This window comes from Pongo pygmaeus, chromosome 11 (genome assembly GCF_028885625.2).
Source record: "Pongo pygmaeus isolate AG05252 chromosome 11, NHGRI_mPonPyg2-v2.0_pri, whole genome shotgun sequence".
NCBI lineage: Eukaryota > Metazoa > Chordata > Mammalia > Primates > Hominidae > Pongo > Pongo pygmaeus.
Genome location: NC_072384.2, coordinates 119,413,914 through 119,540,688, shown reverse-complemented (window position 1 = coordinate 119,540,688; position 126,775 = coordinate 119,413,914). Strand labels below are relative to the sequence as shown.

Genomic DNA, 126,775 nt, shown 5'->3' with positions numbered 1-126,775 from the left:
GATTCTTTCCCCCAAATTGTTTCTTATTTTATTTTCTCCCCCACGGGGTCTCACTAAGTTGCCCAGTCTGGTCTCAAACTTCTGGGCTCAAACAATCTCCTTACCTCAACTTCCTGAGTAGCTGGGACAACAGGCGAGTGCCTCCACACCCAGCATTCCTCTCAAATTTTTCAAGTGTGGGAGCTAGGTGAGGTGGCTCGCACCTGTAATCCTAGCACTTTGGGAGGCTGAGTTGGGTGGATCACGAGGTCAAGAGATCGAGACCATCCTGGCCAACATGGTGAAACCCCATCTCTACTAAAATTACAAAAATTAGCTGGGCATGGTGGTGCACACCTGTAGTCCCAGCTACTCGGGAGGCTGAGGCAGGAGAATCACTTGAACCCAGGAGGTGGAGGTTGCAGTGAGCCGAGATAGTGCCACTGCACTTCAGCCTGGCAACAGAGCGAGACTCTGTCTCAGAAGAAAAAAAAAATTTAAGTGTACGAAGGAGAAAGAACCATGACAGGCTCTCTCTCTCTCTTTTAAAGTTTAAAAGAATCCTATATGTAAATACTGTTTCGTTACCTACTTTTACTTAATTATGTTGTGTCTATATTTACATGTCAATACATAAATCTCTTTAAAGGGTAAGTTATCTTCACTCTGAGCTTTACAAAAAGTTTGAAAAACACCCTCGTGATCAGAAGTAGAAAGTCAAACTCACTCACTCCATCCTCCTCTCCTGCGACTCTCCCACCTAGCTTTATTTTCTTTAGTCACAATGGTCTCCTTCCTATTTCCCTGACATACCGAGGTTCTGTCTGCCTAGAATGCTCTTCCCCTAGGTATCTGCTTGCTCAAAACCTTCACCTCTTTCAGGCCTTTGCTCAAATCGCACCTTCTCAATGAGACCAACATTAACCACTCTACTTAACAGAGGAATCTGCCTTCTGACCTTGCATCCCCCTCCTGCCACAAGCTGGCTGCACCCCAATCCTTTAACCCTGTTTTAGGTGCTTGGAATGTGGTGTTTTGCCCATAGTCCTTTCTTATTCCCTTCTAACCCATTATTATTATTACAGATGATCCCCAATGTACGATGGTTCAACTTACAATTTTTTGACTTGATGATGGTGCATCTGTATTCAATAGAAGCTGTACTTTGAGTGCCCATTCAATCATTCTGTTTTTCACTTGCAGTATAATATTCAGTAAATTACATTAGATATTCAACACTGGATTATAAAACAGGTTTTATGTTAGATGATATTGGCCAACTGTAGGCTAATGTGAGTGTTCCGAGCATGTTTAAGGTAGGCTAGGATGTGACATTTGCTAGGTTAGGTGTATTAAATGCGTTTTTGACTTAGGATATTGTTAACTTACAGTGGGTTTAGCGGGACACAGCCCCATTGTAAACTGAAGTGCAACTATGTATTTTATTTTATTTTATTTTATTTTTTGAGATGAAGTCTCACTCTGTTGCCCAGGGTAGAGTGCAGTGGCATCATCTCGGCTTACTGAAATGTCCCTCCTGAGTTCAGGTGATTCTCCTGCCTCAGTCTCCCTAGTAGCTGGGATTACAGACACACACCACCATGCCCAGCTAATTTTTGTATTTTTAGTAGAGATGAGGTTTCACCATGTTTCTAGACTGGTCTCAAACTCCTGACCTCAGGTGATCCACCCACTTCCGCCTCCCTGGGATTACAGGTGTGAACCACCGCACCCAGCCTATTTATTTAGAGACAGAGTCTTGCTCTGTCACCCAGGCTGGAATGGAGTGGTGTAATCTTGGCTCACTGCAACCTCTGCCTCCCTGGTTCAAGCAAATTCTGGTGCCTCAGCCATTTGAATAGCTGGGATTACAGGTGGATACCACCATGCCTGGCTAATTTTTGTATTTTTAGTAGAGACGGGGTTTCACCATGTTGACCATGCTGGTCTCGAACTCCTGACCTCAGATGATCTGCCCATCTCGGCCTCTCAAAGTGCTGGGATTACAGGCATGAGCCATGGCACTCAGCCAGTTATTTGTTCTTATGTTCGTTTTTAATTGTCTGTCTCCCCAACTCCTCTTTACTAGAATAAAGTTCCATGAGGACAGGGATTTTGTTTTGTTTTGTTTTTTGTTCTCTCACATTTCAAGCACCTAGAACAGTGTCTGGCACTTAGTAGGTTCTCAAAAAAATTTTTTTTGTTGAGTGAATAAATGAAGAAAGATTATCACACACATAAGACACCCCTGTTCACACCAGCAGTATCTTGGGTGGTTTTAGGAATTTGTGGATATAAATGAAGTCTGTTTTGTTTGGGGCACTCTGTTGTAGGGTGGGAGTGAGTGTTAAATATCCTTTTGTTAGTTATAACCGTAATAGAATAAACTTGTCATTTTGCAGAAGCTAAGAATACAAGTTACTAAAAAGCAATTGACTATATCCTTTCTTGCTTTCTTTGGCTACAGATCCCCAGCATCCTTAGGGTACCGTCTCTACCCAGAGGGACTGGGTGAGAGAGTGTGAGTAGACTAGTACAAACCCAGTTACAGAAAGCTGATAGGTGTGCCAGGGAATCACTTGAGTATTATTGAACATTCACTGAAGTAGTGTTTTCTAAGATTTTCTATTAAGCAACTCATTTCTTCTCAAATAGAGACTGGAGTAGAAATAAAGGCTGGGCATGGTGGCTCAGAAATAAAGCTCCTTAGTTAGTCAATATGTTATAATCCATGTCCTTCTCCTCCTCCTTCTTCTTCTTCTAACAGAGTCTTGCTCTGTTGCCCAGGCTGGAGTGCAGTGGTGCAACCTTGGCTCACTACAACCTCTGCCTCCTGGGTTCAAGCATCCTCGTGCCTCAGCCACCTGAATAGCTGGGATTATAGGCACGCACCACCACACCCAGCTAAATTTTGTATTTTTAGTAGAGAAGGAGTTTCGCCATGTTGGCCAGGCTGGTCTTGAACTCTTGACCTCAAGTGATCCACTGGCTTTGGCCTCCCCAAGTGCTGGGATTACAGGTGTGAGCCACCGAGCCCAGCCCTGGAAAAAAAGACGTCTGTCTTTTTTTTCTGTAAATGTCTTTCTGTAAGATAAGAGTTTCCCACAACCTTGGTCTCTGATTCGAGGGAAAAACGTTCTGTAACTAATTCTGCCTTTTCCTAGCTTTTCAAAGTCATCAAAGCAAGGTCTTTAATGCCTGACTCTCTCTCAAGTACCTTGTAATGAGCTTATTGTTTGAGCAAAGGTAACTTGACATTCCCGTTTCTGATCAACAGCAAGCTTTCAAAGCATTGTTAGTTTTGAGTGGCTCTAGTTGGATCTCCAAATGTGACCTGGACTGATCAGAGGCTTGAAAGACAGGTATGCTTTTATTTCTGCATATGGGGCCAAATTTAGTGGAGTTGCTTACCTTTTCAAAAAATCAACAGTAGAAGTCAGAGTGACACCATCCTGTTGGGGAAGTGGTCAGTCAAATAAAGTATAAGGTGTTAAAAGCCCAAGAAGAAGGTAACAGTTCTAGAACGAGGAAGAACAGTTTCTTCGATTTAGGAAGGAAAATGGTTGACTTGAACAGAGGTGGACAACCCAGCATGCTTGCCCTGGGAATCATTCACTAAGAGACTGTTACCGTGGAGTCAACAAGGGCCTGGATTCCAACTCCGGCTCCCTGTTGGACAAGCTCTGAACCTGAGTTTCTGCATTTGTAAAATCAAATAGTAGTGTGAACTTCATAAGGTTTTTGTGAAGGTTTTGTGAGATGATATTAGGGTTTACTCTCTTTCTTAGATCACCTGACTTGGCTCTTCATCATTACTAGGCCATCATCTTTACTTGTACCACTCCCTTTTCCTGAGTATCCTCTTCATTCTTTTCAGTCATTCCCTTCCCTCCTTCAGAACTGATTTTATCCAAGAGATCTAACCCCAGGCTAATCACTTCTTATTTCCATATTATCCTAGACCAAATTCATCTAATCTATTAGCCTATCTAGTTTGTATGCATTATTCTGTATTCATTTATGAATCGCATTTGTGGCTTTGTAATTGTCTTTTATTTTCATGATTTATCTTTAAGGTTAAATAGTAAATTCCTCAAGGACAACTGTATCTTCTACTTTTCTGTTTGCATTCTGTGTTCTTATGTGCCTATTATACTACAGCATCAAGGTAGATATTCCCTAATAGAAAGAGGTAGCGTCTCCTAATCACCACTGCTGTCTTGAGGCACCACACATGAGCCTCCTTATGTATTCCCCCTAGATGAGTAATAGGAATCAGAAAACTGCTGCTGTCCCTAAGTGAACCCAGCAGAGGATAAAAGTGAATTATAAGTAACATTTGTACTTTAAAGCTTATATTTTTTAACCCTTTCAACAACTCTATGAGGTATGTGATATTATTTTCATGTTATAGATGAGAAAATGGAAGTTCAGAGTCATGTCTAAGGTCACACAGGTAGAAGGTAGCAAAGACGGTGTTCAGGCATGGGTTTGCCACCTCCAGGTCTACTGTTTCTACTGAGCCAGGGTTGCTGTGCACTGGGTCACTGGAGGGTGTTGGACTAACTGCATTCCTGAAACTTGTCTGGTTGTGGCTTACCACCCTTGGATTTAGAGCTGGATTGATCCAGTCAAGTGGCAGGATTAGGAGAAAAAATACTAGTTGACTATAGAAGTACAGACCTATGCAGTATGTATGTGGATGTGAAGATATGCTATAGAAAATCATGTATATACTATAAGTACAATGTATTTCTACTATATAGTGTTAAATTAAGATTGACTAAAAATACTAACATGGTAGTCTACTAAGTAGATATTTAAATTATGTTCTATTATGTATTTCCCTCCATTTCTAACCTATTTTTTAACTTTCACTTTTCTAAACAAAAAATTAATCATATTATCCAAAGCAATAGATAATTTGTTCTCTTCAAAATAGAGCTGATTGAAGGATAGAAGAGATCTAAAGGTGAGAGAAGAAAGTGATTTTACCAGCAGGCCCAGGAGGGTCGAGCCCAGTGAGGCTCGATCACTGCATCTCTCTCCTGATAATGAGGTCACATGTCCCAGGCTGTAGGTCATTGGAGCTTCCAGAGTGGCATACTCTGCCCCCGTCCAATTTTAATACTGCTGACAGAGGCTGGCAATGATCAGAAAAAGAACCAGGCCTTGTTTGATAGGTCTAAGGAACTACTAGCCCAGTTTAAAAGCCACCCTACACCTACTGAACAGCTAAGAACATAGGCAGCCAAGAAATGACCCGGCTACTGAGGCCCCAGGTTGGATTTAAAGTGCTCCAGGTCACTGCTGTAGAAATTATGGTGTTCCCAGTCTCCACCCTTCCTCCACTGAAGGAGGTTGGACTGATGTTGACCCAAATTTGAGATTCAGATCTTGGAGCACCATTATGTCCTGAGAAAAAGAGTATAGCTTTGGAGTGCAAAAGCTCTGGGTTCAAATTTTAGCTCTGAGACCCCAGGCAAGTTACTTGGCATCTAGATCTTGGAGTTATAGATTTGTAAAATGAGAATGATGTCGTGCACAGAGGATTATTGTGGAGATTTTACTAATTGTGTAAAGCACCTGGCAGAGAGAAAAGACTTGATACATGCTGGTCTCCCTGTGCTTCTCCAGCACACACCCTAATCACTGTTCCTAAATTAGCCTAGCAGAGGAGGGTCTGGTCTTAGTGAAGCCCAGTCTCAACCAACGAGGTGGCTCTGCTGCAGAGGCATACCTGATGGCAAGCTATGGGAGTACTTATAGCATAAAAACTTATTTGACATGGATCAGATCTTTACCAGATTTGTATTTAATAGGTTAGAATTACAGTCTGAGAGAGGAGAAATGAGAGAAAGAATGGAAAAGCTAATAAATGGTTATAAATTAGAACCTCTGAGAGAACTTAAAGAAATTGTCTTTTACTTGGAGAAAAGAAGATTGAAAGCAATTTAACAACTCTTCAAGACAATGCATGAAGGATAATCAGCAGGATAATGGCCCTAATCCCTAAGGCCAGAAAAAGAGGAACGAGTTGAATTTGCATTAGAGAGGGAGGGAGATAGATTAAATTTAGGCGAAATTTCTCTAGAAGAATATTATTAAACAGTGGGATAGGTGACCACAGAAGCCTATGGAATTTTCTTTCATGGAACTCCATAAAAACAGAGAGCCCCTGTTTGTCTGGTTTGTGAGAGTTACTGACCCTGCTCCAGAAATCTGAGGTAGTGGGGCAGGAGGGAAAGGGGATGGAGAATATCGCAGAGATAGTTCTTGAGCCCTGGAAAATACAAGTTAAAGCACTTGGAAAGCTTTCAGGGAAAAGAAGCAACATTCATCTTTGACTAGGAAACAGAATCTGAATGCTAATGCAAGAAAGAACATGCGGGGTGGGGAGAAGGTGCGGGCAAAGGGGAGGAAAGGAGGCGATCCATTTTGTTTCCACATTGCAGGCACCATTCCACTCCTAGTGGAGCAATCCTAAATTTCTTTCTGTGGGCCTCAGTTTCCTTTTCTGTAATATCAAGCGCTTAGATTAAGCACTCTCTTGAGTCTCATCCAATCCTGAATTTGTGTTTATAAAACTGATCCAGAGAGTGTGAGTAAATCTGTGAACAGCTACTTCAGCTCCGAACCCAGTGGTGTTGAGTGGATTGGTCCTGCACAGAGGGACAATGCACCTGCATAGGCGAAAACTGGGGCTGGGCCAGAGTCATGGGCTTCAATCCCTGCTTTTCAGCCACTAGCAAGTTGTTCATCTTCTCTGAACTTCAATATCTTCATTCGTAAAATGTGGACAGTAATAGCTCCTTTGGCCGTTTTGAGTTTAAATTAGATAATGCAAGTAGAAGACATAGTACAATAATATCTAATAACTCCCATGTTCAGGAATATAAGTACCAATAAAATGGTACGTATTGTATTAATAGCATTTGAGTGAGAATTTTTAAGTCCTTTTATTTCTCATCTTTTCATTTCTACCTTTATTGGATTTGTAGAATCTATTACAGTCAAATCATAGTTTGGTGTTGTGGTGGTGATGTTTTTTGTTTGCTTTTAACACACTTGCCTTTACTTGTTTTGGCAGATGAGATCCTAATTCATTCAGCTTTCCCGAATGTCATATAAAAACACATAACACATGTTCACGTTCCTAGTTGTTTGTACATATTCTCTGCTCTTTTAAATGTGTAATATAGAACCAAGTAATTATTTAGCAGTTCCGGTGGCTTTGCATCATTTTGGCATTCATACCAAGCCCCCATTACTGAGATCTTTGCTGCCCCTCTTAACATGGTCAGTCGGGGTTCTTCGGTATTCTGTTGACGTCACCATTTTAGCTACCCTTCTCTGCATATTGACCTATCCCTTTGCAACTTCATATTGTCACTTTCAACAGTGTTTCCAACTTAAAACCCCTTACTTGACTCTTCAAAAGGCTAGACTCCCCATCCCCAGTTTGACACCGACAGGCAGGCTGTGGGATGTGCACCGGGTTGATACAGAACCCAGCTCCACCAAGCTGAAAGGGCGCGTCGCCTGGGCCAGGGTGGGGCACCAGGTTATGAGCGGCCTCCTGCCTTTTGGGTTTGCTTCCCCGCAGGGGACACCGTAGGCGGCTGTGCGGTCCGGCCACTGCCCCCCGCCCCTCGCGTCCGGCCGCGCCGTGGGTTGCGGTCTCCGTGGGGGTGGCAGCTCCTGTCCGGGAGGTTTGCGCCTGGCGGGGCACCCCAGAGCCGCGAAGAGCCGGTAGGCGAGGCCAGGGCGGGGTGGGGCGCGTCCAGGCGGGGAGGGCAAACTCGGGCAGCGCAGGGGGCGCAGAGGGCAGCGGGCGGGCGGACGCGCGGCGGAGGCGCGAGCGGGACGAGGGCTGGCTAGTGCCGGGGCCGCCCGCCCGAGGGGGAGGAGGCTGTGCTGCCCTTGCTGCAGGTTCGCTGTCGAGCGCACAGGAGGCAGGGACATGGGTAGGGTGCGGTCTGCGCGGGGCCCGAGCCCGGATCTCTTCCATTTCCCCTCTCACTCGGCCCCGGGCTGCGCCGCAGACGGCAGCAGCTCCCGCTCCGCCCGAGCCGCCTGACCGCCGGGCCGGGGTGCTAACCGCGGGGCCCTGCAGCCCGCCGGCCCGGCCAGCCCAGCCCAGCCCGGCGGCCCGCAGCCCCGCCGCCCGCCGCCCCCCGCCGCCGCCGCGTTGCCAAAACAAACGGGCCGGCCTATTTATTGGCGGCCGGCGAGCCCGGCAGCTCAGAGTCGAGGCGCCGAGGGGGACAGCGCGCCGCCACCAGCTCGGGCCCCGGGCCCCCGCCCCGCACTTGAGTCCCGCCGGCCCTGGCCGCACCGCGCCGCCCATGGCGCCCCCGCCTGGAGCCCCCCGGAGCCACCCGGACGCCTGAGCCCCCGCAGCGCTCCCGTCGACGCGCCTGCCCATCAGTCCACCAGGAGACCTCGCCCGCCGCTCCCCCGGGCTCCCTGGCCATGTCTCCCGCCCGGATCCGGCCCCGACTGCACTTCTGCCTGCTCCTGTTGCTGCTGCTGGTGGTGCCGGCGGCATGGGGCTGCGGGCCGGGCCGGGTGGTGGGCAGCCGCCGGCGACCGCCGCGCAAACTCGTGCCGCTCGCCTACAAGCAGTTCAGCCCCAACGTGCCCGAGAAGACCCTGGGCGCCAGCGGACGCTATGAAGGCAAGATCGCTCGCAGCTCCGAGCGCTTCAAGGAGCTCACCCCCAATTACAATCCAGACATCATCTTCAAGGACGAGGAGAACACAGGCGCCGACCGCCTCATGACCCAGGTGAGCGCGATCCGCCCTACCAGCGCGCCGCCACCGAAGCACCGCCACCTGCCCGGCCCTACCCACCCCCTGGCACCTTTTCTCGACTGGCTGGCACGCTCCCTGGCACCTGCCCCTCTCGCCAAGCCCCGCTGCCTCCTGCCCAAGATGGGCTGGCCAGGGGTCCAGGCAGGAGTGTCGGCATCCCCAAGCCCGGCGGAGACTGCTAGAAGAGCTCCCCGCTGCCAAGCCCCACAACCCAGCAGGTTGGCGGCGGCTCCTCTGCCCCAAAGTACTGGCAGCTCAGCCAGACGCTGCACCCGGAGGTACCTCTACCCGTCTGCCTCCTGCGCCTCCAGGACCCACGCAGTCCCTCCTGGCCTAACCTTCTGCACAGCTGTGCCCCTTTCATTTTGAAACTTTTCGGCACCCCTGAGGCAAAGAATCTCTGGGTGCGTAGGGGCACCACGGCCTTTCCTTCCTGTGCGCTCTTGGTTCTATGGGCTGCCCCTTCCAGGAGCAGCGTCCCGGCTGGGTCTGCGGTTAAGAACAGCGAGGAAGAGTTGAATAGGGAGGCGGAGGTGGGAAAGGGAACCTGCCCAGCGAGCCCACGTGTCTGTCCGGAGAGCTGAGGGGTGCTACTGCAGTGGAAGGGTGGGTTATTGGGGCCTTCGGGCTCTGGGACTGGGCTTAGGGGATTCCTGGGCTTGGTGGTGGGGACGAGAAGGAGTGGAAGAGAGGGGCTGAGATGCCGAGGGAGGCAGGGACCAGGGCTGACGCTAGTCTCTGCATGCTGGGAGCAGGACCCGCGCTCCACCCAAGCTTAGAGGCGCAAATTCCTTCCTAGCAGCCAGGTCCGCGAGGGGAGAGACCTTCACCCCCTTCCTTCGGGGTCTCCCGAGGCTTCCTCCTGAAAGCAGGCCCCTGGCTTTCTAGATCCGTTGGGAAGAGCAGCTAGACTCAGGGCCCTCAGCATGCACCCTGGCGCCGGGGCTGGCCGGCCAGTGTCGGGGCCGAAGGTTGGCTGGTGGCCGGGCCGGGCCGGGCGCCGAGGAATGCAGATAAGGATCCGGGCCACGGGCTGGGCAATCATTGACAGCGCACGCCCGGGCTCTGGACCCGAGAGGGGGCGGTGGCGGTGAGGGAGAGAGGCGGGGAACCAGGGCTGCAGGCGGGCATAGGTGGGGGGCTAGAAGCCTGACGGCAGAGTCTACAAAGGAGCAAGCAGAGCTCCCTCCCTGGGCAGTAAGCACCCCCAGCCAGGCTGTGCACCAGCGAGGACCTGCGAGGCCCTGGGTTGTAGCTGCTATTGGCTCCTGGCAGGCTGAGTCCAAGGGTCTGTGAGGCCCGGGCTCTGCAGGGTGGGGGTAGGTTGAGACTTGGGCTGCCCACACTTGTTGGCGCCTCGAATCTCAGAGTGGAGGCATGGCGGAAGGGCCTTTCCCCTCAGACCGAGGCCCCGGCCCCAGCTTCTTCTTCTCAGAGTCAGCTGCACAGTCTCTTGGGCTCTCAGGACCCAGGCACACCAGGAGGCAGCAACCAAGGATGACCGCTTCGGTCCTTCCCCTAGGGCGCGGCTCTACCCCAACTCCACGTGAGGAGGATGGTGGAGCTGGCTCCCTGAGATCAGAAGCTTGGTTTATGGAGTTCCTTCCTACGGTATAGGGGCGGGGCACCGGTGCAGAGGTCCTGGAGGTCTGGGATTGTCAGCCCTTTATGCGCCTTGCAGAGGAAGACGCTGCATGTGACCCCTCATTGGGCGGCCCTGGTGCTAGTCCGCCGGTTTCTGGTTCCCTGGCCCTGTCATCTCTGGGGGTGTGGGCCGGTTTCGGATTATAAGAGGGTCCCGGCAGGAATCCTCGGTGGTGCTCGAGGGATCCAGGTAGGCCGGCGATTCCCCTCCAACACACCCCCTGAAGCTACCGAGACGCTCTGCACCTGCCGCGCCTCCAGAGCCCGTCGTCCCCAGGCCTCAGCCCTGAGGCTGCGGTGACACCTACTGGGCACCTCGGGCCTTGCACGCCTCGCAGGCCCGCCGCAGGCAGTCGGCTCAGCGGCCACTCCTCCCTCCCGGCCGCTGGCTGGCCCTCCTGCCTTGGAGGCACAGAGGGACCGGGCGCTGAAAGGTGTAGTCCTGTCTGCGGAGGGATGGGTACCCGGAGCTGAAGACAGCACAGGAGGCAGGAGACCTCCACCTACCAGAAAAGGCGCCGCCAGGGCGCTTGCCTCCATGCCTCCTCCAGATTTGTGATACCGCCGTGCGGTCCAGATCCCCGGGGGCGGCTGCATGCTAGGGAGGGAGAACTTCAGGGCTCTCTGTTCCCAAGGGAGAGGGACAGCATCCTCCTGGGCTTCCAGCTCCCGTGGGTGTGGCGAGAGAGTTCTGGGCGAGGCTGCGCCTACACCTGCACCTCGGCCGGCTCCTCCGGCTGATTTCGCTCTCGCTGATTTCGCACACATTCCTCTCCCAGCGCTGCAAGGACCGCCTGAACTCGCTGGCTATCTCAGTGATGAACCAGTGGCCCGGTGTGAAGCTGCGGGTGACCGAGGGCTGGGACGAGGACGGCCACCACTCAGAGGAGTCCCTGCATTATGAGGGCCGCGCGGTGGACATCACCACATCAGACCGCGACCGCAATAAGTATGGACTGCTGGCGCGCTTGGCAGTGGAGGCCGGCTTTGACTGGGTGTATTACGAGTCAAAGGCCCACGTGCATTGCTCCGTCAAGTCCGGTGAGCCGCCGCCGGGGGGCTGGGCCCGGGGCCGGGGCCGCAGGGCGTGGGCAGGAGGCGTAGTGCCGAGAAGGTGAAGAGGCCTGCCCGGGAATGGAGGCAGGGATGGGGGAAGAGGACATCAGCGGCGCTCTCCAAGGCTGCTCCTGACCGTGACTGCCTGCTCATCCCATGCCTGGTAGTGTCATGGTAGGAACCTAGGGAGATAGGGCCCTGTCCCAGGGCTGCTGGGTGCTGACCTGGTGGCCCACAGTCCAGAGCCTGCCACAGGAGGTGCAAGACAGAGCAAGCTGGACAGATGGAGGAAGCCAGGCTGCCAGACAAGGCCTCCCCACCCCACCTGGCACAGAACACGACGGGTGGTGGGGCCAGGGGCTGGGGTATGCCCAGACACCTGCATGCCTGACCAGGAGCCCAGAGGCTCAGCACCCACCACCCAGCTGCAGGTCAGCCCTTCCTGGGGCGCAGGCGTCCCCAACCTCTCCCCTTGTGCCCTGAAGCTGGACATTTCGGGGCAAAGCCAGCCAGGAGAGCCAGACTAAACAAAGTGGACTCAATAAAGTGGATTTTCCCAGATTGGCCGCATTGTTGATCAGAATTGGCAGGCACTGGGGCCTCACCCCTCCCTCAAGTCTTGTCAGCACCCTGTCACCTACACTGAACCCAGCCATGGAGGCTCCAAATGGTTCCTGTGTGGCTCCCAGCCAAACCCCACCTGGCTGCTGGCTCAGCCTTTCACACTGGCAGCGTGTAGTAGTTGCACTCTCATAGACCCGCACACTGAGCCCAGGCCCACATTTTGATATTCCTGACCCTACCCTGACCCACAACCATACCCTGAACCTTCCACTCAATACTTCCCCTGCCAACTGTGTCTACTGCAAGCCCCATCCACCCTTCACTGCAAACATTGACCCACGACAACCACTTCCATTCATTACTCCTGACCCCCAAACACTGTTCTCCTGCTCACCTGCTGATGCCACAGTGTTTTGTCCCTGCACAGGGACTCAGCGCATGAACTGAAGATGATGACTGTGTCCTCGCCCCTGGCCTGCTCCTGACCCAAACATTCACTTGGAGGCTGCCCAGGAGTCTGCCTTCGCCCCATTGGGTGGGCTCCTCTCACATCCCTACATTCAAAGGTCCAGCTCTGTTACAGAACCTGGGGAGTCAGCCTGAGAGGGCAATTTTTGGGAAGTGTCTGAGCAAGGGGTGAGAAATAACAGAACATCTAGGCCTCGGAGGAGATAAGCAACATCCCCCCTCCATGAGGTAGCCCTTTCCTTCTCATCCACTGGGTCTTGGAGCCCCACTATGCTCCTCTCGTTGGCAAAGTATTAGGCTGGGGAGGGGGTCACAGAAGATCACATTGGAGTAAGGGGATGGGGGCAGTGAAGTATCGGTTCAAGCCTGCATAGGAAGTGGGGGGCAGGAGCCAGGATATGGTGACGGGGGCTCTCTGGGAGCAAGAGGAGCTCTGGCTGGCTGGGGTGGCCAAGGGAGGGTCGTTGTGACCAGGAGGCTGAGCTGCGCAGCAGTAACACCTTCATGTCCCTTTCTCCCACAGAGCACTCGGCCGCAGCCAAGACGGGCGGCTGCTTCCCTGCCGGAGCCCAGGTACGCCTGGAGAGTGGGGCGCGTGTGGCCTTGTCAGCCGTGAGGCCGGGAGACCGTGTGCTGGCCATGGGGGAGGACGGGAGCCCCACCTTCAGCGATGTGCTCATTTTCCTGGACCGCGAGCCCCACAGGCTGAGAGCCTTCCAGGTCATCGAGACTCAGGACCCCCCACGCCGCCTGGCACTCACACCCGCTCACCTGCTCTTTACGGCTGACAATCACACGGAGCCGGCAGCCCGCTTCCGGGCCACATTTGCCAGCCACGTGCAGCCTGGCCAGTACGTGCTGGTGGCTGGGGTGCCAGGCCTGCAGCCTGCCCGTGTGGCAGCTGTCTCTACACACGTGGCCCTCGGGGCCTATGCCCCGCTCACAAGGCACGGGACACTGGTGGTAGAGGATGTGGTGGCATCCTGCTTCGCGGCCGTGGCTGACCACCATCTGGCTCAGTTGGCCTTCTGGCCCCTGAGACTCTTTCACAGCTTGGCGTGGGGCAGCTGGACCCCGGGGGAGGGTGTGCATTGGTACCCCCAGCTGCTCTACCGCCTGGGGCGTCTCCTGCTAGAAGAGGGCAGCTTCCACCCACTGGGCATGTCTGGGGCAGGGAGCTGAAAGGACTCCACCGCTGCCCTCCTGGAACTGCTGTACTGGGTCCAGAAGCCTCTCAGCCAGGAGGGAGCTGGCCCTGGAAAGGACCTGAGCTGGGGGGCACTGGCTCCTGCCATCTCCTCTGCCATGAAGATACACCATTGAGACTTGACTGGGCAACACCAGCCTCCCCCACCCCCGTCATGGTGTAGTCATAGAGCTGCAAGCTGAGCTGGCGAGGGGGTGGTTGTTGACCCCTCTCTCCTAGAGACCTTGAGGCTGGCACGGCGACTCCTAACTCAGCCTGCTCTCACTATGAGTTTTCATACTCTGCCTCCCCCATTGGGGAGGGCCCATTCCATCTGTCTTAGGCCCCTTTGGGTGGGCTTGCACCTCAGTTGATGCTGCTAAATTCCCTGGGAGCCAGCATGGAGCTGGCTGGACCCAATGTTGTCCAGAACTGGGAAGGCCACAGGGGTGGGGCAGCCATCCTGGCCATTCTGAGGTATGACATTCCTCCCCGGCCACACTCCTCAAGACACATCCAGAGACTGTTGCTGTCTGTGGGCAGAGTTCTGTGTTCTGGCCAATGCGACTGTAGTGCCGGGGACTGGGGGAGGTGGGTTGGATGTGCTTGCCACCCCCCGCCCCGGCTAAGCTCCCCCTTCTGCTGAACCATGATCCCCACCCCCTCCGCTGGTCAGTCTCCCATACCTTATTTATTGGCACGGAGGGGGAAGCCCATGTGAGAATTTTGGGGATGTTTTGGTCTTTTCTTCCTTTTGTAATAAAAATTATTTAAGTTGTTAGAGCCACAGAGTCCAGGATGCTCACGGATAGTTTGGAGCCCTGGAAGGGTGTGTCCAGGGTTTTCTCCCCTGCTCGGAGAGGCCTGGCTCACCTTCCTCCAAGGACAAAAACTCCAGGCCTCCTACCCTCACTGCAGGTCCATTCCCACCCAGTAGCTCTGCAAAGCCCCTACAGAGAGCTGTGCTCTGCACAGGGCAGGGCCTTCCCACACTGACCTAACTGTTTACCCCAAACAAGGATGGACCCCAGAGAGAACAGAGATGACTAGTCCATGGTCACCTCACTCATCTATAACCATGCCCTTGTGCTCTCAGGGCGTGGGCTTCTGACTCTTCCCTGTTGGTAATGGACCACAGTGTGAAAAGATTCTGTAAACTTCACATTTGTCTTGTGGGCTATTCTGACTTCTCGGACAGGTCAGAGATCCCTAATCTAGCAGTTCTCAAATGTCAGGATCACCTGGGAAGCTTGTTTAAAGATCATTCCTGGCCCCGCTTCCAGGATTCCACTTTTTTTTTTTTTTTTTTTTTTTTTTGAGACAGAGTCTCACTCTATTGGCCAGGCTGGAGTGCAGTGGCGCATCTTGGCTTATTGCAAGCTCTGCCTCCTGGGTTCACGCCATTCTCCTGCCTCAGCCTCCTGAGTAGGTGGGACTACAGGCACCCGCCACCATGCCTGGCTAATTTTTATTTGTATTTTTACTAGAGACGGGGTTTCACTGTGTTAACCAGGATGGTCTTGATCTCCTGTCCTCGTGATCCACCCACCTCGGCCTCTCAAAGTGCTGAGATTACAGGCAGGAGCCACCACGACTGGCCCAGGATTCCACTTTAATAGATCCAGTGCAAAGCCCAGGAGCTTAGTTTTGCAAACACCCCAAACATAGCAGATGGTCCGTGGGCCACACTTAAGAACTGCTGCTTAGTCCAGAGGAGGCCTGGTTTACTGCCAAGACAGCATGATCCCCTTCTTTACTTTCCCTCCATCTCTCCATCCCAAGGCAAGTTTTTCTATACTCACTACAGATAAGCTGAGATTCTGGGTCCAGTGGTACAAAATTTTCAGGAGTTTTGTGAGTCAGTTGAAATAGGCACAGTGGCCATAGAACTCTGGAAATTGGCAGAGACTACCAGTTAGGGTTTCCCCCCACCTTGGGGAGCCAGTTGTTGAAGTGTGCCACTGCCCAGGCTCTGTCCTCTCACACAGATGACTGTGTTGAAAATGGTGGGGATGACTGTTCAGACTCTTAGTTTACCCTGTCCTCACATCCACTGAAGAAAATGCCAGAAAAAACCATTATTCTGGGGTCTGTGTCATCTGGAGAAATAGGGCCCCACTGGCTGTACTGATAACTGCTATCATTTTTGATGACTAGCCATTGCTAGGCATTATTCTAGATCTTTACACTCAGTAGCCCACTTAATGCTCATAATGACCCTATGTGGTATGTACTTTGTTTAATATTACCACTTTCCAGAAGAGAACACACAGGCACAGGGAGGTTAAGAAACTTGCCCAAGATTACACAGCAAGTGACAGAAGCAGAATTTGAATCCTTCCAGACTGGCTCTTGGGTCCATTGTTTTTATCCCCAAGCTTTTTCCCTGGGGAACTCAGGTTCTCTCTGGAAGGTCGCACTCAGCATTTGAGGTCTGGAAATCTGCTTTGTCAACACATGTAGCGTGGACCCATCTCTCTGTGGCAGACTCTTACTGACCAGGCTCACAGGGACCAAAATGTTCATGAACTCATTCACAGTGAGAAATATCAGGCCAAGGTCAAGATGCTCCTGTCCATTCATTCACACATTCTCTCCCTGTAGACATTCTACCTGGGAGATCAGATTGCAGTGACAAGTTGTTGGTGAGTGTGGATGCATGCAGTAGATGACTCTCCAGCTCACGGGGGAAGGAGTGGGGGGGTGCCTTTCCTACTGGGGTTGGACACATGTGGTCCAGCAGACACAGAGCCATTTGGTGTCCTTAGACCTTTCTGTTCTAGATGGGCCTCCTCAGGGAACAAATTCATTCGTCAGACAAAGACTGCAAAGATTCAGCAAAGAACTTTGTATGAATTCAGGCCCTCAAAAGAACAAATTTGGGGTGGAATGGGACCCTACAGCTTTTCCTGGAATTCTGGGCCCAGATATGAAGAAACAAGGAGACAGCCTGGAGATCATCTTTCACGTCTGCAGTGTGGTGGCCCAAATCTCTCCCATCCTCTGTACAATGCTGAGACCCAGAGGAGGGTCATTTGCACCACCCAGACCCAGGCAGTGCAGATCCAATGCCTGCTTCTCCACTTGGGCCCAAGCTTAGCCCCCAAGGCTGCTGCATCCAGAACTGTGATGTTCACTCATAGTCAATGCTTATTTTATTTTATTTTATTTTATTTATTTTTTGAGACAGGGTCTCATTCTGTCACCCGGGCTGGAGTGCAGTGGCATGATCTCGGCTCACTGCAGCCTCTGCCTTAGGTTCAAGCAGTTCTCCTGCCTCAGCCTCCTGAGTAGCTGGGATTACAGGCGTGTGCCATACCAAACCCAGTTAATTTTTTGTATTTTTACAAAAAATTAGAGATGGGGTTTTGCCATGTTGGCCAGGCTGGTCTCAAATTCCTGCCCTCAAATGATCTGCCCACCTCAGCCTCCCAAAGCGCTGAGATTACAGACGTGAGCCACCGCAGCCGGCCAATCTCATAGTCAGTGTTAATAGATGCCACTCCATGTCAGGCACTGTGCCCGAGTTGGGGGAAAGAGGCAGTGCCTGCCCTCAGCAAACTCCTAAGTTGGGAGGGAGAAGTGTGGGAGACAGGGATATCCGCATGGTGCACTAACTGCTGTGGCTGACATCCTCACAGTGGCTACTGAAGCACCATGGAGTGGCTGGTGACTAGGAAGACTTCCTGAAGACGAGGATGCTACAACATGGGGCAAGAAGGAGTTTGCCTGGCAAGCATGTGGAAGAGATCCAGGCTAAGGACATAGTTAAATCAAAGGTTTGGGGGCTTGAGGGCTTAGAGAAACCACCATTAGGCCAGCATGGTAAAGCTATGTGGGTCATGTGGGCTTGGCAAAAGCCAAAGTGGAGAGGTAGGCAGGAGGCAGATGACACAGAGCCTGTGTTGCACGCAATAGGACTCAATCCCGGGGGCCCTCAAACAGGGGAAGCTCATGACTAGGTTGCTTCCAAAAGCTCATCTGGCTACAGTATGGAGGGCAGACCAGAGAGGACAATCATGGAAGCACTACTGGGGAGTTGGTGTCCTAGACTAGGGAAGTGGCTCTAGGGTCGTAAAGAAGGTGATGGATTGTAGATACTTAGGCAATAGAATGGCCAGGATGGAAGCCTGGGTTGGATGAGCCAGGGGGATGAGAAAAGGGCCCAAGTCAACTTCGGGGGTTTTAAGTAGGAAATCCAGCTCCCCCACCACCAGCATCCTTGACCTTGAACCTTGGTCTTCTTTGGCTTTAGTGGCTGCACCTGTAAGGGTGATGTCCAGGGCTTTCCTGTATAGATATACTCTCTCCCTGTCATCCAAGGGTCTACTTCGGTTCAAGGGACCCTCCAGGCACCTGTTCTGTCTGCCTGCCTCTCTGCTCTATCTTAGAAATGTATGGGAAAGAAATTCAGAGTAGCCTCTGCTATCCCAGTCCAGGCAAAATGCCAGACCTATGCCTAAGTCCACAGGTCCCTGGGAGGCCCTGGAGTGTCAGGGTCCAGGAGTCACAATGGGGGAACTTCCTGGCTGCGAGGCATCTGGAGCTGCCTGGGCCAGTTACCTTCTATAGAAGCTCACTGCATCCTGGTTCCCCTATCTGGCTGTGCTGGGGCCTCTCTGTAAGTACCCTTCCTCAAGCTGGCCTTACAGCCTCCTCTCTTTTGTTTGGAAAGCCCCACTCACTGCTGGCATGGCTCTTTGGAAGCCCTGCAGGCCTGCACTCAGCCATCTTCCCTAAGAGACACAGGTCTCAGGGTGGAATGGCTTCTGACAGTGAGTGGTCCTGTGTTGGAAAGGGCTGAACCCAATGCACACATCCTTTAGGCAGCAGAGCCTGCTGCTAGCACCTATGCCACCTGTGTGGGAACTGGAAATAGGAGCTCTCCATTGAAATATTTAGTAAGAAGTGCCCCCTCAGGGATATTCAACTAGAAAAGGCAGCTCTCCTGGTCTGGTGCCAGCAGCAGGAAGTCCATTTAGAAGAGACTCTAGTGCAGGGTATATGCTGGGGCTTTCCGAGCGTGTCTGGATTTCAGTCCCCCTGCTCCCTCAGCCTAGAGCCATTGTGCAGTGTACAACTTTTACAACCATCAGTTCTGGTCCTGGTGGGCCTGGGCTTCTGCCAGGCTCAGCAGATTCTGCCAGGGATGAAGATTCAGAGAGAAGCTCCATACAGTGTGACACCAGAGGAAGTGCAGAGCGATTAGACAGGACTGGGGGCAGGATGCGCAATGCTCAGGGACTTCCTGGGGTTGGTGTTGGCCTGGGTCTTCAGGGGTATGAGTGACTTGGGCAAGGGCAGGTGGGTGGATCATCAGGAGCAGATGTACAGAGGGGAAGTTCAGGGCATGCCCGGGGACTGGGAGCCAGTGTAGTTGGGGCTAGAAGTTTGATGAGGGGAGACTTCAAAATGGGAGGTAGGGGAGGGAAATGCTGTATTCCATGGCAGGAGTGGAGTTGAGGGCCAGGAGGGAAATGCTGTATTCCATGGCAGGAGTGGAGTTGAGGGCCTGGAGGGAAATGCCCCAGCAGGTAGTGCCCCAAAGAGGGCTGGGCTCCAGCAATGGAGGCCTTCTCTGGAGAACACAGACCCAGCTTCCCACCTGGGGGGGTGGGGCGCCCCTTCAGGGCAAACCTCCTTGGCAGGGTAGGTGGTGGCAGCTCCCCAGCCTGTGCCCTCTGGCCCCTAGGTGGTTGTGCCTTCTGAGGCTCGGCACCTCCCACACCTCAGCTTGGTTCTCAAAGCCTCTTTGTTTCACGGGGCCAAGTGTGGCGAGCCCGGATCTGATAAGGCTCAGTTGGGTAGATATAGCCCCGCCCTGAGCGCCTCACCGGCCTGAGTCACACCTGCTGCCTGGCACGCATGCACATCCCAGCTGGGCCAGGATTTGACCTCTGGGCTGGCTTTCCCTGCAGCCTATTTAAGAGCTCTCTCGTCTGTATGGGGAAGCAGAATAGGGGAATTATTATCCCCATTTCAGACATAAATAAAGCAAGGCCCCAAGAGGGAAAATGCCTCGCCCACAGCCATTTCTTCCATAATCTACTATGCACCTACTATGGATTAGGTGCGCTACGTGTGGTATTTACATGATCTTTTCTCATCCTAACAGTGTGTGACATGAGGTTGTTCCTAATTTCTACTTTGCAGTTGAAGAAACAGAGGCCCAGAGAGGTGAAGTCATTTTCTTAAAATCAAACATTAGCAGACAAGAACCCGAGTCTCCCGCAGCAGCAAACCAAGGGGACGAGAGGGACATACTCCTCACCTCAGCCTAAAGGACTGGTGAGCCTGGGAGTAACCAGAACCCTATTAGAGAAGAGAGTGCTGGAGGAATAATGTTCTAGGTGCTGTGAGGAGATCCAGGATAGGGTTGGGTGGCGGGGGGGGAGGTGGAGTGGGGACGGTCAAAATGTGTCCACAAATTCTTTGACACTTCTCCTGTAGAGATGCCTTGTCTACCACAAATCTGGTCTGAGGCTAGGTCAGAAAGGCCATGCAGCTTCTGCCTGGTTCCACACTAAAACTGCCATGCTGGAGAGTGTGTGCACCTAACCTATAGAGAGGTGTTCCAGTCCATGGTCCAGCTGACATCCCAGCTAACAGCCAGAGCCAATTGTCAGCCATGGGAGTGCACCATATTGGACATTCAGCCCAGTTGGGCCTTCAGATGGCTGCAGCCCTGGCCAACCTCTGAATGCAACCGCATGAGAGAACCCAAGCTAGAACTACATGGCCAAGCTGCTTCTGAATTCCTGATTCACAAAACCACAAAATAAAATGGCTGTTTGGAACCTTGACATTTTGGAGTAACTCCTTACACAGCAATGGTAACCACGACAAAGGGCAAAGAGGGAATGTGGACTAATGAAGGCATCTCTTGAGGCTTTCCAGAGCCTCAAAACACAATTTGGCATAAAGGCTTTTAAAAATGGAGATTGCATGAGCCTGGAGGAGGTATGGCCTAACCCTTTGTCATCTGAAGGGGCAGCACAAGAAAACTCTGAAATGGAATAAACTTGGGGCAGATGGAGATGGTGACAAAGGGGAGGATTGGATGAGCACATCTCTCCACATTCAGTTGATTGAAAAAATCAACTGCATGTCTGCCCTTCTGGCAGGACCTCCACAGAAGCAAGGAGCTTTGCAGTGATTCTAGAAGGAAGGAAGCTCATGGATACAAGCTTGTGATTAGCAAGAAGTTATACATGGCTGATTGGAGAGAAATGTGATTAGATATTTTTAAAACCCAAACGTTAAATGTTGAAGAAAGTGCTCAAGGGTTGCAGCCAGAGCTGGGAATGGGGTTGGACTTGCCTGTGGACCGTTGCTGGCCACATTTGCTCAGAATGTCCCTGCAAGCCGAAAATGCAGGACCTCAGCAAGAAGGTTCAGAAAGTACCCTGTTCCCCTAACAAATTCCAGGTGCATCTGCATCTGGCTTCTGCACACACTTCTGAATGGACAACTTGGAAAAACTCAGAGAAAAGGAACCAGGTAGATGATAGGGAATGGGTGTGGCTTGGGAGAGTGATTGGTAATGTAGGGGTGGAAAGGATAGTGTGAGGACAGGGTTCTTGGTTTCAACCTATTAATCCTAGAGAAGCAAAAGATGGAGATGATCAAAATCTAAAAAGAGAGAGAAATAGCAACTTTGCAGTGGAGAATCCCAGCAGATACCACTTTAGCCAAGTTATCAAGTTAGCATCACTGATAATGAAGGGCATATCACCTCTGTGTTATCCTCACTTTAATCATGAGAAATCATGACACAAACCCAGAATGAACCTTTTACAAAATAACTGATAGTATTCTTGAAAAGAGTTAAGTCATGAAAGGCAAGGAAAGACTCAGGATACGGTGAAGGATACTAAGTAGGCATGAAAACTAACTGCCAAGTGGGATCCTCAATTAGCTACTGGAACAGGAATAGAACACTAATGGACAAACTTGAGAAATCTAAATGCCATACTTTTGTTAACAGCATTTGTGTATCAACATATCAAGGTTAATTTCCTGGTTTTGTTCTATGGTCATGTAAGATGTTAATGTAAGGGAAAGGTGGGAGAAGTATTTATGAAAACTGTCTGTACTATTTTTGTGACCTTTGGTACATCTAAAATTAACTCAGCTAGAGCGGTGGCTCACTCCTGTAATCTCAGTACTTTGAGAGGCCAAGACAGGAGGATCACTTGAGCCCAGGAGTTGAAGACCAGCCTGGGCAACATGGCAAAACAAAAGTACAAAAAAAAAATTAGTCTGGCATGGTGGCTCGCACCTGTAGTCCCAGCTACTGGTGGTGGCAGATTGGGTGGTGGTTAGGGGGTGATGTAGGAGGATCGCTTGAACCCAGGAGGTCAAGGCTGCAGTGAGCCATGATTGTGCCACTGTACTTCAGCCTGGGCAACAGAAGAAGACCCTATCTGGGTAACAATAATAATAATTTTAAAAAGAAAAATAATAAAATTAACTTGAAATTTTTAAAATGCAAAAATAACTAACAAACATAGAATCTCATGGACCAGTCAAAGGTGGGCTCTCTTGCCATACCTGAGTCCAGGCTGACTTCCACACTGGGGAAGGCCAGCCACACTGAGCTGGTAAGACGGCTGTAGTCAGAAGTGGACTGGAAGAAGGTTTGAGGAATTAAGTAAGATGGAAAGTCACAGAATAATAGTGTTTTTCATTTACTCAGAACCTGTAATGGACCAGGCACTGTGCTAAGTTTCTTAATTCTTTTGTCTCCCATAAACCTCATAACCTTTGAGGTAGCAGTTATAGGTTTGCCTGTTTACAGATGAGGAACCTGGTTCTTATAGAAATGAAGGAAAAGATTATATAGTTGATAGCTGATGGTTTTGGGATTAAAATTCCAGTCTGCTTGGCTCCAGAGTCTTTTTCCTAGCCACTCCACTGTACTGTCTCCTCAGGGGTGTTCTCATTCAGTTCAGACCTTGGGATTTCTGCATTAGGGTAAGTGGAGAAAGAGGCGATAGAAGGTTGGAGGAAGGAGGAAGGGGGATGGCCTGGCCAGCAGGAGCTGTCCGTGGTGCTGGTCATAGAGCCAGCTGGAGACTGTGTAGGTGAAGGCAGCGGAGACAGCTACCACAGAAAAGGAGCAGTGCTTAGACTAGAAGAAAACAAGCAGTTAGCTGTGCTCACAGTTCCTCCCCCAGTGAGGAGGATCAAGAAGGGGAAAGACTTCCAGTTGAAATAACCGTGTATGCAGTAGCTAATAAGGTAGGGATTTGCCCCTAAGTCTGACTTGCACCCAGTACAGTATGGCTATACTGGTTGTTTATATCTGGAAATACTTTAGTGCCAGCTGGCCAACAGTCACTTACTGAGCCCTACATTGCCCTGGACGCTCTTCCAGTCCCCTCCCCAAACTACTCATGCTTCCTTATGACCCTGGCACAATGTGGGCTTCCAGGACCCTGGCTCTGGCTCTAAGGCCAGCTGGTGTCCAGCTCACAGGTCCATTCTCATGCTCCTAGGTGCACACACCTTACCAATTGTTAAGTATTTTGATTACATTCCTGTTTGTTCCCATTTTACAGATCAGGAAAGTCAGGTTTAGGGAGGTTTAACCGTTTTCCTGACATTGCTCAGCTATTAAAAGCTGGAACCAGGACTTGAACTTCAGTTTTCTGAGATTAGACTTCATGTCATTTTTCCTCCATCCCCCTACTATTAGCTTGTATGTCTTTCTACCCTGTGGTGGAGACAATGAATAGAGGGAGAAAGTTATCTATGGGGCCTGGTTTGCATAGGAGAGTTAGAAAATCCTGGCCGGGCACAGTGGCTCACGCCTGTAATCCCAGCACTTTGGGAGGCCGAGGCGGGTGGATCACGAGGTCAGGAGACAGAGACCATCTTGGCTAACATGGTGAAACCCTGTCTCTACTAAAAATACAAAAAAAAAATTAGCCGGGCGTGGTGGTGGGCACCTGTAGTCCCAGCTACCGGGGAGGCTGAGGCAGGAGAATGGCGTGAATCTGGGAGGGGGAGCTTGCAGTGAGCTGAGATTGCGCCACTGCACTCCAGCCTGGGTGACAGAGTGAGACTCCGTTTCAAAAAAAAAAAAAGAAAGAAATAAAAGAAAATCCTATAGGGGTCCCAGGCAGAAAGGAATGTTTTCCTTTAAATTTGCTTGCCATTTGGCAGTCTATCCCCAAACCCTGCCAGTTTTGGGTCCTGGCAACCCTTTCAGGCTGGAGTTGCAACCAGTCTCTTAACACCCTCCAATACAGTAGCTGCAGGGGACCAGGACCCTCTAATGCAGAGAAAGTCCTCTATCTGCTCCTAGATCCAGCCCTAAAGTACCCAGAGGCCCTCTTAGCTACAGCCTTTTCTCACTCTCTATCCCCCACCCCAGACTGGGCTGAGAATACTCACCTCACTCATTTCTGAGAACAGGAGCTTTTGTGGGAGGGCCTACCTTTTCTTTTTCTGTTTTTTTTTTAAAGGTATACCTTTACATTTTATTTTATTTTATTTTTATTATACTTTAAGTACTAGGGTACACGTGCACAACGTGCAGATTTTTTACATAGGTATACATGTGCCATGTTGGTTTGCTATACCCATCAACTCGTCATTTACATTAGGTATTTCTCCTAATGCTATCCCTCCTCCAGCCCCCCACCCCCGACTGGCCCCAGTGTGTGATGTTCCCCTCCCCGTGTCCATGTGTTCTCATTGTTCAACTCCCATCTATGAGTGAGAACATTCAGTGTTTGGTTTTTTGTCCTTGTGATAGTTTGCTTATAATGATGGTTTCCAGCTTCATCCATGTCCCTGCAAAGGACATGAACTCATCCTTTCTTGTGGGGAGAGCTGACCTTTTTGCCTCCATCCCTCAAGTACAACTTGAATACAAACTGATTCCAGAACCAACACTCAAAATGGAGTCAGAATCTCAGGATGGAGAAAGGCAGGAGAGGGCTTTCTAAGTGCTGGATCTGGGTGGACTTGTAACTGGGTAGCAAGGCACCCTGGTGTCTCCTTTTGTCTTTTTCCACCCAGAGCAGCAAGGTAGGCTCCTTCTTGGAGAAACAAAGGAGGAGGACATGAAGATGGCAAAAACTTCCCACTTTTCCAGCATGCAGCCGAGAGGCTGGATGCTTGTAGGAGGTGCAGGTGCGCAGAAGGCTGAGTGGCTTACCTACAGAGACCTCCCATTTAGTGAATAGTCTCTGTGTGTGTGTGTGTGTAAGAGAGAGAGAGGTTTTGTTGATTGCCTACCATGTGTCAAGTACTTTACACATATCTTATCACCCAATTTTCCCACCTGCCTTTTGAGAATTATCCCCAGGTAACAGATGAGGAAACTGAAGCTCAGAGAGGTCATGTGACTTGCCCAAGGTCACACAAGCAGTTAGTAATAGAGTTGGGATTAATCTCAGTTCTGCCTGATTTCCCAGCCCTGGGTCTTCTCTATATGATGGGGGGCATAGAGGTGTGGGAAGATACCTGGGAAAAAAAGCTTAGAAAATATATTTGTTTGTATGTGTGTCGAAGTTCAAATCATGGAGTGTGCTTTTACCTTTATTATTCCTCACGCCAGCTTCCAGGCCAGGAGGATCTGAGGCCATCTCCCTTCCATCCTTCCTCCTTTCTCCTACATCCTGATAATCAATTTTCTGTATTGTCACCCAGCCTTGAACCAAACAGCAAACTCTCCCCAGTGATTTTTTTTTTTTTTTTTTTTTTTTAGGTAGAGTTTCGCTCTGTCACCCAGGCTGGAGTGCAGTGGTGCGATCTCAGCTTACTGTGACCTCCGCCTCCCAGGTTCGAGCAATTATCTTGCCTCAGCCTCTCGAGTAACTGGGATTACAGGCATGAGCCACCATGCCCGACTAATGTTTATGTTTTTAGTAGAGGCAGGATTTCACCCTGTTGGTCAGGCTGGTCTTGAACTCCTGACCAAACTCGTGATCCACTAGCCTCCGCCTGCCAAAGAGTGGGCATTACAGGTGTGAGCCACCGCACTTGGCCGCCTCCCCCATGATCTATTTTTGGGTCCAGGGAAAATATGATCAACACGTCCCAGGACCCATTATTCCACTGGTTCCAGGCTCCTGGAAGGGGAGAGTTTCAAAGCAAAACCAGCTTCCTCTTTTCCCTCCTCAGGCTCAATCCCCTGTGAAGCCTCTTTCCATGTGTGTGCCTCCCTGGGCAAAGTCCAGCACACAGGCTTCTCCCTAGGAGTCCACTGATGTCAGTTGCGGTCACTAGGCATCAGGGCTTCTAGGAGGCAGCTAGATGCCTACAGAAGCAGAGGCTACAGGGGCCCTGCTAAGAGGAGGAACCATTCCCTTTAATTTTTCCAAACCCAGAATCCACCATTGAGCAGGCAAGAGCTCAGGAAGGAGAATCTCCAGTGAAGAGGCACAAGGACGCCTTTAGCATGAGTTGTTCTTCCTCCTTGGGGTTTTCCCACTGAGATTCCTGGGGCCAACACCAAACCCTGCCCCCAAAGTCCCTATTTCATTTTCGCCTAAGAATGAACCAGTTCCTTTCCTTGTCCCTAAGGTCCAGCTGAGTCAGGCTGACCATTTCAAAAAGAATTTGGGGAAAAACAAAAAGGAAATAATTATAGAAACTACAAACAGCATAAAAGTCGTCATGTCCAAAGTGCAGGTTTCAGATTCTGAGAATCCCGTTAAAACCAGAGAAAAGCTCACTGAGTGCCACATTCTTTGATTCCCGGAAAACTCCTGATCCTGCTGGCGTAATTTACCAGGCGCCCTGCCTGCCCCTTCCCTCCAGCCCTGCCAGTCTCTGGCCATGTGATCTCCCAAGCCAGCTCAGGCCACTTTGTCATCTCAGTCCATCTTTCACCTTTCACAAGTCAACTCCAACTCTCCCAAAATGATAGCTTATTTTCTGTGTTTACACTAAGCCCTCTCCCCCTAGTCACATCCCCCCTTCCATCTGAAAGGAAACAGGTTCACTGTCTTGAGGAGCAAAACATCCTTAGTTACCCAAGAGTGAACTTTGAGACTTTCAGCTTCACCTACTAAGGAGTCTTCACAAAATAGGACCCTTCCTCCAACACACATACCAACAAATGAACCAATGGGCTTCCGAAAGTCTACATTATGTATAATAATTCCTTTATACGTTAACCTTCCGATCCCTTCAAAAGAGTTATTTTTCTTGTTGCTGACCAAGAAGAAATGCTGGGAGAAAACGCAGAGGACCCATTCCCTCTCATCAGCAAAAGGGATCTATTTGCAAAGCAGTATTCAAATAAGAAATAACTGCGGGCTGCTTTTAAGTTAACAATTGCAATCACAGAGAATGAGGTTCTCTCTCTATGCATGTCAGAGGGCCAAGCCCACCGAGTAGCTTCCTGTGAATTTGGTCGTCAATTAAAGTCATGATTGCTGGAACGTCACGACAACTAGGAGGCTCTACATTCCCATGTCGCGACAGGTAGAAGCCCACAGTTACTACCAGCAGGAAAAGTCAGGGAATCAAAACTAAATATAGGAAATAAAATTGGGCGGCGCATTCGCCTTCTACGAATCTTGACTCACTCGGGCTGCCGTCGTTGCCCTGGGATATCTGAAGACGCCGTTTCCTGCGCGTCCTGTATCTATGGAGACGGCAATATGGAGGCGATGTAAGTTCTGAGCGTTAGTCCCAAGGTCCCAGGGTCCCAGGGAGCGGCGCGAGTGGCCAGGGAAGGTATCTGTCCCGGGAGACCCTATCCTTCGGGAAATCGTGGCCAGAGGTCCCCTCCGTGCCCTTCAGAGAGCCCCATGGGACTGAGTCTTGGGTGAGATCAATCAGACTAAGGATCCCGAAGAGAAAGAAGAAACAGCTCTAAGTGTATTTTGTCCCCCTTTGTTTCATCTATTTCTTTCTCCCTCGACTCTGTACGACGACCTGCCACGTTTTCTAGTGGTCATCTTGGAGATTTTTAGATCAGCAATTAGGCAAATAAAGGAAGCTCATGATATATATTTTTTAAAGTCCTCGAAATTGGAAACTTCAATTTAAAACAAAACAAATCCAAAACAAAACAAAAAACCTCGCTTGCCCAGTCTCTTCACAACGACTGCAGATGTGTGAGTCTTTTGGAAGAATAGTGCAGGCTAGTGGGAAAGTTATGGTTGTTAATTACTATAACATGGGTTTGTTAAGTGCTTTTTCAAATCCTCTGTTTCATTCGAGCTGCACATCAACTTTGTGAAATCGTCAGGATAACCCACATTTTACAGGCGAGGAGACTGAGGCTCCGGGAGATGGAGAAATTTGCCTATCCCCGTAGAGTCTGAGAAGATGCTGGCACCCAGCGTCCCTTGCCCTGGGACCACTTCCCTAGCCCTATGACCTGGGTTGGACGAGCTTTCTACCCCATCATCTCTCATCTCTTCTATGCACTCTCTGGAATAGTTTCATGTGTTGAGTGGAGACTTTTTCAGAGCTATGAGGCAGGAGCTGTCTGTACAATCCCCTGAGGTCAGAGGCATTAATGAGTCAGGACAGGGCTGCAAGACCATCCCGTGGCAGAAAAGTAATGGACTCTCTCTGTGTCTCCTCAGCTTACATTTCTTTGATTTCATCTGAATGTCCAGTTGACAATTGGAGGTAGGAGCCTTGCCTGCCTTGTCTGGTGCCTAGCACAGTACCTGGTACATAATAGGCACTCAGTAAGTGCTTTGTGAATGAACGAACGACTGAATCTAGATGGTCCCCTCCAGAGGGTTTAGACATGTTGCCAACTAAGAAAACCAGGGTCAACAGAATCTTCCGCTTTGGAAGGGTGTTGGTGGGTGGTGGGGGAGGGATAAGAGAGTGTCTGATGGAACTGTATAAATTCCTAAAGGGTGATCATGAAATTGTTTGCTAAATCTGAATACATTAAAATAAGGAACTGAACGACAAACTTGAAAAAGGATCATTTTAGGCCAAATAAATGGGCAAGTCACACGTAATCATAAACTGTTGTAAGAATTAAAATACCTGTAAGGGAGAATTGCTTGAACCCGGGAGGTGGAGGTTGCAGTGAGCCGAGATCTTGCCACTGCACTCCAGCCTGGGCAACAGAGTGAGACTCTGTCTTAAATAAACAAATAAACAAATAAAATCCCTGTAAGGACCTTACAAGACTTCCTGGCACGTGGGTTCTCAGTACATGTTAATAGACATTATGATTTTTGAGATTGTTATTTGAAGAAGTGGGGGACGATACTGAGTAGTCTGAAAAATAAACATACGTTCAGAAAAGGTATTAAAGTGATGCTGTCCGATGTGGTAGCCAATAGCCATATGTAGCTATTCAGCACTGAAAATATGGGTAGTCCAAATTGAGATGTGCTGTATGTGTAAAATGCACACCAGATTTCAAAGTCTTAATACAAAATAAGAAAGTAAAGTACCTCAATAATTTCATATCGATTACATATTCAATGTAGTATTTTTGATATGATGGGTTAAATAAAATATATCATTATAATTAATTTTACCTGTGTCTTTTTACTTTTTTAATGTGGCTACTAGAATGTTTTAAAGTACACATGTGGATTGCATTATATTTTGGGGGGCAGTGCCGTGTTCTATGGTTTCATGCATGATGGCTTCGTGTCAAGTGTAAAGGGAAATCAGAGATGAACCATTTGAGGTAAGTCATTATAGGGATCTGCAAACCACTTCCACATGTGCCTGAGTGGGACTGGCTTAGTCTTGGTGTGTGAGTGTGAAAATTGCTGTCCTTTTGTCGAGGTAACAAAGTCACACTTGAGTGTGTGTGCTAAAGGAAGCCAGCAAAAGGAAGAGGGGATTCGAGGTGATGGAGCCAGAGCTAGTCTGAGATACTTTGTGTCCCTTAGATTGAGGTCAACCATCCTCTTGAGCATTTGGTGAAAACTGTGGCCATTCCACCTGGAAAACAGATATGTATGCATACATAGCATCTGGCATATACTTTACATATGTGTCACATATATTTGCATATGATTTCAGCTACAGTCATCGGGGATCCCTATGCTCTAGAGATGGATTGACTTATGCTTTGATTGATCTATTTCAGTGATGTTTACCTTAACAGGTTGTAGACTGGTGGAGAAAACCCAGAAGGCAGAGAATCCATCAGTCTCATTTGCCTCTTCTTTCCCCCTTATTCCTCTTCTCACAAGAGGCAAGAGTGTTCAGAGGAAACAAGCAGAGAGTAAAAGCCAGATAAAGGTAATGCACACACTTCAGTAACACCCACTGGAGCTTGCTGAGCAGTGCCAAGTGTGGCCACGGAGGGGCATAGTGGGGTGGGCCTTGTCCCCAAGTCCCTCTTTGGAGTGCCTTTCCTGATGGTGAGTCCCTAGGCTCCCAGGCAAAGCCCTGGATCTCGTGTACACCCTCATTCCTCATGGTGCCAGCTAGCACCTGTTGCCAGACCTGGGAAGCAGACCCTCTCCTCCATGACAAGGATGGCCATGAGAGTCTCCTCCCTCAGCCTCTCTTTCTCATGTCACTCCTGTCTCCCCTCCCCTCTGCTCTCTTCCCAGCTCCATACTCAGAGTGCTCCCTTTGGACTGTGTCCCAAGGGCTTGATGCTCACCCAGGCTCCAAGCTCCGTCGTGAGGTCCAGGAACAGCAGGGACCACACCATGAACTCTGGTGGATCCTGCCTGAGTGCCAGCACAGTGGCCATCCCTGCCATCAACGACAGCAGTGCAGCCATGAGTGCCTGCAGCACCATCAGCGCCCAGGTAAGGATACAGCCAGGGCAGGCAGAGCAGGGTGTGGCAGGGCCAGGGTGGGGCATGGGTGGCAGGGCAGTGGGGTGGGAATCTGACAGGCCCTGACTCTTCCCTCTGCATCTTAGCACTAAACCTTGTCTAGACTTTCCTTGTCACCTTTCTTCCATGAGTCACTCAGGAAAGAAAATACTATATTGGCCATTGAACACACTCAGTAAATATTGAAACTGAGAATGCAAGTTCCAAGAGAAAAGGGATTTGTCAGTCCTGTTCACCATTGTATCACCAAGCACACTGCAGTGCTAGGAGCAGTGAGTGCCCAAGAGGCCGTGGGGTAGAAGAGTGCCAGGGAGGAACGAGTCAGAGGCTGGTTGGATAGACGGGGTTTCTCTTTCCTCAGAAAGTTCTTCCGGCCTTGACCCCTAGGACTTTGTGTTTGAGCAATAATGTATGGATACTGTTTACTTTTTGCAGTTCTTTGTAGTTCTCTCTATGTGACGATGCAGCTGTCCAGGGGTTTGACTATGGGTATGGCTTTGTGTATGATGCAGTGTGTGTCTGTGTTGTGTGGTGTACGGTGCCCAGCTCCTTAGGTGTGCTGCCTTTGCCTCCCTGTGGACTGAGGGTCATGTTTTAAAAGACATCTCTGTCCTCTGTGCCATTCTGGGCCTGTTTGCCCTTGGATTCACTCACTGCCCTTCCCTGCTCTGCTCTGAGCTAGGAGGAGATTGGAAGATGGGATGAAGGGAGAAGCCAGGGCATTTCTCTTCCCCTCTCTGTTGTTCAGTGTCTCTGTCAGCAGCTGCATTTCCCCTGTGGCTCCAGTTCTCACCAGACAAGCCTCAAGGCTGTATTGACCCCACCACTTCTAACCTAGGTGTGGTGGCAGCTTCTTGTTGCCAACTCCCAGATTCCTTCACTACTCATGGTTATGCAGTAAATTTCCTTGTTGTTGTTGTTTGTTTGTTTGTTTTTCTTTTTTTGAGACGGAGTCTCGCACTGTCACCAGGGCTGGAGTGCAATGGTGCAATCTCAGCTCACTGCAACCTCTGCCTCCCGGGTTTAAGCGATTCTGCTGCCTCAGCCTCCCAAGTAGCTGGGATTACAGGCGCCTGCTACCATGCCTGGCTAATTTTTCGTATTTTTAGTAGAGACAGGAGTTTCACCATATTGGCCAGGCTGGTCTCGAACTCCTGACTTCGTGATCCACCCACCTCGGCCTCCCAAAGTGCTGGGATTACAGGCGTGAGCCACTGCACCCGGCCACAGTAAATTCCCTATTTTAAACATTCAGAGTGGCTTCCGTTTTCCTGCCTGGACACTGACTGATGCACCAACCGATATTATAGTAAATTACCTCCCATCATCCATGTCACCTTTCTTCCATAGGTGACTCAGGAAAGAAAATAGTATATTGGCCATCAGACACACTCAGTAAATATTGAAACTGAGAATGTAAGCTCCAAGAGAAAAGGGATTTGTCAGTCCTGTTCACCATTGTAGTCCCAGCACCTAGCACAGTGCCCGGTGCATGATAGGTCCTCAAAAAATATTTGTTGAATGGATGACTATATCCTTATATTATGCAACAATATAAAAGCAATACTTGGTCAAAGATAAAATAAAATGCTAGCCGGGCATGATGGCTCACACCTGTAATCCCAGCACTTTGGGAGGCCAAGGTGGGTGGATCACCTGAGATCAGGAGTTCAAGACCTGCCTGACCAACATGGTGAAACCCCGTCTCTACAGAGATACAAAAATCAGCCAGGCATGATGGCAGGTACCTGTAATCCCAGCTACTTGGGAAGCTAAGGTGAGAAAATCACTTGAACCTGGGAGGCAGAGGTTGCAGTGAGCCGAGATTGTGCCATTATACTGCAGCCTGGGCGATAGAGCGAGACTCTTACAAAAACAAAACAAAAACAAAAAAAAGATAAAATGCCAATGAGCTGAGTGCTCATGGCAGTGACTGTGGTAGGAGGAGGCATCCAGTTCATCCTCCCTCCACCTTACTGCCCCAGGGGGGTTTCCATGCCCCCTCCTTCTTCATCTAGAAAGGGATGATGGATAAGCCTATGGAAAGATTTTCCATTATAGATGGAAACGCCACACATGGCAGCACTAGCATCAATCACCAGGAGCAGCACTTAGAGTGGCCCCAGAAGTCAGGGGATGGGTGGGGTGAACAGCAAGCAAATTGGCTCCTCCTCTGCCCCACCAGCCAATTGAGGAATGGGAGAGGGAATGGTGCAGAGGGAAATGTGGTCTGGAAAAGGGCCTGGGATAGACTGCTCTAGCTAGGAGAGGCATGTGTAGCAAGGGGCAGGACTGGGAGGAGGAAGAGGGGAGGAGGCACCTGCTGGGGTGGTATCTGAGGGTGCACTGAGGAATAGAACAGAAGCCTGCATTTGTGTGTTTGCACAGAGTGGCTGATGGAGCTGCCCAGGGAAGGCTTCAGGGGCAGGGGCTCTAGTTGCCAAACAGTTCCAGTCTTGGAAGAGGTGATGTCTGACTTCAGGGCCTACCTGCCTCTCACCATCTGTCTCCAGACCATCCCCAAGGGGTGAGGGGTGGTGTCAATCATCGTTTTTCTGTCTTGTCTTTTATTTTCTTGGTGGTGGAGGAGGAAGACCTTCACCTGTTGTCTGGGTCTTGGCATCCCACCCTGCTGATACATCCTTTCTGCTCCCCCTTCTCCCTGCCACCCGAACAGCCTGCAAGCTCCATGGACACTCAGATGCACTCCCCAAAGAAGCAGGAGAGAGTGAACAAGAGGGTCATCTGGGGCATTGAGGTGGCCGAGGAGCTGCACTGGAAAGGCTGGGAGCTAGGAAAGGAGACCACAAGGAGTCTGGTTCTGAAAAATCGATCCTTGAAACTCCAGAAGATGAAGTACAGGTACCAGTGTAAGGGATCAAGGACCCAGTGCCAGAGCCTTGAGCCCCGAAAGCAGGCTCTCTTCAAAACAAAACAAAACAAACAAACAAAAAAACCTTTAACATGCCATATAAAATCCAGTGAGTGTTTAAAACACGTGCAGTATGAATAATTATGCAGCTGTAGTCCATTCTTTTTCATTGTGGTATAGTGTCCCAATGTGTCCCTGTACCATAATGTATTCATCCAGAATGAAGGAAGTTTGGGCTATTTCTAGTTTGGGACTATTACCAACATTCGTGTATATGTGTCCGGTTACATAAGTACAAGAGTTTTTCTGGGGAATACCAGGTACTATGAAGGCTCATGTGATTTTGGAGTCTTATGAAGGTTTTGTTTTGTTTTGTTTTGTTTTTTCTGCGTAGTTGTTAAATTGGTGACCTTGCGGGATGGAGCCTTCTATTCCACCACCTTGCTCCACCTTCTGTCTTTTCTGGGGAATAGATTTAGGAGTAGAATTGCTGAGGCTTGGGCCATGTACCTGTTCACTTGCTATGGATAAACCAAACTATTTCCCAAAGTGCATGGATTTCTTTAGACACCCACCAGCAGCATTAGAGAGTTCCCATTCCTCCACATCCTTACCAATAACTGCTACTGTCAGAATTTAAAATTTTTGCCAATAATGGTAACTTGTGGTTTTAATTTGCATTTCCCTGATTACTGATGAATGAGGATGAGTGTCTTTTTGTAGGTTATTGACACTTTGCATTTCTTTATGTGTGAAATTTATGATCAAGTCTGTGGCCATTTTTCTCTTACATTATCTTGTCTTTTTTCTTATACTTTTTGGTATAAGTTCTTATCCCAATTACAAACCCTTTGCCAGTTATGCGTTGTGGATATCTTCTGTCATCTTATGATTTGTCTTTACTCCCTTTATTGTATCTTTTGAAGAATAAAAGTTCTGAATTTTAAAGGTATCAACTTTATCAGTCTTTTTATTTTATGATTGGTGCTTTTTTATGCTTCTCCTAAGAAGTCCTTCTCTACCCCTAGGTCATTAAGATATTTTCCTCTAGTATCTTCTAAAGACTTTATATTTTTGCCTTTTATATTTGTCTTTTATCTATATGGAATTGATTTTTATGAATAGTAAATCTTGATAGCTGGTACTATACGTCCTCCTACTTAATTCTTCTTCAAGATTGTCTTGGCTATTCTTGGCCCTTCCTTTGATCTTTTATATAAATATTCAAATCAGCTTATCATACATGCACATAAAACACTTCTTGATATTTTGATTGGGATTTAATTGGACCTATAGATGAATATGAGGAGAAATGATATCATTATAATATTGAGTTTTTTTAATCCATGAACATGGGCTATTTCTGTATTCATTAGGTTATCTTTCCTGTCTCTCAATAAAGTGCAAAGTTTTCTCCATAGACATTTAGCACATCTTTAGTTAGATTTATTCATAAATATTTTATATTTTTGCTGTTGTTATATATGACATATTTTTTAGTTGTTTTATTTCTGTTTGTTGCTAGTTTTTAAAATGTCATTTTTATATAGGTATTATGTTCAGTGATCTTGGCAAATCCTCTTATTCTAATAATTTATTTGTTAATATTCTTGTTTTTTCATGCACACATTTGTATTTTAAATGGAAAATGACATTTTTTTCTTTCTAGTCCTTACACCTTTTGTCTTTCCTTACTGCATTGTTAAGTAGAAAAGTGTTGAACAGAAGTGGTTATAGAGTCATCTTTGTTTCGTTTATCATCTCAGAGTAAAGGACTGCAATGTTTCACTATTAAGCTGTCTGGTAGGATTGATTTCCTGTAGGATTTCTGTAAAAGTGTACACCTTGTCAGATTATGGCAATATTCTTCTATTCCTGCTTTGCTGAGAGTTTTTCTCATAAACACACATTAAAGTTTATCTAATTTCTTCTTTCTTTTTTTCCTTTCTTTTCTTCCTCTCTCTCTTTCTTTTCTTTTTTTCTTGTTTTTTTTGAGACAGGGTCTCACTCCCTTGCCCAGGCTGGAGTATAGTGGCATTGACATGGCTCACTGTAGCCATGACCTCCTAGGCTCAAGCAATCCTCCTACCTCAGCCTGTCAGGAAGCTGGGACTATAGGCATGCACCACCATGCCTGGCTAATTTTTTAAAAAAATTTTGGTATAGGCAGCGTCTTGCCATGTTGCCCAGGGTGGTCTCGAACACCTGGGCTCAAATGATACTCCCGCCTTAGCCTCTCAAAGTGCTGGGATTCCAGATGTGAGGCACTGTGCCTGGCCTGTGGAAAGATTTTTGACCACTCATTCCATTTCTTTGATGTTTTTAGGCAGAGCAGCCATAATATTTATTGTACAATTCTTGGGTCAGTTTTGGTAAATTATATTTTATAGCAATTTTTTTTCATCTAAATTTAAACATTTGTTGGTGTAAAGTTGCTGACAATGTCATTGTCTTATTAATGTTTTGAAAGTCTGCAGCAGCTGTGGTTCTGACCCACTGTGGGATGCTACAGCTCTGCTGAGGTCTCTGGAAAGGCATCCCTGGTCCCATCCTCCTCAGCCTTGGTTCCCCCACCTCAGTGCTTGGGGACTCTTTAAAATCTGGGTAACCCTTCACTGTCCCTGTCCCTCTCAGGCCTCCATGCTCATCAGAGGTACAAACACTACTCCCTTTTTGTTCAGAGTGAAGATCTCTGAGAATAGGAGGGGGAGGAGGAGGGTGGGTCCTCTTGTGACCAAACCCCTGAGTTTCCACCTCCACGTGGTCATCTCCTGATCTCTTTCTCTGTGGTCCCAGGGACTCAGGCTCCCTTGGCTGCAGGGCTTCCCTCGTTTCCTGCCTCTTCCAGTTGTTCTGAGCCCTGATCTGAGGTGCTCCCCCCCGGCTCTCTCCTGCAGGCCCCCCAAAACCAAGTTCTTCTTCACGGTCATCCCTCAGCCCATCTTCCTGAGCCCAGGCATAACCCTCACGCTCCCCATCGTCTTCCGGCCTCTGGAGGCGGTAAGGTCTGCCACGGCGAGTGAGGGCAGGGAAGTACCTGGGAACAGTGACCTCAGAACAGAAAACAGGACAGAGCAACCAGGAGCGCCCCGGCACACACACATGCTGCCCGCTCCAGCAGCAGTCCAGCTTGGGAGGCCCCGTCAAGGGCTTAGCCCCTCATCTCATTAGACAGAGGGCGTTCCCCAGGAGATGCTGGGGGTAAAGGCTGCGATATTATATTGGCCATCAGAAAGCCCTACATTCCGTGGCCAGGGACGGTGACTCACTTGTGTAATCTCAGCACTTTGGGAGGCCGAGGCAGGCAGGTCACTTGAGGCCAGGAGTTCGAGACCAGCCTGGCCAACATGGCGAAACCCCACCTCTACTAAAAAATACAAAAGTTAACCAGGCATGGTGGCACATGCCTGTAGTCCCAGCTACTTGGGAGGCTGAGGCAGGAGAATCACTTGAACTGGGAGGCGGCTGTTGCAGTGAGCTGAGATCTCACCACTGCACTCCAGCCTGGGTGACAGAGCGAGACTCAAAAAAAAATAAAAGAAAAGAAACCCCTTCTACATTTCTTGGCCTCTTCCTGCCACTCCCCACCCACATTTCCTCAAAATACTTTTTCCACAAAAGAGGCTCTAATCTTTGAGACCAAGACAACATTAGGTGCCCAGCTCCCCTCAGAGTCTGACGTGGGGGCCACGGCCCAGCCCTCCCCTCAGTGTTTGTGTTGGGGGTGGCTGAGGGTGGGCGGGATGTGCAGTCCCTGAGTGCCACTGATGGGTGACTGCCCCTGCCCCGCCTCACACTGCAGAAGGAGTACATGGACCAGCTGTGGTTTGAGAAAGCAGAGGGGATGTTCTGTGTGGGCCTACGGGCCACCCTGCCCTGCCACAGGCTGATCTGCCGCCCACCATCCCTGCAGCTGCCCATGTGTGCTGTGGGAGATATGACTGAGGCCTCGTTCTGCCTGGATAATGTGGGGTGAGGAAGAGGCTGAGGTGCGGGCGGGGGGAGAGCAACAGCTGTGAGGAGGGTGCCTGGAAGCAGGAGAGACAGGCATACCCTTGTGGGAGTAGGGTAGTCTGAGGTTCTGCCCAGCATCCCTGACTTGCTACTACAGGAGCAGGGGCCGGGAGCCCAGTGCCCTGACCTGCACCCCACCCCCAGGGACCTGCCCACCTTCTTCACCTGGGAGTTCTCCAGCCCATTCCAGATGCTGCCCGCCATGGGGCTCCTGGAGCCAGGCCAGGCCTCTCAGATCAAGGTGACCTTTCAGCCCCTTACAGCCGTCATCTACGAGGTGCAGGCCACGTGCTGGTACGGGGCTGGCAGCCGGCAGAGGAGCAGCATCCAGCTGCAGGCTGTGGGTGAGGCCCAACCTCCCACTGTCCCCAGACTGGCCCCTGCTGCACCTTCTGGGTCCTCCAGGCCTCAGTGTCCCCCCCACCTCCCATCTGGCCTGGCCCCCGCCTCCACTGGCCTCCTGCCCTCCCCCGAGCCCCGAAGGCTTTGCCTTTTGTCTTCCATGATGTTACAGACTAAATTTTCCCTGGGGCCACCTGCCTTCTTCGAGGGGCTGTTCAGCTGGGGCCACAGAGGCCCTGGCAGGATCCCCCAAGACTCCCCCATCTCTGCCCCAGCCAAGTGCGCCCAGCTGCTGGTGAGCATAAAGCACAAGTGCCCGGAGGACCAGGATGCCGAGGGCTTCCAGAAGCTGTTGTACTTTGGCTCTGTTGCTGTGGGCTGCACCTCGGAGAGGCAGATCAGGTTACACAACCCGTCGGCGGTAGGTACCAGGCAGGAGGGGCGGCAGGACTCATGCCCCCAGGACTGGAGTTTCCTAAAATCACTGCCTTACAGAATGCCCCCCTTTCTCTCTACACCTTTGGCCCCAAGCCTCATGTAACCCATGTCAGCTGTCAACAGGTGTGTCCTCCTCCTCAGATGGGGGCTGGGCTGGGGTATACCCTGTCTCCCCAGAGCCACAAGCAGTCCTAAGACTGTCCTGACCCCAGGACCACAGTTAGCTGTGATGGTACCCTGGGGAGAATTAAAAGGTGCCCCCTTTGGGCAGGCCCAGCGCAGGGCACATGACTCGGTCCCTTCTCTCCTCCTGGTGGAGGCAGTCTGGCCAGTGGGGCACAGGCTGGATGCCAGCTGCCCCCACCCCCTTGGCTGGGCACGCCAGTACAATGCGTAGACTGTCCCATCATACAGTGCTCCACTCTGTGACCTGACCCTTTGTCCTTCTGCCTGGCCCCACAGGTAAATGCCCCCTTCAGGATTGAAATTTCCCCGGATGAACTGGCCGAAGACCAGGCCTTCTCATGCCCCACGGCCCATGGCATCGTGCTCCCGGGAGAGAAGAAATGTGTGTCAGTGTTCTTCCACCCCAAGACTCTGGACACCAGAACTGTGGACTACTGCTCCATCATGCCTTCTGGCTGTGCCTCCAGGACCCTGCTTAAAGTCGTTGGTTTCTGTAGAGGTACTGGTGACCCCAGGGGTCTCCCCTGGGGACAGGAGCAGCCCATGCTGAGGATTCTGAAAAGCTCCTTCCCTGCTCCTAGGAGGCGGGGGCCACCTTGCCTCAGCCTGGGTGTCTGCTGCCCCCTGGTGGCTCCATGGGGAATCATTTGTGACTACCTGGAGATCCCAGTCCCATGGGCATCCAGTGATGCTGGAGTTCTGCTCAGGCTGCCAGGGCTCTGGGCCTGTAGCCTGGCCCTGAGAGTACCACCTCCCTTCAGTGGGACCTTGTCTAAGACATTCTTGGGGAAGCTGATACCCCATCTCCTGTGTCCAGGCCCTGCTGTGTCCCTGCAGCACTACTGTGTCAACTTCAGCTGGGTCAACCTTGGGGAGCGCTCCGAGCAGCCCCTGTGGATTGAGAACCAATCGGACTGCACGGCCCACTTCCAGTTTGCCATCGACTGCTTGGAGAGTGTCTTTAGCATCAGGCCTGCCTTTGGGACCCTGTTGGGCAAGGCCCGTATGACCCTGCACTGTGCCTTCCAGCCCACTCACCCCATCATCTGCTTTCGGCGTGTGGCCTGTCTCATCCACCACCAGGTGAGTCGTGGGGAGGGTGTGAGGCTGAGGGAGGAGGGGCTCCCCTGGGGCCCAGTGATGATGACAAGGCTTGGTGGGCACTCCCCTGTATTCTGGAACTTCTAGGGCTGTCTGCCTGGTCGTCTCCCACTCCTGGACCCCAGCCCTGGCTTTTGGAGCCAGTGTGCGGCCTGGGCACAGGGGAGATCACTCTGTGCCAGTCTTGCCCTGCTACCAGGCCAGGCGCTTTGCTGCTGCTGTGCTCATGGGCTGGGAGAGGGAAGTTTGGACCCGCAGCCTCCCACCCTCCCGCTGAGCCCTGCAGGCTTTGCCTTTTCTTTGCCTTCCATGACTTCACAGACTAATTCTTCCCTGGAGCCACCCCACATAGCATGCATAGGGCAGAGAGCTTTCAAGTTAGACCCCAACCCTAGGCCCCTGGGCATGATCAGACACATTGTGCCCTGACCAGCAGGTGCCTGGCCAAGATGGCAAACGGGGCTGAAATGTAACCCATGATCCCTCCCTGAGTTGGTGCCCAGGCTTGGGCTGTGTCTGTGTACCTGGAGGAATGGGTGCCTTTCTCTAATTCTTGTGACAGTTTAGTATGGGCTGGGGGAGGCCTTGGAAATGGAGGAAAGATCAGAAGCCCAGAGGGAGGCCTGATGAGGCAGCCCCCATATTCTCCTCCCTTGGGAGGGCCTGAATTCTAGTTTGGCAGGCCTCTGGGCTGGCAGTAGGGTGGCTGGGAGAATGCCCAGGGACCATGGCAGAGAGGAAGGGTGGGTAATGGCTGAGTGTCCTAAGGACAGGGGTGCTCTCTCCTGACCTTCCCTGGACTCCTGTGGTGCCCTGGCTGAGCCAGACCACTGCTGAATGCTCGCTCACTGGCCACCTGGAGCTTCTGCCCCACCGCCTCTGTTACCCTGTCTGCCCAGCTTCTGTCCTCAGTTCAACCCCCAGCACCCGCCTTGCCCTACCACCCCCTCATGCCCCATCACACACAGACAAATGTCACAGGACCCGCTGTTCCTGGACCTGATGGGGACATGCCACTCGGACAGCACCAAGCCAGCCATCCTGAAGCCTCAGCACCTCACCTGGTACCGCACACACCTGGCCCGGGGCCTGACGCTCTACCCCCCTGACATCCTGGATGCCATGCTGAAGGAGAAGAAGCTGGTGCAGGACCAGAACGGGGCTCTCATGATTCCCATCCAGGTGCAGTGCCCTCCCCAGCTGCATATCCCTTCTCTAGTGATTCTTGGGCAATCCCATGCCCCCAGGGTCCCATGGGCACCATTAGTAGTCAGGGCGACTGGTGCAGCCTTTCTAGACAGGAGTGTGCCCAGGAGGGGCAACAGCAAGAGGAATGGCAGTTGGGCCCTATCCATCTGTCTTTCCCCATGCAGGATCTGGAGGACATGCCAGCCCCGCAGTACCCTTATATCCCCCCCATGACTGAGTTCTTCTTCGACGGCACCAGCGACATGACTATCTTCCCCCCACCCGTCAGTATAGAGCCTGTTGAGGTAGACTTTGGTGCCTGCCCAGGGCCTGAGGCCCCCAACCCTATACCCCTGTGCCTGATGAACCACACCAAGGGCAAGATCATGGTGGTCTGGACGCGAAGGTCTGACTGCCCCTTCTGGGTGACTCCAGAGAGCTGTGACGTGCCCCCACTCAAGTCCATGGCCATGCGCCTGCACTTCCAGCCGCCTCACCCCAACTGCCTTTACGCGGTGGAGCTCGAAGCCTTCGCCATCTATAAGGTGTGTGCACGTAATGAGAGGGAGGAATGCGGGGTCTCTGCTAGGAGCCTGAGTGTCTGGGTGGGGTGGCAGGGGGTGACCGAGGGCGGCTTCAGGCTCCATCCTCTGCGTGCCAGGCTTTCCCTTGGCTGGACAGTGGCCCCTATGGGTTTGTCTCCTCCAAAGCTCCTGGCCCAGCTCGGCCCATCTGATTTTCTCATTCTTATGTAAGTCTCCCCTCCCCTCCAAGGGAGAACTCAGCTGAGATCAAGCTGTTTGGGAAAATTGGGTGCACAGGGAGATACTCCCTGGGGCTCCTGGCTAGGAGGCCTCCTGGCTTCTCTACTAGTCCTTGAATTAAGAAGTGGTCACTCTAAAGGAGCTTTGAGCAGACAGGAACCTGGGCCTAGAGACAAAGTCAGCAGCACCAGATAATTGTGATGGGAAGGGCTTCTGACTCAGCTTCCCTGGGTCAGGGAACTCCGAGTGCCGGCTGTCCCCAGCCCTGCTGTTCTGGCCCCAGATGCGTGGTGCCCCCTCCTCATCTGTTAGTCCTGCCCATCCCTTGCTTCTTGTCTCTGCCCACCCCACTGCCCTTGCCCAGTGGCCAAGGTGTTGGGGCCCAGAGAAAAGTAGGGCTGTGCGCTCAAGCTCAGGGTCACTTACCAGCTATGTGACCTTGGGCAAGTTCCTTAATGTCTCTGAGTCCTGATCTTTTCATCTCTAAACTTGGGACCACATCCGATCTTTTGAGGAGGCTTTCCAAAGTAGAGGCTTTAGTTGCCCCCGTCCTAATGCCTTGGCAGTGGGGTGATGTCGAGGTTTGTAGGAATAAGGTTGTAGATGCCTGGCTCTGCTGAGGCTGAGCCTGTCGGATATTTAGGTTACAGGCTCTAGACCTGCACAGTCCAGTACAGCCACTGTCAGCCACACGTGGCTACTGAGCTCTTAATATGTGGCTGGTCCCAATTGAGACGTGCCGTGAGTGTAAAACGCAGCCTGGATTTCAGAGACTTAGTATGAAAAGAATGTAAAATATCTCGTTACTAATCTTATATTGGTTATATGTTAAAGTGATAAGATTTTAGATCTATTGGGTTAAATAAAATATGCTATTAACATTAACTTCACGTGTTTTACTTTTTTAATGTGGCTACTGGAACATTTAAAATGACATTTGTGGCTGGCGTTTGTGGCTCACATGATATTTCTATTGGCCAGCGCTTCTCTAGGCTCGTTCCTACAGAATGAATGGTGCTTTCACATCCCAGCCCCACCCTCCTCCTGGGTTGTGAGGACTAAAGAGAGCATTGCTGTATGGATGCAGGGCCTAGCTCCCCGCAGGAGGGGCTGGGTTGGGATTCTTGTTCTCTGCACTGTCTTCCCAGGGAGGCCCTCCTGTCTGCGTCCAGTGTCGGACTCCTGCAGCACAAGGGCAAGGAGGGGCAAAATGGGGTTCCCCACAGGGCAGACACAGGACTCTGAGCTTTTCTGTGGGTCTGGCCCCCCTGCAGGTCCTGCAGAGCTACAGTAATATTGAGGAGGACTGCACCATGTGCCCATCCTGGTGCCTGACGGTGCGGACACGAGGCCACAGCTATTTCGCTGGCTTGGAGCACCACATCCCCCAGTATTCCCTAGATGTCCCCAAGGTAAGTGTGGCCCCAACAGCAGTGGGAGGGAGACAGGGGAGCCCTAGCTTCTGACTTGGCCTGCAGATCCCTCTCCCATTCTCCGATGGCCTCAGAAACACATCTTTGCACCCTCCCTGGCTGTCCCCACCTCCGCTGTGCCAATTCTGGGTATCTGGGCCGGCTGAGGACTTGCTCCTGGGCCCCGACACTGGGACTGGGGAGAGTCTGGAGCCTGGACAGCTGGCCCCTTGCTGCTCCATTGGAAATACTCACTGGCTCCTGTGACTCTCAGGTTCAAAACCCTCCAGCTCCTGCATTTGTTTGTGTCCTGTTTACTGAACGCCTGGGTGCCCCAAGTCCTGGGCTCGGGCCCAGGGATATGACAGCCGCACCAGCAGCCCCTGCCTTTGGGAAGCACCCTGCCCTATGAGAGGGAGAGCCAGCCCCATCCTCAGGAGTTCATAATTCCCAGGCCACCCCAAGGCCCTTAGAAGCCCTGTCTGACCTGACAAGCAAGAGGACATAGGGCTGAAAAGCACAGAGCCTGGGGACAGACCGCTGGCTTCCAATCCAGTTTCGCCTTCGATGTCTCCTCCAGTCTCCATCGCCTGGAGGTTTTGCATTAGACTTCTGGTTGCTGGAAAAGCACCACTTTGGGACAATGTGCTTTGGGTTGATTCTGCTCCCCCCACCACCTACACTTCTGCCCTCCTATCCCAAACCTATACCACCCCAAGATTCAGCTTGGAGGCAGCTGCTTCCCAAAGGCCTTCCTGCCTCACAGAGTCCCCCTCGATGTCTCCCTCGGCCCCCTTCCCTTGGCAGTTCTTCCTGGTGGGTTGTGGCCTTTATGCAGCCCAGAATATCTGGCGTCACTCCCTCACCGGCTGACACACAGCCACTGTCACCCCAGCTGGAAGGGGACCTCTGGTCAGGGATTGCAGGTTTTGTGTTTTGCAGCCTGCTCAGCTCTCAGCTGGTGCTGGCCACACCCTGGATACCTGAAGAGTGTTGGGAGCTGAGATTATCTGGGCCGGTTTCCATCAGTTACCTGCATGAGAATCATCTAGAAGGGGTTACCTACTTTTTTATTTTGTATTTTCTGATATAGAATTTCACTCTGTCACCCAGGCTGGAGTGCAGTGGTGTGATCTTGGCTCACTGCAACCTCTGCCTCCTGGGTTCAAGCAATTCTGTAGCCTCAGCTTCCCATGTAGCTGAGATTACAGATGCACGCCACTACAACTGGCTAATTTTTGTACTTTTAGTAGAGATGGGGCTTCACCATATTGGCCAGGCTGGTCTTGAACTCCTGCCACAAGTGATTCGCCTGCCTCAGCCTCCCAGAGTGCTGGGATTACAGGCGAGAGCCACCACGCCCAGCCCGAAGTGGTTACTTACTGTAGCCCCAGAGCTTCTGGACCAGGCTCTCTGAAAATGAGTTCTCCAAAGGGTGATGCAAAGACACCCTAAAATGAAACAACTTCTACTTTATCCTTGAGGAGTGGCCTTGGAGGCCTGAGTTTCCCAGGGGCCTGTGGCCCCCCATCTCCCTGTCTGGAGGTCTCTGGAGAATGAAAGCATTCTTTGGTGTCAGCTCGTGGCCTCCTTCAATTCCCCGTTCCCAGGGCGTTGACTGGGCTGCAGGGCAGCACCTCAGATCTCCTTGGAGACAGCTCCTCCCAAGCCCCCATAGGGCCCTGAGTGTGTGTCCCAGGGTGGAGCTCTGAGCGGGGGGCCGCTTTCCTCCTCTCCCACCCCTAGCTATTTCCAGCAGTGTCCTCCGGTGAGCCCACCTACCGCAGCCTGCTCCTGGTCAACAAAGACTGCATGCTGCTGACCTTCAGCCTGGCCCCCCAGAGAGGCTCAGACGTCATCCTTCGGCCCACCTCGGGCCTTGTGGCACCCGGGGCCCACCAGATCTTCCTCATCTGCACCTACCCCGAGGGCAGCTCCTGGAAGCAGCACACTTTCTACCTGCAGTGCAATGCTTCCCCCCAGTATCTCAAGGTAGGAGGCAGAGGGAGGGGACCTGGTTCCTTGGGAATGGGCCACAATCTTGAACCACCCTTTTCAAGGCCACATTCTGGGGTTGGCCCCTAAGATTTCCAGGGGGCCACTTCTCCTCCAGGAAGTAGCATAGTAGGGAAGGAACCCATTTGACCACATCTGTGAACAACTCTCCCACCCCTCAGGACCTTGCCTGCCCACCTCACGGGGTCTGAGGCCAAGAAAGAGGGTGCAGAGAACCCAGAGGAAGGATCTGGGGGAGGCAAAAGACACCTGTAGGTGGTAGAGGGATATTTGGGTCCAGGCCAGCAATAGGCTCTGAGGTGGTGGGCCCATGTCTGGCCCCGTGAAATAGTCTATAGATCCTCTCTCAGTCCCTGAGTTCTTTTCAAGAATTATCTCCTGGGCCAGTCACCATTTACTCTGCTTTAGACAGAAACTGCCGGTACACAGGCTGGCAGAGGGCTTTTGACTGCCCGCTCCAAGTGGGGAAAGCTGCCTAGCCATGGCTTCCTGGACATGTTGGGGGAGCTGGGACTGCAGAGTGAGGTCAGGGCACTGCCCTTCTTCCTCTGGCTCCAGGAGGTGAGCATGTACAGCAGGGAGGAGCCACTGCAGCTGAAGCTGGACACCCACAGAAGCCTCTACTTCAAGCCCACCTGGGTGGGCTGCTCCTCCACCAGCCCCTTCACCTTCCGCAACCCCTCGCGTCTGCCCCTGCAGTTCGAGTGGAGGGTCTCTGAGCAGCATCGAAAGCTGCTGGCTGTCCAGCCCTCTAGGGGGCTAATCCAGCCCAATGAGAGACTTGTGAGTGGCTCCCCTCCTGCCGAGTGACGGCAACCTTCACTTCCGTCATCTCTTATTTGTGCCTTTCATAGCCCAGACTTGCCATGTGCAGCCCCCAATTCCATCCACAGTAACTTCCCCCACCTGGCGATGAGGTGTTATTATTACTCCCACCATCCCCCCACCATTTTACAAATAACTGAGGCTTGAGAAGGGGAAGCCATTTACTAAGATCGTAAGTTAGGCCGTGCAGGGCTGGGACTGGAACCAGTGTTTCTGATGCCAGGCCCGAGGGGCATGTCACCTCCCCATCCATGGTCCCCAAAGCTGGGAGGTCATTGGGAGGGTGGGTTGCAGCAGCTGGATTTGGGCCCAAATGGCCAGCCACCAGTGAGGGTGAGGAAGGGGACTGTAGTCACAGTGGGGGTGCTGGCTGGGATTCAAAATAGCAGACCCCTGTCCCTAGTCTAGAGCCTTACAGACGGGTTGGGGAGGCCAAACTTGGGACAAGAAGCACCAGCACAGGCATCTGTAAGAGTCCAGGGGACAGTCCCTTGGGGGAACTAGAGGCCTTATAGCCTGTGGAGTTGGCCTGGAGTGTTGACACCCCGCTCCCACCCTCACTACTGTCTGACCCTGGGCAAGGGACCCCACTTCTCTGAACTTCCAGTTTCTCATCAGAAAATGAGGCATGGAAATAATGCTACTGACCCCTTGGGGATATAGGATTGAGGGGTTTGGGGAGACTCCATACGTGTGCCGTGTACAACACCTGGCACAGGGTAGATTCTGAGAAAGGGCTAACATAGCATGACGCCCTGCCGTGGGGCCTCGGATGGCCAGGTACCCATGGAGGGGCTTCCGAAGGCCACTGCAGGGATCATTTCTGTGACCCCAGACGCTGACGTGGACCTTCAGCCCTTTGGAGGAGACCAAGTACCTGTTCCAAGTGGGGATGTGGGTCTGGGAAGCCGGCCTGTCTCCAAATGCCAACCCTGCTGCCACCACCCACTACATGCTCCGGCTGGTGGGCGTGGGGCTCACCAGCAGCCTCTCTGTGAGTGGGAGGGCTCTGGCAGGAGGGGGCTGGGGGAGGGGCCCGGACAGGTGGGAGGGAAGGCCCCAGGGAACCTCACCCCAAGAGGGCAGGGGATAGGAGCCCTCTGCCCTGGACACCCCAAACTTGCCCTTCCTTGGGGGATGCTCTGAAAATGGGGCTGGGAGAGTGGGGCTGTGGGCCTGGAGGAGCCCCCACTCCGGCTGGCTGACTGTGGCCTCCAGGCAAAGGAAAAGGAGCTGGACTTTGGGAACGTGCTGGTGAACAGCAAGCTGTCCAGGTTCCTTGTCCTCCTGAATGACGGCAACTGCACCCTCTATTACCGCCTCTACCTGGAGCAGGGCAGCCCTGAGGCCGTTGACAACCACCCCCTCGGTACTTGGGCCTGAGCTGGGACTGGGGCCGGGGGAGGTGGGAGGAGGTACTGGTTAAGACCGGTTAACCTGCTGGGCACACTGGCACGTGCCTGTAGTCCCAGCTCTTCAGTAAGCTGAGGTGGGAGTATTGCTTAAGCCCAGGAGTTCCACCCTGCAGTGCATTATGATCACAACTGGGAAGAGCCACTGCCCTCTAGCCTGGGCAACATAGCGAGACCCCACCTCTGAGCCTCAGCTTCCTCATCTGTTAAAAGGGGCACCAGGTGGCACCTACCTCACAGGGCTGCTAGGTGGGGAAAAGTGCTTAGCAGGTGCCAATGACACAAAGTTAAGTGTGGTCCCTCTGACCCAGGCTGGGAGGAGGAGCTCCACTCCCTGTTTCCTGCCTCAGGGCCTGCTGTCCTCCCCTGGTGCCCAGGGGAGGGTATCTACAAAGGAGCAGGAGGAGAAGCTGGGCCTCTTCTACCCACTGACCCTCCGGCATCATCCCTGAGCAGCTCTGCAGCTGGACCGAACAGAGGGGAGCATGCCACCCCGGTCCCAGGACACCATCTGCCTGACTGCCTGTCCCAAGCACCGGTCCCAGTACTCCTGGACCATCAGCTACTCTCTCCTTTCCCACAGAGGTACCTAGACTGCCTGGCATAGAGAGTCGGGGCCGGGGAAGTGCAGAATGAAGGGAGAGGGCTGTGTGAGGCAGTGGATGCCGAGCGTCAGGCAGAGCTGGCAGGGTGAGTGGGGCGAGCTGGGGTGTGCCTTTGGTGTCTGGCATAAATGCCACACCCCAGACATGTCTGTCCAGATGAGTGTCCATATGTGCATGTGCCCAGTGCAAAGAGTTAGGAGCTGTGCTGACTTATTGTGAAATGTTAGCCCCCAAGCCTCCCCGGGCCTCATCTTCCTTCTCCATAAAATGGAGTTCTTACTAGCTTGCCCCAGGCAGGTTGGAAGGAGTCCAGGGCAGCACAGAGAGGAAATTAAGAGTGTGGACTGGGGCCAGAGGCTCTGGAACTGGATCCTGGCTCCAGCACTTGTAACCTTAAGAAGTTGCTTCACCTCCCTGTGCTCAGTTTCCACATGTCTCGAATGGGGATAATAAGCTGGGCATGGTGGCTCACACCTGTAATCTCAGCACTTTGGGAAGCTGAGGTGGGAGGATTGGTTGAGGCCAGGAGTTCGAGACCAGCCTGGGCAACATAGCAAGACCCCATCTCTACAAAAATAAAAGTATTAGGTGGGTGTGGTAGCATGCACCTGTAGTCCTAGCTACTCGGGAGGCTGAGGCAGGAGGATTGCTTGAGCCCAGGAGGTAAAGGTTGCAGTGAATAAGCTGTGATTGTGTCGCTGCTCTCCAGCCTGGCAACACAGTGAGACCCTATCTCAAAAATGAAATGAAAATAAATAAATAAATAAAAATGGGGATTGTAATGTCACACAGGCCAGAAAAGGGAAGTGAAGTCACAATACCTGCCACCACTTGCATGAACCTTGAAAACATTATGCTAAGTGAAAAAGGCCAGTCACAAAAAGCCACATATTGAATAATTTCATTTATATGAAATGTCCAGAATAGACAGAGAGAGATAGAAAGTAGATTAGTGGTTGCCTGGGGAGGGTGAATGGGGAGGGATGACTAATTGGTACTAGGCTTCTTTTTGGGATGATGAAAATTTTCTAAAATTAGATAGTGGTGACGGTTGCACAACTCTGTGAATATACAAAAAAAACCTGAATTGTATGTGTTAAAAGGGTAGATTACCCAGTATATAATGGTGTCTCAATAAAGCTGTTATTAAAAATTAGTTTGAAAACAAATGACGGTACACATTAAGTGCAGGCATGCGTATAAGGCACCGAGGACAATGCCCAGTACACAGAAAGTGTCAGACAAGGGCTGGCTGTTGTTGGAAATGCCCTAGAGCCCGAGAGGGGTCCACTGCTCCTGATGAGGGTCCTGGGGCCAACTGCCCAGGACTCCTGCACCTTTAACCTGCATGCCCCCTCCAGGGAAGGTGGGAGGCAAGCCCACTTCTCTCTTCCTCACCCCTCTCCCCAGATAACAAGGCTGGGGAGAAGCAGGAGCTGTGTTGCGTCTCCCTGGTGGCGGTGTACCCCTTGCTTTCCGTCCTGGATGTCAGCTCCATGGGCAGTGCCGAGGGTATCACCCGGAAGCACCTGTGGCGCCTCTTCTCTCTGGATCTGCTTAACAGTTACTTGGAGCGTGACCCCACCCCCTGTGAGCTCACCTACAAGGTGCCCACCCGGCACAGGTGAGCTGAGCCTGGGGTGGGGGTGGGGGCTGGGGGCAGGGCCTATCTAGGGATGTTCTTGGAGCTTTCTGCCCAGACCCCCAGAACCAGGAAACTGTTTCCCATCTCTTTGAGGGAAGAGCTCCCCAGTTCTTGCCCATCCCTGGAGGGGCCCAGGGAAGGGAGGAATTGGCTTGAGGTCTGAAGAGCCAGCCCACCCTTGCCCCTGAGTCCCAGATTCTCCAGTTCCCACCTGGAGGGAGGGAAGTACCCAAGCCATTCCTAGGAGGGCCCTGCCCTGGCCCCATCCCCATCTCTGAACCCCTTTCTCTGTTCCACACAGCATGAGCCAGATCCCCCCCGTCCTCACCCCTTTAAGGCTTGACTTCAATTTCGGGGCCGCACCATTCAAGGCCCCACCTTCTGTGGTATTCCTGGCCCTGAAGAACAGCGGAGTGGTGTCCCTGGACTGGTATGGCTTGAAGGGGGCCACTGGGGGGCCTGGGAGACAAGTGCCTAGAAGCTGAAGGAGAACAAGAGCTGCACTCTCTTGCCCGTGGTGGCCTGGCTGCTTGCCGTCTGTGAAGAGTGGACCTCGCATTGACGGCTGTGGAGGCCAGAGTGGGACTGGGGTTGCCAGCAGGACTTGGGGCCTGTCACTGGCTGAGACGCGGTGATAGGCTCAGAAGTGGTGGGACTGCCCCGATGGAGCCTGGGCATAGTGGCCTTAATAACTTAACAAATGAGACACATTCACTGGGCATCTGCTGCATGCCAGGACCTGCGCTTTACAAGCCTTTTCTCCTCCAATCCTGTGGGAAACTCATCCTCTCTAGACTCTTTCACAGACAGGGAGGCTGAGGGTCAGCAAGGTTAAGGACTCAGCGAAGACCATTCAGCCATGAATGGACGGAGCCAGGTTCAAAGCCGGGTTTGTCCAGTCCAGAGCCCTTGCCTACCCCAGTTAGTCAGCAAGCCCTTGCCTACCCCAGTTAGTCAGCAAGAAGGCTGAGTTGTTTCTACATAGTACGCACTGCCTCGGTGCTGGGGCCCGCCTGACAGAGCCCCAGCTTAGTGGAGGATGGGCCTGAATGGGGGCAAGTTGAGGGTCTCTGGTGGGGAAGGACAGGGACCTGCTGCTGGGGACAGAGCTGCCCCGGAGGGTCCTGGCTGAGGGGCTTTTCTCCTCCAGGGGCTCAGAACTTGTGCCCAGCAAACATCCTGCTTCCGTGCATGGACTTTTCCTCCCTCCACCATGTGCCTTGGTTTCCTAGTAAACTCCTTTTGATGACTTCCAACTTTGCTTGGCTAAAGAGAGGTGAAAAAAAAAGTGTCCCCATCTGGGTCAGACTTGGCAGAGGGATCCAGGGGTCTGGGCCAGGGCATGGCAGTGAGTGGGGGAGAATGAAAATATGCAGGTGGGGGCTTCTGTGATCAGGAACTCGCTGGCCTGAGCAGAGAGAGCCTTGGGGAATGTGGAGTGAGAGGGGTGGGCTCTGCATCATCGGGTGGGCACTAGCAGCCCCTCACTCTCTTACTGTCCCCTTTCTCCTCCATGGTGGAGGAAGATGGGGAAACTAGCTCTTTAGAGGGCTCCTGTCTGAGAAGGGCCAGAACTGTGAGTAACTGAGGGCTTCTAGCCCTGAATGACTGGGAAGCTTGGCAGAGCTGCCAGCCTGGTGGGGAAGGCCGGGGCCTGCCTTGAGCTCCAGACCTGCCATTCACTGGGCTCTTTGAATGGGCCCGGAGCCAGGCCCTACAGGGCTCCAGGGAGAGGGGTGGGGGCAGAAAAAGCGGTGTTGGCCTGTGTCCTGGCGTGGACCGCGCGCCGGTGTTTGTGTAGGAGCAACCAGCTCACACTCTCTGTGGAGAGGGTCCAGGCTGCTGGAAACAGAGGCGGGGGAAACCCAGGCAGCATGCCCGGCCAGCCGGGCCCATCCATCAGGAGATCATCTGAGGTGCAGGAAGGCAGTCCGTGCCTCTTCCAGGATTCTAAGCAGATTGACTCTCCTATGCTTTTTTGTTGTTGTATTTCCTTTCAATTTCTTAGAAGGCTATTTTTGAAAATTCTTGTCCGTCTCTTCTGAGCTCATAAAGAACAGACGGAGGGTTTTATTCCTGCCAAGGCCTGTCAGAGAGGGCCAGGAGGCAGCAGCAGGCAGGAACCCCAAGTGGGAGGGGGAGCTCCAGGGGAAGCAGGGAACCGTGCAGCTGCCCCACTCCCTCCACGCCTTCTCCCTTTCGCGCCTCTGCTTTACCTGGCCCTGGCCTTCGTAGGGTCTTGCGTTTAAGGGGAGATTCTTTTCAGATGTCAAATATGCTGGTTAACGTCATTTGTTCATTCATCCAGTCTTTAATTCATTGGCCACACCTTTACTGGGTGCTTCCTAGATGCTGGCTCTGGGCTGGTCTTCAGGATGGAAATGTGGATGGGCCCAGTCCCTTCCTTTCAGGTGCTGCAGACTAGCCTCCTGTTGTGGGGTCATATGTGCTGGGAAGGAGGTGTGTGCAGAATTTCAGAAGGGCTTCCTGGAGAAAGCTACAACTAAGCTAGACCCACAGCCTGGCGGGAAAAGGCAGAAAGGTTGTGAAGCGCCTTCCAGACAGAGGGCCTGGTGTGTACACCACGTGGCTGGAGCAGCGAGTGGGAGAGAGTGGAGAGTCTCAGATGAGGCTGAGGAGGCAGGCAGGGGCCAGGACATACAGGGCCTTAGAATCCTCCTTCAGAGAGTTTGGACTTCTTCCGGAGGACATCATGGGATAGGCATTGGGGAGTTAGGAGCAAAGACAGGATCAGCTTTCAAGACCTGTCACACTGGTCTCTGGAGGAGAATGGGTTAGCAGCTTGAGGCAAGAGGACAGATTGGGAGGCTGTTGTGGTCCTCCAGATAGAGGGGTGCAAGATGGTATAGAAGCCCACACTAGAGGGCTGGAAAGGAAAGGGGTTGGAATTATTTAGGAGGGACACTGGGTCAGGCATGGTGGCTCATGCCTGTAATCTCAGCACTTTGGGAGGCCGAGGTGGGAAGATCACTTGAGGTCAGGAGTTTGAGACAGCCTGGCCAACATGGTGAAACTCTGTCTCTACTAAAAATACAAAAATTAGCCAGATGTGGTGGTGCACACCTGTAATCCCAGCTACTCAGGAGGCTGAGGCAGGAGAATTGCTTAAACCTGGGAGGTGGAGGTTGCAGTGAGCCGAGATTGCACCACTGCACTCTAGCCTGGGTGACAGAGTGAGACTGTCTCAAAAAAAAAAAAAAAAAAAAAAGAGGGAGACTGGACCAGGGCAGAAGGCAGTGAGGACAAAGGAGAGGCTGAAATATTAAAGGACCCCAAACTAGCAAGGTCTCCAATTTTGCCACTGCTCAATATCCCCAATAAAATGACAACAGTGGTTTACTCACTTGTAACAAGTCAGACAACATAGGAGCTATGCGAAAAAAGTAAGAAGCTCCACAGCCCCCTCTCCAAGTCCAGCTGCTAGGGTGATGAGGATTCGGAATGTGCCTTTCACACAGCATTTGCACAACATACAGACATGCACACATTTACAGAGCGGTTCTCTTTCTTTTTTTTACAGTAACGGCCCAGTACTATACCTGTTACTTTCAGGAATAATGATGCTTTCACTCAGCATTATATCAGTAACATCTCCTTTAGATCAATACATATATCTAACTCATTCTTTTAAATAGCTGTATAATATGCCACAGTATGGATGGACTTTAAATCGTTCAATCACTCCTTTATTGGAAACTCCAAGTGTTCCCAGCTGCTTTTTTTCATGACCACTACAAAGAAAGTGGCGATAGACATCCACACAAAGGTGTGCGTTGCATGCACATATGCATGCACACATATGTGCTTTTATTCCGACAAATTGGTTTCCCAAACAGAGACTTCTGGGTCAAAGGGCATATGCTGCCAAAATTCCATCCAAGAGGTTGAGCAGTTCCCTCTCCATCCACCTCTGTTTGAGTCTGTTCTTTCTAAACCTGCCAGTGTTGAATGTTACTATTTTTCATGCTTCAGATGTGAAAAAATTTAAGACTGGTTCCTTCTGAGAGTTTGGACTTAGGCCTCCCTGACTCCCACTGAGGCTTCCAGGTGCGTGTTGCACTTTCTTTCAGGTGCGTGTTGCACTTTCTCTCAGGTGCGTGTTGCACTTTCTCTCAGGTGCGTGTTGCACTTTCTCTCAGGTGTGTGTTGCATGCTTTGTTTCAGGTGCATGTTGCGTGCTTCCTCTCAGGTGCGTGTTGCGCATTTTCTCTCAGGTGTGCGTTGTGTGCCTTCTCTCAGGTGTGTGTTGCGCATTTTCTCTCAGGTGTGCGTTGTGTGCCTTCTCTCAGGTGTGTGTTGCGCATTTTCTCTCAGGTGTGTGTTGTGCGCTTTCTCTCAGGTGTGTGTTGTGTGCTTTCTCTCAGGTGTGTGTTGCATGCCTTCTTTCAGGTGCGTGTTGCGCACTTCCTGTCAGGTGTGTGTCGCGTGCATTCTCCTCAGGTGTGTGTTGTGTGCTTCCTTTCAGGCGTGTGATGCGTGCATTCTCCTCAGGTGCGTGTTGTGTGCTTTCTCTCAGGTGTGCGTTGTGCGTTTTCTCTCAGGTGTGTGTTGCGTGCATTCTCCTCAGGTGTGTGTTGTGCGCTTCCTCTCAGGTGTGTGATGCGTGCATGCTCCTCAGGTGCGTGTTGTGCGCTTTCTCTCAGGTGTGTGTTGCGCGCATTCTCCTCAGGTGTGTGTTGTGCACTTCCTCTCAGGTGTGGGATGCGTGCACTCTCCTCAGGTGCGTGTTGTGTGCTTTCTCTCAGGTGTGCGTTGTGCGCTTTCTCTCAGGTGTGTGTTGTGCACATTCTCCTCAGGTGTGTGTTGTGCGCTTTCTCTCAGGTGCGCGTTGCACGCTTTCTCTCAGGTGTGTGTTGCGTGCATTCTCCTAAGGTGTGTGTTGCATGCTTTCTCTCAGGTGTGCATTGCGCGCTTTCTCTCAGGTGTGTGTTGTGTGCTTTCTCTCAGGTGTGTGTTGTGTGCTTTCTCTCAGGTGTGTGTTGTGCACATTCTCATCAGTTGTGTGCTGTGCACTTTCTCTCAGGTGTGTGTTGTGCGCTTTCTCTCAGGTGCGTGTTGCGCGCTTTCTCTCAGGTGTGTGTTGTGCGCATTCTCATCAGTTGTGTGCTGTGCACTTTCTCTCAGGTGTGTATTGTGCGCTTTCTCTCAGGTGTGTGTTGCATGCTTTGTTTCAGGTGCGTGTTGCGTGCTTCCTCTCAGGTGCGTGTTGCGTGCTTCCTCTCAGGTGCGTGTTGCACATTTTCTCTCAGGTGTGTGTTGCATGCCTTCTTTCAGGTGCGTGTTGTGCACTTCCTGTCAGGTGTGTGTTGTGCACATTCTCCTAAGGTGTGTGTTGCATGCTTTCTCTCAGGTGCGTGTTGCGCGCTTTCTCTCAGGTGTGTGTTGTGTGCATTCTCGTCAGTTGTGTGCTGCGCACTGTCTCTCAGGTGTGTGTTGTGCGCTTTCTCTCAGGTGTGTGTTGCATGCATTCTCCTCAGGTGTGTGTTGCGTGCTTTCTCTCAGGTGTGTGTCACACACATTCTCCTCAAGTGTGTGTTGTGTGCTTTCTCTCAGGTGTGTGTTGCACGCATTCTCTTCAGGTGTGTGTTGCGCACATTCTCCTCAGGTGTGTGTTGCGCACTTCCTCTCAGGTGTGTGTTGCATGCTTTCTCTCAGGTGTGTGTTGCACACATTCTCCTCAGGTGTGTGTTGCGTGCATTCTCCTCAGGTGTGTGTTGTGCGCATTCTCCTCAGGTGTGTGTTGCGCACTTCCTCTCAGGTGTGTGTTGCGTGCATTCTCCTCAGGTCCTGAGGTGTCCTCAGGTGTGTGTTGTGCGCTTCCTCTCAGGTGTGGGTTGCATGCTTTCTCTCAGGTGCGTGTTGCGCGCTTTCTCTCAGGTGTGTGTTGTGTGCATTCTCGTCAGTTGTGTGCTGCGCACTGTCTCTCAGGTGTGTGTTGTGCGCTTTCTCTCAGGTGTGTGTTGCATGCATTCTCCTCAGGTGTGTGTTGCGTGCTTTCTCTCAGGTGTGTGTCACACACATTCTCCTCAAGTGTGTGTTGTGTGCTTTCTCTCAGGTGTGTGTTGCACGCATTCTCTTCAGGTGTGTGTTGTGCACATTCTCCTCAGGTGTGTGTTGCGCACTTCCTCTCAGGTGTGTGTTGCATGCTTTCTCTCAGGTGTGTGTTGCGCGCATTCTCCTCAGGTGTGTGTTGCGCACTTCCTCTCAGGTGTGTGTTGCGTGCATTCTCCTCAGGTCCTGAGGTGTCCTCAGGTGTGTGTTGTGCGCTTCCTCTCAGGTGTGTGTTGCCTGCATTCTCCTCAGGTGTGTGTTGTGCATTTTCTCTCAGGTGTGCTTTGTGTGCTTTCTCTCAGGTATGTGTTGTGTGCATTCTCCTCAGGTGTGTGTTGTGTGCTTTCTCTCAGGTGTGCATTGTGTGCTTCCTCTCAGATGTGTGTTGCATGCATTCTCCTCAGGTGTGTGTTGTGTGCTTTCTCTCAGGTGTGCATTGTGCACTTTCTTTCAGGTGTGTGTTGCATGCATTCTCCTCAGGTGTGTGTTGCGTGCTTTCTCTCAGATATGCATTGTGCTCTTCCTCTCAGGTGTGTGTTGTGCACATTCTCCTCAGGTGTGTGTTGCGTGCTTTCTCTCAGGTGTGCGTTGCACACTTTCTCTCAGGTGTATGTTGCACACTTTCTTTTCCTTTTCTGGATGCTCCCTGTCGTATCCTCTACCCAGTTTGCAGCTGGAACCAGTTCTGTGCCATCTCCAAGAGTGAAATGGGTTCTTCTTTCAGATTGTGACCTCAGGACCCTTTGTCACTAGTTTTGTCGGCTACTTAAGGTGCATTATCTACTTTACCGCAGTCCTAGGCATGTCGGGGCATTAACTCTGTGCACAGCCTTGCTTCTGTTTCAAGAGTGCCAGCCCTGCTGGGGCATCTGTTCTCCACCCTGTGTCCAAGTTGGCCTGGACACCCCACTCCCTGGGGCTGCTGGTTGGTGCTGCCAGCCTTCCTAGGTGTCCCAAATGGCCCTTTCCCAAGAGCTTTGTCACAGAAGGGTTCATGGCCAGCTTAAAGGGGCCCCCATATTCAAGCAACACCTTGACTCCTGGTATACACAGTGGAGGCCCCACTCTTCACTTCTTGAGTCACCATGGCCCAGAGTCTATTCCTGGGTTTTGGGGCCATTATGAAATGAGAATCCACAACAGCCACATTTGCTCAGGCACACATGGGACAGTTTGCCAAATGGGGGCATGAAGTGCAGGAGTCATGGAAGAAGCCTCCACCTGCCCATCAGGATCTCAGAGCCCCTGCCTCTCTGTTCTGCGTGACCAGTTTCTTTGTATGGCTTTGCACCCCTCTCCCAGGGCCTTCCTCTTTCCAAGTGACCAGCGGATCGACGTGGAGCTCTGGGCAGAGCAAGCAGAGTTGAATCCCACTGAGCTCCACCAGATGCGCGTGCAGGACAATTGCATCTTCTCCATCAGCCCCAAGGCCGGGAGCCTGAGTCCCGGGCAGGAGCAGATGGTGGAGTTAAAATACAGGTGTTCCCCACCCCCCAAGCCCCCTGCACTTCCAGTCATAGAGACCCCTACCCCTAGCGTTTCATTGTGTGACTCCAGGGCACCCCAAATGGCCATTCTCTGGGAGGACCACCTTGTCACCTGCAGAGGAGGTCTAATTTCCTTCTCGCCCCATCCCAACTCAAGGGCGAGTTGCTCCCAGGGGCTGGCCAGCTCAAAGCCACAGAAATGTCATGTCCATTTGCTCTCCTACTTGTACCAGGGCTCCAGAACTCACTCCCAGACTTATCTGTTTCTTTCTAGCCACCTGTTCATCGGTACTGATCACCTCCCAGTGCTCTTCAAGGTGTCCCATGGCCGGGAGATCCTGGTGAGGCCCCAGCACCCTGGCCCTACCCTAGTTTCAGGCTGGAGGAGGGGGCTGGCTGGACAGGAGCAGGGAGCTGTGTTCTCCTGGGGAACTGGGGTCCAGATCTCCGCTGGCTGTGTCAGTTCCTCCCGGGGAACTTTTATTTCCAGCTAAATTTCATAGGTGTGACAGTGAAGCCGGAGCAGAAGTATGTGCACTTCACCTCTACTACCCACCAGTTCATCCCTGTTCCCATTGGTGACACACTACCCCCACGGCAGGTCAGTGGTCCACGTTGTCCTGTTGACCAAGAAGGCCTAAATGTTGATCTCTAGGTATGAGTGTCAGCCCTTGAGAGGGTGACAAAGACATGGCCCTCTGGAAGCCCTTGAGGGGCTGGGCCAGCAGGTTGAACCCCCAGACTGGGCAACTGGGAGAGACTTGAAGGGAGAGGCTAAAGTGTCCTGGTGCCTGGTGCTAAGCCCTTTGCCAGGCCCAGTTCCAATTAAAAAATGAGGATTTTTTTTTTCCTTTAGCAAAATGTTCTTCAAACTTCTTTGACCATGAACCATACTAATATATTTGATGTTATATATGCTTATACCCCAGTATATACATAAACATACAACCAAAGTAGAATTATCACAAATTGATAATTATACTACTACATGCAAAGTATACTGATATTTTCTTTTTTATTCTATTCTGTCCAATTTTTTAAATGCTGGACATGACCCACAATATTGATTTAGATCTGCTCACCAGTAGGTCTTAGCCACAATTTGAAAATCACTGCTCCAAAAAGGATGTCCTTCTGGAATGTGAAGAACTAGAATGTGAATTCTTGGGAAGCTTTAGACCTTTCTTTCTTTGCTGATTGAAGGCAATACGGTTTCCTTGCTCTGGAAATGTACACTGGTAATCTCCAAGAGGGGGACATAATATTTTCCCAAACGTTTCACAGCTGTGCAATTTCTAATCATTTAGAAGCCCATGTGTTTCTGAGCAGGGGCCTCCAGCCATTCAGCCTAGAGGCCAAGGCTTCCTGGATCTAGAGGGGAGTCTCCTATCCCCAACTCTGTTCACTTCCATACACACCCGCTACCCCTCTGCCTTCCCAGCAGCCCCACTAGGGGCTATGACAGTGAAGCTGGTTTGAGCTACTGGGAATACATAGTGCCATTTGCTAAAAGGAGATAAACTGGGAGCAGGAATAGGCTTTAGAATGAAGAGTTTGGTCCTGGCCAAGTTTGAGATGCTAATGAGAAAACCAAGAGGGCTTGTCAGGTAGAAGGTGGACACCAAGTGTCTTAGTCCATTCTGGCTGCTAAAACAAGTTACCATAGATTGGGTGGCTTATAAAGACCACAAATTTATTATAATTTATTGTAATTTAATTTATTATAATTTATCTTAATTAAAAAGGCTGGGAAGCCCAAGATCAAGACATGGGCAGATTTGGTGTCTGGTGGGGGCCCACTTCCTGGTTCGGTGGCTTCTTGCTGTGTCCTCACATGGTGGAGGGAGCAAACGAGCTTCCACAGGCCTCTTTTATAAGGGCACTAATCCCACTCATAAGGGCTCCGCCCTTGTGGCCGAATCATCTCCTGATCATCTCCTAATACTATTGTATTGAGGATTAGGTTTCAACATATGGATTTTGTGGGGACACAAGCATTCAACCCATAGTACCAGGTCTGGGGCTCAAAGGGTGGTCCAGGCTAGAGAAATAGAGTCAGCATGCTCAGGAGTGAGTGCTCAGAAATGGGAAAAGGGGCTGGGACTGAATCCAGATGGACTCTATTCTCTCTGGCTTCAATTTTCTCATCTCTAAAAGGAAGGATTGGATCAGAAGATCTCTGGTTTCTTCTGGGACATTCTATGATTCCCAACCTTTGGAGTTGGTCTTTAGTCCCTCAGACCTTTCCGCCCCCTTACTTGCCTTTAAGCAGAACTCCCTTGGCCAGGCACAGTGGCTGAAGCCTGTAATCCCAGCAATGTGGGAGGCCAAGGTGGGAGGATTGCTTGAGGTCACGAGTTCAAGACCAGCCTGGCCAACACAGTGAGACCCCCCATCTCTAAAAATATATATATATTTGAAGCAGTTGTGTGTGGTAGTGCATGCCTGTGGTCCTAGCTACTTGGCAGGCTGAGGTAGAAAGATTGCTTGAGCCCAGGAGGTTGAGGCAGCAGCGAGCCATGATTATGCCACTGCATTCCAGCCTGGGTGACAAAGTGAGACCTTGTCTCAAAAAAAAAAAAAAAAAAAAAAAAAACTTGATGAAGTTAAATTGAAGACAAATAAAATAAGCTGCTCCTTTACAAATAAGATTACAGATTATCCTAAAATATCACCAGCTGAACATACAGTTACATACTTCTTGGGTGATCAAGCCACATGGGAGCTCACAGACTCAAAGGGTGACATCATGGAGATCAGCCTGCCCTCCCACAGTGGGCACAGCATCCCAGGCTTTCTGGTTTGCAGTGCTGAGCTGATGTGGCAATTTTCCTATTCCTGCCCCCTGCAGATTTATGAGCTGTATAATGGTGGCTCAGTGCCCGTGACATATGAGGTCCAGACCGATGTCCTGTCACAGGTTCAGGAAAAAAATTTTGATCACCCCATCTTTTGCTGCCTCAACCCCAAAGGGGAGATCCAGCCAGGCAGCACTGCACGGGTCTTGTGGATCTTCTCACCTATCGAGGCCAAGACCTACACGGTGAGCAGCAACCTGGATGACGTGGGAGGCGGGGTAGTGCTGGCTTCCTCAGCAGGCCTCCCTTTGACCAGTCCCTATCCCCACCCTCGTAACTCCCCAGGTGGACGTGCCCATACACATCCTGGGATGGAACTCGGCCCTCATCCACTTCCAGGGAGTGGGCTACGACCCCCATATGATGGGGGACACAGCCCCATTCCACAACATCTCCTCGTGGGACAACAGTTCCATACACTCTAGGCTGGTGGTGCCTGGACAGGTGGGGAAAGGGGAGCTAGGAAGGCCTGAGGCCTTGGGGGAGAGCCTCAGAGCCCAGGGTGGCCAGACAGAAGGATGGGGAGGCTGTGAGGGACATGAGATGTAGTTGAGGAGGGACAGAGGCAGAGATGAGGCCTTGGAACTCACCCTCCTCCAGATTCAGGAGGCGGCACCAGCTCCATGAGAGGTCTACCCTGCCACCTAGTGCCCACAGGTGTTGCTGCTCAAACCGCTCCACCTGCCTCAGGGCCCTCCATCCCACCCTCTTCACTGGGATGAGGATGTCAAAAGATGGCATAGGAGTGGGGGCGTTGAAAGGTGTCAAAAGGGCCAGGCGCAGTGGTCTCAATTTTCTGACCTCGTGATCCACCCGCCTTGGCCTCTCAAAGTGCTGGGATTACAGGAATGAGCCACCACGCCTGGCCGGTTCTTATTTCTTTACCTCCGCTCTCCACCCACAGAATGTCTTCCTGTCCCAGTCTCATATTTCCCTGGGAAACATACCTGTGCAGAGCAAGTGCAGCCGCCTGCTCTTCCTCAACAACATCTCCAAGAATGAGGAAATTGCCTTCTCCTGGCAGCCAAGTCCTCTAGATTTTGGGGAGGTGAGAGTCCCCTGAGCCCTGGAACCTCCATCAGAGCTCCAGACCATCCAACCCCACCTGATCCCATCCCATACCACCCCACTCCATCCCATCCCACCCCACAAAACCCCACCCCATCCCATCCCACCCTACTCCATCCCATCCCACCCTATCCCACCCCTCTCCATCCCATCCCATCCCATCCCACCCCACCCCACCCCACCCCATCCCATCCCATCCCATCCCATCTTGTCCCATCCCATCTTGTCCCATCCCATCCCATCTTGTCCCATCTCATCTTATCCTGTCCCATCTCATCCCATCCTATTCCATGCCATCCTATCCAATTCCATCCCTGTGAATCTCCAGAGACTCCTTCCCCAAATCAACAGGTGTCTGTGAGTCCCATGATAGGGGTGGTGGCTCCTGAAGAGACGGTCCCATTTGTGGTGACCTTGAGGGCCTCTGTGCACGCCAGCTTCTACAGTGTAGACCTGGTATGCAAGGTAGGAGCCAGCCCCAGGGGTAAAGTGGGATGGAGGCATGGCTCCCAATGCTAGGGTGGGGTGAGATGGGCTGTGAGATCCCCAGACCCCAGCAAAAGGCAGAAGTCAGCCCTTGGAAGGGAGAGGGCCCACAGCGTAGGCCCAGGGCAAGCTCCAGACCTTGGCCTTCTCTCTCTCTCTGTCCTGGGCCATAGCTGTACTCACAGCAGCTCATGAGGCAGTATCACAAGGAGCTGCAGGAGTGGAAGGATGAGAAGGAGCGGCAGGAAGTGGAGTTCACCATCACCGACAGGAAAGTGAAGGTGAGGAGGGCTGAGTAGATCTCAAACACCCAGATCTTTCTGACTGGCCTTACCAGAGGGGACAGAGGTAGTGGGCCAAGGTGGCCCTCCAGGCCAAACCAGCCAGCCTGCCCTAAGAGATTAGATTTCATTCACTGGACTCAGCTTAGCATCTCCACAGCCATGCAGAGAGGCTCTCTGGGTAGAGAAGGCTGGCTGTCCATTCCCTGCCTCGTGTAGCCAGCATTTAATGAGTGGCTACTGTGTGCTGCACACTGGAGATTCAGGGGAGACAAGCAGAGCTCACCTTTTTTTTTTTTTTTGAGACAGAGTCTCGCTCTGTCACCCGGGCTAGAGTGCAGTGGCTTACTGTAACCTCCACCTCCCAGGTTCAAGCAATTCTCCTGCCTCAGCCTCCTAAGTAGCTGGGACTACAGGCGCCCACCACTATACCTGACTAATTTTTGTATTTTTAGTAGAGATGAGGTTTCACCATGTTGGCCAGGCTGGTCTCGAACTCCTGACCTTAGGTGATCTGACCACCTCAGCCTCCCAAAGTGCTGAGATTACAGGCGTTAGCCACTGTGTCCAGCCTAGAGTTTACCTTCTGATGGAAGACACTGTGGCTTTGGGGGCAGGCTCTGGAGACAGATTGCCCAGGTTTCATTCCTGGAGTTAATGATTTCTAGCTCTGTGAGCTCAGTCAACCTATGTAACATCTCAGTTCCTTCAGCTGTAAGAAGTGGGGGTGGGTACTGTGACATGTGGGATTTGCTTCAATATAATCCAGAGGTGGGGCACAGCTGGGACCAGACTGGCTATGAGGTGCTAGTTGTTGAAGCTGGGCAATGGGCAACGGAGAATTCTTTGTAGCATCCCCTCCACTTTTGTATATGTTTGAAATTTTCCATATTAAAAAGGTTAAAGATAAAAGTCTAGGCTGGGCATGATGGCTCACTCCTGTAATCCCAGCACTTTGGGAGGCCAAGGTGGGCGGGTCACCTGAGGTCAGAAGTTTGAGACCTGCCTGGCCAACATGGTGAAACCCCGTCTCTACTAAAAATACAAAAATTAGCTGGCCATGATGGCGGGTTCCTGTAATCCCAGCTACTTGGGAGGCTGAGGCACGAGAATCACTTGAACCCGGGAGGCGGAGGTTGCAGTGAGCGGAGATCATACCACTGCACTCCAGCCTGGGCAACAGAGCGAGACTCTGTCTCAAAAAAAAAAAAAGATAAAAGTCTAAAAATATTTTTTAATGTGAGTGAGATATCTGCTTTGTAACGTTGTTGTGAGGATTAAGTGCGTTAATACCTGTAAAGTGCCTAGAACAGTGCCTGGCACCCAGGAAGCGCTCACTGAATGGGAGCTATTAGTATGTGTTTTGGGAGGGGGAGGGTCTGATAATAAACACGAGACAACACTTCCATCTTGGTTCCTCCCCCAATTTCACAACCTTCCTGCGCTGGTATTCTTGCTCCTCAATCACCTTGGTGTCTGCCACACTGAACCCCCAGGGAGTCACTGCTCCCCTCTGAAGCTGTGGCCCAACTGTGGATACAAATTACTTCCTAAGGCCAGGTGCAGTGGCTCACACCTATAATCCTAGTGCTTTGGGTGGCCAAGGCATGAGGATTGCTTGAGCCTAGGAGATCAAAACCAGCCTTGGACAACATAGTGAGACCCTGCACTACAGAAATAAAATTTTAAAAATTAGCTGGGTATGGTGGCTCACACCTGTAGTCCCAGCTACTTGGGAGGCTGAGTTGGGAGAATCACTTGAGTGCAGGAGTTTGAGGCTGCAGTGAGCTATGATGGGGTCACTCCACTCCAACCTGGGTGACAGAGTGAGACCCTGTCTAAAAACAACAACAACAACAACAACAAAAAACTCTTCTTAGGGGCATGAGAGAAGAAATTTCTGAATTAAATCTTAATGAGGGAGACTGATTTCTCACCTCACCGAACCACAAAGCTCCAGGGCACCAGGGCAAGCACCTTTGGAGCTGCCCGCCTACATTTGATGGCATTTCCTTCACTCAGGAAACCAGAATTTCCTGGTCTGCAGGCAGCACTTCTCTAGGGAAGATTCTAGAGGAAAAGGTGACTGGGAATTGGGCAGGACCAAGAGGGCAGCGAGAGGATCAAAATGGGGGAGTCTTTTTAGGCCTCTCACATCTTTTTTTTTGTTTGTTTGTTTGTTTGTTTGTTTGAGACAGAGTCTCACTGTGTCGCCCAGGCTGGAGCACAGTGGCACCATCTTGGCTCACTGCAACCTCCGCCTCCTAGGTTCAAGCAATTCTTCAGCCTCAGCCTCCCGAGCAGCTGAGACTACAGACACTTGCTACCACATCTGGCTAATTTTTGTATTTTTAGTAGAGATGGGCTTTCGCCATGTTGGCCAGGCAGGTCTCGAACTTCTGACCTCAGGTGATCCGCCCACCTTGGCCTCCCAAAGTGCTGGGATTACAGGTGTGAGGCACCACCCTCGGTCGGGCCTCTTGTATCTTAAGCAAGGATCTCTCTTCTTCCACAGAAGAGAACGTGCTGCACAGCCTGTGAACCTGCGAGGAAGTACACGGTGAGGTGGCGAGCCCCAGGCCCATCTTCTTGGGACAACTTGGGAGGGTCCTTGCTTACTCCCAGAGAGACCTCCAACCCCTGGACCAGCCTCCCAGAAAGGAGGGATGAAAGTGCCAATGAGTGGGGTCACACGTTTATGTGGCCCAAAGAGACTGATGGGGGAACTAGGTCAAGGGACCCCACTGGTGATGTGAGTGTGGTGCCCAAACCCTTGTCATCCGTGTCCCTCCCTTCCCAAAGACGCTGCCTCCCATCAAGAACCAGCAGTCTGTCAGCCGGCCTGCCAGCTGGAAACTGCAGACCCCAAAGGAGGAGGTTTCCTGGCCCTGCCCCCAGCCACCCTCGCCAGGCATGCTCTGCCTGGGCCTTACTGCCCGAGCCCATGCCACGGACTACTTTCTGGCTGAATTCTTCTCAGAGTTTCCCTGCCACTTTTTGCACCGGTAAGCTCTTGGGAAGGCAGGGGTCACCTTCCTCTTCTCTCTGTCCCCTCTTCCACTCCAGAGCAGGGGCTGCCCAGACCCAACCCATGGTGAGGGGTGGAGGATGGGCAGTGGCAGTGGGACTCATTGAACGCCTCTGGGCCCAGGTTGCCCCATTACTGCTTAGGCCCTTTTGAGAGGGGGACAAAGCAGCCAGAGCCCCCTGGGGAACACACCTAGGCAGCCCCTACCCCTCTTTGTTCCTTCTTTTTCCAACTGGGAGTCTCTCTAGCTCCTGCGCTAACTGAGTTTGAGCTTGGTTCTCTGAACCCAGTAGCACTACATTTGGGTTAAAGCTGGGAGTACCTGAAACTCATCTGTGTCCTCATCACTGGGCAGCTACCACCACTGCTTGTGCCCCCAACCCCAGCATGGTGGCTTGCCCAGGCCACTCAGAATGTCATGGCTGCCACAGGGAGCTGCCAAAGAGGAAGGCCCCCAGGGAAGAGTCAGAGACTTCTGAGGAAAAATCCCCTAATAAGTGGGGCCCTGTCTCCAAGCAGAAGAAGCAGCTCCTGGTTGACATTCTCACCACCATAATCAGGTACCAGCTCACACCCTGGGCCCTCATTGCCACCTTCGCATCCCTCCAGCTCATTCAGCCAGAGCCCCTTACATTCCAGCACTCTTCCTTTCTTGAGAAATAGAACTTGGTGGGGCACGGAGATTCTTGCCTGTAATTCCAACACTTTGGGAGGCAGAAGTGCGAGGATGGCTTGAGCCCAGCAGTTTGAGACCAGTCTGGGCAACATAGCAAGACCCCATCTCTACAAAAAATACAAAAATTAGCTGGACATGGTGGTGCATGCCTGTAGTCCTAGCTACTTGGGAGGCTGAGGTGCGAGGATTGCTTGAGACCATTAATTAGCTTAATTACTGGGAGGTTGAGGCTGCTGTGAGCCGTGATCACATCACTGTACTCCAGCCTGGGAGACAGAGCGAGACCTTGTCTCAAAAAAAGAAAAGAAAAGAGAAAGAAAGAAAGAGACAAAGAGAGAAAGAGAGAAAGAGAGAGAGAGAAAGAGAAAGAAAGAAAGAAAGAAAAGAGGAGAGAAAGAGCCAGAAAGAAAGAGAGAAATAGAGAGAGAGAGAGAGAAAAGAAAAAAAGAAACAGAACTTCTTTGCAAGATCCCGCCACAGTTCCCCCCCCCCCCCCGCCCCAGGACAGTGGGGCTCTGATGGAGCTGGCTGGAGGGATTCTCAGGTCTGGATCCTGAGTTCTGCCCCATTCCAGGGTTGGCAGATGAGTCTGGAGCCAGTCCACTATCTCCCCAGGGTTCTTGCCCATCATGCGTGTGAATCTGACCTGCCCTGCCTCCACCATACCATGTTCGCTTCTAAAAATCCATGAGGCTCAAAGATGTCTTCCTTGAAAGAAGGGACAGGAGGAACAAGTGACCAAGGGTTCCCCTCTCCCCACCTAGCAGCCCCTTTCCCACCTAGCACCTAGCTCTGAAGCCAGAGCTTCCCAGGGGCTTCAGGCCCCCTCAGCAAGGGGCTTCTCCTTCTCCCTGCCACCTAGGGGCCTGCTGGAAGACAAGAACTTCCATGAGGCTGTGGACCAAAGCCTGGTGGAGCAGGTGCCGTACTTCCGCCAGTTCTGGAATGAGCAGTCAACTAAGTTCATGGACCAGAAAAACAGCCTGTACTTCATGCCAATCCTGCCTGTACCCTCCAGCAGCTGGGAGGATGGGAAGGGCAAGCAGCTGAAGGAAGACAGACCAGAGCACTATCCAGGGTTGGAGAAGAAGGAAGAGGGGGAGGAGGAGGAGAAGTGTGAAGAAGAAGAAGAAGAGTTGGAGGAGGAAGAGGAGGAAGAAGAGGAGACAGAAGAGGAGGAGTTGGGCAAGGAGGAGATAGAGGAGAAGGAGGAGGAGAGGGATGAGAAGGAAGAGAAAGTGAGCTGGGCAGGCATCGGGCCCACACCACAGCCTGAGTCCCAGGAGTCCATGCAATGGCAGTGGCAACAGCAGCTGAAAGTCATGGTGAAGGAGGAGCAAGAACAGGAGGAGAAGGAGGCCATCAGAAGGTGAGCAGCCAGGCCCCAGTGAGGATGGGAGGGAGGCGAAGTGCAGAAGGTTCCTAGGAGGCAGTGGGATGGCCAAGGATGGCCGCTGCCTGTATGCACATCTCATCCTAATTCAGTGCTTAGTGAGGTCATGTTGGTAGCTTACGACCTCTGTGGGAGTATCCGCCCGGCACCAACGCTGAACTTTATTCTTTTTTCTCTGAGAACTGGTTGTTGACATTTACCAACTTACCAGGAGAATTGTTATAGTCTGCAAAGTCTTGTAAATGGGCTTCTAGAGCCAGAAAAGGACCACCCGTCTTGCAGGTGGGACTTCCCACCGGGGCTGCCCTACAGATGATTTATGTCGTTGCAGGGATTCCCTAGGCCCCACCCAGTCCCTTCTTCGCCCTCTCATCACTTCCCTACCTTTCTCTAAACTTGGCCCTGAGATGCCTACTACATCGCCTGGGTTTGAATCCCACCCCTTAAACCAGCAGCATATTTAGCAACTTGGAATCTTTTAGCCACACTTGGAACGTCCGTAACATTGAAACAAGGATGCCCCATAGTGTAGTGGATGAGGGGAGTCGAATGGGAATCTCCGTAGAACTCGCGGCACACTGTACCGCACGGACAGGCGAGCGAGGAGGCGCGCGGGCACTGCGGCCGCGCTCATGCTAGCCCCCGCCCCCTCGCAGGCTCCCGGCCTTCGCCAACCTGCAGGAGGCGCTGCTGGAGAACATGATCCAGAACATCCTGGTGGAGGCGAGCCGCGGGGAGGTGGTACTCACCTCGCGGCCACGCGTCATCGCCCTGCCGCCGTTCTGCGTGCCCAGGTAGGGGCGCCGGGGCCAGCGGCCGCGCAGACCGCGCGAGAGGGGCCACGGGGGCAGCCAGGCTCTGCCTGAAGCCTCGCCCCCACGCCTACCTGGGACTTTTTGTCTTCCAGGATTCCGACCCCGGACACGCTGCTGCCGACGCAGCAAGCAGAGGTACTCCACCCGGTGGTGCCACTTCCTACCGACCTTCCGTAAATGCCCGCGCCCAGCCTCTCCGACATGCCGCCCTAGGTCACGCCTGGCCCCCTCTCCACCGCCAGTAAAAGCATCTAGTCTTTTTTCTATATCTACCTTGACTTTATTTCCCCGACGAGGGGGAAACGCGCGCGCGAGCTCTGAGAGGGAAGGATGGCAGGGAGCAGCCCGGGCGGACTGCAGAGGCGCGGCGGGAACTTAGGGCCCGGGAGGATGCACCTCTCCGCCCACACTGCAGCTGGACTGAGACCTGGCCGCTAGCTGCCGGCCGCTGGACCGGGTCTGGCCAGTGGAGGGCGCTCCGGGCGGGGCCTGGCTGGCCTTTGCCCCAGCGTAGCTTGGTGCACAGTAACTGAGTGCCAGGCCTGGCCAGCGAAGCAGGTGTCCACTGGGCAGGGCGGCCACCCCTCACCTTTCCGCGCCGCGCCTGCTCGGAGGCTCAGCACCCCCAGGGCCAGCCCCTTAGCATTTGCCGAGCTCCGAGTGCTCAAGAGGCTGGGGAGGAAGAACTGAGGCACGCCGCGGAAGGCCAGGAACTAGGCTGGGGCGGGTCGAGGTCACCACTGGATTTCGGGCCACAGACCCTGCTAAGCGACTCCCACTGTGAATCAGTCCTCAGATGAGGATGGATACCCACCTCGCGGTTCCTCCTGACCCCCGCCCGGGAGCTTCTGTCCTCTGCTTCTCGGCTCCTCCCTCCCAGAGGCAGGTGGGTGGAAAAGTGACATCTGGTGTTGTTCCAGAGGCGCCCAGGTCCCCAGCACCCTCCCCTCCGCCCCCGCCACCAAGGCCTCGGAGAAGCTCCGGTCTCAGAGCCCGGGCGGGGGAGGGAGGGGGCGCTCCGCCTCCATGAGTCAATATTTGCCCCGAGCAAACGGGCGCCTGGACAGGTGTGAGTGTGTGTGTCTGGGGGCGGGGACCGAACAGGCAGTATAAGAGCACACTGAGCCCGGGCTCCGGGACAAGCTCCAAGGCGTGGGCTGGGGACGAAGCCAAGCTAGGCTGGGCCGGGCGGAGGGGCCAGGAAAGCCGGGAGGAGGGTGGCTGGGAAGGGAGGGGCGGGCCAGGTGCGCACCTGCGGTGTTCGCCGCGGCCGCCGACGTGTCAGCCGCAGATGCGCTCAGGTGAGGGCGGAGGCTAGCGGGGCGCTGTGCAGCACTGAGCTCGCGGAAGACCAGGACCAGGAGATCACCGAGGGCGACCGCCAGGCCCCGGGCCCTCCGCTCCCGCCCCGCGACGAGCCCCTCGCACAAACCGGACCTGAGCGTTTTGTTCGTTCGGCTCGCGTGAGGCAGGGGCGGCCTCTCAGCACCAGCCCGGGGGCCAGCCTGATCGCCACGCAGGCACCTGCCGCCGCCACCGCCACCGCCATCTCAACCATACGGGTGGGAGAGGCTGTGCGCCGCTCCAGTGGAGATCCGGCTCCCATCCGGCCCCACCCGCCCTGCCTTGCCCTGCCTTGCCCTGCCCGCAGCTTCTGGGCTGCCAGGCTCCATTCTGCGTCGTAATACGGGCTAAACCGACTCCAGCGGGTGGCGAAGGGGGCCGTGGCCCAGAACAGAAACCCTTCTGGAGGTGGAAACCCGGATTCTAGTCCGCCTCTGTCCCCGCGACTTCTGTGGCCTTGGGCAAGTCATTTCCCGGCCTCTTGGTTTTCCCATTTGCTCAGTGAACGGTTGGTCTGGCCTCCCGCAGGAGCTAGGGCCTCCCCAGCCTCCTGTCCCGGTTCCTGGGCTCCTGGTCATGCTGGGGAAGATGGAGGCCCTCACGGAGTTGGAGCCGAGGCTGAGGTGTGGAAAATCTGGGCGGGGGAAGCTGAGGGCCGCCATGGAGCCTCAAATCCACTCCTCGGATCTCTTTGGTGCTGCTGACATCCTGAGATGTCACTTCCTGACACTTCCTTGGTCCCTCTTTCAGTCTAACCACGTCTGAGACAGTCAGACTGACTGAAAAGGACAAGCCCCCAGGCACAGCGGTTCACCACCTTCCTCAAACCTCAGGATCCCACATCCTCACTTCCATCAGCTGGGGTGGGGTAGGTAGGTAGCCCTCAGCTCAGGCAGAGGCAGCCCCAGGGAGATGGGAACCAGGGTCAGAAGTCCCTCCAAATTGCATGTTCCTAGAGGTGCTGGATTGTCCCCTCCACCACCACCCGCTCTAGTGCCCCTATGTCACCCAACTACCCAGAGGTCCCAAAGGATCTGCTAAGCCCGAGTCCGTGGCACAGAGAGAGAAGGGGGAGGAGGGGCGAGATGGCGTTGAACAGATCCCAGGCAGGTCGGGGGAGAGGGTGGACTACAGCAGGGCTCTTCATGGAGCAGCCCCAGGGGCCGGGGAAGGTCCTTGGGTCCTGGGCTAGGGTGTGTGCAGCCCTCTCCTGGCCCCCCTGACCAGGCTCTGTCCTGGGCCAGCCCTTTACTCTTTGCCTGGCACTGAAAGATTTGCCTGTCAGGGGCCTGGCATGGTCCTGGTGCACCTTCCCTGTGTCTTTGAGGGCTTTCCCTTCCCTCCCCAACCATGACAGGGGCCAGGATTCCACACCCTGGGTCTGCATAACAAAGAGGTCTCTGCCTGGAACGACCCCCTCCCAAACACACACACACACACACACACACACACACACACACACACACACACACACACACACACACGGCCTTGAGGGGAGGGTGGTGAGAAGGAGGCAGCCACCCAGTGGGCTGGGATATTTCCTGGTGACTGAGAATTACTGCCCCTTCACCCCGGGGCCTAATTTCCCCAGTCCCCCACCCCCTATCCATCCCCAAGACTGCATTTGCTGGCCATTACCAGGGATCTGGCCTCTCATCCAGGTCCCTCCTCTGCTGCTCTGCTGCCACAGGGCGGAGTCTCTCAGTGCCGGGCAGGCCTGCAGGTGCGGGTCTGTGTGGGGAGGGGGGCACTCAGCAGCTGCTGTGCAAGGCAGGCCCCCTCCCCCTCCTGCTCAAAGCTGGAGCCTGCTTCCTGTCGTCCCTGTCAGCACCCTGGGTGGGGGAGGGACCAGGTAGTGGGGGAAGTGGAAAAGGGATTGAGCGTTTGGAGTGCAGCAGCTGAGAAACAGCAGAAGAGAAATGGAGAAGGATGAGAAAGAGACCAAGAGCATAGGCTGAAGGACAGAGGAGTGTGAGAACACAGGGGGTATCCCAGGGGCTGCAGAGGCTGCAGACCCCAGACTGTGAGAGCGAGACCAGAGGCAGAGATGACCAGAGAGAAACCAAGAAAGAGGAACAGAGAGAGACACATGGAGACAATTCAAGATAACAAGAGATGTACACTGAGAGAGATCGGGGATGTGGAGACATGGGGCTAGGGCTCAGGGGACCAGAGGTGGGAGGCATCGTGTGTATGGAGAAAAGGGGAAACTGCAAAACAGCCCCATCCCACCCCAAACTGGGGCGGGAATTAGCCCCAGCAGAGGATAAAGAGGTGATTTCTAGGTGGCAGACAGGTTTGGAGGTGGGGGGAGAGTAATACCCTTATCTTGGAAGCCTATCTCCTCCCATTAAAGGACAGAACGTGAGGGAGGGGCAAGGCCCAGGCCGTGGCTGGACACCGGGGGCCAGTGAGGGGTACAGATCTGACTCCATCTCTCTCAGTTTCCCTCTTGGCCACAGATGGACAAGCCAACAGCTATGGCAGCTGCCCTGCCCCCACCCACCCCAATGATTCTGGCCTAGCCTTGGAATTTCTGGGCTTAGAGGCCGCCCAGGGTCTGTGTGAGAGTGGAGGGACCTGGGAGTGGAGACACTGGGTGGCAGGGGGGAGGCTCATACCCAGGTGCTAATCCCCATCCGGCCAAGGCAGTACCAGAGCCTCACTGACCTTCTTGGAGATTAGTCCCCATGGAGACCGTGGCAACTCGCCCCCTCATTCTGGCTAGGCCAGATGGGTGGGTGGGTGGGGCAGGCTGAGGCTGGATAGGGAGGGGAAGGAACTTTTCAGAGGCATCACAGGAGTCAAGGCTGGGAGGCCCCTCCAGGACCCACAGCCAGCTTAGTTTACAGGTAAAAAACAGAGGCCTTAAGAGGGGACTGACTGACCAAAAGCCCCAAATGGCACCAGGACAAGCACCAACACCAGAAGCCAGATCCTCGGCTCGGTTCCCAAGCATTTTTTCCTAGAGAGCAGAGGCCTAAGCAAGAACAAAGGAAATTGGCACACTCCTCTCTGACCCTTCCAACCTTCCCAAACTGAGGTCGTGAACTGAGGAGTGGTTCAAATAGGGTGAGGCAGGAAGGCGCTCCGTCCTGAGCACTAGGCTGGCTTCTGCCAGGGGCCAGGGTGAGATGGAGGGTACAGTTCCCAGAGCCATGCTTGCAGCCTGACCACCCCCCAACCAGGCCAGCCCCAGGGGTGGTGGGAAGCAGGTGCGTCAGAGCCAGTTATAACCACAACCACAGCAACAGCGGCGGCGGACATTTATTGGGTGGACGTTGCAGGCCTGTTCTGTTTTACATGCATTTAAATCATCACAACAGCCTCTTAACCCACTCTCTTCACCATTCAGTGTCTGTATGACCCTGCGTGGGTGGCTGAGCTGATGCCTCCCTGGGTGACTGTGGAGTGGGTATGTGCACATGTGAAAGTGATGGGGCATACTTGTGTGTGAGTCCAGTGCCCAGTACAGTCCGTGGCACATAGTACATCGTATTAAATCTTTGAGGAATAAGTGTGACCAAGTGTCTGCCCATACATGAATATGACATTGAGGTTTCTATCAAATCCTAGAATGAGACTATTCACATGCGAAGCTTGCGGGATCACATCTATGTGCCTGGAACTGTGGATGACTCTGTCTCCATCTGACTGAACGTGGGTCTGTGTGTGCCCTCTCCCTGTCACCCTGTGCCAGCCCTGTGGCTTTGTGTCTGGGTGTGTGAGTGATGGTGAAAGCTGCCTGCCAGCTCCCTGGATGGTGGCCAGTTCTCTAACCCCACTGAGGGGCAGAGGAGAGGGGCTCTGTTTCTAGTGGGATAGAATAATGGGTCTGTGTGGGTGGGACTCCTAACTGGCCCAAACTGGGCTGGTCTCTGTACCCGTTATCTCTGTCTCCCAGGAGACCAGTCCTGCACAGCCCCAGGGAAGGTGCTCATCTGCTGGTTCTGGGCTCCAGACTGGGGGTGGGGGCGGGGGCCAGAGAAGCAGGGGTGGAAAGGAGGGGCTGGTAATGGTGGCAGGGTGAGGGAAGGCACCCTTTCCTGAATTTGCATCTTCAGTACCCAACCCCTGGATGATTTCCCAGTAAAATGACGGGGGAGGGCTGGGAGGCGACCCGCTCGAGGAGGGGACATTGGCCACCAGCCCCTCTCCGCTGCCCAGCAGTACTGAGCAGTCAGGCTGTTCCTGGGGTGGGGCTCTAGGTGAGAGAGGTGCCACTTCTTTAGGATTCTCAGGGCTTTTTCTAGGATGGAGATCTGGGCAGGAGCTTAGGAGTGGGTTTGAGGGCTTCCTTGCAGGATCTATGTGTCCCCACATGGGATGGGGGTCTGGGTGGGATCTGAGGGCCTCATGGAGGGGACTTAGGCTCAAAGGATTCTCTGTGGGATCTTATGGATCTGCATGGGACGGGGGTTTCGGTGAAATCAGAGGGCAGGAGATGGTGGCTAGGGATGGGGTGAGTTCCTGAGGATTTCCTTGTGGGACTCAAACGTCCCAATGTGAGACGGAGAACTGAATGAGGTCAGGATGGGGGTCCCTGAGGGTGATAAGATCTCTGTGAGATTTTGAGGGCTCTGTGAGGTGTCGACTGGGGTTGCTGGTTTTTGTCTACCTAATTCCCCGCTTCATGCCCCAAGGCCAGGCTGTGGATGTGGAGGGGGTAGGGGTGACTGTGCTGAGCTGGCAAACAAAGCCACCTGGGCACCCATCCTTCAGGAAGCTCTGGGCGCAACTGATCTGGGAAAATAAACAGGAACAGCTGCTAGGGGTGGGGGTGGGGGCACGGCAGCTGGGGAGAGGAGCAGAGCTGGACCAGCCTGGTAGGGAAACGAGGAGACCAGGAGGGGGTCCGTGGTACCCAAGGGGGGTTATCAATCCCAGAGTTCTCTCCTGGCACAGTAGGCAGGGCTGTCTCGAAGCCCCTTCCCCTCAGTGGTTCTTCTCTTTGGCTTGTGAGGCCTAAAGTCAGGAGGGGCTGAGGGCGTTGGGGAACCCTGAGATGTTTAGAGGTCTTCTGGGCCAGTGACTGTGGGTGGTGGTGGTGGGTATGCCCATTTCTGAGAGAGCTGGTCGCACTTACTAGAACTAGAAGCCATGGGTGAGGGGGTGGGGGGTACCTCCATACCATTTCCACGAGGAGGGACAAGGTAGAGAAGGGGAGAGGCTGGTTGCCGCCAAGACCAGAGCTTCACACTGGAGGAGGAGCAGGGGCCCTTCTCACACACGGGGTCCCCTCCCCAACTCCAAGCGGGACTTCTAATTCTAACCTGGACCTCGGCTGGACGGCCTCCCCGCTTTTCCTCCTCCCCTAACCCTGGAAAAGGCGAGACGCACCACTCCTGCAGAATGCCGCCTTGGGACCCACACGTGGAGCCCGACCCTCGAGAGTACGCCCAGCCCCCAGCCCCCAGCCCCGCTCGGTGCACAGTGTCCAGTCTCCGACAGACACCCCCACACCCTCTGACCAACACTTGGCGCCCGCGTCAGGGACAGCGCAGATGCACAGCCTGACGCACTAGCCACCCGCGCCCGCGGCCCCTCCCGACCTGGACCTCCCCTTCCACCCCGCCCTCCGCGCCAGCTTTCGGGCCAGCGCGGCCTGCTCCTGCCCTCTGGTGGCCGAATCCAGAATTGTCGGATAGAGATGGGGGAAGGCGAGATCTGATTCTTCACCCCTCACCCCTGCCCGGGCTGGTGACACTGAAGGCAAAGACTGGGACACCAAGGGTCCAGAACTGGCTCGTGCCCCAGTCTGTAGTTTGTATTCCCTCCTTGAGGTTTGTGTTTGTTCAAACCCCCGCTAGGGTAGGGAATCAGGACACGGTTCTGACCTCACCCCCAGTCAAACTTGCCTGAGGTTGTCCCATCTCTGACCCATATCCTCCTCATTCGGACTCTACCGCCATGCCCAGTTCTAGGGCCCTGTACTGTTGGCACCCATCTTCACACACACTGCGAGCTCCAACAGTAACTCCTCACCGGGGAAAAGAGAGCCCAAGGGATCCTCTGTCTGCCCCCAGCGCCTGCTCTCAGCAACCCAGAACTTCAGAGGGGGGAGAGCAAGCTGCCAAGCACTGCACCCCCGCTTCCATTGGAGAATTTTCTCTACACCCCTTTTCCCGTGGACATTTGGCCCACGCCTGACCACCTTGTTCATTCACTCGTTCAAGAAGTTTTATTGAGTGCCTACTACGCATCCAGCACTGTGCTAGGTTTGAGGATAACAACTGAGAACAAGTCACAGTCCCTGCCCTTTCAAATGGAGCTTACACTCTGGTAAGGGAGATGCCGCTACACCCATAAACACAAGATGAAAAAGATAACTTTACAGCGTGATAAATGCTAGAAAGAAAAAAGGCTGATGTGATGGATGGAAGGGTGCCTGGAACAGCATCACCGAGAAGTTGACACAGGAGCCAGCCATGCTACGATCTTGTGACCAAGACACTCCAGGTAGCTGGAACAACAAATGCAAAGGCTCTGAGTTGGGCTGAGCATGGAACACTGGGAAGAAGGCTTAGAAGGCAAGCTGGTGTGGCAAGGCTTCTGGGAGTGTCCACAGCTGGCCTGTGAGCACTTTTTGGCACAGGAGCTTCAATGGACAGTGGCGGAGCACAGGCTTTGGCTTCCAAAGGTCTGAGCTCGATTCTTGCTCTGAAACTGGCTAGCCATGTGAGTTTGGACAAGGCCCTGCACCTCTTTGACCCTCTGTTTCCATATCGGTACACGCAAACCTAACTCGCTGGACTGTTGTGAGGACCCATAAGGGAAGCATGTGACTCGTGGGAGCAACAAAATATTAGCTCCCTTCTCACTCACCCCTCTCACCTCTGCTGGAATATCCCCACCCACACCCACCACCATTAAGGAAAACCTATAATTTTGCAAGAAGCCTTTGCGTCTCATTTGCTGTGGTTAGAAAATTCCACTGCAAGTGGTGAGGAAATTTCCTACCTGGAGCTATCCCCTTGGGGCTCCCAACCTTTTTGGGGCTCCCAACATTTTCCTCTTCCTCCTCTCCCTCCCCCTTTCTCTACACCCCCCACCCCCACCCCCGCCGCCGCCTTTCCCCAGCTCACTCTGTCGCCCAGACTGGAGTGCAGTGGCTTGATTTCGGCTCACTGCAACCTCCACCTCCTGGGCTCAAGCAATTCTCCCATCTCAGGCTCCCAAGTAGCTGGGACTACAGGCGCATGCCAACATGCCCGGCTAATTTTTGTTTGTTTTTGCAGAGACGGGGTTTCACCATGTCGCCCAGGCTGGTCTCAAATTCCTGGGTTCAAGAGATCCTCCCACCTGGGCCTCCCAAAGTGCTGGGATCACAGGCGTGAACCACTGCGCCCGGCCCTGGGAGATTTCTTAGCTGTGGCCCCTGCACCACATTCCAAAGCCCTCTGGGCCTCCACTTCTTCATCTGCGAAATGTAGGACAATAAGAGTATCTTCCTAACAGGTCAGTGTTAGAATTGATGGAGTTCACGCACCCGAAAGCCTGAGCAGAGAGCTCGGCCTGAATTAAGTGCTTCATCCTCAGCTGCTAACTCTCAGGCAGACGTCAGGGTTGGAACCCTTAGAGCCTGGAGCTTTGTGGGAGACCCGCAGCGGCACGGGTTGAGCAGAGCTAAAGCCCTACCTCCCGCGGCGAGCCACTCCCTGGGTGGCTATTATGCCTAAACACTGAGTAAACCGCGCGGCCCTCGGGCGGTCGTTTCCAGCGCCCGGCGCCGCCGCGTGGCGGGTCCTGACCACCGCCTCCTCTCCTTCCCGGGCCCGAGGACACCGCTGGGGCGCGGCGCAGGATCTGGGAACGCACGCTTGGGAGGAAAGGGGCCGCGATGGACCGATCCTCCAGGAAAAAGAGGACTGAGCACATGAAGCGAATCCTTTGGGCAGAGCCTTCTCTACCTCCGCCCTAGCATCGCCCAAAAGAGAGGCCTGGACTAGGGCCGAGGAAGGCTGGCGATTAGACTCTGGGAAGAACTTCCGCTCAGCGAGTCAGCAGCGCGGTCTTAGCCGGAGGCCCCGGGGAGGCCAGGTCCCTTCGTCCCAGAGGGCCGGGACAGGGGAGGGCGCGTTCTGCCCTGAGGCCTGGCGTGCCCTGCCTGGCTCAGGCTGGAAAGAAAGAAAGCGCGGAGTCAGCCTGGGCTGCGGCGGGCGCGGGGTGCGCGCCTCAGCACTTTCTGTTGTCTTCCCCGCGGGCTGGGGCCACAGCGGCGGCTGCGGGAGAGGCCTCGGCTCTCCAGCGGAGACCAGAGCCGACCGCAGCCTGCTTGCTGAGTCAGCGACCCCACCCCCGAGGGAAAGGGTGCGGGCAGGGGGACAAGGCCCGGGTATAAAGCTTGGCCCGCCCGGCCGCGCGCAGCCTCGCAGCCCGTCCATTTCCCTCGCGTGCCGCGTCACCCACCCGGTGAATGCCCGCTGCTGGGGTGGGGAAGGGAGGGGAGCGCGGGAAGACTGCGAGCCCCTGGCAGCCGGGTCCAGAGCTAGGCCGGGTCCAGCCCCCGGGTTCTTCATTCCCTACCCAGGTTGGGCGGGCTGTGGCTCGAAACCGGGGTCTTGAGACGCTGAGCGCGTGGTTCCACCCTTCCTGTCCGCAGCGGCATGAGCAGCGCCTCCGCGCCTGGCCCGGCGCCCGCCAGCCTCACGCTCTGGGACGAGGAGGACTTCCAGGGCCGTCGCTGTCGGCTGCTGAGCGACTGTGCGAACGTCTGCGAGCGCGGAGGCCTGCCCAGGGTGCGCTCGGTCAAGGTGGAAAACGGCGTGTGAGTGATTGCCTGGCCGCGGCTGGGCTGGGTTGAGGGGCGCTGGGCTCCACCGGCCCACGCTCAGAGCCTCAGCCCCCTGTCCTGTGAGCCCTGGAGAGACCTGCCAACATGGGAAACCCCATAGCCTTCCCAAAATTCCCTACCCATCGCAAGATAAATCATGGGAAACTGTGTATTTTTGTGCTAGCTAAAGAGACACAGGCGAGAAGCGACCCCTCGAGGGTCCCTATGGGACCCCACCGTGAAGGGGTTTCTAGTGTACTTACATCCTTCCCAGAGTTTTTCTCTGTGCAAAATTAGAAGGCTCTGCACTTGGCTTAACAAAAGAAACCCAATCCCTTTCCTCGGCCCCACCCTGGTCTCCCAGAGCCCAGCTTTTCCCACCCTGCCGCCCCCTACCCCTGCCCCAGCTGAGGTCCCAGTTTTTGCTATGATATTCGGGAGGGGTCCTCCAATGTGTCCCTATGCAAAGGCCTAAACCCTTGAGGCAGGAGCACTTGGTCGGGGGATCTTCATAACCAGGAAAACTCTTTCCCAACCTGGGGTCCTTGAGGGGGAAGCCTGGGCGCCTCAAACCCCAGAGAGCAGCAGGTTTCGGACCTTTAGTCCCGAGAGGGGCTGGATTGCCATACAATGGGGGTGTCAGGGGAAGGGTTTGGGGTTGGAGAAAAACATTGTGCTTCTCAGTCTTTTCAATCATGGCCAGCAAGGGGAAGGCAGAGAGGGTGCGGCTGGGGCAGATACCTCCCAGCTCTTCTCCTTTTCCAGTTGGGTGGCCTTTGAGTACCCCGACTTCCAGGGACAGCAGTTCATTCTGGAAAAGGGAGACTATCCTCGCTGGAGCGCCTGGAGTGGCAGCAGCAGCCACAATAGCAACCAGCTGCTGTCCTTCCGGCCAGTGCTCTGCGCGGTGAGCACAGCCCACTTCTCCTCCTCTGCCTCCTAGCTCCAGGCCCTGGCCTCACCGTGGCGCCTAGAAAGGCTGTTCAAGCCCTGCATGGGGGGTGTGTAAATAAACTCCCAGATGGGTGGTAGTAGCATTATTTCTCAGCATCAGAAGGGTGTCTCCAAGAAAGTTGGGATTGTGGGCGTAGGCCCGGAGTCCAGAAATCATCACCACGGACAGCGCTGAGGCCATCCCAGTCCTGAGCGCCCAGGGTTTCCCCACATTCAATCGTCCACACGTGTGAGTGAGTGCCTCTGTCGTCACACAGCCATGTGAGGTCAGGGTGGCTGCTGTTAGCCCCATACACTGGTGTGGAAATGGGGCTCAAAGGGACAAAGTGGCTTGCCCAGGGTCACTGAAAAGAGTCAGTCTCAGTGTGTGTTTGTGTGTGTGTTATTGTGTATGTGAGGGTGTTGGTAATGAATCAAATACACCGCAAGAGAGGACCTCATTTTCCATTTGTGCCGACCTGGTTACTGGTAGGGCTGGGAAGTGGAGAGCAGAGGACCCAGCCCAGGCCAGCCCAGTTCTTCTGTTCCAAGAGGCTGAAGAACCCTGCAGTGGGAAGGCCGGAGCCAAGATGCAATCAGTATTGATGCCCTGACATGTCTATTCTGATTCTGCCATCCAGTACCTCTTAGCTGGGCACTAATCTGTGAGAGGCTGTGCGGAGGGGCTGGACAGGGGATTGGGTAGTTAGTCAATGAGGCCCTCAGGGAACTGTCTTGGTGAATGGGACAGATTTCTCCAAGGACCTCTGATTTTGCTCCTGCAAAATGGGCCCACGTCACAAGATGCTCTGTAGTCCTGACCTGAAAGGGTCTCTGGAAATCCTATCCCCCCAATCACCTCCTTATCTCAAAGCCATGGGAGGGGCCAGGTTCGGGGGAGCCTCTGAGTGATCCCTTTCCCAGACTGCCAGGGAGCGGATGGGGTGAGCTCTGGGAGTGCCTGTGGGTCCTAGACAGCTGCACAGCTTGTGTGGGGCAGTGTGTGGGGGAAGTGAGGCAGAGGATGTATCTGTTAACCCTTTGGAAGCCCTGATATTTCTGTCCTGACCTTGCTGTGCCTCAGAACCACAATGACAGTCGTGTGACACTGTTTGAGAGGGACAGCTTCCAAGGCTGCAAGTTTGACCTCGTTGATGACTACCCATCCCTGCCCTCCATGGGCTGGGCCAGCAAGGATGTGGGTTCCCTCAGAGTCAGCTCCGGAGCGTGAGTCCTGGAACTGGAACCAGGGAGACAGAAGAGCAGGGAAGCAATGGGGACCAAGGAAGAGGGTGGAGAAAAGCGATATGGGGAGGGTGCTAAGAGAGATATTGGGGACTTGGAGGCAAGGGGAGGTGAGATGATGGAGTCAGACTGGAAGGGAGGAAATGAGGAGGTCCTAGGAGAATGGAGGGCAGCGGACAATATGGGCACAGATGAAGGGCTGGAGAACATGAGGGGATGGAGGCGATAGGGGGTGGATATAGAAGACTGGACGAGAACGGTGATAGGAAGACTGGAAGCAGTGGGCAGGGGAGGGAGAGAGCCACGTAGGGAAAGTTGAAGCAATGATTTTGGGGCTGGGGGTTGGGAGCTACAAAAGGAGGGCTGCTAGTGGAGAACATAGGGTGGGGGTGGGGGCAGAGCTTACTCCCCGCCCCTGTACCCTCACTGGCCTAGGTGGGTGGCCTACCAGTACCCAGGTTACCGAGGCTACCAGTACGTGTTGGAGCGGGACCAGCACAGCGGACAGTTCCGTACTTACAGTGAGTTCGGCACACAGGCCCACACTGGGCAGCTGCAGTCCATCCGGAGAGTCCAGCACTAGGCTCCATGGCCCCAGACACCTTCCCTGAGGACACTCAATAAAGGTTCCTGAATCTTCCTGCCCCTCTTGCCTCCTTGGTGTCCTGCTTTGTGATCTCCATCCTCATCTTTCTGAAGGTCCCTCTCTGCCAAGCTGACCCTCCCCACAGGCTCTAGAATCCTTGGCTACCAAGTGTAAGCTGGCTGAGGTTGTGTGTGGGTAGGCTCTGGTGGGGCTGACAGCAAAGTGCTGGTAAGAATCTTAGCAATTCTGGCTGGGCACGGTGGCTCATTCCTGTAATCCCAGCACTTTGGGAGGCCAAGGCAGGTGGCTCACAAGGTCAAGAGATTGAGACCATCCTGGTCAACATGGTGAAACCCCGTCTCTACTAAAAATACAAAAATTACCTGGGTGTGGTGGTGCACACCTGTAATCCCAGCTACTTGGGAGGCTGAGGCAGGAGAATTGCTTGAACTTGTGAGGCGGAGGCTGCAGTGAGCCGAGATGGTGCCACTGCACTGCAGCCTGGTGACAGAGCAAGACTCTGGAAAAAAAAACAAAAACAAACAAACAAACAAACAAACAAAAAAACCACCTTAGCAATTCTGTTAAATGGTACCAGTCCCAAACCTCTCCTTGGTAAGGTTCACCACTATGGGCCCGGGGTACTGCTAGCTCAGATGGCACCTTTGCCATCTTGTGGGTGGGGTGGACACACCCCCACAGCAGAGCTCATAGCTGGATTGCAGCTTCCACACATCCCCTGGCCCAGGCACCATCATGCGGGGCAGAACTTCCTTACCATGCACTGAAGTTCTGGGCTTCCTCTGTAAGCCCAGAGCATTTTCAACCTTTATCTTCACCCAGTTCCCTGCCCAATCAGGGAAGCCTGAGCCTCCTGCCATTGTCCCCTTTCCTCCATTCGCAGGAGGGGAGTTAGTGGGAAACCCCACTGCTTCCCAGGGCCTTCGAAAGGGAGACTTCCACCCACTGAGCCCAGCCCCCAGACCCTTTGAACAATGACAATCCCTTGCAGTGGTGTTGAACTCCAGCATTTACAAAGCATCTTCATATCCCCCCTCTCAGCTGCTCCATACCACCCCCTCTTCACTCTTCCTTTCCCTCCCTACAATTCAGAAAACTGGTGAGCTGTAGAAGTCACCCCTCAGTTGCTGAGCCTGGATTCTGGGCAAGTGGCAGGTGCCCACAGGCATGGCAGGGCTGAGTATGGCAGCAGCCATTAGAGCCCCTGGCACTAGAATGTGTTTTTTCCCAGTTCTCTCTTCAGTCCAGTTGGTGATGCCCCCCGACTCCCACACAGACAGAGCCTCTCAAGATTCTTGGGACTCCCCTCATCCTGTCCTTCAGGGATTCTTGTGTTTTCAAGTCCCCAGTGGACCTATCAGTGGGGAAGCGTGGCTCTGATTATTGCCCCAGGCCAGGCAGGGCAGGACAATGCCAGGGAGCGTCAGACTTGGGCCTGAAATCCCCAGAGGTTCAGCTGTGCAAAGTCAGGCAGCTGCTCCTTTGGGAAGAGCTCTGGACCATAAGTCAGAACACCTGGGATCCAATTCCCTCACCTTGTAAACTGGGGCTATTGACCGCTGTCCTGCCTGTCTCACAGGGGCTGTTGGGAGGATTCCATGAGAAACCCCTGCAAATGTTTGTGGTGTTATGGAAAAGCACTGGGGTAGTCAATGTAGGGACCTCCTTCCCCTACCTCCCCACTGTGGATCCTAGGGTTGGGTCAGGGGACCAAGGGAGTGAGCTTTGGGTAGGGTATAAATTTTGCTTTACACTCGAATGGGCTCTAGAGTCCATGGCCCTTGTTGCATTCAATCCTCCTAATACTCTCCAATTTCATTTTACCAAACTGGGGGTCCAAGGAGAAGCTTTGATGACATGACCCACTTAATTGGTGACAAAACCAGGATTTGAACACAGAGTTCTTGGCCCTAAATCCAGGCTGTTAGGTGGAGGCTGAACTGAGCTATGGCTAAAAGCCACAGGCCTCAGCAGAGCCCCAAACTTCTGTAGGCCCCAGAGGAACCTGGGGTTCCTGGCTGGTCATGGGCACCTCCCCATCCCCTTGTGGAATGGCAATATTTACAATAGCTACATGTTTAGAATATGTTCTAAGCCCTTCACATGTGTTATCTCATATAAACCTCATCATTCTGTATGGCAGGTACTATCATACCATTTTATTTTTATTTATTTTTATTTTTATTTTGAGACGGAGTCTCGCTCTGTTGACCAGGATGGAGTGCGTTGGCACCATCTCAGCTCTTTGCAACCTCCGCCTCCCGGGTTCAAGCAATTCTTCCGCATCAGCCCCCGAGTAGCTGGGATTACAGGCACTTGCCATCATGCCAGGCTAATTTTTGTATTTTTGTAGAGATGGGGTTTCACTATGCTGGCCAGGCTGGTCTTGAACTCCTGACCTCAGGTGATCCACCCTCCTTGGCCTCCCAAAGTGCTGGGATTACAGGCATGAGCCACTGCGCTGGCCCATACCCATTTTACAAATGAGGAGATGCAAGTACAGTACAGAGGTTATGTTACTTCCCCCAAAGTCACATAGCCAGGAAATGGCAGAGTCAGGAGTTGAAAGTAGAACCCAGACAAACTGGCTTCAGAGCCCAGCAGGCCACTTCCCCACTCCTTGCTTTGGGGAGCAGGCAATGAGCAAAGGGAGATCTAGAATCTGCCCTTGACTGAGCTGCTCTCCCTACAGGGGTAGCTGTGGTTGCTGGGAAGAATCAGCAAGATGGCTTCAGGAACTAGAAGTGTGACTCTGAACTGGGCTCAGGTCTCTGGGTCTCCATTTCCCCATCTGTGCAATGCAGAAGTCAGGGGAGCTAATATTTGCTGCAGCCTTTGCCAGCATGGACCTTCTAGGTTTTCTGGACTTAGAGGTCATGTTCTGCTCCCTACATCCATCTACAGCTAAGGAGTGGGGGTCGCAGAGGCCAGTCTAAGCTCGAATGCTTTCACCTTCTGGTCCTCCGTTCATTCTGGGCAGGCTGGCCATCTGCAGAACCACATGGGACCAGCACTCAGCAGGGTAGGAAGGGGATGAAGGGGAAACTGCCAAGGACTCTGCTGTTGGCTTCCCTAGCTGTACTTGCAGCAGGAGGGGATGGAGAAGATCAAGACTCAGGTGAATGGAGATGACTGCCCCCCATGCACACATTTCCTGGTGCTCCACCCCCTCAGCAAATGACTTCTGGGTAAGACTGAGGCATAAAGCCTGTACTGTTGATCCTTGCCCAGCTCACAGCTGGGATATTTGGGTAGACCTCTCTAGGACCCTCTCCTTTACACCTTAGCCTCCCACTGAGAGCATTAAGTGGTCGAATTTTGATGTCTCCCAGCTTTCCCAGCTCTTACCTCCTGCCCCTGGCTATTTTCTGTTCTTACCTCCTGCTCCTTGTTTTCTGTCCATAGTGGGTGGGGGAAGCAGAAAGAGGAATGAGAAGGAGAGGGATTGGGATCTTGACCCCACCTTCAAGGCCCTCCCCTTCTGCGGAGCCCTGAGTTTGGTTCACAGGGAACATTCCAACCTCTAGTCTTTGCTCCCACCAGATTCCAAGTCCACATCCTGAAGGCTTCATCCCTGTCCCACTAGGATCCTCCCAGGTCCTGGGATCCCTCATTTTTCTCTCCACACTCTGCCTCCCACTCTTCTCCCTGGCCCTTTGCACTCTCCACGAGCAAAGATGAACACTCCAGAAGTTGCAGCAAATGAGGGTGAACCTGGGCCCTGTAGAACCCCAGAAGTAGGAGTTTCCAGCCATCCTCAATCAGGCACCCCAGGATCAGGCACTTAGCAGGAGACCTGCCCATTCCCAGGCCTCCTCCACCCCTGGGCTCAAGCAGTGAGAGAGGACTTTGAGAATACCAGTTTTGATAGTAGCTATTCCATACTGCAAGGCTGCAGAAGGTGGGCTTCTGAGCTGGAGCCTCATCTTCAGCCAGCATCCTCCTTAGCCTGCCTCTCCAGAGCCAGGAAGCCCCATAGGTACCCAGAGAGACTCTAGGCCACTTGGGAACCACATCAACGTCTTTGCATGAGTTAGAAATAGGAATCCTTTTCTTGGAGTAGATTTCAGCCTTGTACAGGGCACGACCCTGTCTTAACCCCTCCACCTCTCCAGCCTGGTTCAGGGATAGCCAGAATGGGAGTAGTGGTGAGGGTGGGTGGCAGACTGGGAGGACAGGGGATGGGGAAGGGTGGGAGCGGAATAGTTGTACAGGGAAGTAGCAGGAGGCTCAGGAACCCATCAGGGAAAGCCAGGACAGATTCTCAACATCTTTAGAGGCCTTCAGCAGTCCAGGCCACTACTAATTTGTGGGGACTGAATGAATGAGAAAAGGAAGGGAGGGAGAAGGATGAGAGGGAGGGAGAAGGATGAGAGGGAGGGAGAAGGATGAGAGGGAGAGAGAAGGCTGGAGGGGAGATGAGAGTCGGAGAGAAAAGCCTAGAATAGCCAGTAAAGAAAGACCTAGAAGGGGGTGGGGAGGACGGAAGAGGGGGCCACCCATCATAAGTTGCCAGGAGAGATGGCCCAGCACCCTCAAGCACCAGGCCTGAGGCTTGGGGGCCCTAGAAAGGCAGGAAACGGGCCAAAGCAAGAAGGAGACAGGGAAGGGGTTCGGGTCTCTAGGGAAGAGCAGAGAGTGGGAGAAGAGGAGGAGGGAGCGGGGGTGCGGGCAGAGATAAAGGGAGCAACGGCTGCAGGGCCGGGAGCGCAGCGACAGGCGAGAGGGAGGGAAGCGGAAATTTAAAAGTGAAGATGCAGATAACGCAGCCTGGAGACGGGAACCCGGGTGGGGATAGAGGGAGGGAGGGGGAGGAGAGTGAGCGGCGAGTGGAGCGGGAGCCGACTGGAAGAAGGGCACTAGGGAGGGGGCTGTGGCTGCTGGGGTCCGAGGTGGGGCCGGGTACACCAGCCCCATCACTGTTTGCAGAGAGTCAGGGAGGCGGAAAAGACACGCGCTCTAGGCCCCCATCAGGGCGCATGGCCCGGGCCCATCCCCCGCGCGTCTCCCCGGCTGCGGGACGCGGGGGGCTGCCGGGTGCGCTTGGCTGTGGCGCGGCGCGTTGGAGACTTTATTGCGATGGGACGATAAGAGGGGCGGGGGCGGGGTCCTGGGGGCCGAGGCGGCAGCGCTTTAATTAAAACGGAAATTGCGGCCCCTGGCCGCGCGGGGGCCGGAGGGTTCCAAGCGGCCCCTTAGCTGGAAGCGTTTCTCCAGGACCCTCCCCAACCCCCGCCACGCCCGGGCTGCCCCCTCCCGCCAGGCCCTGCTGGACCCGGCGCCGTCTTCTCCTCCTTGTCACCCGCGGTCGCTTCGGGCGGGGATCGGTGCCACCGAGCGCAAAGCCTGCCTCGCCCCCCTTCCCCGTCCCCCCCATCTCCCACCGCCCAGTCCCCGGCGGCGATGAGACAGAGCGGCGCCTCCCAGCCCCTGCTGATCAACATGTACCTGCCAGGTACCAGGGACCAGCCGGAGGCTGGTGGCACCGAAACCTGGGGCGGGATGTCTAGGCTCAGGCATGGGAAGAGAGTGCTGGGGTCCAGGGGAAGGAGAAGTGTCCGGAGATTCGGGTTGCATGGAGGGCCGATTGTAATTTAGGGCACTGGGGAGACCTAAAGGCAGATAGAGAGCTCTGGGTTTCAGTGCAGGGTCTAGAGGAGTCGAAATGAGCAGATTGGGAGCCTGGGGGCCAAGAGCTGGGACTCAGGGACCCGAAAGAGCCTGAGAGGGAAAGCAGGGGTCTCTGGCGTGGTGGAGTACTCTGTGGCCGAGCCGTACCAGAAGGCTGTGGTCCGCGGGCGTGGCCCCTGCGCTCTCACGGCTCCTCACCTTCCTGCTACGAGCTTCGGGCCGGCCCTCCAGGCGCCCTCCTCTTCTCTCCCCGCGCTCCAGCTCGGCTGGCGCAGTTCCCCGCTCGGCTTTATAAGGCTCCAGCCGGCCCCTTCGGAAAGCGGATTTCCTTTTTCCTGGACGCGTTTCCTGACTTGGGCTCTATGGAGGGGCTCCGCGCAGCGCGCCTGGACCAGGCTCCGGGAGGAGGAGCCGGGTGGCCCGGGCCCCCAGCCTCGCGCCTGGGGACCACAACACCCCCCTTGAGCCTTGGCCCGGGGCCCTTTTGTCAAGCCCACAACTTCCGCCCGGGATTCGCCTGATTCTTTCCTTCTGCTGCTTGCAGATCCCGTCGGAGACGGTCTCTTCAAGGAAGGGAAGAACCCGAGCTGGGGGCCGCTGAGCCCCGCGGTTCAGAAAGGTGAGATGGCTGGCGCGCTGTGCGGCGGAGGCGAGATTGGTTGGGGTCAGGGCATAGGCGGACAGTAGGTGGGAGCAGCGTGGACCCAGGGTTCACACTGAAGCTCCGAGTCCTGGCCTGGTTGTGGGGAGGCCTTGGGAAGACATTCACTTGGTTTTTGGCTCCTGCATCTCCTGAGCACCAGGAAAAGAGTTGCAGGCCAAGGCAGATGGAGAGGATCCCAGCCCCAGGCCCTTTTGCTGCTGTGTATGGTTTTCCAGGCTTTGGGGCAGGGGCTGGGACACTTAGGGTCCTTTCCCTGCTGGTAGTAGGAGCTCAAGGCCGCAGCATCAGCCGGCAATGGAACCGGGGGAATTACTCCCCAAACACAGCGGGCTTCCCAATCACTAGACCCTGGCTACTGCCACCTGCTTCATCCTCCCGCGCTGACTCACGCCGGCTGATCTCTGCCGGCCAAGTCTGCCAGACGATTGCAATTGATTCCCAGGTTCACCACCAGCGCTCCACGGGTAGTCGCTAAATTAGCCTTTTGACGGCTGGCTCTTCAAGCAGCGTCTCCCCACAGTCCCCATCTCGGTCGTTACCCTAGATCTCACCAAGAGACAGAAACCACAAAAACGAGGTTGGCGACTGTTTTATCCAGAAGGAAACTATACCCAACGGGAACGGGCATCCAAGCCGCTGAGGTTGCTCCGCCTTTGGTGCCAGGTGCACCTTTGTACCCAAACCTTCCCTTGCTTCTGACCCTAAAACTTAACTCTGAGGACCAGAAACCAGGAAGCTCTTTGCTGAGCTGGCTTGAAGGGATTGGGATTGAAATTATGGGGGAGGGTAGCGTCTGGATTCTAAGCCAGTGGCTGAAAAAGGAAGAGGGGTTCACCAGACTATATTTGAGGCAGTAAGCAGACCACTTTGAGGAAAATCCGTTTTATTCTAAAAGGGAGTGGCGGTAATTGTATCGGGATTTTTCTCTGCCTGTCTGCTTGAGGCTCCAAGGCAGGGGAGCAGGAATTCTGGGACCCCACTCTCTAACCACTCGCATATCCTGGAAAAACCTCCTTGCTGCCTCCTGCAACCGAATTCGGAGGGAGATCACACAAAGACAGGAGGAGGTTGGTAGCCAAGCACAACAGCTGCTCGGTCCTTTCCCCTCCTCAGAGTTGTTCATCAGGCCCCGAGAACGATGGCACCTTCGTAGGCAGGGAATCCCGCCTGTTCCGAAAATAGGAGGCCAAATTCTTAGGGCCAGCGCAGAGGCCTGCGCACCCGAAGGTGGCTGGGATAGTGAGCCCATGAGAGCTTGCCCCTCCCGTCACGTATAGGGGGCCACTGTTCCTACTCCTGTCGGATGTGGTGTCCCAAGGAAGCCAGCCACCACTCCACCTCAGGAGTAGCCTGTCCAACTACGTCTTTGGGGACTCGGGACTAGATGGGTCTTGTCCAGCAGTGGTTGGGGTCGTCCTGCTGCACGCCTGTCCCTTCCCACCTCTGGATGTGGTCCAGCTGGGATGGGGCAGTCCAATCATTCTGCCCAAGGCCGCCCTGTACGGTTGTGCGGCTTTTCCCTAAATAAGGGAGCCCGGCTGAGATGGCGAGTGACGGCGGGTATCTGTCCTTGCTCGCCTTGGAAAGCCAAGTGCCTTGGTGCGCCGCTGCGCTCACGTGGGGGAGGCAATGCTTCCCCTTCCCCCCAACCCCCAAGTTCCACAAAACCGTGCATCCGGAAAGCTACGTGCTCTTCAGTGGAAGCCGCATTTCCATTGTGCAAAAGCGCGGTAAAGGCTACATACCACTCTGCTGATCAGCCCCTCCCGGGCTGGCCGCTCCTGCCGAACGCAGCTGGACAGTTTGACTTGCACTTTTCCTCCCCCAGTGCCGGTTCCTGCCGGGGTGGGTCGGTTTCCCGCCAGCATTCTTACCCAGTTCCCGCCTCCCCGCTCCCGCCTGTGGCTGACCGCCCCCCTCCCCACAGGCAGCGGACAGATCCAGCTGTGGCAGTTTCTGCTGGAGCTGCTGGCTGACCGCGCGAACGCCGGCTGCATCGCGTGGGAGGGCGGTCACGGCGAGTTCAAGCTCACGGACCCGGACGAGGTGGCGCGGCGGTGGGGCGAGCGCAAGAGCAAGCCCAACATGAACTACGACAAGCTGAGCCGCGCCCTGCGCTACTACTACGACAAGAACATCATGAGCAAGGTGCATGGCAAGCGCTACGCCTACCGCTTCGACTTCCAGGGCCTGGCGCAGGCCTGCCAGCCGCCGCCCGCGCACGCCCATGCCGCAGCCGCAGCTGCTGCCGCCGCCGCCGCCGCCGCCCAAGACGGCGCGCTCTACAAGCTGCCCGCCGGCCTCTCCCCGCTGCCCTTCCCCGGCCTCTCCAAACTCAACCTCATGGCCGCCTCGGCCGGGGTCGCGCCTGCCGGCTTCTCCTACTGGCCGGGCCCGGGCCCCGCCGCCACCGCTGCAGCCGCCACTGCCGCGCTCTACCCCAGTCCCAGCTTGCAGCCCCCGCCAGGGCCCTTCGGGGCCGTGGCCGCAGCCTCTCACTTGGGGGGCCATTACCACTAGACGGGGCGGTCGGGTGCCTGCGGCCTCGCCCTCACCCCCAGAGTCTCACCCGATCCCATCTGCATCCCGGGGAGGGGCCCGGGAGCTTCCGTCAACCGTCCTCTAATCCAGAGTTTACTCCACCTGCCGCACTTAGCAGGGGGACGGGACCGGAGCTCCTCAATCCTTGTCTGATACTAGATTTGCTCCCGTCCCACCCCGCAGTCCCCTGAGGAGGGCGATGTGAGCCCTCTTTCACTTTTTTTCTTCTCGGTCTCCAGGTCCCGGAGGGGATTTGTGGACCTCTGTTGTCTCCCCACCACTCCGGTGCATTTCCGCCTGGCTCCTAGAAGCCCCATTCAATATCACTTCTCTTTAACGAGTGCCAAATCTTTTCCCACTTTTGCTCTTCCCCGAGGAACTGCTCCCACCTCAACACGTGGAGGCCTCTCACGGTCCTCCTTCCTGGGACCTGAGCAGGTTTGGTGAAAGCCACCGTCCTCCGTGACACACGGCCCCCTTCCTCCTGTCCCCACACTCGCAGGAGGGCCCAGTGTGTTTCTTACCCTTTCAGCCCCATTAAAGCTCCTGAGCTCTCCGCTTCCTCCTCTCTCTCTGTTCTTTGCTGCGCCAGAACCCGTGGTTAGGGGAAAGCAGGGAGATGCTCATCTCGGGCCAGAGCAGAGAACCGCCAAGAAAGAGGTCCCGAGAAGGAGGGTGGCGCGGGCTTGGGCGCCGCCCGCAGGGAGCAAGAGGCCTGAATGGTGAGCTCAGCCCGAGGGAGCCGCCTTGCCTCATACCCACCCTGCCAGGCGACCCCAGCTCGCCTCACTCCCTTCCCGTTGCCTTCATCCCACTCTATCCCTACTTCCGTCCCAGCAGACACCCGCACCCCACCCTCCCCATCTCACTCACCCTTCCACCCACCCCTCACCCCACCCCATCCCAATAGGCACCCAACCCCCACCCCCACCCCACCCAACCCTCCCCATCTCACCCACCCTTCCACCCGCCCCTCACCCCACCCCATCCTAACAGGCACCCACATCACATCTTCCCCCTCTCACCCATCCTTCCACCCTCCCCTCACCCCATCTTATCCCAATAGGCACCCGCTCCCCACCCCCTCATCTCACCCATCCTTCCACCCGCCCCTCACCCCACCCCATCCTAACAGGCACCCACATCACATCTTCCCCCTCTCGCCCATCCTTTCACCCGCCCCTCACCTCATCCCAACCTTCATCCCTCCTGGCTGAGCTTCAGCCCACCTCAGCCTTCCCTCAGCCACTTTATTTCATCCCCTTCCCCAACCACTCTCCCCTCCTCATCCTACTCTCACTTAGACTTTCTCTCCCTATCCCTCACAAACCGTCCCCTCCCCCCAACATCTGTCGCCGTCTTTCTTCTGCTTGGCCTCCTCATTTGTAGAAGAAGGGGTCTGTCTCCCGCCCGGCTCCTGCGCTCGCGGCTCGAAGCCTCCCCTCCGAGTCTAGCTGCCGCACCTCCTTCTCGCGGGCGGTGCGCGCCCTCTGCTGGTCGGAGGAGGGTACGCCGGGGAGAGCTTTGTACCTAAGCCGGGGAGGATTTTGTGCGCCGCGCAGTGCAAACCGCAAGTGCCTGGCCAGACTGAGGACTGCAGCACCCAGTCGTCTCCAGGTCTCCTTTGGCCTTCAGAGAGGAGGGTGAAAAGGGGAACTCTGCATCCCACATCTGACCTCTGGAAGCCTGGGAAGCGGGTCGAGTGGATTATTCTCCTGGCTGGGCCCCTTTCCTCACCACCTAGAGGCCCTTCTGAATACTGCGCCCTCCCACCAGGGCCACTGCCCTTAAGTTCTATTCTTACCTTTTCCAAAACCTGTTGGCAGGAAAGCTGCCTTAAACGCCTTCCCTTAGAGGAAAACAACACTGGGGAAAGTGCCTAAAGGGACAGTCCCCAGCCTCAAGGCAACTGCTCCTCAAGGCAAGCCCCTGGCTCTCCTCTCCCCTGCAGTCCTGGCTATTCTTTTCCACGCGCATACCTCTTCTTGGGCACAGGAAGGGGCAATGCAGGCGGGAGGCTGGGCAGTTGGGGGTGTGGGGTGGGCCTGACGCCCCTTCCCAAAGAATTTAGCCAGGGAAAGAGTCTTTATTCATTTTCATTTTATTTTTCGCTTTATTTTTTCTAGTTTTCCAAAGAAATTTGGAAACACACACCTAAGACCTCCTCCATGAACTATTGGTTGGATGAAGCATGTAAAGACGCGTGAAGGGGTCAGGCGCGGTGGCTCACGCCTGTAATCCCAGCACTTTGGGAGGCCGAGGCAGGCGGATCAGGAGGTCAGGAGATCGAGACCATCCTGGCTAACACGGTGAAACCCCGTCTCTACTAAAAATACGAAAAATTAGCCGAGCGTGGTGGCGGGCCCCTGTAGTCCCAGCTACTTGGGAGGCTGAGACAGGAGAATCACTTGAACCGGGAGGCAGAGGTTGCAGTGAGCCGAGATCGCACCACTGCACTCCAGCCTGGGTGACAGAGCAAGATTCCATCAAAATAAATAAATAAATAAATAAATAAAAAGCCAAACCTATAGTCCTGTTACACAGACACCACTGTTACTATTGATAATTTTTTGTCAAAATCCTCTCTTTCTTTTCTCAATGCCTTTTATTTATTTATTTATTTTTTTGAGGCAGGGTCTCTCTCTGTTGCCCAGGCTGCCAGGCCGAGTGCAGTGGTGGAATTTCAGCTCACTGCAACCTCCACCTCCTGGGCTCAAGTGATCCTTCCACTTCAACTTCCCGAGAAACTGAGACTACAGGCCTGTGCCACCATCCCCGGCTAATTTTTGTGTGTTTTGTAGAGGGGACGGGGTTTTGCCATGTTGCCCAAGCTGGTCTTGAACTCCTGGGCTCAAGCGATCCACCCACTTCGGTCTCCCAAAGTGCCTGGGATTACAGGCATGTGCCACGGTGCCTGGCCGATGCCTTTTAAAATTTGATAATACCCTGCTTTCATAGCTGAATAGAAAACAAGTATGTTCCACATCATTATCCCCGACATGCCTTCCGGGATGGGAGAGTGGGCTGGTGCATTCATCAAGCAGGTGAGCCAGTCTGGCCTGGTAGGGGTCCTCTGTGATTTGCACGGTGGCAGTGAGAGAGGGGGTGCAGCATCAGAGAGCCTCTTTACAGCCCTATTTGCAGGGGTCAGGAAGCTGGGAGGAAGAAGAAACACACTGAGAAGATACAGCCAGGAACCAGAAAGATCTGGGTTGCTAAAAATTGTGGGCTGAATGTAGCAAAGTAAAATTTCTGGGTTTTGTTATTGTTTTGTTTTGTTTTTGGTTTTTTTTGTTGTTGTTTGTTTTTTTGAGATGGATCTCACTCTGTTGCACAGGCTGGAGTGCAGTGATCTCGGCTCACTGCAACCTCTGCCTCCCGGGCTCAAGCGATTCTCCTGCCTCAACCTACCGAGTAGCTGGGATATAGGCGCTTGCCACCACACCTGGCTAATTTTTGTATTTTTAGTAGAGGTGGGGTTTCATCATGATGGGCAGGCTGGTCTCGAACTCCTGACCTCAAGTCATCCACCTGACTTGGCCTCCCAAAGTGCTGGAATTACAGGTGTGAGCCACCGCACCCAGCCACAAAGTAAAATTCCTTAGGAAGGACTGTGAGGCCCTGCTCTTACATCTTTAAATGAAACAACGGAGGTCAGAGTCTTGGCAAAGGTGGCGCTCAGCAGAGCCTGTGTGTAAATGAGTAATGTCCTAGCCAATGCAACATTAAATGGGAACCTGTAGGGTGAAGTGCAGAAAAATCAATGTAATTTGAGGATGCATTGATGGAGCTATGACACCTAAGATGAAGGAAGTGGTCCACTTGGTTTGATAAGTCTGCCCCCAGGAACATTGTGCACAGTGTTGCTTTCAGGAGGAGACCAAGTGGAGGACACACAGTGTAGTAGGCCCAGGAAGTGAAGAGGAAAAATGGTGGAAAGCTAACAACAATATGAGATGTATCTGGAAAGTCAACTGGGAGAAAGGGGGATGGGAGCTGTCCTCATTTATTCAAAGTGCTGTCCTGAGAGAGAGGACCTGGATGCATGTGACTAAGAGCAGTATTGGGACACGTGGTTGGAAGCTCCAGTAAAACAGATGTCACCTTGATCTAATGAAGAGCCTCTGCCATGGAACATGTTGGGTGAGTTCTCTGTCACCAGAGTGTTCAGCAGACCCTTCTGTGAGAAGCAGAGAGGGGAGGTGGACTAAGCGACTTCTCTAACCTTGTCACCAGAGTGTTCAGCAGACCCTTCTGTGAGAAGCAGAGAGGGGAGGTGGACTAGGCGACTTCTCTAACCTTGAGACTCTTGGAATCCTGTGAAGGAGTCAATAAAGGGGGGATTTTAGTCATTTTTGGGCAGCTGGGGGAGACATTGTTAGATTAAGGGATCTTCTTACCTATGAAATTGCATCCTTAAAGCTCACCCCATGCCTCTGTTCTTTCCTGTCCACATAGCCAGTTTGGGAGGCTAAGATACAGAACTGGGAACCAGAAATTCTGAGTTCCAGTTGCAGCTTGGCAACCAACTTGCTGTGTGACCTTCACATAATCACATCTCTTTTCTGGGATTTCATTCTCCTCTCATTAAAATAATAAGGCTGAACCAGAGATTTGCAAACTCTGCTCTGTGGAACTTTAAGGGTCAATTAGGTTCTCTCTGTTCCAAAAAAAAAGAAGAGCTGGAAAACGTCTATCCAAGATGACCTACAAGGTCGAACCCAACCTCAGAATGCAGTAGATGGGTATCCTCTTCTCCAGATTATCTCAGCTCTGGGAGCCCCTGCCTTTGTGATGTCTCCAAGCCCTGAGTTACTATGGTCTTGGCAGGACTGTACTCCACCCAATCCCTGAAGAAGCCACACTCTTACCACACTCAGCTTCCTGATGATCCAGGTCTGTCCTCATGGACCCTTAACCCCTCAGTCCTTGGCCCTCCAAGGTATTGATCCCACCATTGCTTTCCTCTCCCAATCCAGGGTCAAGCCCCTCTTGCATTTTCTGAAGTTCTGAGCCTTTTCTTTATCACCTCATTCAAGTCGCTAGTGAAAGTATGGTTCACTCCCCCGCCGTATGCTTGCACTACAGTTTACAAAATGCTTTCATACCTATCACTTTTTTGACCCCTCCAAGGTTAGGAAGACAGGGCAGGTATTGCTTTATCTTCTGGGAGGATAAATAAACCAAGGCCCCAGATGTTAAATGACTTGGTTGAAGTCCCAGCGCTTGTTCTAAGACCTGTATCTTCTTATTCCTCTGCCAGACCTTTTCCCACTGCTCCAAATGACCTTTCCACAGTCCTGAGCAGTCACTGATCACTTTGTTTTTAGGATAATTCCCATGCAGGATGACACAGACCCATATCTCCTCCAGTAACATGCGCTCTGTGCAACTAAGCTCCACACACTATCACTTGCAGATGGAATTAGAAGCCCTGCTAACATGCAGCTTGAGGACATTCATGTCCATACTGTTTGGGACCTGCACAGTCACAGTGCAATGATGCCACTGAAGGCACTGAGGCTCACAGAGCACTCTCATATGCCAGCTCACGTGACCATAGACAGGCATCGTAATGGGCCACTGTGATGCACTTTCCTCAGAGCCTTCTGCTCTTCTGGCCTTCACCTTTCTTTTAATATGTCTTTGAAATGCACCAAAATGAACTTGTTTCTTTAGCTATTTATAATCCATGTCAAGTGGATCTGCTGATGATAAAAGTATGCCTTACCACTCATTGAACATGACTCTGCCAGGCTCTGCCCTATGCTAATGTTTTACAGGTGGTATTTCCTTTGACCTGGCTACAACCTTGCCAGATGGGGATGGTTACCTCTATTTTCAAATGAGGGAACCAAGGCTTGGAGAACTGAAGTGGCTGGGCCAGCCCATGACCTGACAGCTGAAATCCTTACCATCCCACTAGATCCCCTCTTGCTGGCCTTCCTAGATAGCTTCTTCCTCACGTAAACATGACCTGCTGCTTGCTCAGTACAGGTGCACACCGCCTACAATTGGTTATAAAGGACAAACTGACAGCTTGCCTTATGAGTGTCCTTGGTTAGGTCTCTGTTTGATAAGGAAGTATGTTTTGTCCCTGATAAGAAATAGAGACTGTTTTGTTGCCCCAATGCCTTTTGCAAGCTTTCACTTATCTAATTGAAGTGCTACAGGCTTGGAGAAGATCACTCTGAGGTGGGGTGGGGCTCTGATTATATATTGATTTGACTGGCATTTCCTACTGTAGTTTGGTCAGCAGGATTTCTCCATGACACTCCTCCATCTTGGGATGATGCATGTCATGTCTAGAGGTGAATGGTTCAGTGTCCCATTGACTGTGATGTTTCCTATTTCTTTTGTTTCCTTTGCTTAGAGATAGAGTCCCACTCTGTTGCCCAGGCTGGAGGACAGTGACATGATCATAGCTCACTGCAGCCTTGAACTCCTGGGCTCAAGAGATCTTCCCATCTCAGCCTCCCATGTAGCTGAGACTATAGGCATGCACCACCATGCCCAGCTTGTTTTAATCTTATTTTGCTTTTGTAGAGATACGGGTCTCACTGTGTTGCCCCGGCTGGTCTCAAACTCCTGGCCGCAAATGATTCTCCCACCTTGGCCTCCCAAAGTGCTTGGATTACAGGCATGAGACACTGTGCCCAGATGAATTTTTCTTTCTTTCTTTCTTTCTTTCTTTTTTTGAGACAGAGCCTTGCTCTGTCGTCCAGGCTAGTGCTGTGGTGCAATATTGGCTCACTGCAACCTCCACCTCCCGGGTTCAAGTGATTCTCCTGCCTCAGCCTCCCATGTAGCTGGGATTACAGGCACCCATCACCACGCCCAGCTAATTTTTGTATTTTTAGTAGAGATGGGTTTTCACCATGTCAGCCAGGCTTGTCTTGAACTCCTGAACTCAAGTGATCCTCACACCTTGACCTCCCAAATTGCTGGGATTACAGGAAAGAGCCACTGTGCCTGGCCCCAGCTGACTTTTTCTCTTTCTGAGAATTCTCTCCCACTGGATCCTGTTTGCTGTTTCTTTCCCAGCACACCCTTCTTTGAAAACAAAGGACAACATAGCTTAGTGGTTTGGAGCTTTGGGCTGGACTTCCAGGGTTTAAAAGCTCTGACACTTGCAAGCTATGTGATGTTATTCAAGTTACTTTACTTCTTTGTGCTTCAATTACCTCATCTGTAAAATGATAATATCCATTTAACCTACCTCATAGAGTTGCTATAAAGATTAAATAACGATTTAAGTACCTCGCTACATATATCAGTGCTTTCTATTAAACGAGCAGAAAAAACAATCCAAAACAAAGCAAGCACCTGCCTCCTCTCCCTCTCATCCCCATCGGATGCCCTCCACATGCCCTGGAAAGGAACCTGGGCTTACTTTTCCACGTCAGCCCAGTCCTTGTCCTGGGCCCCATGGTGAACTTCACCAAGAACAAGCCTCTCGACTGGCTATGGCTCCGCAACCACTATCACATGGTTGGCCTCCTATACTCAGAACATCCTCCATTTCTTTATGAAGTAACAAAAGAATGCATTGAATTTCAAACTACAAGATCTCAGCTAGCTACTAGCTATGTGACTTTAGGAATATGTCTACACCATTCTGACACTTAGTTTTCTCCTCTAAAATGTAGATAATAGTAATGCTTACTTCCCATGATTCTGTGTAGACTATTACATGAAATTTGGAAGTGGGAAGTTTTCTTGTTACAGCAACTAACATTACCATAACAGATACCCATATTATATTTGATCTTTACAATAATACCCTGAAGTACACATTATTAATTTCTTCATTTTATAGATTAGAAAACTGAGCCACAGAGGGATTAAGAAACTCGTCTAAAGTCACACAGTGAGAAAGGGCAGTGCAGGATGTGGACCCAGTTTGATTTCAGTGGCAGTGAATTCTCTTAACCACTAAGGATGTGAAAGAGGTTTATATGCTCAAGCCTCCTAGAAGTAATAATAATAAGGGCTGATACTTATTGAACCTTTATGTGCCAGGCACTATTCAAAGAGCTTTACATTCATTTAATTCTTACAACCCTCTGGAGTTGGCTCTAGTGTTATTCCCATTCTATAAATTAGGAAAACTGAGGCACAAAATGTCAAATAACTTGCATGGGATCACAGAGCTGCCAAGTGGTAGAGATGCAGTTCAAGCCTAGGCAGCCCAGTTTTCACTCTATCCCCACCCCTTATTCTCTGATCTTCACTACTGGAACAAGGAGCAGATTCTGAGATTCTGAGAGGCCAAGGAAGTAGCAGAACTGTATGCCCAAACCCCAGCTCAACCTCAAGCCAGGTGCTCTATTCCAGCATTCATCAGGGGTTCCACACAAATAGCAAAGTGAGAAATGCATTTTAGAAGTCTTGTGGTCTACCGTGACCCTTGCAAATATCTCGAACAGCATGGTGGAGTAGAAGGAACCCAGATGTGCGTGGCTTCAGACTCATCCTCTGCCTATTCCCTGTGAGACTGAGAAGGCTGCTTACTCTCTGTGAGGCTCAGTGACCTCATAAAATGGAAACACTGATCATACCTGCCTTGTTGGTTTGCTGCAAGGACAGAGCCTGTGCCTAGAGAGTCCAGCACAGAAAGCTGCTCCATAACTGTCATCCCCCACACTGATTAGCCCAGAAGCAAAGACCCGCCTTGCAAGTTCATCCCATTTCCCACCAGTCTAATCCTCCAATTCTACACCCAGTTCTCCCTCCATGAGGCAGAGATGCTCTTTCTTTGAGATTCCTTCCTTCCTTGAGGTCGGAGAAGAAGGAAGTAACTAAAGGAGGCTGGAAGGCCAGACCTTGAGCATTAGGTTCCTTTTTTGGAAGAGGAGGTCAAGTTGCTTAGCAACACAGCAGGAGGTTGTCAGGGAGGCTTCAGGCAGCACTGTCCATTTTTATCCTGCAGCATGGAGAGATCTAGAGCAACACAAGATAGGGAGATGGATGGGAAAAGTGATGAAAGATCCCAGGCTCCGATGATAACCTCTTGGGTTCAGCCTCCTTTCCTATGATCACCTTCCCAATCCCCCAAACTTTCCCCCTGGTTTTCTACTTTTGACACACAGTTCTAGGGCATCTTGCACACACATTTGTGCAATGGCCATGTCTATGACCATGAATATGAGGGCCAGACTCAGGACCACCTTGTATTTATTCTATGCTTTACAACTTACAGATCACATCATAGACACAATTTCAAATGATACTTGCAGCAGCCTCATTAATCGTGGGAAAAGGCCAGGCATGTGGCTCATGCCTATAATCCCAGCACCTTGGGAGACCAAGGTGGGCAGATAACCTGAGGTCAGAAGTTCGAGACTAGTCTGGCTAACATGGCGAAACCCCGTCTCTACTAAAAATACAAAAATTAGCTGGGAATGGTGGTGGGTGCCTGTAATTCCAGTTACTTGGGAGGCTGAGGCAGGGGAATCGCTTGAACCCGAGAGGTGGAGATTGCAGTGAGCCCAGATCATGCCACTGCACTCCAGCCTGAGCAACAGAGCAAGACTCCATCTCAAAAAATATATATAATATATATATATAGTGGGAAGATGATCATGATTCCTATATAACAGATGAGGAAAACAAAGTCCCAAGATCCCACAGTGAGGAAATAGCAGAGTCCAGATTTGCTGCAAATCTCAGGATAGTTCTACTACACCCTGATGCATGGACATTAGTGCAGGCAGTAGCAACGTGTGTGCATGCCATTCTTAGGGCCTAGTGTCCCAAGATGCATCTCCTCTCATCCCTGATCAGCAGGTGAATTGTGAAGGAAGTACTCAGCTGTTCTTCTCTGTTGGTTCCAACCAGCCTGGGGGGATCCCTGGAGTGGGAAGTCCCAAAAGGGGCCTGGCCTGCTGGCCCAAAGACCTAGACTCAAGAACGTTGCTATGCTAGGCCAGGCTGGCAAAAGTATCTACATACTGACAGCAGAAGCAAGTCCCCTGGCTGGCATTCTAAAGAGAGGCACGTGGGTCACACTGGGACCAAGGTCTGGCAGCAAGGAGTAAACGCAGTCATCCAGGTCACAGGATAGCTCATGAGAGGCCCAGGCCTTCAGGTCTCCCCACTACCTCAGGGGCCAGCAAAGCTGGTTAGAGCACCCCAGGGCCCCATTCTGGACTCTGTCCCTGTCCTGGTCATTGTTTAGTCCCTGTTAATAGTTATTAATAGTGCTGACTACTACAGCAATAGTTGTTACCCTAACAACAGTAATATGTCATTCCTATCATAGGCACCTGATAGACACTAACCCAAGATCTTGTTCCGATCTGATAGATGAGAAAACTGAAATTCAAAGAGATTGAATCGTTGTCTTAGATTAGTAGCTAATATATGGTAGAGGAGAGACTCAAACCTCCGACTCATAGTCTTTTGTTCTGTGCATCACATCACACTACCTTTAAAAGTCAGAGAGGAGAAAGGATCCCCAGGGGAACATTCAGCCACCTCCCACTCCTATATCCTCAAATTGCACATGCCCAGGACCATGTAGTCCAGCATGGCTCAGCTGGTGCTCTATACAGGACAGGTAATTTGAATAATTATTTTGATTAAAATTGTATCAACTTCCAGAAAATGATTTTGCATGACTTACCATATCAAAATGAACATAAAAGAAGATATTCAAATTTAAGAGACAAATTTAAAAAGCCATTGGTAAAATATGAGAAGCATTCTCATAAAAGTTAGGGAAAAGGAAAGATGCCTTTTTTATCCCTTTTAATTTTGTCATCACTGCTACCACTGACCATTGTACTGGAGAGCCTAGACAATGCAACAAGACAGGAAAAGATATACACTGTGTGTAAATATTGAGATGGAAGATATTAAAATGTCCTTGTTTACAGATGATATGAATGCCTACCTATAAAATCCAAAAGATTCAACTAGAACACAATTAGAACTAATAAAATTCCAGTAAGGTATAAGATCAACATACCGAAACAAACAAACAAACAATAAAACGGCTCCCCATAACCCTGTAAAAAGAAGGAATTGAGAATTACAGGCTTACAACAGCAATACAAATATGCTCCCAGATCAACCTAATGAAAACATGAGAAACATCTAAATAAAGAAACTATAAATATTCACTAAGGAACTGAAGTAAGAAGACCTGAGTAAATGAAGAGACTGAGCACGTTCCTGGGTGGAATGACTCAATATTGCAAAATTGCCAGATCTCCAAATTGATCTATAAGAGTCCCAATTCAAATCACAAAGGGATTTTATGGTACTTGACAGGCTTGGTTCTCAAGTTCTTCTGTACTATGATTAAGAATAGACAAGACACGACCAGGTACTGTGGCTCACAGTCCCAATTCAAATCTATTGCAGTCCCAATTCAAATCACAAAGGGATTTTATGGAATTTGACAGGCTTGGTTCTCAAGTTCTTCTGTACTATGATTAAGAATAGACAAGACACGATCAGGTACTGTGGCTTACGCCTGTAATCCCAGCATTCGGGAGGCTGAGGTGGGTGGATCTTTGGAGATCGGGACTTCGAGACCAGCCTGGCCACATGGTGAAACCCTGTCTTTACTAAAAATACAAAAGTTAACTAGGCACAGTGGTGCATGCCTGTAGTTCAGTACTCAGGAGGCTGAGGCAGGACAATCACTTGTACCCGGGAGGTGGAAGTTGCAGTGAGCCAGGATTGCATCACTGCACTGCAGCCTGGGTGACAAAGTGAGACTCCATCTCAAAAAAAAAAAAAAAAAAAAAAAAAAAGACAAGACAATTTTAGAAAAAGAATAATGAGCATGCTGCAAAACTAGTTATTGAAGAAGTGGTTTGAAACAGCAATAGTTAAGCAGACTAATGGAACAGAGTAAAGCCTTGAAATAGATTCATATGTGTGGGAATTTCATAAATAATAAGGTGGTATTTACTGGGGCTAAAGGAAGACTGTTCAAAGATTGGCACAACTTAGTAGTCATTTGGGGAAAATAATTATATCTCTACCTCTCACCACATACAAAGTTGAATTCCAAAATAGATTAAGGAATGAAATGAAGACACTATAAAAGCACCAGAATAAAATTCAAAGTGTTTTAAAATGCAAAGTAAAGCCAACCAAAAACCTAGCATAAATCAAGAACAATTGAAAAGAGAAGAGAGGCTGGGAGAGGTGGCTCACACCTGTAATCCCAGTACTTTGGGAGGCTGAGGTGGGTGGATCGCCTGAGGTCAGGATTTCGAGACCATCCTGGCTAACACGGTGAAACCCCGTCTCTACTAAAAAATACAAAAAATTAGCCGGGCGTGGTGGCAGGCGCCTGTAGTCCCAGCTACTCGGGAGGCTGAGGCAGGAGAATGGTGTGAACCCGGGAGTCGGAGCGTGCGGTAAGCCGAGATCGCGCTACTGCACTCCAGCCTGGGCGACAGAGCGAGACTCCATCTCAAAAAAAAAAAAAAAAAGAAAAAGAAAAGAAAAGGTAAAACATCTAGGAGAAGTTAGTTACCATAGTTGTGTTCTAAAAATGTGTATTTGGTGGCACGCTTGTTGGCAACCAAAGGTAAACATGCAGACTGTCACCCTTTTTAGTCCATTTATTCTTTTATTCTTTGCTCTAAGGAGATAAGTGGGCAAAGACCTGACACACAAATGCTTATCATAACATTTATCATAATAAAAAATGGCTATTATCTGAATAAACATCAGCTCTTATTTATTGAGAACCTACCTCATGCCAGGCACTGTGCTAATTCTCGTTATTTAAAGGATATGAACAAGTTAATGTGAAGAGCAAAATTTCCCCTAGCTTTATTATTTGAATAAAGGACAGTGGATCTTCTATGGCACTTATGAAAAAGATAGAGAAGTGTTTTTTAAATGCTCTTGGATGGATCCTTGTAAGAGTGTGCACGTATGTGTGTCCATGCTCTGTGTGTGGGCATGCACCTTATATGTGCTTTGTGTGTAATAGACGTGGCTGCCAGGCTGGACAGGAGCTTAACTCCCCTTATCCAGCAAGGGACATTGTTAAACCCTAGGGATTTGGAAACAGCTTGAGGTTGGGGGAAGGAGCAAAGGGACTTTGGAGATGTATGAGAGAGGAGTGGGGGATATGGCTGCAGAAATGTGTTTCTCCTTTTCCAGACACTGTCCAGTGTCACTTTTTTTCCTGTTCCTCCTTCCTTATCTCTTTCTCTTTCTCTCTCTCTCTTTCTCTCTCTCTCTCTCTTGCTCCCTCTCTATTTTTCTTTTTCTTTCTTTCCTTATAATTCTCTTCTTTTTTAGGTCATAATAATATATTTTCAGGAAGATAAATCCTATGAAGAAAATAAATTAGGGGCATGTGATTGAGGGTAACTGTGGGATAGACTGAGATGAATTCAGGAGATGATGATGAGAAGGAGGAGCCTATTAAGTCGAGATCTAAATGACAAGAAGGAGACAGCTGTTTAAATCTCTCTCTCTCTCTCTCAGAAATGGGATGATATGACAATGTTTTCAATCTCCTATTTCCACTTCATCATGCCATTTTTGTCATGTCGATAAATATATATTGATGTACAATTTCTTTTTTTTTTTTTTTTTGAGACAGAGTCTCACTCTGCTGCCCAGACTGGAGTGTAGTGGCTCGATCTTAGCTCACTGCAACCTTCACTTCCCAGGCTCAAACGATACTCCCTTCTCAGCCCCCCAGTAGCTTGGACTACAGGCACAGCCACCATGCTCAACTAACTTTTGTATTTTTAGTAGAGACGAGGTTTCACCATGAGGCTCGTCTCAAACTCCTGAGCTCAGGTGATACACCTGCCTCGGCCTCTCAAAGTGCTGGGATTGCAGGTATGAGCCACTGTGTCCAGACTGATGTACAATTTTTTTTTTTTTTTGAGACAGAGTCTTGCTCTGTGGCCAGTCTGGAGTGCAGTGGCGTGATCTCGGCTCACTGCAACCTCCGCTTTCCGAGTTCAAGCGACTCCTCTGCCTCAGCCTCCCGAGTAGCTGGGACTACAGGCGTGCACCACCACGCCCGGCTAATTTTTTGTATTTTAGTAGAGATGGGGTTTCACCATGTTGGCCAGGATGATCTTGATCTCCTGACCTCATGATCCGCCTGCCTCGGCCTCCCAAAGTGCTGGGATTACAGGCTTGAGCCACCACGCCCAGCCTGATGTACAATTTTTAATGGTCCGTAATATCCCAGTGAATATCACTTTATCACAATTTACTTAATCTCCTTCTAATGTTCATTTAGGTTATATCCAATTTTTTATTATGATAAACAATAGTATGACAGGCATCTATGCATCAGATCTTTTCCCACTTATCTTCTTAGGGAAAATTTCTGGAAATATGGTAGCTAGATCAAAGAGCATGCTGCCTTTCACGTTTTGATCCAGACAATCTCCCCAAAAGACTAATATGTTCATTTTCCCATGCTTTCCTTATGGTTGGAATTTTCCATTTTGATAATCTGTGTCAGTGTGAGAGATGTAATATCTCATTGCTGCTTCGACTTGAATTTCTTTGGTCTATAGTAAAGGTAAGTATCTTTTTATTTGCTTATCATTTGCTTACATTTCTTTTCTTTCTTTTTTTTTTTTTCCTGAGACGGAGTCTTGCTCTGTTGCCCAGGCTGGAGTGCAGTGGCACAATCTCAGCTCACTGCAGCTCCCAGGTTCAAGCAGTTCTCCTGCCTCAGCCTCCCGAGTATCTGGGATTACAGGCACACACCACGAAGCCCAGTCAATTTTTTATATTTTTAGTAGAGACAGGGTTTCACCATGTTGGCCAGGCTGGTCTTGAACTCCTGACTTTTTGATCTGCCTACCTTGTCCTCTCAAAGTGCTGGGATTACAGGCATGAGCCTCCGCACCTGGCCTGCTTATGTTTCTTTTTGTGAATTGGTTGTTTCCAGTTTTAGCTACTTTTCTATTGAAAAATATATTGTGTTGCAAATACATTCTCTCCATTTGTCACTGGTGTTTCAACCTTGTTTTTATTGAAAGGATACAAAATAAGTCAATAACAAAAATATTATCAGGTGGGAACAAATGCTATGAAGAAAATAAATTGGGTTATGTGATGAACTTTTTTCTTTTTTCTTCTCTTTGTCTCTGACATTCAAAAGCTTAAATGGAGTCTCAGATGAATCAATCTGTTCCTTTAAGGTCTTTTTACTGCTAAAAAGACATTCTCCACCCACCCCAAGATGCAATATAATAATAATAATAACAATAAATAATCCATATTTTCTCCGGGTGTTTCGTTTCCTTTTTTGGAATTAGGGTCTCACTCTGTCACCAAGCCTGGAGTGCCGTTGTGTGATTATAGCTCACTACAGCCTCAAATTCCTGGGCTAAAGTGATCCTCCTGCCTCAGCCTCCCAAGTAGTTAGGACTATAGATGTGTGCCACCATGCTTAGCTAATTGTTTATTTTTTGCATTTATTGATTGATTGATTGATTGATTGATTGATTATTTTGAGATTGAGTCTTGCTCTGTTGCCCAGGCTGGAGTGCAGTGGTGTGATCTCGGCTCACTGCGACCTCCACCTCCCAGGTTCAAGTGATTCTCCTGCCTTAGCCTCCTGAGTAGCTGGGATTACAGGCATGTGCCACCACACCCGGCTAATTTTCATATTTTTAGTAGAGATGGAGTTTTACCATGTTGGCCAAGCTGGTCTCGAACTCCTGACTTCAAGTGATCTGCCCACCTTGGTCTACCAAAGTGTTGGGATTACAGGCATGAGCCACCGCGCCCAGCCAACTAAGCAACTTTTCTACCTCTCATCTACACTCCTATCCTGTGTGTGTAGATATGATCTTCTTTGTAGGTTTTGTGGCAAGATGCTGAGAGGGAAGCTCATACTTTTTTTTTTTTTTTGACAGGGTCTCATTCTGTTTCCCAGGCTGATCCCAGCTCACTGCACCCTCCACCTCCCTGGTTTAAGAGACTCTCCTGCCTCAACCTCCTGAGTCCCGAGTAGCTGGGAGTACAGGCACGCAACACCACACTCAGCTAATTTTTGTATTTTTAGTAGAGACAGGGTTTCACCGTGTTGGCCAGGCTAGTCTCAAACTCCTGGCCTCAAGTGATCCACCCGCCTCGGCCTCCCAAAGTGCTGGGATTACAGGTGTGAACCACCACTCCCAGTCAGGTCATGTTCTTAAATAAAAGCCTTTGAAGTGTTAATCCTGCTGTCTTGAAGCCACTCACAGCAAACGTCTATATTTAAAGAGACCAGAAGTGCTACTTAAAGTGGGGTACCTGAAGAAGATCAGGCCCATACACCTGGTTTCCAGCTGTCCCTGATCATGATGATGTGACTGGAGGGGCTTCTTCAGCAGCCTCTGTTGCAGACATCTTCAAAAGGTGCCCATCTGGTTGCCTGGGGTAGGATCCCGGTAAGTGGAGACCACAGGATGTCCTCCTGAATACTGTTAGATGCTCTGGTTGCTGGGCACCCCGCCTGGCAGGCAAAGCAGTTACCATGACAACTCCCCCCACATGTCTGTGATTTTTTGCATTTCTGCTTTTCTAATAAGTAGCGAGGTATTCCATGGACAGGGGAACATGGCTCCAAAACAGAATGTCCTCTGTTCCAGGAAGGGGGACAGGGAGGAAAGGAGTAGAGGTGTGTACATGTTATGATTCACCAGTATAAATGCGTTTGTGTCCACTTCTGGGTTAAAATGTGTGCCTTTGGTTATGCATCAATGTATGCATCAACATGTGTCATGTGACGGGGTGAATTACCGGTTATCTGTCCATTTCCTTTCCTGCCCTCACAGCTGCTCCTATGCTGGGAGAGTCACTCCAGCCCTTTGCTTAGGGGAAGTGCTGAGTCATTGCTCCAGCTGGGTTTCTGTCTCCTTTCCTTCACTTCCATCTTTTCCTTAGTCCACCCCTCTTCCTTTCTGGTTTCTCTCTAAAACTCTCGTCCCCCTTCACCACCTTATCAGCAGCCTGGACTCACTTTCCCCAGGTTAACTCAGGGTCAGGAAAGAAGGTACCTTATTCTGTTTCTGCACTTACTCCCTCCTCCCCTTGCCTTCTCAGAAGACTGTTCTGGGTCCTTCTCCTTACAACTTCTGTCACTCAATCCCTGAGAAAACAGGACTCCGATAAGTCTGACCCAGGAGGCTAATTCTTCCATGTATTCTTGTTGATCCTTCTCCAGTCCCTCTCCTCCTAATCGGATTATGGCAGTGTTTCATGCCTTGGGGCATGTCAAAAGTGAGATTTAACTAAATGTTACTCATTGTGGCCTTTGCTCATTCTACGTCTCCAGGTGCCAGACCACAAGTTCCTGGAGGGGTGTGTGTGTGCAGTAAAGGGTGGGTGCTGTGTCTAAGAGTTCAGGGGCAGTATCCAAAGGCAGGATGTTTGTTGGGGGTTGAGAGGGGCGTCTCTGTAGGGTCTCTGCTCTCTTTCCCATCCCCTTTAGGCTCCTCTAATTCAGAAACTCTAATCAAATAGCTAGCCTCACTAGCTAGTTCCAAATAAGGTGGACCAGGATTGTTTCCCCAGCCAGAGGTGGGAGAGTAGAGCGGCTGCCCCGCCCGCTCAGTCTGGTTACTATGGCGACAGCCGACAGCCGCGGGGTGACCCAAGTGATCCTCCCTCCCTCCTCCCAAACCAGGAGAGATGACGGCACCGCGCTGACTGCGCCAAATTCCAGCCAATGGGCGGCTGCTCCCGCCTTCCCTTCCGCCAGCTCTCCCCCTCCCTCCGGGAACTCGATTCACAAATCTGGACTGGGGATTTCCGGCTCCAGGCAGGTTACAAGGGCGCTGGGCTGAGGCCAGGGCAATCGAGTCCTGTCGTCCCGGGAGGGCAAGTGGGGACCGACATTCTTGGGTTCTGGAGTCAGACTTCTGTAACTTGCCGCCAGAATAGATGACACCCTATTCCCAAATTATCCGGAAGACCTAGTTGAGGCCGAGTCTGCAACTCTTCCTGCCCCTGCAAGCCCCGACCCCGCCCGAGCGCGCCATTCAGCACCACGGACAGCGAACCCGGGCAGGTCCCCCCGGGTTCTTTCCGGATCTTCTCGGCCACGGCCGGACTAGGGTCGGAGCCGCGGGCACTCTGTTGAAGCCAGGCCTCTTTGGGCCAATGAAACAGTGAACAGGGCGCTTAGCCACGTGGCTAAGAAGGCAATGGGGACCGAGCAGGGATCTCAGGCTAAACAGCGCATTTTCCCTCTTGTTTCAATCCCAGAGAATGGCTTCCTTCTCCCCAGCTGCCCGTGTTTGCCCCTTCTTGGGGATAAAGGGAAGGGTCTGAGTCTCAAGCAGGGATGGACCTCCCAAGACTCCCGAGTGGGTGTGCGACCAGGGCATCGTCGAAGCTGCCCCACGGTGGTTGGGGGACGAGGAGAGAAGTATGGCAGACAGGCCCCACTTGGGAGTGGTGAACACAGACTTAGGCCCGACTGTACTTTTGACCGATATATGGTGGGTAGAGATGGGGAAGAGGGGAAAAATAGCAATAAGGACTAGCTAGTTCTGCCTCAATGGGTCTCATCACAGAAAGGGCACAACTCCGCTGTCCCCATCATTCGGTCTGTAAGTGGCCCGGGCATTAATGAGGAGCTAGGTCAGACAAGATGGAGGCGGAAGTGGGGGGATGGATTCAGCTTTATCACCGGGCCTCACCCTCAGATTCCTCGCTTTACTCTTTACCCTCTGTAAAATGGAAGCCGATGGCGGGGGTGGGGATGGGGAGGAGGAGAAGTTCTCAGGTACTTGATCTTCCCTACTAGAGCCCCATCTCTTGCCTTCCTGCCTTGTCTGTGACAGTTCCACTACCACTCCCACTCCCTCCCTCCCGGGGCCCAAAGAAAGACCGGCGCAAAACCATCTGCAGGCGCTTCCAGCGCTTTATAGTTCTTTCCGGGACAGACGGACAGACAGACAGTGCGGCCTGCTCTGTCGGCCCGCATCATTGGCACCTTGGACACGGCCCCAGGCCCAACCCAGTCCCTGGTACTCTACCGGGAGGATTCCGGTCCCGCCCCAGCTCAGCACCTCGGACAGTTCCCGGCCCAGCCTACCCCCCTCCCCCCTCCCTCCGCAAACAACCAAATAAATTAAAAAGGGCAGTGGGGAGGGGAAACAAAAAAGCTAAGGATAAGGAAGCGGGATGTCCCTCCTCCAAGGTAAGAAGTTTTCTTTTCCTCCCACCTGTCCACTGAGGCGCCGCGGCCGGGATGGTCTCCCAGGTTGATTTTGCCTCCAAACCTCAGCCTCCTGAAAGAAGCCGGCAGCCCCTTCCCCCACACCCCCCCAGCTCCCAGCATGCAACACATTGGAAAAGGTGGGGAGAGGCGGTGGGGGTGGGGCGAGGGACCATCCTGGTGGCTGTCTGGATGCCTGGGGCTGCAGTTTCTCCTGGCACCTCAGTCGATCCAAATTAAAAACTAATATTCCCTTTGATCAGGGGAGAGGGGTGTGGGGACTCAGTCAGGAATAAAAAATGCAAGCTGACACAAGTGGAGGAAGAAGGCAGACAGGAGGAAAGATGGTGACACATGACAGGAGCAACAAGAAGGGGAGATGGGGACACAGGTGCAGGAGGAGAAACAGGGGTCAACGGGGTACAGTCAGGCAAGGGGTAAGATGGAGATGCAGACACACAAACCCAAGGAACGGAAAATGGAAAGGCAGGGAGAGGAAGGAAGAAAGAGAGGAACAGGAGAGAGAGGGAGAGAGAGAGAGGAATGCAGACAGGAAGAAAAATGAAGACACAAAAAGGAGGCAAGGAAATGGACAAAACCGAGGGGGAATGGACTGAAGGGAAGGGGAACACCCGGGCAGAAATGGAGAAATGGGGGCGCAGACAGACGGGAAGAGTGAGGTTGGAGTGCCCTTCCCGCGCTCATCTTCCGTCCCCACTCCACGCCCAGCAAATCCAAACACCGCGGCCTCTGGTGTCCCGGCCTCCACTTTCCCCTGAGGGGCATGGGCGGCTCCTCCTCCGCCCAGCCGGGGCGCTGAGCGGCGATAACAGCGGTGGTGGCTTGGTTGTCCCGGGGGGGTCCGAGCTTGTGTCGGGGGCTGGGGCGGGGGATGGGCGCGGTCCCTGCGTATCCCTAGCGGTCCAGGTTCATAGTCCAGTGCTTGGTTCCGGCCGCGCAGCTGTCCCTGGCGGCCGAGGAGGCTGCGGGCGCGCCCCCGCTCGGTGGGCCCCCGCCGCTGGCGGCGGCCTCGCCCTCGTTCTTGAGGTCTTGAAAGACCTGCGTGAAGAAGTGGGGGTCGGCGTTGAGCCGCAGCATCTGCGGGCTGAGCCGCTGGATGAGGCGCAGGCAGCGCTGCCAGAAGCGCTCCTTGTCGGGCTCCACGAGGAAGGGCTTGAGTGGGTAGGAGATCTCGTTGCCCATGTAGGAGTAGGCGAGGTAGAGGCAGGTGAGGAAGGCGGCCTGCAGCTCGGCAGCCGACGCCAGCTCGTCCCCACGCAGCGACTCGCGGCACAGCAGATACACGAACACCAGGTTTGCAGGCGTAATGAAGGCCTGGTCTTGCCAGCCCTGCAGCAGCAGCGAGCGGTCCACACCGCGGAACCAGCCCACCAGCTCGCCCGGGCTCAGCTCCTTGAGGCGGTAGCAGCGTCGGCACACGAAGTCGCCCAGACAGCGCAGCAGCTCGCCGGTGGAGGCCTGCACGATGACCCGCCGCGGCGAGCCGCCAGGCACCTGCGGCGCCGCCTGCGGGGCTGGGGGAGGCGGCGGCGGAGGCTTTCCCCCGCCCGAGCCCGGCGGCTGAGCGGCCGCGCTGCCCCCCGACGGTGGCTCGCAGGTGGCGGCGGCCGCGGGCACGGTGGGCACTGGCACCGCCAGGGGCTTGGCGGTGCCGCCGCCGTCGGGGGGATCCCGGCCCTTGCGGAGAAGGTTCTCGCGGTTGCGTTGCTGGACCAGGGGGTCGGGGCCCGTGGATGCCGGCTTGGGTGTCACCTTCTTGCTGCCTTTCTTCTTCTTGGCGGACGCGGCCACCAGGCGCTTCCAGGTGAGCGCCGAGATGAGCACAGACGGCCGCTTGAGTCGGCTCTCGCCTTTGCCGCCCTTGCCCACTGGCGGCGCCCCGTAGCCCCCCAGCGCCTCGTCCCCCGCGGGCGGCGCCTTCTTCTTCTCCTCGGGCAGCCCGCCGGGCCTCCGGCCCTTGGCCGAGGAGGCAGGGGAAAGAGAGAGCACCGTGCCCATCCTGCAGAGCGGGGCCGGCGCCCAGGCCCCAGCGGGAGCCGCGGGCGGCGCCGCTGCTACTGCAGCCCCGGGGGACCCGGCGGTGGGGGGCCTAGCCCCGGCCCGGGCGCGCGGACTGGCGGGGGAAGGTGGCTGCTAGGCGGCTCCGCTGCTCTGAGCCTGAGCTGCGCCAGCTGCAGCGTCAGCCCCACCCCTTGGGCCCCTTTTTTCGCCGCGCCGTGCCCCGCCTCACGCGGCCAATCCGCTCCCGAGTTGCACTCCTGATGGGCAGCTCCCATGACCAATAGACTCTTGCGCTTCAATTTCAAGTCCCGCCCCAATCCCCACCCTCTGCCCTGACTCTTTTCCCTTCCCCCGAACGGAGGAAGGGGAAGGCGGTGGTCGTTGCTCGAGTGGCCTCCTTCAGGGTCAGAGTTGAGGAGGGGTGGTGGCTGCTCCTACCTCCTCCGGATCCTAGGGCCTGGGTCAGCTTGTTCTGATGCACTGGGTCGCGGTAGCAGATAAACCATGGGAACAGCTCTCCTTCCCTCTGCCTTTGAATTTTTGTGGGGGCCAATGTGAGCAGTGAGTACCCTCACCGCATGCCCAGGTCCCAGCTGGGTCGCGTTGCACTGGCTCCTCCAATGGGACTGTCAGGTCTGTTTCCTCTTTGCGACCCCACCTCGCCCCCCACCCCCCAGGTCGCTAGGGGGGCTGCAGCAGGCACATTTCTGCCCTGCCTGTTTGGGAGTCCTGGCGGAGCCTCCTTGCAGGTCACAACCCGCCTCCTTGGGGGTTCCAGTTTGAGGGGGAGAGGGGGAGCAGCAAGGTCTCAAATATGCCCCTGAGGCTTCTGCTAGCCGTCCTGATTCTCTGCAACTGAGCCTGTGGGGCAGACCCTTGGCTCTGGTCCCTGGGCAGCTCCTCTCGGTTAGTTGTCCCCACTAACACACACAGATCTCATACTTGGGTGGATGATGGATAAGGTTGGTCCCTGGGGAAATGCTAGAAATTGGATCACTTGGTCTACCCAGTCCTGGATAGCGAACGGAGCCTCCTGTGTGGACGGAAGCCCAAGAGGGTTGGACCAACCTCCACCCCAGCACTGGGTCCAGGTCGAGGTGGGTTTCATCATTAAGTGCTTCCTGCAGGTCAGGTTCCAGCTGTCCTCACTCCCAGGAGCAAGCTGTTAGGCTGGGTCCTGTCCACTTCTCTCTGGGTCTGTCTGTTCCTTCCTGAGTACCCATCAGCCCTTTGCCCTGGATTTTGGACTCCCCAGGCCTTACTTACCTGCAGGTCTTGAGCACAGCTAGTTCTGGACCTATTCTATCTGCCTTGTTAGATCATGTCCACCCTTCTTGGAGCCTGCTCTCTGTGGCTCCCCCAGCACAAGAGTCTTCAGGCTTCTTAAGTAAGTGGACCTTGTAGGAGCACATGGGTTCGATGTGGAGACAAACACCTGCCTATGTATTTCAGTGAATTCTCAGGATTGCCCTTGGAGTCACCTCCATGCTCCTCACAGACCACAAACATAGCTCCAAGGATCCACTGCTGTCAGGGTTGGTTTGTGCATATATGTGTGTGTGTGTGTCACTGCAGATAGGCTGTTCTAGAATCTACTTGGGCTGCAGTTCCAGCTACCAGAGGTACCAACATTTTCCCAGCCATTCCACAGCCCCTGCTCACTCACACCCTCCTGGAGGCCTGTGGTCTGCCTGTCTCCATTCCCCTCCTCTTTACCACCGTGCACATGCAGCCTTGTACCTTCTCCCTAACTCAGCACCCAATATGCACTTTTTCAACAGGGTATCTCTGCTCCCTAGGATCTGATCTTTATTCTCTTGCAGCCCAAGCTGACCTTCCCAAACTCTCATTCTCCCCATAGTTGTGGAAAGTGTTCCCTCTTTTCAGCTCCTGTAATTGGCCCCACTTCCTCCTACAAGGTGTTCTGAGTCACTCTTTATCTGCCAACCAAGCAATAGTCAGTTCACTGGTAGTTAAGGACAAGCCCTGTAGAGACTGAGTTGCGCTGGTGGAAACACTGGGCATGTGGATCTAAATGGCACATGAGTCCTTCCAGCGCTGCTCCCAGGAGTCCCTCACGGGCATAAGGCCTATTGTTAAGGTCATTTAGGACCACGTCTTCTAAGCAGCACCCACAGAGTGTCATCAGTATGGTACCCTATTCCTGGCCCAGCTCTGACCTCCTATTGTCCTCTTGGTCAGAACAAAGAATTTCCCCCTCTGCTTCAGGGACCCCAAACCAGGTGCCTCAGAGGTTCCTACTCCTCCTCCTCACTTTCCACCTTGCTCTGCCTCCAACCTTTTTTCTGGCTCACATGCTCCCCACCCTCCTGCTCTGGTTATCTCTCCGGCATCTCTGAGCTCCTTCCACTGGGCCAGAACCCTCTCTCAGAATGTCAAGCTCTTGAACTCCCACCTCCTCCAAGAAGCTTTTTTGATAGATTGGAAGGGACCTAATACTCTTTCTGACTTCAGCCTTTCCAGCCTCTTCCCATCAGCAACAGTGGCTACATAACAACTTGGTTAAGGGCTAGGCTCTGGGTCTAAGATGTGCAAGATGGATATGGATGGAATTTTAAAGACGAGCAGACAAGCTAATCAAAGAGATCCAGAAAGAGTAACAACATTGCTGTTGTATATAAGCCGGTGGCATTGAGAGCTGAGAGGGAGGGTTATTATGTTTCTGCAGGGGGAGACCAAGGGGAATAAGCCTAGTGAAACCAGAAAGACTTCATGGAGGAGGTGGGCTTCATAGAAGATTGGTGGCTTTCCCACATTTGCAAGTGTACTCTTCTGGTTAGGTTATGTTTGGGTTCATATTCTATGATTCACCTATCTTCATTATAATAGTATCTCTGTGTTGCTTCTCATCTGTCCATCTCCCTTATGTTCCTCTGGGGCAGTGCTGGTTGTATCAGACTCCCTTAGATGGGAAAGCTCCTGAGGCCAGGCTCCTTGTCTGTCTTTATTGCTCTGTAGGTTACCTAGAACAGTGCCTATTCAGATAACTGGTTATTCCTGAAGGCTCTTTAAGGCAAATACTCTAGGCCCAGACCAAGAACTGGAGGGCCTAGACTGAGGTTTTAGCCTGGGTAGGATCTGGCCTTATTGATGAGTGCATCACCGTCAGATTCACCATAGATGCTCCTCTCACTCACCCCACCTGGGCAGGTGGGCCCCATCTTTTAAGAGAACATCTCCGGACAATACTGCTCACGCTTTGCCTCCCTTTGGCTCTTCTTATCTCCCTTCTGAGAAGCCATAGTCTGGCAGGCAGGACACAGGAGTCCTAGTCTATGGCTGCCAGTTGTATGACCTTGGGGAAGTAATTTCAGCTCTCTGGGACTCGGTTTCATCATATTAAAATGCAGGGATTCTATGGATTTGACTCTTATTATCAGATAAAAATGAATATTAAAAGAATAAGATAACATTTTAGGAATTGGACTAGAAGAGGATTCCTAAAGCCTCTTTCAACTCCACAGTTGTGATTCTAAACAAAATCTGTCCTGTGAATCTGTTTCACTCTCCAGCTCCAGCCCTGTCTGCTTCTCCCTAATCTGTTTCTGTCTGATGGGCTCAGTCTTTGTGTGCACAGCATCCATGTGAGGCCTGCACTTCTGCGGTTCAGCCCAGGAGATGAAGGGGAGGGGAGCTTAGGCTCTCAGCAATGTAAATCTCCCTAGGTCCCTCCAAGCTTTAGAGGGGCCCCCGAAAGGTGAGAAGGCAAAGAAGAGGAGGGCAAGATGGCTGAGGCCCAGGATATCCCCAATAAACATCAAAGGCCCCAGAAACCAAGGTCATTGCCCCTCCCTGTCTCCAAGGGGCCCTTACAAAGAGGCTAATGATGACACAGGTTCTTAAAACAGCCAGGATGAAGACCCAGCCTGGGCATCTGAATGCCTGGATCCTGCTGCCCCCCGACCCTGGCACCCCCAACTCCCTTGCCCATCAGTCTCAGCTCCTGAGGTGTGCAGAGGGGGTGGGTATGCACCAGCCCAGCCTTCCCTCCCTCTCCTGAGGACCTTACCCCAGGGGAGAAGTGGGTGGCTAAAACAAAGGAGGGGAGCAGAACCCCTCTACAGATAACAGTGGAGGGGGGAGAGGGTAAGCAGAGAGAAGAGAGGAATTGACAGAGGAGGTGCTGCTAGCTGTCAGGAGGGAGACCCGAATTCTCATGTCTTTCCCATTTCACAGGCTCTTTGCTAGAAGGACTTAATTAAGGAGCCCAAATATAGTTTCTTTTGAACAGTGAATAGGGTTGGGAGCCTAGATGAGGAATGTGATGCTCTGGGGTGGGGAGAGAAGGGACCAATGCTGAGATGCTGGAGGGCCCAGGGTGACGGGGACAGAGAGGACGGGGTGAGCTGGTGACTCCTTTTCCCTGCAATAAGCTCTGCTGCTTTCCTTGATGGAAGGGGGGCCATTTCTTCCTTTCCTATCCTCTGTCCTGATCTCCCTCCAACTCCCTGGCTCCTGCCTTCACCTCCTTTACTGTCCCCTGAGAACAGCTCTCTCTGTCCAGTCCTCCCAGCACTCACCAGAAGCTTTAGGTCTTGGTTCACCTTCTGCCTCCACCAAGCCCGCTTTTTGCCTCCTCCCTTTCGTCCCCCACTCCTTCTCCTCCCAGGCCCCGCTGGTGCCCAGCATAGCACTACAGATGTAGGAGCAGATCAAGAAGGGTGGGGGTGGTAGCTGTTGCTTTTCTGGGATATTCTTAGCCTGTCTGGGGGCTGGAGCTGGAATCAGCGTTTCCATCTCAACCAGGCAGGTGGCTGCCAGAAACTGCCACTGTGACTGGGTCTTCATCTAGTTCCATATCCCTTATCCTATCCCTTCCTCCTCTATATTGATTTCATCTACGAACACAGACCCTCTGAGAGTCCAGCCTTCCCACCCCTGTGCTCTGGGTGGAAGGTTTCCTCTGCCTATCAGGCGTAGCCCCAGGAAGGTGTGCAAACCTCACTGGAGGCTCTGGGGGGAAAGAAGGGCCTTCGAGAACTCTAGCTCAGATGCTCCCTAGAGCGAAACACAGCCCTGTCCTCTCTGCCCCAAGGCCCTCTTCTTTCATCTGCTCCCAACAACCCCTGCATGGTACTCAGTCCCCAGACTGTATTCACCACCATGAAGGCCTTTCTTATCTTGATTTACAGGAGTCACTCAGGGGCCCTAGAGTTTCCGAAGCTGCCTCCTGAAAGCAGTTGAACCCTGGAGTCCAGGCCTCCTTTGGGCCAGAACAAGGGGCTCACTGACCCAGATCCCTCCCCACATCTTTTTTTTTTTTTTTTGAGACAAAGTCTCACTCTTTTGCCAGGCTAGAGTGCAGTGGCATGATCTTCACTCATCCCTGGGCTCGAGGGATCCTCCCACCTCAGCCTCCCAAGTAGTTGGGACCACAGGCAGGCATCACCAGGCCTGGCTAATTTTTGTACTTTTTGTAGAGATGGAGTTTCACCATGCTGCCCAGGCTGGTCTCTAACTCTTGGGCTCAAGCAATCTGCCTGCCTCAGCCTCAAAGTGATAGGATTACAGGCATGAGCCACCTCGCCCAGCCTTCTCAGAGGCCTTTATCAGCAGAGGGAGGGGCAAAGAAGAAATCTCACTCATTCACAAATCGCACAAAAAGTGGGACAGACAGTGCAGGGTCTCCTTTGTGGGTTCTGAGGTCATTCGGTCTATGTCCAAATCCAGCCCCTCCACTTATGACCTGGGGCCCTTGGGGCAAGTTTCTTAATTCTTCTGAGGTCTATAAAAGTGGACCATCCAAGGCGCAGTAGGAGGAGATCACCAACCACAGCTGGGCTCAGACTGAGAGCATGTACCAGATCAAGTATGAGGAGCTGCAGACACTGGCTGGGAAGCATGGGGATGACCTGCGTTGTACAAAGACAGATCTCTGAGATGAACCGAACATCAGCAGGCTCCAGGCTGAGACTGAGGGCCTGGAGAGGCTTCCTGGAGGGCTTCCCCGGAGGCCGCCATCGCAGATGCCGAGCAGTGCAGGGAGCTGGCCATTAAGGATGCCAACACCAAGCTGTCTGAGCTGGAGGCCGCCCTGCAGCGGGCCAAGCAGGACATGGCGCGCAGCTGGGTGAGTACCAGAAGCTGGCCCTGGACATTGAGATCGCCACCTACAGGAAGCTGCTGGAGGGTGAGGAGAGCTGTCTGGAGTCTGGGATGCAGAACATGAGTATCCATCCATACGAAGACCACCAGTGGCTATGCAGGTGGTATGAGCTCAGCCTATGGGGGCCTCACAAGCCCTTGGCCTCAGCTATAGCCTGGGCTCCAGCCTTCAGCCGCACCAGCTCCACCAGGGCTGTGGTTGGGAAGATCGAGGCCTGCAATGGGAAATGGGAAGCTGGTGTCCGAGTCCTCTGATGTCCAGCCCAAGCGAACAGCTGTGGCAGCCCCTCCCAGCCTGCCCCTTCTGCGGCTGCCCTAGAGCCCGGGAGGGAGGCCACTGTGCAGGGGAGCACAGGGAATGGGAGACCCACCTGAGGCTCAGCCCTAGCCCTCAGCCCACCTGCAGGGGAGTTTACTGCCTGGGGCACCCCCTTTGCCCATATCTCCAGCTACAAAACAATTCCGTTTTTTTCCCCCCAAAATAAAACTTCAGCTAGTTCTACCAACTGTCAAAAAAAAAAAAAATGGACCATCATCATAAGCTTGTAAGATTTTATTTAATCATGCAATGCTCAACAATGCTTGTATATCACATGTGCATGGTGTTCATAAATGTTAATTGTTAACAAATTATACTGTCATCATTATTTTTACAGAGCAGGAAAGCTTCGCTTGACCTGTGCCATTAGCATTTTTTTTCTCATTAGAACATTTTTCATTAAAGGACCAGGGTGGTACTATCATTTCTTTTTGTTTGGTTTCTGAAACCCAAATCTTTATATCTGTGCTTTCCTCTCAGATACTGTGCTCATACCCACTGCTACTCAGACTGTTCCTGGGGGTGGTTTGATTTGCTTCCTAGGGTCATGAAGACGGACAGCATATTAGGCTCTGGTCCCCTTTTCTGGTCCTGCTGCAGGCCACATTAATTTTCTGAAGCTCTGAGTATCGATTCTGGGCCAGGTTCCATACTGGCCCCAAGTCCTGACTGTGCTTTCTGGGAGCTGTACTCTGGCTACTCATTCCACACCCCATGGTCTCCCCAAAGCTCCAGAGGCTCTATGGAGAGTCAGTTCTGCTTTTCAAGGGCTTTGAGGAAAATGTTCAATAAGAGTATTAAATCACATGAGCAGATACTATTTGAGAAACTGTAGCCTACACGGTACTGGGCTAGGTGGTGGGAACACAAAAAGGTGTGAGGTAGGGCTCCAGCTTTCAAAGAATGTACAGCATAGGTGGCAGAGATATGAAAAATAGTGAGAAATGGCAGTAAAATGATGTGTCCTAGGGCCAGTTACAGATAATGGGATTTGATGACTCGGCTAATCCTGCCCACCCCCCTCCACCTTCCACCATCGCAGCTAATCCATCTCCAGCGTGTCCTAAATTCATATGCACACAGAGTTAGAATCCTTTTTTTTTTTTTTTTTTTTTGAGACGTAGTTTCGCTCTTGTTGGCCAGGCTGGAATGAATGCTATGGCGCGATCTTGGCTCACCGCAACCTCCACCTCCCAGGTTCTAGCGATTCTCCTGCCTCGGCCTCCCGAGTAGCTGGGATTACAGGTATGTGCCACCACGCCTGGCTAACTTACTGTATTTTTAGTAGAGATGGGGTTTCACTGTGTTAGCCAGGATGGTCTTGATCTTCCAACCTCAGGTGATCCGCCTGCCTTGGCCTCCCAAAGTGCTGGGATTACAGACGTGAGCCACTGTGCCTGGCCAGAATTCATTTTTAACTGGGGTCTGGCTCCTTCACCTGGAACTGTGTTTGCTCCAGTGCATGGGCTTCCTTGTCCAACCCCAGGCTGTGATGATAAGCACTGTTCCCAAGGTAGAACCAGGCCTCTGCAACCCCCTGCTCACAGTGACAAAGGGTCCTACCTCCTCTGCATAATGAGGGTTAATGAGTAACTTCTGTGTGAAGAGCGTGGTAGGTCTGCTTACTGCTCCGATGTCTTAGAGAGGGGCCTTTTGTTGACTTCCTATTTGTCCAGAATTGGGGGTGGGTGGGGGATGGGCTTCGAAGCAGGTTCATTAATTTACACTTGCCTCTGTCTGGTTCCTAAATATAAAGACAATTCTTTATGTTGACCTCCTTTGAGTAAAAAGACATTCCTAATTTATAAGCTAGAGCCCCACATATACTTGCTTTTGAGTAGGGAGCAGAGGCGGGTAAGGCCATCCACTAGATTAATGGGTCCTAAACTACTCTGCCCAGCAGAACCACCTGGGGGAATTTTGTAAACATATAATTTCCAGGCTCTACCTCAGACCTATGGAATCATAATTTCTCTCTTTTTTTTTTTTTTTTTTTTTAGGCGGAGTTTCACTCTTGTTGTCCAGGCTGGAGTGCAATGGTGCGATCTTGGCTCACCACAACCTCTGCCTCCCGGGTTCAAGTGATTCTCCTGCCTCAGCCTCCCAAGTAGCTGGGATTACTGGCGCAGGCTACCATACCCAGCTTATTTTGTATTTTTAGTAGAGACGGAGTTTCTCCATTTTGGTCAGGCTGGTCTCGAACTCCTGACCTCGTGATCAACCCGTCTCAGCCTCCCAAAGTGCTGGGATTACAGGCGTGAGCTACCGCGCCTGGCCTGGAATCATAATTTCTTTGGGTGGACTCAAGATGAAATCCCTGTAAGAAAAAAATTAAAAGGGAGGAGAAAACTCTAGGAAATGGCTGGGTCCCATCTGTTCTTTCTGGAGAGCACCACTGTTGTCTCTCTGGCCAAGCCTCCGGCCCCACCACTCCATGGTAGGAATACCCTAACTTCCTCCTGGGAAACCACTTCTCCCACATTCTCAATCCATGTGGCTTACATGGGGCTAAGCCCTCCACAAGACATAGATTAAAGACATAGACTTAGCCAGCTCCCATCCTAGTGACAATGGTTCAGGGAAGGGGCTGGTAACCCAAACCAGGCCAATGAGACTCAATTCTTGGAGTTTTAGAGAAACTGTTGGGAAAGAGAGGCTTTCCTTCCTCTGAGGTTGTCAAGCTGGTGGAATGAAAGCCTTGAGCTGCTGGTGACTCTCTTGTCCCCACATGGAGAAAGGCCACCTGAAGTCATGCACAGGAAAGCAGAGTCAACAGATGGGGAGACAGATTCCTGACATAATTTTAGCCCCTAGATCCAGCTAAACCTGATACAGTTGTATGACACCATAAATCCACACTGCCCCCACCCCCTGACCTTTTTTCTAATCTTAAGGTAATTTGAGTTGCAAATCTAATTCTTGCAAGCAAAAATATCCTGATGAATGGAACTCCCTGCCTGGAGATTTTCCTTGTGGAAATTTGTAACTTCAGGGACGTACATGTTTGGTCTGAATAAATGAGGAAGGCAGTCCCTGATATCTGGTTGTCAGTTAATGACAAAATCTGGAAGAGGCACTGTGGACCACAACCTGGGTTCTGATCCTCTCAAACCTCCCAGTCCAACCATAGCTGGTGTTTGGAGTTCGTCAGGTTCCAAGGACCCTTCCTTAAAGGAAAAGTCATTTCCCTGAGGCCTGCACAATTGTCAAGTCTTTTGGGGCTGCTGCAAGGCTGCATTCCTTAGGTATCAGCTTCCTGCTCAAATAAGAAATTTGATGCTTTACCGTTCATCATGCTTCTTAATCACATTTGTCCACAACAAGTGTAATAGGCAGCTGTAGCCACACAGAGCCACTTGTTATCATCAGGGCTATTAGTACAGCGTCTCTGGGGAAATGGGGGCAGAGGTGGGTTTGAGCTTTAAGCTGCCTGAGTTCTTGTTGGCTAAGACTACAGGACCTCTTGTCTGGACTGCCTTTGGGGAGCTTTCTCAAAGGAGTGGTTGGGGCTCTGATCAAACGACAATTACCTGGTTACAGCATGGTTCACATCTGCCTTTTAAAGAAACTCCAAGGCTATTTTCAAGTAGTTTGTGTATTATTCTGCAATGGGACAATGTTTTTCTATCCTGCTTGGTGGAATTCAATGGGTAATTGAACATCCAGTCATAATTCATCTTTTCATTTTTCCATTCATTCATTTACTCCATACAAATTTGTACGAGGAACTGTCTTTTAACTTTTTTTTTAATTAAATCTGACTTTTAGACGAATCCTATTGCAGGTGGAGGGATATGCAGTCTCAGTTGGTATGGAGACTTTGTTCTCCCTCCAAAGACTATACATTTTCAGAAAATGGACATTTCCAGAAAATTTCCTATTTTAAGGCCAACCGATTAATAACTTTAATTACATCTACAACAATCTCTTTCACCATATAATGTAACATAATTATGGGAGTATCATGGGGCAAAAAAAACATGGAGGCCATCTTAGAATTCCAGCTGTATCTATCTCTTTACCTATCAATTAGGAGAAAATTCTTCATTTTGTTGTTGTTGTTTGTTTTTAGACGAAGTCTTGCTCTGTCACCCAGGCTGGAGTGTGGTGGCATAATGTCAGCTCACTGCAAGCTTCGCCTCCCGGGTTTAAGCAATTATCCTGCCTCAGCCTCCCAAGTAGCTGGGATTACAGTAGCTCGCCACCACACCCAACTGATTTTTGTATTTTTAGTAGAGACAGGATTTCACCATTTTGTCCAGGCTGGTCTCAAACTCCTGACCTCAGTTGATCCACATGCCTTGGCCTCCCAAAGTTCTGGGATTACAGGTGTGAGCCACTGTGCCCGGCCTGTTGTTGTTTTTGAGGCAGGGTCTCAAAAACCTGTTGCCCAGGGTGTAGTGCAGTGGTGCAATCACGGCTCATTGCAGCCTTGAACTCCTGGACTCAAGCAATCCTCCCGCCTCAGCCTCCAAGGTGCTGGGACCACAGATGTGTGTGCCATCATGCTTGGCTAATTTTTTAAATTTTTGTAGAGATGGGGTCTCTATGTTGCCCAGCATGGTCTTGAATTTCTGGGCTCAGGCTATCCTCCCACTTCGGCCTCCCAAAGTGCTGGGATTACAAGCATGAGCCACCACACCTGGCCAGTTGTTCATACTTTATATAAGTGAGACCATACTATATTAATCTAATACTTGCTTTTTTTTTTTTGCCTTACATTAAGTTTGTAAGATTTATTTTTGTTGATAACCTTGTTGATGTTGATTTTTCCTGCTGCATAACATTTCACTGTATGAGTGTAGTAAGTTTTACTTATTTGTTCTCTTGGTGACTGATAATTAGTTTGCTTTCAATTTTTTATTATTACAAACAATTGTGTTATAGATATTATTTTATATGTCTCTGGTGCACATGTACAATCATTTCTCTAGGAATATGCCCAGTGGAGTTGCTGGGTTATTGGGTATACATATTCAACTTTACTAGATCTTGCTAAATTGTTCTCCTAAGGTGTTGTACCAACTTAAACCCTGCAATCCATACAAGTTTCTTTTTTCTTTCTTTCATTCTTTTTTTTTTTTTGAGATGGAGTTTTGCCCTTGTCACTTGTCACCGAGGCTGGATTGCAATGGTGTGATCTCGGCTCGCAGCAACCTCCGCCTCCCGGGTTCAAGAGATTCTCCGGCCTCAGCCTCTGGAGTAGCTGGGATTACAGGCGCGTGCCACTACACCCAGCTAATTTTTTTATATTTTTAGTAGAGACGGGGTTTCACCATGTTGGCCAAGCTGGTCTGGAACTCCTGACCTCAGGTGATCCACCCGCCTCAGCCTCCCAAACTGCTGGAATTACAGGCGGGAGCCACCGCGCCTGGCCTGTGCATGCAAGTTTCTATGGTTCTGTATCTCCACCAACTTGTGATACTGTCAGGTTTAAAATTTTGGTCGTTCTGATATATGGGCAATAATTCACTGTAGTGATATATAAATTTTACTTATTCAACAAATAAATATTTATCAAGTGCCTCTACATGCCAGGCAGTGAACAAAATAGACAAAGTCCCTGCCCTGTAGAGTCGGAAAGGCCAATAAATATATTTTTTTATATATTGATATAAGTACTATATAAAAGAATTATTAACATTATAATTAATATTTATATATATTAATCGCATGTGGCTTTTCCACTGGCTTACAAGACCCAGAATGATCTTCCCTCTGCCCTTACCACTTCAACCCCACCCCTTACTCTGTCCCCACCACACTGGCCTCCCATTTTGGCTTTGCACTGGCTGTCTTTCTCTACTTGGAACACCCTCTCCCAGTTACAGGCAAGGCTTACTTCCTCACCTCATGCAACTCTTTGGTCAAAAGCCATCATCTTAATGAGGTCTACCCTAATCAGTCTGCTGTGGACTATTCGTGACCCCCAAAATTCATTTGTTGAGGCCTAACACCCAATGTGATGATATTTGAACACCCAATCTGATGATATTTGGGGACTTTAGGGGGTAATTAGGTTTAGATGAGGTCCTGAGGGTGGGGCCCTCTGATGGGTTTAGTGTCCCAAGAGAGCTTGCTGTCTGTCTTCCAGGTGAGTACACACAAAGCAGGCAAGCCTGGAAGAGATCCCCCACCAGAATCCCGCCATCCTGGCATCCTGACCTCAGACTTCCAGCCTCCACAACTGTAAGAAATAAATGTATGTCATTTCAGCTACCCAGTCTATAGTATTTTGTTGTGGCAGCCTGAGCTGACTAAGACACAAATTGCATCCTGCCCCTGGCCCCGCCAGTCTCTCATCTCAATCTCCTGTCCCCTGCTCCATTTTTTTCTCTGGAATTTGTGATCTGCTAAACTACTAATTTTATTCATTTATTATGTTTGTTTCACCACATACATACTAGAATATGAGATCCAGAATATTTGTCTTTTTTGTTCATGAATGTATCCTAAGTGCCTAGAACTCAGTGAATACTTGTTGAAGGAATAAATGCTGTGGAGGAGGCAGCATTCTATTTCATATAGTATCTGGGAAGGCCTCTTTGATAAGGTAGACATTTCCCAATTATTACTGGAATTGAGCTTTTTTTTTTTTTTGGACAGAGTTTCACGCTTGTTGCCCAGGCTGGAGTGCAATGGCACAATCTCAGCTCACCACAACCTCCACTTCTTGGGTTCAAGCGATTCTCCTGACTCAGCCTCCCGAGTAGCTGGGATTACAGGCATGCACCACCATGCCTGGCTAATTTTGTATTTTTAGTAGAGATGGGGTTTCTCCATGTTGGTCAGGCTGGTCTTGAACTATGACCTCAGGTGATTCACCTGCCTCGGCCACCCAAAGTGCTGGGATTACAGGCGTGAATCACCTCGCCCGGCTGGTATTGAGCATCTTTTTGTGGTATTTCTTCCTTTTGTGACCATCTGGGATTTCCTCTTTTATTAACTACCTGTTCATCTCTTTTACTGTTTTTTTGAGACAGAGTCTCGCTCTGTTGCCCAGGCTGGAGTGCAGTGGCGCGATCTCCGCTCACTGCAAGCTCCGCCTCCCGGATTCATGCCATTCTCCTGCCTCAGCCTCCCCGAGTAGCTGGGACTACAGGCACCCACCACAACGCCCGGCTAATTTTTTGTATTTTTAGTAGAGCCAGGGTTTCACCGTGTTAGCCAGGATGGTCTCAATCTCCTGACCTCGTAATCTGCCCGCCTTGGCCTCCCAAAGTGCTGGGATTACAGGCGTGACCCACCACGCCCAGCCCTCTTGCTTATTTTCTATTGATTGGTTTATCTTCTCTTTTTAATTTGTAGATTTTTTTAAAATAAATCTTGGATGACAGTCCCTTGTTAATTACATGTAGTTTATATTTTCTCCTAGGCTACATGTTACTTTTTTAAAAAATGGTGTCTTTTTGCCTATAATCCCAGCACTTTGGGAGGCCGAGATGGGCAGATCACCCAAGGTTGGGAGTTCGAGACCAGCCTGACCAACATGGAGAAACCCTGTCTCTACTAAAAATACAAAATTAGCTGGGCATGGTGGCGCATGCCTGTAATCCCAGCTACTCAGGAGGCTGAGGCAGGAGAATTGCTTGAACCTGGGAGGCAGAGGTTGCCGTGAGCTGAGATCACGCCATTATACTCCAGCCTGCGCAACAAGAGTGAAATTCTGTCTCCAAAAAAAAAAAAAGTGTCTTTTGATGAGTGGAAGTTTTTTATGTGTTATGTATCTTTTCCTTTAAGGTTTGCATATCTAATTTTAGAAGTCCTTCCCTCATTTGAAATCCATATTCTCCTAAACCTAGAACTTTAAAAGGTTTTTAAAAGTTTTAAGGCTTACATTTGTTTCTTGAAGCTATGTGTTTTTATTTGGGTGTGAATTAGGGATTTTTTTTCTTCTTAAACAATGGAAAGCCTCTTTTCCCAGCATCGTTTATGGATTAGCCCTTTTTCCCACTGATTTTCAGTGCCATCTCTCTCATGAATACATTTTCCACATTTGTGTGGGTCTATTTCTGAGCTCTTTTCTCTTAGACTTGTCTATTTATCTAATCAGTACAGAACTTTTTACTAAGGCTGGGAACCCCAAGGGGTCAAGTCTGGCCTGGGTGACTCTTTGTGTAGCCTTCTCCCTAGATAAGAGCCACAGTCTCTCTATTTTTTCTTTTTTGAGACAGTCTTGCTGAGGCTGGAATGCAGTGGTGTGATAATGGCTCACTACAGCCTCAACCTCCTGGGCTCAAGTGATCCTCCCACCTCGGCCTCCTGTACAGCTGGGACCACAGGCACGCACACCACCATACCCAGCTAATTTAGAGCCACTCTCCTGATGCTCATTAGCAAGCCAGCCTCTGGCCCCTCCTAGGGTTGGTGATATCACCCCTCACCTGTCGCAGCTCCTGCCTCTCTCTTCCCAAAAACCTCTGCAGCTTTCACTTCCCCAGCATGATCTTCTTAATTAGTTTAGGCTTTCACAAAAGACTGGAAGAGCAGTGGCCTGAAAGCAACATCTGAAATATCAACTTTTTTGTGACCAGAGACACCAAGAGGGATTTGGCAAGAGGAAAAGATGGAGTCGGAGGCTCCAGGCTCAGTCCTTGGAGCTCTTCTCTCTGTATCCTCTTTCTAGGTGAAATTCACCCATATGGTGATGACATTCAAATTTACGTCTCCAACCTGGATCTCTCTTTTAAACACCAGACCTACTTGAGACCTCCATTTGGATGTATTATAGGCATTTCAACATGGCCAAAACCAACTCCTGATACTCCCTCCCCAGTTGCTCCTGCTGCTGCTCCCATCTCTGTTAACAGTAATTCTAGTTTACTAAATCTCAGATGAATGTTTTGGAGTTATCTTTGACTCCTCTTTTTATTTCACACCCATATTTAATGCATCAGCAAATCTGGATGGTTCTGCCTGCAAAATATATCCAGAATTCAACCACTGCTCTCTACCTCCTTTGCCTCCACCCTGGCCCAAGCCACCATTATCTCTTGCTTGGTTTATTGCAATAGCCCCCTGATGGTTCTTCCTACTTCTTCCCTACCTGCAGTGCCTTCTCAAAATGGTAGATAGAGTGGTCCTGTTAAAATGAAAGCCAGATCATGTCACTCTTCTGTTTTAACACCCTCCAATGGCTCCCATCTCTGGTAGACGAAAAGCCCAAGTCTTTACTATGACCCACAAGGGCCTACTGGTAGATTAAAGATAGTCACAAATTATTTGACACTCTTCCCATTGAAAGGTATATTGCTATCTCCCCTTCCATGACTTCTTTGACCAATGAAATATGGCAGAAGTGGCCAGTCGCGGTGGCTCACGTCTGTAATTCCAGCATTTTGGGAAGCCAAGGCAGGTGGATCCCTGAGGTCAGGAGTTCGAGACCAGCCTGGCCAACATGGTGAAACCCCGTCTCTACTAGAAATATGGCAGAAGTGCCACTATGTCTGTTTCTGTGGCCAGGCCTTAGAAGACTGGCATTTTCTATTTCCTGTCTCTTGAAACGCTTGCTCTTGGAACCTTGAGATACCACGTAAGAAACCCAGCTACTCTAATAGAGACCACACGGAGAGGCCCTGAGACTACATGGAGAGGAAGAGGGGCCTAGCTGAACCCAGCCTTCCAGCTATCTCCCCCAGGCAACAAACAGGAGAGTGAAACCACGTGGAATCCTACAGACCAACCCATCTGCCAGTGAACATCAGAGTGACCTTATCTGATGCTAGTAGAGCAGAAAAAAATGCCCAGTTGAATTTTGTCCAAATTCCTGATCCACCAATTGTGAGATACAAAAAGGTGGTTGTTTTAAGCCACAAAACTTGAGATAGTTTCTTATGCAGAAATAGAGAACCAAACCAGCTAATCTGACCTTGCCCCCTTCCATCATCTTCATGACCTCATTTACTGCCTTTTTTTTCCTCATGCCTCTCTAGTCATCGCTGCTTCCT

General features: G+C 52.1%; 5 protein-coding genes and 1 long non-coding RNA gene across 8 annotated transcripts; 4 read left to right on the top strand and 2 right to left on the bottom strand.

Annotated features, from left to right (window-relative positions):
• The first annotated feature begins 7,930 nt into the window (after positions 1-7,930).
• Positions 7,931-14,497, top strand: IHH (Indian hedgehog signaling molecule). The gene is made up of 3 exons (XM_054478587.1): positions 7,931-8,769; positions 11,220-11,481; positions 13,052-14,497. The coding sequence occupies exons 1-3, from the start codon at positions 8,455-8,457 to the stop codon at positions 13,708-13,710; spliced, it is 1,236 nt and encodes a 411-aa protein (XP_054334562.1). The 5' UTR covers positions 7,931-8,454; the 3' UTR covers positions 13,711-14,497.
• Positions 14,498-27,286: 12,789 nt separating this feature from the next.
• Positions 27,287-67,719, top strand: CFAP65 (cilia and flagella associated protein 65). 2 transcript variants are annotated; one of them, XM_054478585.2, is made up of 33 exons: positions 29,426-29,917; positions 30,235-30,438; positions 33,146-33,330; positions 36,238-36,340; positions 37,143-37,312; positions 37,499-37,698; positions 37,972-38,117; positions 38,597-38,819; positions 39,138-39,403; positions 40,403-40,603; positions 40,795-41,154; positions 42,648-42,785; positions 44,532-44,777; positions 45,360-45,584; positions 46,462-46,620; positions 46,845-46,995; positions 47,495-47,623; positions 49,054-49,267; positions 49,590-49,718; positions 56,663-56,839; positions 57,122-57,188; positions 57,338-57,448; positions 59,699-59,890; positions 59,991-60,149; positions 60,610-60,753; positions 61,125-61,238; positions 61,433-61,540; positions 64,056-64,100; positions 64,343-64,545; positions 65,000-65,128; positions 66,107-66,613; positions 67,294-67,431; positions 67,545-67,719. In XM_054478585.2, the coding sequence occupies exons 1-33, from the start codon at positions 29,765-29,767 to the stop codon at positions 67,627-67,629; spliced, it is 5,781 nt and encodes a 1,926-aa protein (XP_054334560.1). In that variant the 5' UTR covers positions 29,426-29,764; the 3' UTR covers positions 67,630-67,719. The 2 variants fall into 2 exon arrangements, with proteins under 2 accessions (XP_054334561.1, XP_054334560.1); XM_054478586.1 differs by lacking the exons at positions 42,648-42,785; positions 44,532-44,777; positions 45,360-45,584; ... (17 more) ...; positions 67,294-67,431; positions 67,545-67,719 and adding exons at positions 27,287-27,350; positions 28,276-28,321 and having other exon boundaries at positions 29,869-29,917; positions 40,795-42,258.
• A 9,442-nt stretch (positions 67,720-77,161) lies between these two features.
• Positions 77,162-80,392, top strand: CRYBA2 (crystallin beta A2). The gene is made up of 5 exons (XM_054478584.1): positions 77,162-77,208; positions 77,399-77,563; positions 78,335-78,476; positions 79,587-79,729; positions 80,183-80,392. The coding sequence occupies exons 2-5, from the start codon at positions 77,403-77,405 to the stop codon at positions 80,328-80,330; spliced, it is 594 nt and encodes a 197-aa protein (XP_054334559.1). The 5' UTR covers positions 77,162-77,208; positions 77,399-77,402; the 3' UTR covers positions 80,331-80,392.
• A 5,256-nt stretch (positions 80,393-85,648) lies between these two features.
• Positions 85,649-89,746, top strand: FEV (FEV transcription factor, ETS family member). Its single transcript, XM_054478583.1, has 3 exons — positions 85,649-85,809; positions 86,530-86,604; positions 88,577-89,746. Exons 1-3 carry the CDS (start codon positions 85,758-85,760, stop codon positions 89,167-89,169), a joined length of 720 nt encoding a protein of 239 aa, XP_054334558.1. The 5' UTR covers positions 85,649-85,757; the 3' UTR covers positions 89,170-89,746.
• A 3,249-nt stretch (positions 89,747-92,995) lies between these two features.
• Positions 92,996-94,700, bottom strand: LOC129031819 (uncharacterized). 2 transcript variants are annotated; one of them, XR_008501133.1, is made up of 3 exons: positions 93,591-94,700; positions 93,490-93,507; positions 92,996-93,415 (listed from the first exon to the last, which is right to left on the bottom strand). It is a non-coding gene; the product is annotated as an uncharacterized LOC129031819 (long non-coding RNA). The 2 variants fall into 2 exon arrangements; XR_008501134.1 differs by having other exon boundaries at positions 94,062-94,700.
• A 13,341-nt stretch (positions 94,701-108,041) lies between these two features.
• On the bottom strand, positions 108,042-110,547 carry CDK5R2 (cyclin dependent kinase 5 regulatory subunit 2). Its single transcript, XM_054478581.2, has one exon. The coding sequence runs from the start codon at positions 110,378-110,380 to the stop codon at positions 109,277-109,279; it is 1,104 nt and encodes a 367-aa protein (XP_054334556.1). The 5' UTR covers positions 110,381-110,547; the 3' UTR covers positions 108,042-109,276.
• Positions 110,548-126,775: the final 16,228 nt, after the last annotated feature.

Excerpts from the sequence above, each read along its gene's own strand:
- IHH (XM_054478587.1), top strand. The coding sequence starts at position 8,455 with ATGTCTCCCGCCCGGATCCGGCCCCGACTGCACTTCTGCCTGCTCCTG. Across the intron at positions 8,770-11,219 it reads CCGACCGCCTCATGACCCAG|CGCTGCAAGGACCGCCTGAA; the intron begins GTGAGCGCGATC and ends TTCCTCTCCCAG. Across the intron at positions 11,482-13,051 it reads GCATTGCTCCGTCAAGTCCG|AGCACTCGGCCGCAGCCAAG; the intron begins GTGAGCCGCCGC and ends TTTCTCCCACAG.
- CFAP65 (XM_054478585.2), top strand. The coding sequence starts at position 29,765 with ATGTTTACCTTAACAGGTTGTAGACTGGTGGAGAAAACCCAGAAGGCA. Across the intron at positions 37,699-37,971 it reads CATCCAGCTGCAGGCTGTGG|CCAAGTGCGCCCAGCTGCTG; the intron begins GTGAGGCCCAAC and ends TCTCTGCCCCAG. Across the intron at positions 38,118-38,596 it reads GGTTACACAACCCGTCGGCG|GTAAATGCCCCCTTCAGGAT; the intron begins GTAGGTACCAGG and ends CTGGCCCCACAG.
- CRYBA2 (XM_054478584.1), top strand. The coding sequence starts at position 77,403 with ATGAGCAGCGCCTCCGCGCCTGGCCCGGCGCCCGCCAGCCTCACGCTC. Across the intron at positions 77,564-78,334 it reads GTCAAGGTGGAAAACGGCGT|TTGGGTGGCCTTTGAGTACC; the intron begins GTGAGTGATTGC and ends CTCCTTTTCCAG. Across the intron at positions 79,730-80,182 it reads CTCAGAGTCAGCTCCGGAGC|GTGGGTGGCCTACCAGTACC; the intron begins GTGAGTCCTGGA and ends TCACTGGCCTAG.
- FEV (XM_054478583.1), top strand. The coding sequence starts at position 85,758 with ATGAGACAGAGCGGCGCCTCCCAGCCCCTGCTGATCAACATGTACCTG. Across the intron at positions 85,810-86,529 it reads GATCAACATGTACCTGCCAG|ATCCCGTCGGAGACGGTCTC; the intron begins GTACCAGGGACC and ends TGCTGCTTGCAG. Across the intron at positions 86,605-88,576 it reads GAGCCCCGCGGTTCAGAAAG|GCAGCGGACAGATCCAGCTG; the intron begins GTGAGATGGCTG and ends CCCTCCCCACAG.
- CDK5R2 (XM_054478581.2), bottom strand. The coding sequence starts at position 110,380 with ATGGGCACGGTGCTCTCTCTTTCCCCTGCCTCCTCGGCCAAGGGCCGG.